The sequence below is a fragment of the Vigna umbellata genome, chromosome 4, assembly GCF_029865625.1.
Source record: "Vigna umbellata cultivar VRB3 chromosome 4, Vumbellata_1.0, whole genome shotgun sequence".
NCBI classification, from domain to species: Eukaryota; Viridiplantae; Streptophyta; class Magnoliopsida; order Fabales; family Fabaceae; genus Vigna; species Vigna umbellata.
In genome coordinates this window covers 10,158,147-10,302,325 of record NC_142168.1, presented here as the reverse complement: position 1 = coordinate 10,302,325, position 144,179 = coordinate 10,158,147, and the positions used below count along the sequence as shown (strand labels likewise).

Below are 144,179 nucleotides of genomic sequence, written 5' to 3'. Positions count from 1 at the left end.
CTTGAGTTACTTTTCTTCTAATCCATTCCCTCAGTGGGAAATTAAACCAAAGAAATATTACGTTATTATTTCGTATTTTACCCATTTCTTCACCAAATCGACACGAAAATAAGAAATTGAACAAGAAAGCGAAGCACGACCTGCGAATCGTTAGGGCAGAAGGCGAAACAGCGATCAACAAGGGAAGAGGGGAAGGACTTGCAGACATTGGTGAAAAGGTCGACGGCAACGTCGAGATCGGAGGAGGAAGGACAGTGGACGATGCCGACGACGCCGAGAGTTTTGCGGTTCGACTGAAAGTCCTCCTAGGGACTGGGCGGCGCGCCGCCGAGGACAAACTTGAAGCGGAGGGATCCGGAGTCCCAGGGCTGGACTTCGAAGGGGGACTTCAGATTTCAAGACAATTCCTCCACGATGATAAATTCCAAAATTACCAATTTCTCTCCAAGTCACTGCCACGTCAACTGCCACGTTACGCAGGTAAAAAGCCACGTTGCACACATCAGTCCTAGCTGGCAGCAGGATCGTTAAATATTTAACGCCGTGACCAAAAAGGATTAACTTGGACACTTTTTTCACAACGTGGGATCACATTAAACTTTTTGAAAAAGGTAGGACGAAAGTGAACATTTCCCTTAAAAAGAGGGACAAAAACAGGTATTAAGCCTTTATGTAATTTACACGTTTTTTCATGCATGTGAACATTTTTTTGTTGCATGTGTCATATGAGTCTTCTATAAGACTTTTTTCTTATCAGTAGTCCTAATGGTGTACCCTAATTATGTTTCTGTAGTTTGTAAGAGTATATATGGTTCCTTGAGCTAAATGAGTCATTTTAGTTCCTCAAAACGGTTTAAGCTTATAACAGACAAGAGAAGTTAACTACCACCTTTTTATGTTGTTGATGCTTTGATACACTGTGATACATGTTTGATTAAGTCTAAAATTGATGTTTTCGTATGTGGAATTGCTATTATGATTGCTGATTGAATGTATATGTGTTTTGGTTGTTTGATGTGGAGTTGAGGAATTGAGGATCTAACCATTTAGGCAAATTGGTATTCATTTTAACCTTTAATCATGATTTTGAACTATACACCGAGTTAGAAATACTAATTTGATCATCTGAATAGGTCCCTAGTTCCCCAAACTATAGAATTTAAAGGTGCAATTTTTTTGGTATGGCCCTGAGCGTTAGTTTCACCGTAGAGTGGACCAAAGTGTGAATGATCTGGTATTGAGAGATGTCAAAGCACCATTAAGGGTCAGTTACCATTGCAAGTCTGACACTTAATTGAAGTTAATTCGCTAAGAGAAAGGTTGTTGGCGTTGAGTGAGAGAAAATGTGAGAGCTTTGAGCCTAAATACCACGCTTGGCGCTAAGCATTCCATGTTGTGAAGCTAATGCATGTTTCCTGTGATTTTCTAATTCTTGTTTGGTTTGAAGTGGTTTATATGAATTCAATGCATGCTTATTTGGAATTATGGATGCTTATTGGATTGTAAACATGGTTGTGAATATGTACGTATGTGATGTGAGAAGAATTTCAAGAAGTTCTTGTAATGGTTCTATTTAATGTATGTATTCATGTAGAGATTCCACATTTGGGGTTATTTTGGCACTCTAACAACATCTAATCTCAAGTAAAGAAGGATGTGGTATGTCATTCAGAGTAGTAGGAGGTTCTTGGGTAGGAAAGTTGTTCCACCACTAAAAGTGTAGAACTACTAGAGTATGACATCAATATATATATCTGGATGATCAAGTATAGAGTGAATGATTGTATAACTTTGGATTGATTGATATAAATTGTATATGTTTTAATGTCTTTGTTTATGTTATATGATCACTCTTTTTGGTAATTTAACTTATTCTTTTGTCTTTGTCTATTTGTATGTTTGTTTTCTCTTTTGTAATTATCATTTTAATAATGTGAATAAAAGAAATTGTGTGTTGAATGGCGAAGATGCACACAAAAAAATAATATAAACAATTTTATATATATAATACATCTTTTGTAAAACTATCATATCTTTAACTTTAATATAATAGAATAACTTTTAGTATTAATATATATATATATATATATATATTTCGAACAAATTTTTTGTTATTAAACATATGATAAATTTCTACGATAGTTAAATATTATTAAAATTGGATGTTGTATTCAAGATGTGACGAAAATATATTAATTTGAAAATACATTTAAAACTGTGAATTCAAAGAAATTAATATTCATTTGGAAATTTTAAATTTTAACAATGAATTGAATTGTTTAATTTGAATGTTAAATAGTTATAACATTGGAGTATTAAAATTTATTTACATTGAAGTTGGAAACATTTAAAAAAATTATAAATAGGAATGATAAATGATTTTTTATTTAATTTGTTTCAATTTTAATAAAAAAAATTAAATATATATATATATATATATATATATATATAATATTCTGGTTCTTATATTTATATATTTAAATTATTAAACACTCTCTTAACGTAATTTAACAATCTTATACTTTCAGTTATTTAGTTTTAGTTTTGTAAAATGTACACTTTGATAATTCTTACTTTTTTTTATAATTATTTAATTTTTACTTAATTATTGTTATTTGATATTTTTATGATTATAATTTTCATTTTTATATTTGATATTTAGAAAAGGAAATATTTATCTTTTAGATATTAAATACTTTATAGTAATCGTTCTCAATGGAGTGGATAACACAAAAGTTTCAACACACATTAGATATAAAAATAAAGATTAAGATGCACTTTTATTTCAAAAACAAAAATAAAATAATTAAATCCGGATATGTGTTATAACTATTATTTTGATATAATATGATGTTTGACGGATTATATATACAATTATTTTTATCTTGCATAGTTTTACGGAGTTCATTCACATCTTTCATCACAGAGAAGAAACATTTTTGTTAGTGAAAACGTATTTTCATAGCTTAGAGAGAAAACTGGAAATATAATAGCCCAAACTATTTGGACTATGGGTGTTACTCCCTCCACCCCCACACGTCTCTTCCTCCACCTCCCCAATTTTCTAAAATGCCAATTATATCCTTCTAAAATGACAATTATATCCTCAAAAGTTAAAATTTTTTATTTTTATTATTTTAATATTTTAATTTATTTAAAACTTCTGATTTACTTCCCTCTGCACCTCTTCCTCTCTTCCATTTTCGTTTACCTTTCTCTCTTCCGTTAAGCTTCTTCTCCACCTATAACAAATTCATATTTTAACAAATTCATATTTTAACAAAATTATTACGTTTAAAAACTAACCATATATAACATTTAAAATTATAAATTTAAATATAAATTACTGTAAATAAAATAAACAAATAAAATAAAAACGAAACGTAAAAGGAACACTGCCTCTGGACGGATGACATCCTTCAACGGATGTCAACATCCGTTGAAGGCAAAACGGATGTCGACATCCGTTTTGCCTTAAACGGATGTCGACATCCGTTTTGCCTTAAACGGATGTTGACATCCGTTGAAGGATGTCATCCGTCCATAGGCAGTGTTCCTTTTACGTTTCGTTTTTATTTTACTACGTTTTGCGGCTCATGCAAGGATTATAGGCTTGGATATTAAAAGGATTATTGGAAGTATGGGAAGGATTTAGGGTTTAGGATTATTGGAAGGATTATGACTACATACCTGGAGAGGAACCACGACAAGGACACTACACCATAAACGCACTGCACCACGTACTGCACCGAGAACAAGAAGAAGATTGTTTGATAATTCTTTTCACGATCACCAAGCTTTGTAGAAAAATATTTTACTCATACAAGAAACTACGTAGGTTATCAGTGAAATATGTTATAAATGAATAAAATTAAAAAACAACAATTTTAAAAATAAAATTTTACTGAGGGGCAAAATAGTAAAGGAAAGGTGAAGGAAGGGGCAAAATAGTAAAGGAGAGGTGAAGGAAGAGACGTGTGGGGGTGGAGGGAGTAACACCCTTGGACTATATACCCACCTCTACGTAGAAGCCCGTATACTTCTACGTAGAAGCCCATATATATTTCTGCAGACGTCTAGGTTAAAGCCTTTGCAAACTGAAACCATTACTTTTGTTTAAATACTTTCTTAATACCTACTTTTTGGACACATTAAACGCCAAGGTCAATAAAGTAAAAAGCCTATGTTTTTCATTGTTAAAAGCATTATGTTTACAAATTTCATTGTTAAAAGGGTTTCTTTGTAGATTTTGGAGAGTAAAAGAAAGCATTAGGGGGAATAAGAAGTTTGAAAAATGCTTGTTTCTCTTGTTGGTTTATGTTTTAAAAGGAAACATCTTCATAAAAGTTAGGAAAATGTTTATTTACACGACTTACACTAATTGACAATTTATTTTTAAAAATATTATGATATTTAAAAATGTTAATTTTTATATTTGTAAAGAAAGAAAGAGTTTGAAGGTAAAATAATAGATATAAAATTTGTCCAAAAAAAAAACCCAAAAAGTTATGATTGATAGCATCCTTCAAAAAATCATTTCTATTGTGAGAATATAACTTTTTTGAATTAAAAAACATATTGCTACTATAAACATGCTAAGTCACTTTTACTAAATAATTTAATATAATAAATACTTAACTTTTTAAATAAAAATATTTTTTCATTTTTTTAAAAAATGTTATCATATATTTTGTATAAAAATATATAAAATGTATTTTTTTCTAATATTTCTTATGTAAATATTTATAAATAAATAAAAACATATTTGTTTCGGTTGCGAGATCGAGTCACCAAACACCTTCACAATTTGTTCTTTTTCACTGTCTAGTTTCGTTGTTTGGTGTCTTCCTTTCTTATGACGGTTGTCCGATTATACAATACAGTATTAAAGTTCCTTCAGTCTTGTAATATCTTGGAAACTTTGATGATGGGCATGTGTACATTAAACATGTAATGTTTAAATCTTAAGATTAATATATTTTTGCTTACTAAATGAAACCATTAGAATAAAAAATAAATCATTGCTAAGCTTAAAATATTATGGACGTTGAAATGACCTGTTCCTGAAGTTCAATTGTTGAAATTAAAAAACTATTGCAAATAAGAATAAATCAAACCGATTAAATTATTGGAGAAATGGCTGTTATAAACAAGACTTGTACTACCTTAGGAAATAAAACAAACAGAGTGGAGCTGGTTAACTTAATTAGATGAAGGTAGTAGAATTGGTATTCTTTATTAGGGTGTTCTTTCATGTACCATCAAATTTCTTCCTGCACCCCATCATAGGCTTCACGAAGAAACACCTCCTTATTATCTCTATCTATAAAGAATAAACCATTTTTCATCTACATTGAGGTAATTCTTGTTTAAGGAGATGAATTTGGGAGTGGGTGTCTTGTTCACTTTCGTTGATTTAATATGTGTAAAAATAAATCAGTTTCATTCAGCGTTAAGGAAAAAATATATATTAAAACATACATATATCAAATATTTATGACCATATCGAATAAACCTAAACATATACCAAATAGTATTTCTAGTTTTCATTATTTTAAAATAATTTTTCCAAATTAAAACTTCAAAGTTATCCTCAAACTATTTGAATTTTTGATCAGTTTAGAATGTTTCTTATTTTTCCAATTTCAACCTGGTGTAATTATATTTTTAAGAGGAAGAAAAACATAAATGAAATCAAAAGAGAAAAGGATAATACATTTGGTTGTACGAAGACAAATTATTGAAAAATAAAATAAAACTTCTCCCAGAAGCCTTACTTTCCACTACTACTTATATATATATTATGTTAATTTATTATTATATGATTACTATACCCTCATGAAAAGTTTGGCAAAGGAAGAAACAATCATTTTATTACATTATATTTTTTTTACTATCATACAAAAGAAACATGGTCACTCATGGATCTTTACAAATGTATTGTGCAAGAAGACAAGAAAGACAAACTTGATTGACAAATTAATAAAGAAGACAAGATATTATGTAGTCACAAACATAATATTATATGATATTATATATGTATTCACAAGTCTTACAATAACAACTTAATGAAATAGTGTTAGGACTTATTTTTCTCCCATCCTTAGCATACAAGACGAGACATTTTATGAGTATGTCTCATCAATATCATTTTAGATTATAATTACAATTTATACGAATGGAGAGACTTGATTGTGATCATAATTACAATTTATCCTATCTTTCAATTCATTTATTTAGATATAATGTTGCTATAATTTACCATTATACATTGTATGCTTTTATTTCAATCTCTCATCTCAAATAATTTCATCAAATCCTATTAGAATCAATTTTATTTTAAATTATTTTCGTGAATTTTTCCATTTAATATTTATATTAATTGATAATAATAATACTAATGAAATATAAACCTTTTAAAAATATTTTTCATTAAAAAATAACTCATCAAAACAAGATTTAGGATAAAATAATAACACAACAATATTTAATATTTATGTACAAATATATATATTCCACGAACAAAACTTAACAAAAATTACCCATTCAACCAATGCCATTACCTTTGAAATAAATTGTACTTTTTAATAGAAAAATAATTGATAGACTTTATTTTTATTTAATACGAACATTTGTTTTTAAATTAATATATTCAATCATTTTTTAATACCAATAATTTTTTTTAATTAATTAGACCTATTCATTTTTTATTTAAAAACTATCTATCCACATCTTCTTTTGAATTAATTTTAATTCGTCAATTCTTTATTTTATATTACTTTTAATTATAAAGATAAATATGTAATCTTTTAATTTGATTTATTATAATTTTTTTTATGTATCACGTTCATTAAATCTTTTCCAAACTTTTCCTTCGGAGCCATACACTTTCACCTTTCAAAATAAATAACATCACGATCTCTTTTCTATCCTCTCAATTTTTTTCATTTACTCTCTCCCAAATCCCTCTTCTAATATAACCAAAGCATAATTTCACTTTATAGATTACATGTTGTGATTAAGAAACCGTTTTGAACTAATATGCAATTTCTGTTTTAATTAATCATGATTAAGTGATTTATTGGATTAACTTCACCTGTGTTCATCGTAAACGAGGTAATATGGATTGACCACAAATAAATACAACTTGAAAAACATGTCCCACCTTATTTAAGAGTAGATGATCTACTACAACAATGAAAACATCATCATTATATTTATAATTATTGTTATTACCACTATTATTATTTTGTGGTTAACATCGTCTTACTAGTAATATTGTTACCATCATTATTATCACTTTTTCAATAATGTTATTGTTTTAATTGTTGAATTATCATCATTATTATATTAATCAATCCTTTTATTTTAACTTCCATCTATCTCAATTATTATTACTACTTTGTCCATGAGTATACTTGTGATCATGTTAATTCCACTTTGCAAGAATCACATTTTTGTTTTTAAGTAAGACAGTTATGCTCAGATTTCTTTAATATGAGGTTTCTTATTAATTATTTTATTAACATAATATTCTTTGCAATAAATCCTCACATACATATCCAACACTATTTTAATTTGCACAATTAACATAATAGATGTTTTTTATACAATTAAATTTACAAAAAATCTGTAATATATAAACTATGTTATATTACAATTCAAATTTTATAATAAATAAATATATAGGTTGCACTTTTTATTTATGACAAATGATTTGTAGAAGAGGAATAATAAATAGTTAACAATGACGTCTGTGACATCCCCAAATATATAATAACTACAATCATATAATATAGGTGTCAACATCCAAATAAAGAGAACAGTTAGAGTATGACTTGCAATTAAGTACGTAATTACAGTCATCCAAATAAGAAGACATAATTTTAAACTTAAACAGTTTAGAGTATTCAACACTTCAAGCGTTCAAATAGGAAAATTCCTAAGTAGACTGCACTGCAGCATTAGTGTCCTCTAGTTCTTGCTCCAAAGGTATCTCCTCAACAATTTCTGCTCTCATCCAAGTGGATGATCATCGCAAAAGAAAACATACAAAAACAACACACAACAAAGAAGCAAGGGTGAGCTAGATAAACAAGCAATAATCATATAGTACAATCAATTGATGTAATCATGCTTAGTTACATCTAAAAGAACAATTAAAGCATACCCTTTAAACCATGACTCAAACACTCACACGACTCATTAGGATTGGTATAACTGTCGAACTATTGGTCGTCTTTGCACTTGCGTAGTTCAGCTGGCACTCCCCAACACTATGCAAGGTAAATCCCCTGTCTGTCTATGTCTAAACTCTAAGACTATAGACGAGGACCTCCCTCTACTATCACCACTTACACTGCTCTCCTCTATTTGAGCATGAACAGTGCTTCGAGTGTAGGGATAGACATACCAGTTCAAAGCTCCATACAGTTATACAGAACAACAACAACACCCCACACATCACTTTCAATCATCTCACCCTGAGATGTCCAGTTCACACTCAATTTCATCATTTCAATTTGCAGTCACATTATTTCAAGCCACACAATTCAAATATATGGACATACATACATCCTGTCAGTCAAACAACATCAAACAGCTCAAACAGATGTGGAAAAATATGAAACTCACTGAACCAGGTCTCACAACGCACCAAGATGCAAGACAAGACAGCAAAAATTCGCACAGCGCACCACCCTTGGTGCGCTGAGCGAATTTTCCTAACGAGGGGAGTGTTTTTCAGCTAAAATTCGCATAACGCACCACCCTTGATGCGCTGAGCGAATTTTCCTGACAGGGGGACAACTAAAATTCGCATAGCACCCCAAATTCGCTATTCGAATTAATTTGGCTAATTTCCCAAGCTAGCAATAGTCGCAAAGCGACTACATTCGCTACGCGACTTACCAAACAGATAGCAACCCTCTCTAGTCTTTAGCACAGCGCACCAACTCGTTGTACGAATGCTCAAACAGAGAGCACCTCTCTGTGAGGACTCGCTATGCGAAAATATTCGCTTAGCGAGTCTGCATAATCTGCAGAACGCAAATTTTGCAGAATTTTCCACTCACCCACTCCTTACCACTTCTAGGCCTTTCTTCCAACTTTTAAGCCTTCTAATTCATATTTTGTACCTAATTAAACTTGTCTAGATGATTATCAAGCGTTATTAACATGATTTTAAAGTGATCAATACCCAAGTTTTAACTTAAACTTCCAAGTTCATTAACCCAAGGACCCAATTTTGATTCTACCATTTTAAACATGACTTTACTCAGTTTTATGACCCTAACCTGTTCTAATTGACTCATACAAGCTAGCCACACTGTCAAATTGCACTCAAGACCACCCATGCTCAAACTCCCTACCTCAGTTCCTCTCAAAAGACCAAAAACAATACTCTCTTAACCCTTTACTCATCTAACATGACTAACACAGGATTTCCACCTCAACCACATCTCCCTAACCCAATTGGTCATCAGAGAAGAATCAGATGTCTGAACGTATCAATCTCACCTTCGACGCCAACACATATGACTAGTCACAACTGACTAGACTAGGCCAGGGCTGCTCTATGATCAGGGATGTGCCAACTCAGGTGTCTAAGATTCTTCTATCCTACCAACAAAGTGCTCTCAATAAGTCACAATTGATCCCTCGAAACTATTTCAACACTGTAACTCATCCTAGACCTCTATTACTCAAAATCACTATGTCACTTCCCTTAAATTGACCTGGACTACTACCAATTTAATCAGAACGGTGCATACTTACCTTACCTTCCATCTAACCCTCCTTTGGCAGAACCCAAACCTTAAACTTATCACATTTGAAATATTGCTCAGTCCAACCAAAACCACAGTCACCAATTCACATCATAACAACTTACAACCAATACATTTTTACATGCACAATTTCCAGCATCACAACACCAGCCAATTTATACTCAACAGGTACATCAATAGGAACATAACAGTTTAATTCAACACACCAATTCAGGATTCAACATGCATATATCTCATAAATTAATTTCAAACAAAATAACTAGCTCCCCTTACCTTGAAGTTGAGCAGTACAACCAACTAGAATGCCCTAACCGTGCCTTCACAGCGAAAACTCAAACAGTGTCCTACAACCACCTAAATGGTGATGAAAACAGCTCTTAGAGCTAGAATAGATAGAGAATCGAAAGGAGATGCTACCCAGCTGCATGCAACTAGTAAAGTTGCATGCCCTAGGTTCAAGAAAATGGAAAAATCGACTTACCCGTCCAAATAAAAAATTAATCGGATGGATAGGAAGCTCTCAACTCCGTGAGCGAAAGAACACCACCTAATCGAAAATGCAACGGTGGAAAGTGGTGGAAAAGTAGAGAGAAGTCAGAGCAAGAAGAAGGAAATGGTACTGAGTTTAGAGAGAGAAAGGGGAAAAGTAGAATAAAGAATCTAGCTTTTGAGGGAAAGACCCTTGCTAAGGTCAGGTTCCCTTAGTCTGGGCCTAACTGCCTCTAACTAGGACCCAATGACCTTATAATTTTCCAGGCCCTCACAACTTCAACATTAAACAATCAATTTTAAAAATATGGCATTTATGTGATCTTAAATTCAACATCTCAAAATTTAAGGAAAAATAAAAGATAAAAGTGGGTTGGAGACAAGAAATAATAATAAAATAAGATTATATATTTTAAATAAACTAAAATAAAAGTAACTCGATCACTTTGTTATATTGTTTAAATTTTTATACAATTTTACAATGATATGAAATTATAACTAAATGTGTGAATTTTTATTTATTTTATATAAAGTTATTCGTTTGATCCTTCTAAGATATCATCTGAAAAATTAATATTTAAGTCACAGGACACCTGTAACAAAGAGACATAGAAAACCTCTTGTCATGAATTTGTTTTATTTTGATGTATACTACACACGTGCCGAGTTGAATATTTAGGCGGCGCAAAGCAGAAATAGAACTTAAAATATAATTAATTACTTTAACAAATAATAAAAAGGCATAATAGTCAGTAATTCTACATCAATAGCCACTGTTTGGTGGTTGTTATTTCATGTCAATATAAGAGGTGGGGTTGTGATGGCATAAGAGCACTTGAAAAGGTCATGCTGGAAAATTATGGAATCTCTCTCAAATTCATTTTCTTATTTTCTTATGCTATTAAATGAGTTAAAAATAAATTAAATATGAGTCTAAATTACATATTAGATAAAAATTATAAAATTAAACATCATGAAAATTCATAAATATCTTAAGATATGTTTATTTTTAAAAATGAATTAAAAAAAATGTGAAATTGAAATCGTTTGAATTAATAGAAAGATACTAAAAGTAAAAGAATTTGATAAAAATTTATAAAAATTAGTCTGATATGATATGTTGGATAAATTATTATTTTTTAATTATTAAAAGTAGAAAATTATCGTTTAATCCTTAATCAAAAAAATTAATTAGTATAAATTAGATTAGAATAAAATGTGAACAACTGTTTAAAAAAATTAAAATTGGTAAAACTAAATTAAATTGAAATAGTATTGATAAAATTTAAATTGAATAAATTACTATTATTCTTATTATTATATATAAATATTTATAATATAATAAATTATGTTTTGATTTTTAAGACATTTTGTTAGGTTTCTTCACCAATCCCTTTCTCTGTGCGAAGAGAGTAAGACGAATAAAGTGTGCTTTGCTTTTTGTGATTTTTTAACATTTTTCTTTTCGTTTTTGTGTAATCGACTTTGTCTTCCCAAATTCGTCTGCAGAAACAAACAGGTTTTTAATGTATTAATTAAAAATAATATCAATATCTTAGGTAAATTAGACTCGTGTCGTAATTTTATAATCTTTCTCTAATAAATTCTCATAAAAGAATACCCATCAGAATTTCTCTCCAATGCAATTTTCTGTAAAATAAAAAATCAAGCCAAACTGTTTTCTCTGGATTTTATTATTGTCAAAACACGTTTTGAGTTTTAGTATTTGTACAAAATAATGAATAATAAAAATTTTAAGATTATATTATGTAAACTAGTTATATAAACTATTAATGCATTTAAGTTTAATTAATTGGTATTTATTTATTATTCTTTTGAATTTTTGGTCTGCTGAAGTAGCATTTATGATGATTGAGTCTGCAGAGAATTTATCGACGCAGCTGCAATATACACCGACGGCACCCTCCTACCAACTCTTCTCATTTATCTTTACTATTTTTTACTCGAGTTAGCATGTAAACATCAACGTCAAGTTTTAAGACAATTTTAAAATTTAGATTTTTTTATTCTGCCTTTTTTTTTTCAGTCCGACCACGTATATGTTGTAAAAATGTAAAATATTTTTTGATTAAATAAATATTAAAAATAAAAATATGAGTTCAAAGTTTTACAATGAACAAAAATAAAAAGTGAAAATATAGATGAATGTATTAATCTATTATTTTAAGGTTTTGAGTAAAAAATGATGTTAATTTTTTATGTCATTAGACTTAGATTATATTGATATTATATATTTCAGTAAATTTCTTTTTTTTATAAAATTAACAATAATTTATTAATTTTAAAAATTCGTTATTTGAAATTTGTTCATGACAAAGAGAAACACGTAGTTAAAAACATTTGGTGGCTGAATTTTGCCAAAAGTTGAGTGGTTCTGTGTGTTATCGTTTGTTGTTTAATCATTCATGCGAGTACCGGTTGTTGGCCTAACACAGAAAGAAAAAGAGAAAAAAAAGGGAGATGACGCAAACTGATGCAAATCGTCACTAACCAATATTCCAAACAAAACCAATATTAAAACCTATTATTAGGTTTCAAAGGGACGTGTTTAACTCATAACATGTGTTATATTATATCTAGATATACTTTTAATAGGAAAGTAATATCTCATTATTAGGATAAATGTTTATAATAATTACCTTCTTTTTATGGAGGAATCTGTCCACAAAACGATACATATTTATTAATTAAGCTCGTTTCTTTTTGTGGTAATTCAATTAAAAAGTTTCGAGTATAATATGTATTTTATTTTTATTTTAATACAACTTTACTGTTCATTAAACTTGTATTTATTTGAAATAAATTACCCAAACATTAGCTACAGTAACTGGCTATGACTAAGACCACATTATCTAAAGCAGATGGTAGGTTAATCGTGAATCCAAAAGTTGCTTTGACAATCCCTAAACATGGTTTAACTACTTATAATTAGGGACGGAACTAGATTAGTATGGGTGGGTGAGGTGACCATATATAAAACATCATCAACATTTTCTATTTTGTAAAATTTTATGTTGGACAGTAATATTTTATAAATTATAAGTTATAATATTTTAATATGTAGGATCATATTGAGAATTTTATTAATTATGTTATATATAAAAGAAGAAGAGGAATAATTTGATTAAATTAAATTACAAATAAAGTAAATTTTAATAAAAACTACATAATAATTTAATTTTTAAAATAAAAATTACATATAAAATGCAGAGAAAGGGAGAGAAGGGTGCTGGATTTCCTCTTCAATCTATAAGTAGCTGAGGTATAGGGTACTAGGTTGTAATGCTGAAAATAAGGATTAACATATATATATATATATATATATATATATATATATATATATATATATATATATATATATATATATATATATTGCAAAATATAGACTATTCAGCTGTGATTTTATGCATTTCTCATAGTTCCTATAATGTTCATGCAGCTGTAGGGATCAACCTATATGTATCATATAATATATAATTGACATATTTTCTGTCTTACACTAAATATTATTCCTTAACCTTCTTCAGTAATTCCACATGCAATCGGTGCCCACATGCCCTGCATAAGCTCATGAATTTCTTGATTCTCAAGCATTGTTTCTATATCAGCATCAAACTCTCTTCCATCAGAAAACTCTGCTTTCTGAATTTGCTTTGCACTTGGTTCATGGTTTCCAGTCATCAGCATCTTCAAGGACTGATCTTGAGGCATATAACAATAATCTGGGTACTGTGAGTTCCCAATTTGGTTTGCAATCTGGGCTGGTTGGTCTGCGACCGAAAGGGTTGGTTTTCCAAAAGGGTAAACAGCAAAAGGTGTTGCAGAGGATGACAAGTTCAGAATAGGAGTTTCCATGCTTTCAACAATGTCATCATGTGTGTTCTTCTTATCCACAGTATGATTTGGATCACGGCTGATCACCCGAGACAACTCACCAGCAGTGGTTCTTGTTTCACTGTTGTTAGGAGGAGAATCCATCAGAGGAGGCAACAGCGAAGAAGGTGATGATGATTCGTTTCCAGAGGAATTCAACCTCCTAACGTGCAATCTCCTCCCAGAAGGACTTTTCTCAAAGACTCTGCACACCACCCATTCGCTCTATAAAATGGGGGAAATTTCAAAACAAAACAACCTTAATTAACATATGTTAATGAAGTTTTCAAGTAAACAAAAAAGAGAGCATGTAATAAATCATACCTTAGCATATTGGTATTGATTCTGTTTCCCTTCCAACCTATATTCATGCATAACCCAGTTTGTCTTTTCACCTCTTGGAGCTCTTCCCTTGTAGAAAACTAAGGTTTTCTTCAGCCCAATGAGTGCATTTTCCGCTATTATCTCCTTGTCTTTTCCTGTGGCTTTCCAATAACCAGCCTCAGTGGCCCTATTAGCCCTTAAACCAGTTGGGTACTTTTTGTCCCTCACACAGAAATAATACCACTCAGTTTCCCCCATTTTAGCCAATGCTTCAAAAACCAAACATGATTGTAAAAAGGCATCATCAATTCACTGTCAAAGCAAGCTACAACAAGAATTCAATTAAAAAAGAAATGAAATGAAGTGATGGACACACCAGGCAAATTCCAAGGCTCACACTTGTTCAAATCAACCTCAGCAATGGCCACAGCACAGAAACAGTTGTCAGCAACCTTCTTTGTGAGGTAGCATTTTATGAGCTCCTCATCAGTTGGATGAAATCTAAAACCAGTTGGCAAGTTAAGCTTCTGATTTTCCTTACTTGGTTTGTAAACGTTCTCCATTGATCCAATCCCAAACCAAAATCCCCTGTTTCATCAAAGAAGCAAATGAAAAACAGAACACGACAAACTCGTAAATTTGTGTGCTCACGCAAAGAACACATTCAATTCTCAAACACAGGTGAATCAAGGGAACCGACCACTCTGTTAAATAAGGAACACTATTGTCTTAGTTGCAAGAACAAAAAACAACAAAGGTTTTGGGTTTTGAGGGGTTACAAATTTTCTGCATTTGATTGTGAATTATGTAACCTAAAGGGGAAAGTGACTAGAGGGAATGAACAAAAAGTTTTTTTTTTTTTTCGAGGAATTTGATGAATATGGTGTTAAGGAAAAATTGTGCACAAAAGAAACAAACTCCTTAAATACAGGTTTTTGTGGGTATTCATAACCACTGTTGACAAGTAACTGGGAGCCTTCATGCCTGCATATGTACATGATTGAGTACTCAAAAGTTGAAAGGTGAAAATCATGAGTAAAAACAATCATTTTTTATTTCCGTAAAAGAAAAAAGGCGTGACGAATAGTAAAATAATAAACATCTTCTCAATCTTTCTAAAATTATATAGTTTGCTTTTATATCTTTAAAACATATTTTATCCCAAAAACATCGTGTTTAACAAGGGGCTAAAAATTGAATTGGACATGAAAACAACCTAATCTTTAGAGTGATTAGAAGTTGATTTCACTTTATAATGATTTTCGTACCTTAACAAATTGTGTAGAGTTTCCTTTTCTATGATTGCTAAGAACACCTCACAGAGTCACCAGTCACCAATTTAGCCTGTTGGTAAATGTTGACGTTCCTATGCTCTTCAACTTATTTACCTTCTTTGTTTATAAACCAAACACTGCAACACAATACCAATAACAAAATAGAAAAACAGAAAGAAAAATGAGTTAGTGGCTTTACTTAATATCTGCAACTCTGAATACAGGATAAGATCATGCTTATACCGTATAAAGGAACAGAACTCAAAACACTGTGCTTGTAGATGTTAGATGATTCAATTATTTATAGTCATTTCTACATTTCTTAACGTACATAACATGATACAAGAAGTTAAAGATAGAAATTTAACTTTAACTTTTTTTCAAGAATACTTTAATTATTTGTTACAAAATTAAAATTTCGGATATCTACAAAGAGTTATTTTAGTTTTAAAAGTTACTTTATTTTCTCAAAATTCGGCGACTTTACAGTATAATCAAATGTCATCTCTGTCAGTGTAATGATGAAGTGTTATCAATCATCAATTATTAATGTAATAATGATATTCGACTGACAGTTGTATATCTATATAATAAAAAGATTTCACTGACAATTTTTTATTTATATGTAACAACAAGTTTTCACCCACAATTTCAGTAGAATGATGGTGTCATATTATCACTCTTACTTAGAGCAGAAGAAAAATAAATATATTTTTTTGTTTATCTATACATTTGTAATGATGAAATTCTATACCAACAATTATACACTTGTAAAATAATAAAATATTTCTGAATTTTATATTTATGTAATAAAGAGGTTTGACAGTTGTATATATATACAATAATAATATTTCACCACTCATTATATATTTATGGGTTAAATATGTTTTTAGTCCCTAAACTATTGGCCGTTTCTGGTTTTCGTCCCTCTTTCAAAGTAAGGTACAATTTGGTCCTCATTCTTTTCAAAACGTTCGTTTTAGTCCTCGGAATTTTGGTTTTAGTCCTCATTTGTTGCTAAATGAGGACCAAATTTTTAAACAGTGTTTAGTTTTCGAGGACTAAAACGAACGTTTCGAAAAGAATGAGGACCAAATTGTACCTTACTTTGAAACAGGGACAAAAACCAGAAACGACCAATAGTTTAGGGACTGAAAACATATTTAACCCTATATTTATATATAACAATAAATCTTTATAGACAATTGTAATAAAATGATAATAACATATTATCACGGTTACTTAAAAAACAAATATGTTATTTCTGTTTATCTATACTATATATACATATAAATGTATTACATTCTAGCAAAAGTTATACACCAGTGAAATTTTACCTATAATTTTATATTTATGTAATAATGAGTTTTTACTGATAATTATTTGTTACAAAATTAAAATTTTGAATATCTACAAAGAATTCTTTTAGTTTTAAAAGTTACTTTTATTTTTACAAAATTTGGTGACTTTAAAATATTACCCTAAAATATTACCCTATGTTATTTTTGTTTGTGTAATTAGAGTTGTCAAAATGGGTCACCCGACCCGACCTGGTCCAGTCCACCACGGGTTGATCACTTAATGAGTCAATCCAACCTGACTCATTTATTAGCGAGCCAGAAAAATTCAAACCCGGTCCGACCCACCAAGGGTTGATGGGTAAACGTGTTGGCTCACTAACTCACTTAATTACAATTTTTTTTAAATAAAACTTTTTACAAACTTTCTATAATTCAAATCTAAACAAATTTCACTCCCATGGGTGTTTAATTAATTTTGAAAATAAAAAAATTATTTATTTTTTTATAAAATTAAAATTAAATTTTAATAAAATAAAATTAGGTAGGTGGGTTGGTGGGCCAACCCGGCCCATCACGGGTTCAACCCACATGAGCCGGGTTTAAATGAGCCGAGTTTAAATCTGACCCGCATAAAAAAAATATATAATTTTTTCAAACCCAACCCGAACCCGTGGTGGACCGGATTGACCCGCGGATTATGTCCCATTTTGACAACTCTATGTGTAATGATAAATTCTTACAAATCATTTTATATTTTGTGTATTTATGTAATAATGATATTCGACGGACAAATATATATATATATATATATATATATATATATATATATAATAAAGAGATTTGTATATTTATATAATAAAGAGATTTTTTTTCACTTATAATTTTTTATTTATAAGTAACGACAAGTTTTCACCGACAATTATAGTAGAATGATGATGTGATATCATCACTCTTACTCAAAAAGAAAAAAAATAAATATAGTTTTCGTTTATGTATACATTTGTAACTATATACTAACAATTTTATACTTATGTAACACTCAAATTTATGTGAATTTTATATCTATAAAATAATGAGATCCAACTGGCATTTATATATTTATAAAAAATTAATATTCATCAATTCATATATTTATATATAACAATAAATCTTTATTGACAATTGTAATAAAATAAAAATAACATTTTTTTTCAATAGAAAGAAAACAAATAATTTTTTTGTTTATCTATATATACATGTAAAATTATTAAATTATAGCAAAAGTTCTAGAATTATGAGATAATGAGATTTTAAATATAAATTTAAATTTATGCAATAATAAATTTCTAATAGTAATTATTTGTTACAAAATTAAAATTTAGAATATTTATCAAGAATTCTTTTAGTTTTAAAAGTTACTTTATTTTCTTAAAATTTGATGAGTTTATAATATAACCATATGTCATTCTGTTTATGTAATGATGAAGTGTTATAAATCATCTACTATTTATATGATAATGATATTCGACTAACAGTTGTATATCTATATAATAAAGAGATTTCACTGACAATTTTTTATTTATATGTATCGACAAGTTTTCTATGATAATTTCAGTAAAATGATGGTGTCATATTATCTCTCTTACTCAAAATAATAGAAAAATAAATATACTTTTTAATTATACACATTTGTAATGATAAAATTTTATACCAATACACTTATGTAATAATGAAACTTTCCTGATTTTATATTTATGTAATAACGAGGTTCGGTCTATTAGTTGTATATTTATATAATAATAAAATTTCACCAATCATTATATATTATATATAACAATATATCTTTATAGATAATTGTAATAAAAATAATAATAACATATTATCATTCTTACTCAAAAAGAAAAAAAAGCAAATACATTATTTCTGTTAATGTATATATATGTAAAATTATTAGATTCTAGCAAAAGTTCTATAATGATGTAATAATGAGATTTTACATATAATTTTATATTTATATAATAATGATTTTCTACTAATAATTATTTGTTACAAACTTAAATTTTTGAATATCTACGTAGAGTTCTTTTAGTTTAAAAAATTACTTTATTTTTACAAAATTTAGTGACTTTATAATATAACCATATGTCATTTTTCTTTATGCGATGATAAATTCTTACCAATAATTTTATATTTGTATATTTATGTAATAATGATATATAACAGTTATATATATATATATATATATATATAATAAAAAAAATTATATCTATATAATAAATATATTTATATATCTATATAATAAAGAGATTTCAATGAAAATTTTTTATTTATATGAAAGGATAAGTATTCACCTAAAATTGCAGTAGAATGATGGTGTCATATTATCACTTTTACTTAAAGAAAAAAAATAAATTTACTTTTTATTTATCTATACATTTGTAATGATAAAATTCTATGCCAACAGTTCTACACTTATGAAATAATGAAATATTCCTGAATTTTATATTTATTTAATAATGAGGTTTGAGAGTTATATATATATATATATATATATATATATATATATATAAAATAATATTTCACCAATCATTATATATTTATATATAACTATAAATCTTTATAGACAATTTTAATAGTGTTGGAAGTCTAACATCGACTAGAGATAAGATCAAATTATAATATATAAGTGGGGTGCAAACCTAACCATACAAGCCGGTTTTGTGGGGCTGAGTTAGGCTTAAAATTCACTTCTTAATATGGTATCAGAGTCATGTTTAGAGCCTATCCTAGCGAGATTTATGTGGGTATTTTGTTCTACCTGTTGTCGGGCCACTATTGGACCACCCATTATATCTACTCTCACACCCAAGATGATTATACCTCGGTGTGAAGGGAGTGTGTTGGAAGTCTCATATATATATATATATATATATATATATATATATATATATATATATATATATATATATATATATATATATATATATATATATATATATATATATATAAGTTGGGTGCAAACCTCACCATACATGCCGGTTTGTGGGGATGAGTTAGACTTAAAGTCCACTTCTTAACATGATATCAGAGCCATGGTTGGAGCCTTTCCTAGCGTTGTCGGGCCACTATCTGACCACCCATTAATTATACTCTCACGCTCAATATGTCTATACCTCGGCGTGAAGGGGGTGTGTTGGAAATCCCACATCGACTACAGATAATGCCAAATTATAATATATAAGTGGGGTGCAAACCTCATAATGCAAGCCGGTTTTGTGGGGGTTGAGTTAGGCTTTTCCTAGCTTGATCTATGTGGCCATTTTCTCTAGACCCAACAATTCTCTCAAACCTAGCCCTCATGTACATCACCTCCCCATCACCTCCCCATCACCTCCATCGCTGTTATTACTCACTGGCAGAACACCTACACCCATTGAAATTGGCTCCGCGACCTTCAGGATTTCCTAGTCTTTCGCTCCACATTATCTTCTGCTGGCAAAGCCACACTTTTTTCCGTTGCAGTAAGTCCTCCACACGGACTCCTGAAGCAACCTCAAACTCTTCTTCTCTGACTCTTTGTCCTTGTCGCATTCCAGCGCGATTCGGACCAGCCCAAAAGCCATTTCCCGAACCAAACTGGTTATGGGTGTTGCAAGCTCGATGAGGAAAGCGGGTTGGGAAGTTGTGTCCTTCTGGAAGGCAAAGTGGACTTAGCCGCGACGGTAGCCGAACACGGTGAGGACGTAGCGGAGCCTTGAGATTGCCACGGCCTGAAGCTTTCTTCTTTGGGAAGTGGTAGCAGGGCCTGGAAGTGGAAGACCCTTGTCATCTTGTTCTTGTTCGTCTTTTCCCTTTGTGTTTGCATCTCCCTCTATGATTTTGGACATTGTTTCAGAGGAGGGGACTTGGATGTCTTCATTTCCAACCTTGTTGGTCCAATGGAAATGCCTCTTGGAGGATGAGTCTTGAGGTTGAGTGGTTGAGGTTGTATCCATGACTAGGGTCTTAATATGAGAAGGAAGAACAAGCTTTAAAGGAAGGTCAGATAGTAGAGAGAGGGAGGGAGACAGAGAGACGGAGAGAGTATGAATCTGGTTTCTTCTTTTTACTGTTGGAGATAGATATGTTGGGCTTTTAGGTTTATTTAATTGTTTCTTTGTTATTATAGCCATCTCCCCCTTTCATATAGTGAGTGCAAGAGAATCCTGACAAAAGAAACATAACCAGTTCCACCAGCTGATATAGGAAATCAGAAAGAGACTGGGATAGAGTACGCTTCAAATAGAAAAGAAAGGAATCTAAGGAGACAATGTGTTTGTTATTTCACTTTCTTGTGGGGTAGCGAATGAAGAGAGAGCAAAACAAAACGTATCAGCTTAGATGAACTCCAACCTTCAGATCTACCTCCTCAATTTTCTTTGCCCCCAACCGCATTGACGAAGAAGAACTCAACTTCTTAAAATCTCATTTATAACAGATGACGAAGTGCGCTTCAACCAAATGCACACTTAACATACTTAATCTCACTTCAAAACTTAAACAACCAACATGGCAGAAGTGAAGAGGGCAACTGGCATAAAACGTGGCCTCGTCGTTTGTCACACTACTAAATTTTAACGCCGTCCAATTTTAAGGACTAATAGTAAGAGTTTCAAAACTATGAGAACTAAAAACCATCAAAGTTTCGAGTAGAGACTAAAACCAAAATCGTGTGATACTTAAGGGACGAAAAACATATTTAACCCTTTATAAAATAATAATATTTCATCAATTCTTATATATATATATATATATATATATATATATATATATATATATATAAATCTTAATTGAAAATTGTAATAAAATGATAAAAACATATTATTATTTTTTTCCAAAAAAAAAATCTTTTCTTGTTTATCTATATATACATGTAAAATTATTAGATTCTAGAAAAAGTTCATGAATTATATAATAATGAGATTTTACCTATAAATTTATATTTATGTAATAATAAGTTTATATATAAAGAGTTCTTTTAGTTTTAAAAGTTACTTTATTTTCTTTATATTTGATTACTTTATTGTATAATCATATTCCATTTCTATCTGTGTAATGATGAAGTGTTATCAATCATCTAATATTTATGTGATAACGATGTTTGACAAACAATTGTATATCTATGTAACAAAGAAATTTCACTGACAATTTTTTATTTATATGTAACGAAAAATTTTCACTAATAAATCCGGTAGAATGATGGTGTCAAGTTATCACTCTTACTCAAAAGAGAAGAAAAATAAATATACTTTTTTGTTTATCTATACATTTGTAATGATGAAATTCTATACCAACAATTCTACACTTATGTAATAATTAAACTTTCCTGAATTTTATATTTATGTAATAATAAGGTTCAATTGACAGTTGTATATTTATATATTAATAAAATTTCAACAATCATTATATATTTATTTATAACAATAAATCTTTATAGACAATTGTAACAAAAATGATAATAACATATTATCACTCTTACTCAAAAGAAAAAAAACAAATGTATTATTTTTGTTTATATATATATATATATATATATATATATATATATATATATATATATATATATAATTATTAGATTCTAACAAAAGTTCTACAATAATGTGATTTTACATATAATTTTATATTTATGTAATAATGAGTTTCTACTAATAATTATTAGTTACAAAACTAAGTTTTGAGTATCTAGAAAGTTTTCTTTTAGTTTTAAAAATTACTTTATTTTTACAAAATTTTGTGACTTTATAATATAAATATATGTCATTTTTGTTTGTGTAATGATGAATTCTTACTAATTATTTTATATTTATGTGATAATGATATTTGACTAACAGTTTTATATATATATAATAAAAAAATTTGTATATCTATATAATAAAAAGATTTGAATATCTATGTAATTAAGAGATTTCATAGATAATTTTGTATTTATATGTAACTATAAGTATTCATCGAAAATTTTAGTAGAATGATGATGTCATTTTATCACTCTTACTTAAAAGAGAAGAAAAATAAATATACCTTTCATTTATCTATACATTTGTAATGCGGGATTCCAACACACTCCCTTCATGCCGAGGTACAGACATCTCGAGCGTGAGAGTAGAATTAATGGGTGGTCCAATAGTGGCCCCACAACAGGTGGAACAAAATGCCCACATAGATCTCGCTAGGATAGGCTCCATCCACGACTTTAATACCATATTAAGAAGTGGGTTTTAAGTCTAACTCAACCCCACAAAACCGACTTGTAAGGTGAGGTTTGTACCCACTTATATATTATAATTTGGCCTTATCTCTAGTCGATGTGAGACTTTCAACAATATATGTAAAATTATTAGATTCTAGGAAAAGTTATAGAATTATGTAATAATGAGATTTTACCTATAATTATATATTTATGTAATAATAAGTTTCTACTTATAATTATTTGTTACAAAATTAAAATTTTGGATATCTAAAAAGAGTTCTTTTAGCTTTAAACATTATTTTCTTAAAATTTGGGAACTTTATACTATAACCATATGTCATTTCTTTCTATGTAATGATGAATTGTTATCAATCATCTTATATTTATGTGATACTGATATTCGACTCACAGTTGTATATCTCTGTAATAAAAAGATTTTACTGATAATTTTTTACTTATATATAACGATAAGTTTTCACTCACAATTCCAGTACAATGATGGTATCATATTATCTCGCTTACTCAAAAGAAAAGAAAAATAAATATACTTTTTCTTTATCTATACATTTGTAATGACAAAATTCTATATCAATAATTCCACATCTATGTAATAATAAATTTTTCTAAATTTTATATTTATATAATATTGAGATTCGATTGACGGTTGTATATTTATATAATAATAATATTTCACTAATCATTATATATTTATATATAACAATAAATCTTTGTTGACAATTGTAATAAAATGATAATAACATTATCACTCTTACTCGTAAGAAAAAAAAAACAAATACATTATTTTTGTCTATCTATATATACATATAAAATTATTAGATTCTAACAAAAGTTCTATAATTATGTAATAATGACATTTTGCTTATAATTTTACATTTATGTAATAATATAATAATTAGATTCTAACAAAAGTTCTATAATTATATAATAATGTGATTTTACATATAATTTTATATTTATGTAATAATGAGTTTCTACTAATAATTATTAGTTACAAAACTACTCAAGTTTTGAATATCTAGAAAGAGTTCTTTTAGTTTTAAAAATTACTTTATTTTTATAAAATTTTATGACTTTATAATATAACTATATGTCATTTTTGTTTGTGTAATGATGAATTCTTACCAATTATTTTATATTTATGTGATAATGATATTTGACTAAGAGTTATATATATATATATATATATATATATATATATATATATATATATATATATATATAATATAAAAAATTTGTATATCTATATAATAAAAAGATTTGAATATCTATTGAATCAAGAGATTTCAGTGATAATTTTGTATTTATATGTAACTATAAGTATTCATCGAAAATTTCAGTAGAATGATTATGTCATTTTATCACTCTTACTTAAAAGAGAAGAAAAATAAATATACCTTTACACGCCGAGGTACAGATGTCTCGAGCGTGAGAGTAGAATTAATGGGTGGTGCGATAGTAGCCCGACAACAGGTGGAACAGAATGTCCACATAGATCTCGCTAGGATAGGCTCCATCCATGACTCTAATACCATATTAAGAAGTAGGTTTTAAGTCTAACTCAACCTTACAAAACCGACTTGTAAGGTGAGGTTTGTACCCACTTATATATTATAATTTGGCCTTATCTCTAGTCGATGTGAGACTTTCAACAATATATGTAAAATTATTAGATTCTAGGAAAAGTTATAGAATTATGTAATAATGAGATTTTACCTATAATTATATATTTATGTAATAATAAGTTTCTACTTATAATTATTTGTTACAAAATTAAAATTTTGGATATTTAAAAAGAGTTCTTTTAGCTTTAAACATTATTTTCTTAAAATTTGGGGACTTTATACTATAACCATATGTCATTTCTTTCTATGTAATGATGAATTGTTATCAATGATTTTATATTTATGTGATACTGATATTCGACTCACAGTTGTATATCTTTGTAATAAAAAAACTTTACTGATAATTTTTTACTTATATGTAACGATAAGTTTTCATTGACAATTCCAGTACAATGATGGTATCATATTATCTCGCTTACTCAAAAGAGAAGAAAAATAAATATACTTTTTGTTTATCTATACATTTATAATGATAAAATTCTATATCAACAATTCCACACTTATGTAATAATGAATTTTTCTAAATTTTATATTTATATAATATTGAGATTTGATTTACGGTTGTATATTTATATAATAATAATATTTCACTAATCATTATATATTTATATATAACAATAAATCTTTGTTGACAATTGTAATAAAATGATAATAACATTATCACTCTTACTCGTAAGAAAAAAAAAGAGCAAATACATTATTTTTGTCTATCTATATATACATATAAAATTATTAGATTCTAGCAAAAGTTCTATAATTATGTAATAATGACATTTTACTTATAATTTTACATTTATGTAATAATGAGTTTATATAGACTCATAATTATTTGTTATAAAATTAAAAATTTAAATATCTAAAAAGAGTTCTTTAAGTTTTAAAAGTCACTTTATTTCTACAAAATTTTGCAACTTTACAATATAATATGTCATTTATGTTTGTGTAATGATGAATTCTTAATTGTCAATCATCTTATATTTATGTGGTAATGATAATGAACTAACATTTGTATATATTATATATAATAAAGAGATTTGTATATCTATATAATAAAGAGATTTCATTGACAATTTTTTATTTATATGTAAGAATAAGTTTTCACCGATAATTCTAGTAGAATGTTAGTGTCATATTATCACTCTTAATAAAAAAGAAGAAAAATAAACATTTTTTTATCCATACATTTGTAATGATGAATTTCTATACCAAAAATTTTACACTTATGTAGTAATGATATTTCCAAAAATTTTATATTTATGTTATAATGAGATCCCATTCACAGTTGTATATTTACATAAACATAATAATAATAATAATATCTCATCCATCATTATATATTTGTATATAACAATAACTCTATATTGACAATTGTAATAAAATGATAATAACATATTATTTGTAAGATCCATGAAAAATATATACAGCAGTAAATTTTAGCATTTTATTAGTAATAATAATTTTAATGGATCGAAAATATAATAAAATAGAAAATTATGGTAGAAAAATTAAAATTTTTGATATAAAATTATAGTAATTTCAGAAAGATGGGTTCGAAGTTTTGAGAACCTATTTTAGAAGGTTTTGTAAAAAAAAATTAAAAAATAGTGATAGTGGATAAGCACTCCTCGTTTGAAGTCATTATTGAGGGATCAGATATGTCAAGTGGTGATTAAAATATTAATATAATAAAATAATATAAAAATAATAAATAATATTAAAAAATTGTTAAATAGTAAAATTTTTGGACTATAAATAGCCATGAGAGGGGAGGTTATTCTGCACAAAGAGAGGAAAAATCAAGTGAGAAATCTTGAGAAATAGAGAAGAAAGAGTTAGGAAGAAATTTTTAGTTGCAAGAAGAGTAGAGATTCTGGAGGGTTTTCGGGAAACAAATTTTGAGCAAGAGATTAAGTCTGGAATAGAGGTAGGGGAGCTAACCTTTCTAAGCTTTTATATTATGATTTAGTATTGTTTTATTACTATTCATGTCTTGAAATTTTGTGTGAATACTATTAATGAAAAACATATGTGCTTGTTATATATCTATCTATATTGAATTTCTGTGTTAATATTATATGTTGTTGTTTTGAATCTGTAAATAAGAAATTTGTTAAAACTAGTTAAGGAACACTTTGGCTAAGGAAAGACTTGGTACTTAAGTTGTCCATTGTGACGCACCTCTCTTTCCTGGAAGTCTACTCGACAAGTTTTTAACTTAAATCTTGTTGAACAGATTATGTACTGTTAAATTATTGTGCAATATATCTTGTTGGAATGAAAATTTCTGATGAATTCATGTTATTGTGGTAAATATGGAATTATGAATTTGAGCATGGTATGAGTTGATGAATATGAACATGACATGAGTCTCGTGGAGAGATTTTGTAATGATATGGTATTAGTGTATATGTTGATGTTGAGGGTCCTGTTGTTGGAGGTTATCCTGATACTCTAATAATCATCCAGTCTCAAGTAGAGAAGGATGAATGATGTGGTGAGAGGGGCAGGAGATCCTGGTCTATGTGCCGGTTTTGGACATAGTGTTGAGTTCTAACCTTGTGGATGGTATGGAGTATTTTGGAAGTGTATTTGTAAGAAGAAGTAGAAGTCATCACAAGTGCATAACCTCCCGTAACCGCTCATCAACGTATCATCCGAATGAATGTCTATTGGGTATTGTGGAATGAGTGTCTATTGGGTATTGTGGAATGAGTGTCTATTGAGTATTGTGGGATGAGTGTTTATTGGGTATTGCGGGATGAGTGTCTATTAGGAATTGTGGTATGATGGGATGAGTATCTATGGTGCGATTGTTGTATGATGGTATGAGGGTGTCTGACATAATTATTATATGATGTTTGTTGAATGTATCAAAATAATTATGCATGTCTTATAAATGATTTGTTGCATGTTAGTTCACCCTACTTGTTTATGTTTGTGTTTGTGCGATGATCGTATAATTCGTTATACGGGAGCAGATGAAGGAATGTCGTCTGATTCAGTGCCAATGAAGAAAGAGATAGAAGAATAAATTAGAAGAATTCGAGTTATATTTATGAGTTTGTAGTTGAAATCTGAGTTTTAAAACATATATAGATATCAACTATGAATTATCAAGTGTGAGATTATGGGATGTTACCTTAAATGTAATGTTACAATATATCAATTATGAATTTTCAAGTGGAAGATTATGGGATGTCTTACTCAAAAGAAAAAAAAACAAATATCTATGAATACATGTAAAATTATTATATTCTAGCAAAAGTTTTAGAATTATGTAATAATTAGATTTTACCTATAATTTTATATTTATGTAATAATAAATTTCTACTAATAATCATTTGTTGCAAAATTAAAATATTTGATATCTATAGAGTTCTTTTAGCTTTGAAAGTTACTTTATTCTCTTAAAATTTGGCGACTTTATTGTATAACCAAATGTCATCTATGCCTGTGCAACGATGAATTCTTACCAACCACATTATATTTATGTGATAATGATATTCAATTGACAGTTGCATATCTATATAATAAAGAGATCTAACTGAATTTTTTTTTATTTATATGTAACGACAAGTTTTCACCGATAAATTCGGTAGAATAATTGTGCCATATCATTCTTACTCAAAAAGAGGAGAAAAATAAATATTCTTTTTGTTTATGTATACATTTGTAATGATGAAATTCTATATCAACAATTCTACACTTATGTAATAATGAAATGTTCATGAATTTTGTATTTATGTAATACTGATATGATTGACAGTTGTATATTTATATAATAATAATATTTCATTAATCATTATATATTTATATATAACAATAAATATTTATTGATAATTTTAATAAAATGATAATAACATATTTTTACGTTACTCAAAAGACAAAAAAAATACATTTTTTATTATTATCTATAAATACATGTAAAATTATTAGATTCTTGCAAAAGTTCTAGAATTATGTAATAATAAAATTTTACCTATAATTTTATATTAATGTAATAATAATTTTTTACTAATAATTATTTGTGACAAAATTAAAATTTTGGATATCTACAAAGAGTTCTTTAGCTTCGAAAAATTACTTTATTTTCTTAAAATTTGGCAATTTTATAGTATAACCAAATGTAATTTTTGTATGTGTACTGATGAATCCTTACCAACCATATTATAATTATTTGATAATGATATTCAATTGATAGTTGTGTATCTATATAATAAAGAGATTTCATTGACAATTTTTTATTTATATGTAACGACAAGTTTTTACCAATAATTTCACTAGAATGAGTGTGCTATATTATCACTCTTACTCAAAAGAAAAGAAAAGTAAATATACTTTTTGTTTATCTATACATTTGTAATGATGAAATTCTATACCAACAATTTTACACTTATATAATAATGAATTTTTCATGAATTTTATATTTATCTAATACTGATATGATTAACCGTTGTAGATTTATAAAATAATAATATTTCATCAGTTGTATATTTATATGATAATGATATCCGATTAACAGTTGTATATTTATATGATAATGATATTCGATTATCAGTTGTATATCTATATAATAAAGAGATTTCAATGACAATTTTTTATTTATATGTAACCGACAAGTTTTCACTTATAATTTCAGTAGAATGATTGTGTCATATTATTATTCTTACTCAAAAGAAAAGAAAAATAAATATATTTTTTGTTTATCTATACATTTGTAATGATGAAATTCTATACCAATAATTATATCCTTATTATGATTTCACTTGATAATTCTATATTTATGTAATAATGAATTTTGATTGACAATAGTATATTTGTGTAATAATGATATTTTCATGAATATTATATATTTATATGTGAATGTTGTTCTATCGCATTTTCTTTTAGTTCTTATTAGTTTCTACTGATCAATAATTCTAACAACAATATTTGGCTGCAAAACCAACGACAAGTGCACCGGTCGCAGCGTAACAAATGACAAATATCGTTCTTTCCTAAGGGACTTGTGCAACATTCGACAACTTTTGCATTCTAACTCAATTAGACCACAAAGTTCACACAAACACAAGAAACTCTTTTTAGTATTTTTATCAAATAATTAATGTGCAAGAAAATGTAACATAGTTTATTTACAATTTGTTGTGACTATAGTTCATTCACTTCACTCTCATGCATTGACAAACATCTCCATTCCATATTCAAGCCAAAATCAACTCATAAACATACTCAAATTTTATCCCTATAGTCTTTTAGCCTATGATAACTCATCAAGTTCCAATTCCTTGAATCCTTAACAAACAACCATGCATTAAGTACAAGAGTCTAAAATTATCCATGAATCAAGTTCTATTTCTAAATACAAGTATTCATTAGACATTCAATTTCAAGGCTAGAATCTAAAGATATTTCCTAATATCTCAAGAATCACAAATCAAGCACGAGAATAATCCACATCAAGCATTAAGCATCAAAAATTGAATACTAACATGAACTGGAAAAACATCTATCATTAATAGCACAAAATTATACCAAGATTTCATGTTTTACAACTAATCTCAACAAATAATAATGATATTTGACTGACAGTTATATATTTATGTAATAAAGAGATTTCACTGCTAATTTTTTACTTATATCTAACCACAAGTTTTCATTGACAATTCCCTTATCAGATAAATTATCTTTTCTTATGTGAAATGTTTTTATATGTAACTTGGTGATTATTTTGGAATGTGTTAAATGTTGTGGATAATTTGAACTTGTGGAATATTAGTAGAGGTGTCATTTAAGTCTTTAATCCATGGGTTGACCCTATTCCTTTATAAGGTATTTCACCCTACACGTCTAACTTTTACAAAAAATTCAGTTTTAATCTTAATAAATATCTTTTCATTTTTTTCTCTTTCTTATTAAAGGAACTTTGCATCACCTTAATAATAATATAATTTAATTTAAAATTCAAATATTATTTAATATACTTTTATATTTTGATAGTTATTAAAATATGATTTATATTATAATAATAGTTATATTAAAAAATAAAAATAAAATAGTAAAACTAAAAATAGTAATAATAAAATAAAAATAATAATAATAATAATAATAATATAAATTTGATTTGATATATTTAAATATATTAAATTATATTATATTAAAATATTAAAATAAATTGAATAATTATAAAATTTTAAATAAAAAACAAAATTTTAAAAAACTCGGATACCGAAATCGTAAAATATGCACGACTTTTCATATCCGATAAACAAATAAAAAAGTTTATTTTTTTATTTAAAATTAAATAACTATTTCATTTAATTTAAAATTATGATATTATTTATTGTATTTTTATGTTTTATAAATTATTAAAATATGATTTATATTTTTATAATAGTTTTATTAAAAAAATTAAAACAATAATAACTAAAATAAGAGTAATAATAATGAAAATAAAGAAAACAATAAAAAATATTTAAAATCATATTTAATGTATTTAAATATATTAAATTTTATTAAATTAAAATAAATAATTATTACAATTTAAATAAAAAAAAATTTATATATTAAATATATAAATATTGATTCCATAAAAAGTTACTCAAAATAAGTTTTTAGTTATAATCATATTTTAAATACATAATTTTATTATTTTAAAATTTTTGAAAATATAATATATCTTAAGTTTATTTAAGCTTAAAAATAAAACAATTTTGAGAAAAAAAAATGTTCAAGTTATAGGTTTAGAAATTACTTATATTTGAAAACAATTGTAAAACACATTTTAATTCTTTCTTGTTTTGACGGTTTTTATAAATTTATTTTTATAAACTATTTAAAAATATTATATATAAATAAAATTTTAACTTATATTTAGTTTTACATCTAAATTATATTAAGCTCATCTCAATTTAAAAGGAAACGTTTTTTCTCAAAAAAATCAATAATAAAAAAATCAAATAATATATTATTATAAAACAATATTAATATAACATTAACATTTTCAAACATTTAAATTGAATAAAAATACACACAATTTTATAAAATTAAAAAAAATTATATGTTAACAATTATAAAAATATCTAAAACATAATAAAATAAATAAAAGATGAAATTAATAACTAAATATTTATCAATTTAATTTTATATATATATATATATATATATATATATATATATATATATATATAATAAGTTCAAATTACTATTAAATATATCTTCGATATTGGAAATGGTTAGAAAAAAATACATTTGAGAATATTACCAAAAATATTGAGAAGAGAGTAAATTTTCTCATTATATAAAATAAGATTTTTTAAAATTAGAACAAGATTTTTCTCTATAATAAGTCAACTAATTAGTAAACATAATCTTAGACTTGTTTTCATGTTTTTAATGAATGATACATGATGATATTGTTTTCCTTTTGTTTTTATCAAAAAATATATTGTATAAAACACTTTCATTTTCTGAATTAGAATTAAAATAAACATTGTGATTAAATATATAAAGAGAAAATAATATAAGAAAATCACAAGTATTATCTAGATATTTGAAATTTTAGAGTTTTTATGTAGTTATTTATTGTATTTGTTTAAGGTTGAAAACACTTTTTTGTTAATTATTTATTTATAGCAATTGATTCAATGATTTTTTGTTTATTTATTGTTTTATGTGATTTTTATATTTTTAAATTAATATTAATGGTAATATAATTATATTTGGCAATTCTAAAAAGGGGAGTTCATGGGTTGCCCTAACCCATACGACTTTGGGGATATTTTATCATATGGGCTTTTCTAATAATTTTTTGGCCCAATAGGCTTTTTTGGCTACAACCCACATGTGGGCTAGGGCCAAATCCCATTATGTGAGTTTATTTGACAGGTCTAAATATTATATATGAAAGGATGAATGTAGGGGAATTCCAAATAAAAAATCTTTTTGAAGTATGTTTCATAGAGTATTCATGAAAGTAAGGACATATAGTGGATGATGTTCTGAGACTCTACTAATCATTCATACTCACACAGAGAGGATGTATTACAAGATAAGAGTAACAGGAGGTCTTAGTCTAAAGAACAATGTAGTTCTTATGATAGTAAAGGATTATCTTACAAGTACATGATTTCCAAGTTGTCCCACATTAATGCGATTTATCTAGATGATTGAGTCTAAAATAGTCTTTATCTTTGTGGCTTGTGCTTTATAATTTGTGTAAATCTTGTAGTATGATTATGAATTGTTTATCTATTATTTAATACATCTTTTGATCTATTATCTTACTCTCTCTTTTTGTGTTTCTGTTCTGTATTTTGGAATTCTTCTTTTGTAATGATTATATAAATGGTGTGAGCAGATAGTCTTAGTTTTGGTCAATATTTTAAAAAAATTGTTGTATACTCTTTACATGTCTAACATTCTTTGAAATTATATATGTACACCACTTAGTTTAGTATATGTCATGAGATGACTTTAATAAATCGATCACATATTTTCTTTATCCGTGTCATTTAATTATATAATATTTTATTTAATGTTTTTACATTATTAAATGAAATGTTACAAAACTATTTTAATTTTATCAATTCAATATGTTAATTTTTATATTTCAAACAATATTCAACAATTAAATCAATCAGACAAAATTTTAACAATAGGAACAAAATCAATCATTTAGTTTCAAAACACGTATTCTCATTTTAAACTTATAGTTGTATATTTAGATAATGATACTCTGACAACATTTTTTGACAACATTTTAACATCATTTACGTGTCATTATGTGATTGGTCCAAAATTACTCCACAATTAATAATAATAATAATCATAAACACCAACATGGACCAATTACAAAATGACACGTAGATGATGTTAAAAGGTTGTAAAAAAAGTGTTCTCAAATTATCATTATCCATATCTTAATGTGATTATATATTAACTTATCTTACCTATAACAACTTGATTTTCAAGAAGTTTACCGAAAAAAGATATTAAATAAATATACTCAAATATCGTGTAATCTCCTTTGCAAAAACAAAAACCTAAAAAATCAAGAAATGTTCATTTATTTTCTTAGTTGTTCAGATTTCTTGACCATGTGTAGCGAAAACAAGAAAAAAAGAGCTCAAAATTCAAAGAGAACAAAAAAAAATTATCTCACTATCAAAATTTTGTTTAACTCCTCTAGTTTTATTCCATGTTACCTCCTATCTTCTGACTTTAGAAAATAAAAAGCATAAAAGATTGCTAAAAGTTCTTAGAGAAAAGAATTATATAATTTAGATTTTAAAATAATAATAATTTTTAGATAAAAAAAGAATTAAAATATTATAATTAATTATAATATAATTTTTCGTTAACTTTAAACTATATCTCCAAATGCTCATAAATTCTAATTATATACCCAACATTCAATAAATATTAAAAAAAGTGGCCTAACTATTTTATTACTTTCGAATTAACAAGGTTAGCATATAATTCTTCTATGAACTAGTATGCTTGCATGCGGGACTATTAAAATTAATATATCACTGTTAATTAAAAGTAACAAAGTAGGATCAGATTCACCAATTTATTAATTGTTAGGTATTTATAAAAAATAATAATCCTTTTTAGAGGTACCAATTTTAACAGGCACTGATTTTAAAACTAACAAAAAACTATTTAACCCATAATTATGTTTCATTAAAATTTTAATTCCTTTCTATATGCTATTACGTAAATTTAATTCACTTTATTTTAATTTAAAATTTGAAATTTCCATTTTCTAAAATGTAAATCAAATAAAAATAATCTTTTGCTTGGTATTAAAAAATAAAAACAAAATATGATTGATTATGTTATATAAGTATAGATTTTACCTTATAGAAAGCAAGAAATACCTAAAAGTACTTATTTTGAAATATTTAAAAATTATAGTTTTTGATTAGTTAATCCATTATTATTTGTGTTAAATAGAAAATTAAATCCAATCAACTTATTAAGTGATTGTAGATGCGAATTGTGCAAAATCAAATGAGGAAACTCTAAATGAACTTAAACCAAAAGTCTTTGTTTAATTTTTTCTTGAACAAAAAAATACAAATAATTATATAATAAAATTAGGTGCATGATCCTGTCTCTATATACAGAAACATCAAATTAAACGAAAATAACAATGTTCTATGTTTACAACGTTTTATGATTCTTCTCAAAAAGTGGATGTTGGCAGCACCATTAATGCCCATATAGTTCTCCTATCACAAGGATCACTATGTCTGATCTTCCACCTCATTACCTTCTCCTAATTGCATATTAGAGTGATGTCCACAACACACATTTTTACTTTTATAATTAATGAAATGAATAAAGTAATACTAATTATTCGAGTAATTTTTTTTATATCAATAATGATAAAGGATGACGAAAACGGTATAGTAAACTTGTACTTCGAGAAAAAAAAAACCCTATAATTCAGAGCCATATTAAACTTGTTACATCTCGTAATAAAGAGGTCAATATATTACCATATAAATTAAGATTCAATTTCGGGGTATGTGTAATGTTCAACACAGATTACATTAAATAGTAAAAACAGATTGCTACACGCATATAACTATAATTAGTTTAGTTTTAAAAAGTTTATATTTAAATTAACAATATTTAAAAAACAAAATAATAAGAAAATTATTCTAATTTAAAAAATAATTAAATTTACATAAAAGACCATTAAAAAATGATAAGATTTATTTTAATTTAGAAAAATAATTATTTAAATAACAAAATTAGAAAAAACTGTGTTTATTAAAAAGAAAGAATTGTCTTTATTAATAGTGTAGATTCAAAATATAACCAATATAATCATAACCCATAAAATAATCAATTACTCAACACAGACTCATACCAAGAGTGTTTCTTATTCAAATAAAATTAAATTAATTCCAAACTAAAGTTGCTTTAAGAGAAAGATAATGTTCCTCAAAAAACAAAAGAAACATGATAACTCTATTTTTTATATACTGAAATAGGTGTGTGGAAGTGAAAGATAGAATGCATGAAAGCTAAGCATGCATATGCATATTCCTCGTAGAAGGATAATATATATAAATTGGTAGTGGCAACTATATATTAATTATTTTGTTATTTTGTAATTAATATATAGGATTAATTTTTTTTAAAATTAAAATGACTTTATCTTAATTTATTTAAAAATATCTCTTCTTAAAGTAAAATTTAAACTGAAACATAAGCCATGTTTGGATTAATTATCTTTTTATGTTAGGTTCGTCTCGATGTTCATATTCATGCAGCTTTTAACAAACTCGGTGACAAAATTAAACTTTATTGTGAAGAGACCTTAGTTTGGAAGCATGATAAGAAAAAGAAAAGGCACCACCATTGCTGTTACCAACGTTGGAACACTCAAACAAATTCGCGCCTTAATGATCGTTAATGGTTTTACTTCCAACGTTGGATTCCTCCGAAAACTCGTCCTCGCCGCAGCCATGTCAATGGTCGGCCCCTCAGCTAATGCCGCTGTGACACAATACGCACTCCAAATGTTCGCTCAAATTCCCCAACCAGACACCTTCATGTGGAACACCATCATCAGAGGCTCTTCTCAGAGCCGTGATCCCTTGCACGCCGTGGCACTGTATGCCCAGATGGACCAGCGTTCCGTTAAGCCTGATAACTTCACATTCCCATTTGTTCTCAAGGCTTGCACCAAGCTGGTCTGGGTCAAAACTGGTTCCGCTGTTCATGGTAGGGTTTTGAGGCTTGGGTTTGGTTCAAATGTGGTTGTGAGGAACACCCTTTTGGTTTTCCATGCTAAATGTGGAGACTTGAAGATTGCTACTGAGATTTTTGATGATTCGGATAAGAGGGATGTGGTTGCTTGGTCTGCACTCATTGCTGGGTATGCCCAAAGAGGGGACTTGAGTGTTGCACGGAAACTGTTTGGTGAAATGCCCAATAGAGATTTGGTGTCATGGAATGTGATGATCACAGCCTACACAAAGAATGGTGAGATGAAGTGTGCTAGAAAACTTTTTGATGAATCTCCTATGAGGGATGTTGTTAGTTGGAATACGATGATCGGTGGTTATGTGCTTCGTGGCTTGAACCGGGAGGCGTTGGAGTTGTTTGATGAGATGTGTACAGTTGGGGAGTGTCCCGATGAAGTAACAATGTTGAGCTTGGTGTGTGCTTGTACTGATTTGGGGGATTTAGAGAGTGGCGAGAAGGTGCACACCAAGATTATCGAAATGAGTAAGGGAAAGTTTAGCACGTTGTTGGGAAATGCTCTTGTTGATATGTATGCCAAGTGTGGAAATATTAGGAAAGCAATTCATGTGTTTTGGTTGATAAGAGATAAAGATGTGGTCTCGTGGAACACGGTCATTAGTGGGTTGGCCTTTCATGGCCATGCTGAGGAATCACTTGGTCTGTTTAGGGAAATGCAGAGTACCAAGGTTTGTCCAGATGAGATCACTTTTGTTGGTGTTTTGGCAGCTTGTAGTCATGTCGGGAATGTTGATGAGGGTAATCGTTATTTTCATCTTATGAGAAGTAAGTACAAGATTGAGCCAAACATTAGACATTGTGGGTGCGTGGTGGACATGCTGGGACGTGCTGGACTTTTGAAGGAGGCGTTTGATTTCATAGCTTCCATGAAAATTGAACCAAATGCAATTATTTGGAGGAGTTTGCTTGGAGCTTGCAAAGTTCATGGAGACGTGGATTTGGCAAAACAAGCAAATGAGCAGCTGCTCAAAATGAGAGGGAATCAAAGTGGGGACTATGTGTTGTTGTCAAATGTATATGCTTCACAAGGTGAATGGAATGGGGCTGAGAAGATAAGGAAGCTGATGGACGACAATGGTGTGACCAAAAATCGCGGCTCTAGCTTTGTTGAGGCACTCAGTTGATGCGTCAAGTATTGTGGTAACATGAATGTTGATCAATTATTGAAATATCTTTTTTTCACTTTGGTAAGACACCAAGTAGTAGGTGGATCTAAAATTGATCTACGTTCAACTCCACACCGTGACACTGATAACCGTAAAGTGAAACTTCATAACTGCAGGCGGAAACTAGTTTTGGCTTATTCATACAAATATCAATTTGTTTCTGCGGACTGAACATGATTGGGTGGAGTTACATTTGATCTTTGGGTCTGTTAAGATATTTGTGCCTGCAATGTTTCAAGTCATTGTGAATGAAATAATTCCATCACAAAGTTGTTCATATCTCAAGATTTGAATTCATAGCCTGGATGAGGATTGTCCATAATGTAGTTACTGGAATTTGGATGGAATTTGCTTGGAGCTTGCATAGTTAATGGAGAAGAGGAGTTGGTAAAACACAAATGAGAAGGGACCAGGGTGGTGAGTGGAGAATATTTGATGTGCCTGGAGTTGGAGGACAACATGCATTCTATAGGCATATGCACTTCAAATCCATCAATGCACTAACAATGCTAAATAGTTGCTTTTAGAAAAACAAAAGTTCAATAGTTGCTGGTTATGTTGAGAGGCCGACTTCCAGGAAATGTAAGTGATCAAGAAAAACTAATCCATTACTCAGAACTTTTGCCTTCAATTGACAACACATCACTCAATGGGTCTTTTGAGAGGGATTCATACGGAAGATATGAGAAATAAGCCTAGTTCACATAAAAGATTAAGAGTACTTTCAATTACTAGTATCCTTCTGTCGTTGTTCTTTATAAAAGTACATACTTGTCTTGGTTAAAAAGACTTTTGATATAGGAATTCATCTGAATTGGTTTACCAATAAACTTTCAACTCTAATATTATTGATAAATCATTTAAGCAAAATTTACAAAAGAAAAATTTACAATCTCCATAATGCTAATTTTTCTTCTTTATTTAATCTATTACTTAAACTCACATACTTAAATTTCCAACATCACATCTTTTTTTGACAATGCCTTGATGTATGAGTGTTCTGGTACCCTTTACCCATTACATACTAATATAGATTTTTTCTTTTCATGCTGGAAAAGTTGCTAAAGCCAGTTCTTAAAGTGGAGTAACGAGTGTACTTGTTCTATTTTCCATATTCAATTTTTAATTATAACTCCACATATTCCCACGATTGGAAACTTTCTTCTTTGGAAATTTTAAATCCTCTGTATCTTTCTATTCTATGTTCAGTATTTTGATAACTCTTTCTCTTCTTTTGACTTTGAAGTTCATAAGGATGAATGTACTGTATATTTTTTTGTGTGGCCATCTTACTCACTAAACTATTTAGCCTTTCGAGATAATAATTGTATTTTTAAATTCTGTACTTCAAAATTGTTTTTTTATATAAATATTATAAGAATGAATTAAAATATGTATGCATTAACAATATAAAAAGTTACAGTCATATCTAATTATATATTGGACTGTATGATACGATTGTTAACTTCTGTGCTACATACTTCAAAAATTATATTAAAGTGGTATATTATTGATTAAAATTGTTTGCATTGACAAATGTATCAGAAACAAAATATTATTACAAAATAAAAATATAAATGTGAAAATTTGTGATAAAACAGAAATACAAAAAATAATAGATCGAGTCTTTTTAATCTAAGAATTTAATTATATTATCAGTCTAACTTTGATACACTATCAAACAAATATAATATCAAAACCAAATTTAATAACCAGCCACCACTTGGAACATTGTTACAAACAACATAATGAAAACAGTGAAATGCAGATCAACCTCATAAGAAATAAATCTTTGCAGTTTCATCAAAGGCTTCTCCAAATCATGTGATTATTCTTTCAACTGCACGTGAGTCCACCAAACAAAGTATCAAATATAGTGTATGCATGGTAGTTGTACATCAGATAGAACTAAGTCTGGAAACGAGAAAGAACAGTAAGTTAATTAACCAAATGTCCTGAAAAAGTTACATGACTTACTCTTGACCTAGATCTCTGCATTATTTTATCTTTCTGGGGTTTCTAGGTGCATGAGCCAGGCTCAACATGTGTGAATGAAGTTGACCACATATTGAAAATGTTCATCAAATATCTGACATGGGAGAAGGAGGCCTCAGCGTAGCCATAGTTGACTTGCCGCTTAACTAGTTAGCATGGGAAGATGAAGAAGTAGGTTTTCATAAGAATGCCAAAACAAGCTTAACGGCAAGTCATCCTTGGCTGCACTACAAGACCTCATTCCCACATGCAAGACAATTTAGATGAAACCTTAAATGCCTCAAAACTCTCTCAGAATTTAGTGTGACCAATGAAAAAGAGAGCTTTTTTTCCCGAATGGGGAAGACAACATTCTGAAGTGAGATGAAGGGAAAAGGTGGAAAAGAAGAAGGCAATTGGGGTTGAAGGGTTTGGTTGACAGGAAGTGGACGAATGGAGTTGGTTTGTGGTTAGTTGTTGTTATATAGAGAAATTGGTTATGGTGTTAGTCAGAGGAAAGCATTAATGCATTATTGCATTGGGGACAGCAAAAAACTGTCCTTTCTCTAAGGGAAATTTTGAAAAAGGAGGGTAATGTTAGGGTGGATGTGACTTTGCATGGGTGAAAAAGCCAATAAACACAAACTTTATTAGATGCATCTCCATCAGCAAAGTCTGAGTAGCTAGTTTCTCAGATCTCTTATTAAAGTTCATTTAAGGGAAGTAGCAGCTTTTGACCAAGTTCAAGGACCATTCTCTCTAACTAGGTCCCTACTTCTGAGTTGGGTGGAAGAATTTACTGCATTTGGCTACCACAGAAACACAGCTTATAAGTAATCTTACATTGCTCAAACTTACCAGATAATACTCAGATCAATCCTTCATATTCTACAGTAACACTTTTTGTTTTTCTACCTACCATTGCCCATTTCACGTCTTCAAAGTTTTTCTGTCGCATCATTAGGAAGAAAATCCTTCCCAGAACATCAAAATTACCCCTTAAGCATGTTTGTTTCTGCATTTGTTTCTATGAATTTGTGATTTAAAAGCGTGGAAAGGCAGGAATTTGAAGTATTTTATGTCTTCGTTCCATCACGAAAATTTCGAAGGAAAATCATCTCTACACTGATAAAATTATCCTTGTTTTTCCATATATTGGCTCAGCTATTCCATGATTAGGAGAAGAAACTCGTGTAGGAAACCTTAACATAAAGCTTAATATAATAATAATATACATATAACTAAAATAATAATAATAACAACAAATAACATTAATAATATTTTATATTAAATTACCTTTACTATATAAAGAACAAAAAAAGTTGTCAATTAAATTTTTTTTTTAAATTTATCAAGCTTATTACAGCGTCACTTCCTAATTTCAAAAACTTTTATATGAAATTCCTTTTTTGTATTGTTTTTCTCTTAATCTAAACAATCACGTTCACCTTCTTTTTTTCTCCCGGATCTATCGATATTCACTTTCTCAAATCCATTTTAAAATTCAAAAGATCTTATTAATGTGAAGAAAGCATGGTGCTGTGGATTAACCAGATGGTTGGTAGAAGTAGAAGGGCAAAAATTTAACATTTAGCTTGAATAGTTATTTGAAAGAGAGTCTGACAAAAATTTAAGAGCATCAATTGTTGTAAAAGTTGGGACAATTCTTTGTAAGAATTCGTTCTTCAGAAATATCTCTCTTGCTGAAAGTCGGACGCTGCTAATTCCCCCAAAATTAGGGCAAGTTAATTTTGTTTTAAATAATTGAACTTTTATATTTTATTTTGCAATTTTAAAATTAAGTGATTGCTTTAAATTTATTTATAGACATTTCAAGTAGAATTCCTCAATTAAAAAGTATTCAAGAATTCAAGCCTTCGTTATAAAATATAATAAATGTACTATATAATGTAAGTTATATACACTATGATATTCATGTCAGCACCAATACCGGTAATTTTTTATTAGCAGAGATACATTTGATGAATAAATATATTAAATTCGCATAATTGTTACCAATTAGATAATACTGCAGACACTAAATATTTTTTAAGAGTCCTCGTATCTTACATTTTATTAGTTTCAGCTGAAACAAGAAGGCACAGAACTAAAATAAAAGAAAGAAGAAATAAGTAGTTTATCAATGAAAAAAAGTGACAACTTTAATTAATTTTCATGTATTTAATAACTAACTTTAAATTTTCAAAAAAGAATATAAAAAATAAGTTAAAAATTAAACAATATTACGCGACTTTTCGTGAAAAAAGGCCACGAAATCCATTCACGTAACATGACAGCGAAAATAAAGGAAAAAACAAATACTTTGGTTGTAATTTTTTTTTTTGAAATCTCTACTTTTAGATATAATAACAAAAAATAAAAAACAATATTAAATAAAAAAATAAAAATTACTTTTCTTTGCTTCAATCCCTTATTTCTTTCTACTCCAATCTTGTGTTCAATTATTTTGATTCAATCTAAGCAACAGCTGAAATATATAATTCTAAGTCGTGTTACTTGCAGTGAAGAATGTAAGGTATAGCAGAAGAATGGTTCACACAAGATTGTGTCAAGCCCTTGCAATCATCTTTTTTCCATCAGCCTCGTTTAGGTAAACCATCAGATCTGCTAATAAAAAATGATAAATGTTCAAAAATATCCCATCTAACTTATCCTTTACAAACACCTTTTTTCATACACTGATTTGCCAATTCGTTTAACAAGCTATCCGGAAAAGGAAGAAAAGCGATGAGAACAGAATCATAAAGAAGATGCTAAAGCTATAACTCAAGCTTCGGTAATATGAGGGGCATCAGATTTTCTCTAGACTAATTTTTCAAAGCAATCCATCACCATCAAAATTTAAAATATCACAGGATTTAGAAAATTCATAACTTTTAGGCTTGTGAATTCCCAACTCACAGAAAAGCACATTTGCTGCTGGCACGACCGAGCATTGTATATAACCTTAAGCCAGGCTTACCTGTTCCATAGTTGAAATGACCTGACAAAATGAGTAGCATAAGTGATTCCCCTGATTCAATTAAGTTCCAGAGAATAAGGGTTGGAAAGAAAAACTATACATACCACAATTCCATTTCAATTTCCCCCGAGGATCATCAAACACTTACTGCAAATGGACCAAAATAGCCTGCGTGTTCCACAGGCTGTAAAAACAATTTAAATGCCTAAATTGGCCTTCAGAACTGTTTTTTCACCTTCAATTTTCCAAATTCATTACCAAATATCTTTAAGAAAGTAGCCAATCGTTCTATACGCAACATATATATGGCTAACCATAATCCATCTAGAATGAACCAAGCTTTCACCAATAAATTAACGATCTCAAGTAACCATTTAGTGAATCCAAAATCGTACACTAGCAAGCTAGCATTTTTCTCACTTCCTATCTTAATGGTTTTAATTTATTTTTTACTTCTATAAAAACGCTTTCTTAGGTTCAATTTATACTTAGGTTGGAAAGTAAAACTAAAGACAAGCATGGATTGTAAGATAAAGGACTAAAAAAGATACATCAGTAATATTTTCTCTCATCTGACATCAACTTTTAAAATAAGCCTCCCTAATAATGTTATCTAATATGATACAATAATTATACCATTTAATATATTTTTTCAATAATGTAAAATGGTAGAAACAGGAAAAAAAATAGTTCTTTTTCAAAAATACTAAATCTCAGTTTTATTTCGGATTAGATATTTATATTTACAATAATTTTAATCAGTTAATCATTAATTTTCTGATTCAGGATAAATTTCAATTCTCAATTCTGAATACAGATTTCCCATGTAACAGTTCGAATCCCACGATCCCAACCATGACTATATAGCATTACTCGACCATAATCACATAAAGCCTACTTTAAAGATCCAAAAAACTATGTTTCTTTTGTTGAAGGTCTATCATCTATTTATGTGACGAGTGGACAAATGCAAATGCCTAAGAGGTAAAACAAGTTCTGTTTTTTGCTGACATAAAAAAATCAATGACAGGGGGCAAATGTCCCATTGAGGTACGTAGTTTTTCAATTGACACCAACTGGAACCTCTACCCTCAGTAAAGAAGACACGTCTCTGAATAGAATCATAGGACAGACTAAATACTTGTGTAAGTAATCTAATGGGCTACACATCAAATAAACTGGTTTTGGTAGGAAAACCCCAAGAAGTCGAGGCAATAACTTCTCCGCGCAAAAGAATTACAATTAAGCCGAAATTATGACAGGAACTAGAAATTACAACAACGACCGGCCATGTACTATATTGGCCTTGCGGAGAAAAGACAACAAACAAGATATTAATCTATTTCTCAATCGTGAAAGATTTTGCATAACTCCAAATGCACATTTACCTTAGCCAAGAAAGCACTAAGCTTCAATGCTACAATCAACTTCATATATAAACAGATATCATACCTCTAATTCATCATATCTGAAGTACTGAACTAATTCCATAAATATGAATTATCAAAGTCAAAAATTGCAGCACAGCCTCTTGCTTATGTCAGGAAGATATTGATACCTGCAATACAGACAGACACAAGCTCTACCAAATTTTGATGCATAAACACCGGGGTCAACTTTAACCAGGAATCAACATAAATTTAGTTCAAATAACTACAAAAGTGCATTGTGCAAGTAATAGTGAACTATCAGGAAAACAAAACCCAATAATATAACAAATTAACAATATAGGTATACAACTGTCAACGGATGATAGCTACAAGGTGCTTTAAATCTAAAGATAACTGAACATGAATTGAAAAGCAGCTGAAAAGGCAAGCCAGCTCTATATAGGTTCTTGGGGTAGCATTAGTTATCAAGCTTGTGAAATAAGGTAAAATGGACTTGGCCAGTTTCACTAGTCTTCACATATTTGGTCCTCTAGGTAGAGGTGTCAAGGTGGGCCATGAGTTTGTGAAACCTTGGTTCATCTGGTCTTCCGGTTTAGGCAGTAGGCATCAGGCTTCACAGGACACAGCTGTTTGGATGGGAAGGGAGAGGCAACAAAGGGAAAATAAGAGCATCAGAATTCTAAATGGTACACTGGTCAGGTTAAGATATCAATCTGTTACATACTAATGTGAATGACCTATATTATAAGAAGTTGCCAGATAAAAAACAAAAAATAATGAAAGCTGTAATATACCTGCAGGGACCCATCAAGTTTTAGTAAGCATGGTTTCTCCTCCGAGAAGAACCATTCTGAGAAGACCTGACAATAGATGCTTAATATCAGTATTGATGATGAGTTTAGGAACACTGAATATTAATCAGTGAGAGTAGCTTTCACTCAACAAGGACCGGGGAAGACTTAAAAATAATAATGATATGAGGAACATATAAGAACTTAATTAGTTACCCATAGCCACTAGTCCGTCCCAAAGAATAACTTCCATAAGCTCCATAAGCACCACCACCACTACCAAGCTACAGATATATGAAATCAACAAATTAAGAAATAACAGAAGAACTGAAAAAGCTAATTCACAATAAATTTCACGTATGAATATGTAAAAAATAACCTGTGAACTTCCATAGCTTCCATAACCATCACCAGATGCCAAATCACTTGAACCTCCATAGCCACCAGAATATGCACCACGTCCATGCCGTTTACCATCTCTACTGTCATAGTTCAAGCCGTCTGATCCATCAACAGAAGATGGAAGATATGGAAGCACTGGAAGGAATCCTGAGACAGCACGCTCCTTATCAAAAAGATTTGCCCTCAGCCGTGTGAGTGCCTGCACAAGAGCATCCTTGGCAACATCAAGGTCTCCTGAAATCTAGCAAAAAAAAAACAGTCAGAATTATAGGGCCTTGCAACTTTTGACCACACAGAAAACAATATTACTAGTCAAATTAACAATAATGCCCTTACTTGCACCATTTCATCATCATCAGATGCAATTTTTGGAAGATTTTCCTTTGAAAGGATGCGAATGTTTGCTTTTGTAAGCCTTCTCATTTCAGTTACGATTGTCCCTCCTTTACCAATAAGGCAACCAATTCTTGACGTTGGCACAAGAAGACGGGTGGTGAAAGAAACAATCCCTGAATCTCTCTCTACTTTCTCGCTGCAGCGGGGCAGCAATCGCACAGCAGCTTCTATTGTTGGAGAGAAAGAATCCTCAAAGAACTGCATAATCACAATTAAAAAACCATCATACTGCAAAAATCAAGTATTCATAGTTCCATACCACACTTTATAATATCTATATCTCACCTCTTTAGTCGAAATGATTATCAAGCAGTCATCTCCTTCCGTCACTGAACTATCAACTTTGATGGTAGCCCCAGAATCCTGCCTGATTTGATTTATTATGGCACCACCTTTTCCTATCACACCACCAATGTTGCCAGTGGGACAAACAAACCGTACAGTAAACTCTCTCATAGACGCTTCATCCCTTTGGGCAGGATACAGAGACCGTGACCAGTCACTAGCATCTCCTTTATATCCTCCATAAGCACCCACAAAAGGAGCCACTCCAACAATGGGAGCCCCTGCACCAGGACCACCAGCTGCATACCCACCAGGAACTGCAGAAGCAAGCAGGTGCTGAGACCGTGAAGGATTATCACGGATCTGAGCTGCAATTTGAAACAAAGCCTTCTTCACAACCGCACCCTCACCCGAAATCTGCATTTTTATAGCAAATAAATCAGCTTAAATCATTCCATAACATTTCTAAGCAAAATTTTCGATTCAATGTGCATGGGCGGATCATAGTATTCTTGTGAAGCCCTATCTAATGTGCAAACTACTCCAAGAGTTAGGTAACATAACTTTCTGTTATCCGCTGATCCAGCTTTACAACAGATTGCCTAACCAAGTTTAAATTGCAATTGCAATCATTTACCGTGATCCTTAACGTTGTAGGTATAATGGACAAAATGATACGGATGCCATTGTGATCTCAATCCAGTCACAGAAAGAAAATTAAAAATTGACATTGCAGCCAAAATAAATCTTGATTGGTTGCAGACAAAGTTTTAAAAAACTGTAACTGAGATTTTCGCCAAAAGATATTCGTACAATGTAAAGGATAGCGTCGAAACCGCGACAGCAATTTACAACCTTCCCAGCAGAATTTTTCAATTGTATTAAGTTAAATAGTATTCCTATTTGGAAATTAAATCTAGCTGACCATCCAATCGTCTCTCCACTCGTCTTACCAAACCTTCAACATACAGTATCAGTCGTACAGACTTAAAATTTCTCAACTTCTCGCTTACCAAATTCCAATATGAACAAAAAATCAACTTTATTTTTACTCAAAAAATAAACCAAGGAATTAACAAATTCACCTGAACAAGTTCATCAGAGCTCAGCGCACAGGGAGGCAATCGATCATCTTTAAGGATCCGAATCTGCGCGCCGGTTTCGCTCCGGATATTCTGCACAATCTGGCCGCCTTTTCCGATCACGCATCCGATCTGATCGGATGGCACGAGAAGCTTCGCAGTGACATGGTTCCTCTCCTCATCCTCGTCGTCACGTGCGTCCTCAGCTATCACGCGCTGGTGAACCCGAAACAGCGCGTCCTGAGCAGGCGAAACAAGATCACTAGTGTCGTCAATTCTGTTGGTCTCCTCGGAGGAACTGTGGATAGTAACGACGCGCTCGTCGCAACCGGGAAGCGCATCACCGATGCGGATCTTGGCCCTGGTGTCGGCGCGGAGCTGCTTGACGATGTCACCGCCGCGTCCTATGACGCTTCCGATCTTGCGGACGGGGCAGAGGTAGCGGAAGACGGTGTCTTCGGCTGTGATAAGAGACGAATCATCGGCGGCTGGATTCCGGCGCTTGTTCTTGGAACCGGCGTCGGAATCGGAGTGAGAGTGGGAGCGTTTGCCGTAAGAACTACGTTGACCGGTCATCGCAGAGAGTGGGGACTGTGTTGTGCTATCGCCCACGGTTACGTACGGTTTCTTTAGATAGAGAGAAAAAGAAGAGTGGTCGTGCGCGCTAGGGTTCGAGATTTGTTTCAGAGTCGTTTTATATTTTTATATGATAGATTCTTTGACACCTTCAATTGATTCCCCTATTTATTTATTTTTTATTTATTATGTATGTACTTTATATATTTTTATTTTTCGACGTATATTATGCTAAATTAATCCTTTATTTCAAATATTTAAATATTTTATCTTTCAAATTTGGAGCAATACATTTTTTATATATTTTTATTTTTTATTTTAGATTAAAAAATTTAATAAAAAATCGAATTCATAAAAAAAATTATAAGATAAAAATTGTTATTTAAAACTTTAAAATATCCATGGAGGATTTTTGCATTATTACGAGGTAAAAAAAATCTAGATCAATAATAAATTATTTTTTGCAATTTCCTATCTCCTAAAAGTCTCAGTTTATGCGATCGTGTCAATCACTTAATGAAAATCTAAATTTATAACAAGAGAATCGTATCGTAACAAATTATACGGCAAAAACTAAAATAAAATCCGTGGGTGAATTAAATTGAAAATAACATTTAGAAACACTTTGATTCCTTTCCTCCTTGGCCAATATATTAAAGATATAATAAAACTACACCCAAAACGGCTTCATGATAAGTATTTGTCATTTAATTTTTTTCTGAGTGAGTTGTTATCCTATCTTCTTATTTATGCTTACTTTAAAAGCGTAAGATTTTAAAATCAATATAAAATAATATTACATTAATGTAAAACAATAAATGGCATTCATGCTATCTTCTACAAAAATCAAGGAATTATTGTTGTAATTATCTAGATGACTCTAATAGTTCCTTATCAACCAATACGTTTATAAAAAACAAATTGATAACAAGATAATAATTACTCCTCTCAGTTAATAAAATAAATAAATAATACAAACTCAAATAAAAAAACATAAAAAAAATAACGTTGAATAAAACAAAAAATAAATCTAATAAAAATTAAAACCAAACTCAACTAAATCTTTTATTTTTAAAACGTGAGTTTTTCTAATTTGTAAACCAAATTAAATTCATTTTAAGTATAAAAAAATAGCATTAATTAAATTAGTAAATAATAAATGTTAGTTGTTACAATTATATTAAAAAACAAAAAACATGTTATTTTAATTTCAATAAATGATATTCAAATTTACTCTTTCCAATTCTAAATATAAATAACTTTTTTAGACTAATTTTTATTCTTTTTTGCATTAGTTGCCTTTTATGTTTTTTATTATTTTAGCCTTAAATACTAAGTTTTATGAGTTACTGTTTTATTTTTCCTGCTAAAATTGAATAATTAAATATTTAATTTTTAAAAATAAAAATACACTACTATTATTATCTGATAATTAACTATTTAAAATAATTTTATAAAGTATTTCAATTATAGATAAATTTAATATTACCAACTAATTATCTAATGAATATAAAATAATTACAAATGTCTTATACTTTTGAGACATGGAGTAAATACCACTCTCTCTGCTTTAAAACAATATTTTTTTAGTTTTCTATATTCGTTTCTTAATCATGGTCTGTTTAGTTTCTTAAAATTACATTTCTAACAATATTTCTACGAAACACTAAAAACAATGAGTACATAATTATTTTTATTAAAAGAGTAAAGAGTTAAAAATATATTTTTACTATTTTCATACTATAAAATATTTGTGTCAAATCAATAATTAGGTTAAATATAGTTGTGGTCTTTTAAACTTTTTAAGTGAAAATTGAAATTATTTTTTCTTCAAAATTTTGAACTAATTTAGTATATTTTTTTTTAAAATTGTTTGAATTTAATTCTTCAAACCAAATTTGGTTAATTTTATTTGACATTTCAAGGATACTTTATGATAGAATTTGAAATGTTTATCTTGTTTGACATTTTTTTTTCAATGTTAGTTGAGAATATTTCATGATAACATTTTGACACAATTTTTCTTCCATGTTAGTAGATAAACGTGTTTGAAACGTCAAATAAACTTAAAATAAAATGGTTAAAATAACTAAATTCACATATTTTTAAAGTTGAGAAACTAAATTAGATTAAAGTTTTAAATATAAATTAATTTCAATTTTTACTTAAAGTCAAGAGACAAAAGCATATTTAACCCTTATTTAAAATTAACATAATTTTTCATGTGGTTGAGGTGATCCAATCTACATATACAGAGAAGTACATCAATATTTCTCATTGATAAATCTAATTCAAATTTGAAGTATTTATTATAATAAATTATAAATAAATAAAACAAATAAACATATATATATATATATTAACATTTTTTAATAATATTTAGTTTCATTAATTACAATAAATTATGAAAATGAATCTTTTAAAATAACATTAATAATGTATGTGAGATATAAGTTTATACATTTTATTTGTTTTTGTTGAGGCAACAAACAAGGAAGAAGGTATAAAGGAAGAAAGGGTTTATTAATGAAAAAATGATATAAAATAGTACAAACATTTTATATAAAAAAGGTATGCATAAATAACAAAAACATACCGAACTTCTTAACACACCTCCTTAAACTGTAGGTGGGATTGCAAGGCAAAATCCCTAAGTTCATTCTTGAAAAGCATAAACAAAAAGTTAAAATTTGGTTTGGTAAATGCATGAGTGAATTAAATGCAAGTTGAAATATGATAAATGAAAAGATAGCATTTTTGAACCAGATCATGAGCATAGCGAACATTAAGAGCAAAATGTTTGATTTTTGAGTGCATTACGAGGTTAGCAGTAAGAAGAACAAAATCAAGATTATCAAAGTAAACGATTGGAATAGAAGTTTGAAGAGTGAGCTCATGAAGTAAAGATTAGCGATGCTTTTAGACTTAGCCTCGATGTTGTTTTTGGATACCGTGTGTTTCATTTTGGACAACCAAGAGATAATATTATCACTAAGATATATGCAGTAGTCAGTAGCTGATTAGAGATCATCGGTATCAGATCCCAATCAGTGTTAGTGAAATCATAATAGCTAATACCAACAATATAAGTTAGCATCCTTTTAACCACCTTCTGGTGATGAAGTTGATAATTATGCCTATATTGTACGACTTTGTTGATAACATACGTGATGTCAGTGAAAGTTAAATATTGAAGGGCGCTTATAATCTGACGCCATGTTAGCCTTTTGTAAGAGTTGTTGAACATATTAATTCCGAGTGAAAAGAATAGAGCAATCAGATTTCTAATGAGCTTTAATGTAAAGTAATGTAGTTTGTCAAGGTCTTTAAGCGCGAATGTTTGATTAAGCGTTGAGATAAGGGCTTTTTATGACTACAGGGTGAAGAACTTGTAATTAAAATATCATCAACTTATATAAAAACAAACACAAAAGTAGTATGGATGGTATTTATAAACAAAGAGGGACAAGAGATATTGATTTTAAAACCCAATTGAATTAAAGTGCTCATGAGCTTGTGATACCAAGCACGAGGTGCTTGCTTTAGGCTATAGATAGCTTTATGGAGACGAAAAACTTGCTTAGAAGAAAAGGAGAAGCCCAATGTTGATGCATGTATACAAGTTCATTGAGACCACTATTTAAGAAAACATTGTTCACATCAAGTTATGTACTAACTATTTCTTTAAGACAATAAGAGCAAAACAACATGAATGGTTACAGGTTTGACCATTGTTGGGGCACTACATGGTAAATAATTGGAAACATATATCAATATTGGAAGACAAAACATGAGTATTACGAGTTTGCATGGGAGAATGAAAACCTTAATTGAATCGTTGTCAATAATTGATAACAAGTTGACCATGTTTGTAGCAAATTTAACATTGAGGTTGGTTGTTGAAGAGATATTGAGACTGTGATGATGACCAATTTTTGTTTAAATGATTGTTTGGGTTGAAAGGAGCATTGTCCACGAGTATAAGATTGTCTTAAAACAAGCACGTCTATGATCATGTGATCTATCAAAAGAATTGTTGTTCCAAGGCCTGATGGTGGCGTTGAGTTACAAAGTAGATTTAGGTTGTTTATATTTTTTTTTCCAACCACTTTTCTTGATATATAAGTAAAGCTTATATTTTTTTTCCATAATGCATGACTCATTACAAGAGAGAATGAAAGTCACAAATGTGTTATAGTCATTAGACAAACCATTAAGAATACGTTCTATATGTTCTTCCTCTGAAATGAAAGAACCAATCACATAGAGAATATATTAACAAGTGAACTTTAAGCCTAACTCAACCTCACAAAACCGGCTTGTAAGGCAAAGTTTGCACCTCACTTATATATTATAATTTGGCCTTATCTCTAGTCGATATGGGACTTCCAACCCCCCCCTGAGGTATAGATATCTTGAGCGTGATAGTAGAAATTAGGTGGTCCGATAGGACAACGGGTGGAATAAAAATGCCCAAGAAACAAGAAGTATCGCTAGGATAGGTGTCGCAACCGGAATCGCGACGGGACGACGATCCAAAAAAGGAAACGAGTTTCGAGAAGAGATTTGGAGTCGCCACCATAGTTTATTCTGGAAAACTACGGAAAAACCATAAAATGATAAGACACGGTCCGCGAAAACCAGATTCTGGATTCGGGAGTCGGTTACGCGTAGGGAAGGTATTAGCACCCTACAACGTCTGCCCGAAGGCAGTACCTTTAACTAAATACGCGAATGTGATGTGGTTTTCAAAATGTTTAACTACCCCCTAAAATAAAACTCTAAAGAAACAAAATATATTTTTTTAGTCTTTTGGGCCCGACAAGGATTGACCTTGCTCCTACGTATTCTCATTAAGATGAGAAATCAGGATTACGTAGTTCTTTTGGAGATTGGAAAGCTTGTTTGAGAAATTGTTTAGCAAAATTGTTTGGAAAATGATTACGGATAAATTTGGATTTTTGGGAAAGTGAACCTGACAAGGTCTAGCCTTGCTCCTACGTATCTCCACTTTTGGTGGAGAATCAAGGATCACGTAGTTCTGGCTAGAAATTGTCTGTTGCTTTGAAATTGTTGATGTTTTTAGTTTTTGAAAATTTTATATTTTTTGATATTTTTATAAAATAAACGGAAAAGGTATTTAGCACAAGGACGATGCGTACGATCACACGTGTGCTCAACCTTTAAAATATTTTTGTAATTTTTATTTAAGAAAGAGAAAAGGTTTTTAGCACAAGGACGATGCGAGCGATCACACATGTGCTTAACCTTTAAAACATATTTTTGTAATTTTTTTTAAGAAAGAGAAAAGGTTTTTAGCACAAGGACGATGCGAGCGATCACACACGTGCCTAACCCTTAAAATATATTTTTTTGTATTTTTTATAAAAGAAAGGGAAAAGGTTTTTAGCACGAGGACGATGCGAGCGATCACACACGTGCCTAACCCTTAAAATATATTTTTTTGTATTTTTTTATAAAAGAGAGGGAAAAGGTTTTTAGCACGAGGACGATGCGAGCGATCACACATGTGCTTATATCATTATAACGTATTTTAATTATTTTTTGCTTTATAATTTTTACTTTTCATTTTTCCATTTTGTAATTTATATTACAATAAAAATTTATGAAAATAGTAAATATATCTTAATAAGAATTTTGTATTATTCACCTAAATATTTAAAATAAAACAACAAAATTATTTACATAAGGACTTCTTTAAAAAGTCAACAAATAATAAATTAAAAATGTATTTGCTAAATGTTAAAAGCAGAGCCATTTTCGTAATTTTACATTTTGTTTATTTTACTAAAAAAAATATTTAGAAAGAAAGATGCTAACTCAATGACTATATTTAAAAAGAAAGATGTTAACGCGATAACTATTTTTAAAAAGAAAGATGCTAATGCAATAACTATATTCGTGGTTTTTCTATATATTTTTATTTTTTCGTACTTACCTTTTCGTTTTTATTTATGATTCTTGTACTTTTGGTATTTTTACTAACAAAAGAGTAATAGCAAACAGACAATAATAAAACAAATATTAAAACTATCGAAACAATAAACAAAGAAAATAAAAATAAGAAAACACAAGTCTAATAAGAGTGGGAACGTAGAGAAAACCAGGAATATAACAGTCCAGGCCCAATTGGAGATGTGGGTGCGTAGATGAAATTTGGGGGGTGCCATTAGGTATTTGTTGGTCAGGCCCAAAGCCTCTTTTCGTTCCCACATCAGAAACCATTAGGGTTTCTTTCCCATCCAGCAGCGGAGGAAGCTTGGGTTCCTCTTCATCATCCGCGGCAGCAATCTACTCTCCACAAGACCAGCTCGCCGCGCGTCACCGTGGCCGGCCGAGAAAGTCGCCGGCGACGTCACCTATGCTGGAAGCACCGCCACACATCGCGGCGTTTCTCCTTCTATGCGCTCGGGAGGCGAGCTTCGACATCGCGAAGCATGGACGGCGACACCGCTGCTCGCACCTCCGCCACTCTCCGCTGTCAGGATCATCGCCAATCACGGCGCCAGGCTCCCCTTCTCTTTCTTCTTTTTGCGAGAGAGAAACCTTCTCGTTTGTGAAGACACCGACCGTTTGCCGTCGAAAGTTACCGATGCCACCAAGCCAGGGCCGCCGCTTTCCGTCGAGCTCTCTTCCTCACCGGCGCCGCCGGTGTCACGCTTCTCCCTCTCTTTTCCTTCTCTTTTCTCAACTTTTTATGTACTGATTAGTTTTGGGATTTGGTTTATCCATTCTCTGTTTTCCTACCTTGGTGCTCCTGCTTACGCTATTATTTACGTGTTTTCCTGGATGCAAGTGAATGGATACTGGATTTTTTGTGTGTTGATTAGATTATGAGAAAATGATGAATGAAGCTGAGAACTGGATTCGTACTTGAAAGCGAATAGGATGTGAGAATTGGGAGTGGAAGGAAAAGGTGATTGGAAGGGTGTTGGTAGTAGCCGTGAGTGCCAAAACATGGCCGTGGGTGAATCTGGATGGTGAAAGGGGTATCCGACGAGTGAATGGAGGCAAAGAGACTTATTATCTGAATGTGGTTGCTGCAATTGATTCTCTGGTTTTCTGGTTTTCAGGTGATGGGATACAGCAAAGCCATGTCTATGGTGTTGGAGTGATGTTAGTGATGGAGTTCTACGTGATGGGGAAATGGTGGGTTCGAAGCTGGCCAAAGAGTCTACGTTGGTGATGGATGAATGGAAAACAAGAAAACAAGGGTGACAGAACCAGACCAGACGTAACAGGCAAAGTAACCTCTCAATATAATTTCTATGTTTAATTCAAACACCATCAGACAAACCAAACCAAGCATCATCAAATCAAATGCAAGCTAATAACAATACTATGATCCCAAGATTGTAACATTTACGCTAGTGACCAGCGAAGCTTGAAGCTTGAAGGATGAGGACTTACCTTTTACGTTTTCCCCTTGTAGTTCCTCGTGCCTCTCCTCCTCTGATCAAATTTCTCTTCCTTCTACTCCCCCGATTATACTCCTTCCTCCTATCTCCCCCGATCTTGTGTTTTCTCTCGGTTCCCCTAATCCCCCCGAAGCTGGACAGATAGAGGCTGGTTTTTGAAGGTCAGAATAGTTGAAATTCCCCTCTCCCCTCTTCGTGCTTCAGACCCCTCAGAGTCAAAAGTCTGGCTTTGCTTCCTGCCACAGACTCTGTTCTGCTCACGTAAGACAGTGCAGCATGCATGGCGAGCAGAAGATTTCACCAGAATGGGAGATGGCATGAAAAAAAGCAAGCAGAGAAAGTTGACCTTTTTCATTTTTTTGTTTCTTTTTTTTTTTCTTAGATTTTTTGTTTTTTAACGTTTAACTAAAGAAAACATATATAAATATATATATATAAAATAAAACTTAAACAACAAAAAGAAACTAACATAAAAATAATAAAACGAAATAACTCTAAATAATAAAATGTAAAATAAAAATAAAATTAAATTAAATTAAATAAAACAAAATAAAATTAAATTAAAATTAAATAGTATAAAATGAAACAAAATGATGAAAAGATATAAAAATGAGATAAAATAAAACAAAGCAAAAAGTAAGAAACATTTTATTTAGTCACCCGGACGAAATTGGGTGTTGACAATAGGCTCTAACCATGGCTCTAATATCATATTAAGAAGTGGACTTTAAAGCCTAACTCAACCCCACAAAATTAGCTTGTAAGGTGATGTTTGCACCTCACTTATATATTATAGTTTGACCTTATCTCTAGTAGATGTGAGACTTCTAACAATCAACAATTTTCTTTATTTCAAGAAGATAAACAGGTATGAAGTGTTCTTTTTTGGAACTATTGAGTTGTGTTTTAAGTTTCTTGGTTTTAGCTTTAGGCTAACTAGCATGATAGATCTTCATTTTTTGTCAAATCTTGCAATAAGTATTTAAGCTTACCACTTTTGTAAGCAAAACTGTATATATTGATGATATAGGCCATGTCACAACGAGGTTATCTTGTTGTTTGTAGTGAACACAGTAAGAGTTGATGGTGTCGTGAGTCCATATTTCAAAACTAAGATAGTTGGGACGAGTGCACAAACCACCAATGTACTTCAAGAATTGGAGGCTATTGACTATAGTGAACATTTAATGTTGTGAGATCAACAGATTATCCTTATCAAATTTAATGTTAACTATAATGGTAAAGGTGTGAGAAAATAATAAATGAAAAATAGATGAAAATGAATTGAAAACTTAAAATTAGTGAAAAACATTATGAGGAAATAAATTTGTGATTGTAATATCATAGGAAATAATATAGGAAATAATATAAGAAAGAAAACGAAAGAAAACGTTTATTAATGAAAATTTGATACAAAGTGACATCTATAAATATGTATATGTATACATAACTTATAACAAAAGCATCCCTAACAATTTTGAATGATAAAATACAAAATTATTAATATATAAAGGGTTAAATATGTTTTTCATCCCTTAAGTATCACACGATTTTGGTTTTAGTCCCTACTCGAAACTTTGATGGTTTTTAGTCCTTGTAGTTTTGAAACTATTAGTATTAGTCCTTAAAAATGGACGGCGTTAAGTTTTAGTAGATGTGGCAAACGGCGATGTCCAGCTGCGCTCTGCACTCTCTGCCACGTTTCTCACGTTGTGCCACGTTTCTGAGATTGAAAGTGTCCTCCATTCACCACCCTCTTCTCCTCCTCTCCTCCACTACCGCGACCTTCCCTTTCAACTTCGTTCTCGCGCAAGCCGCCGCCACCAACGCAAGCCGCCTCCAACCGTGACAAAACTAATACAACAACCCTAAATCGTGCTCCAGAGAAGAAACCCATCCAACAATTCACAGCATCAATTTAAAAATATAATTTATATATTAAAAATTGTATTTATCGTAATGTACAGTGGTTCTTAAAATCTGGAGATGTTAAATAGATGACGTCAGAAATTGATTGGAGGGTTTACCAAAAGGGGAAAACATTGTCTGAACCTGCATAAACAAGGCAACCCAGTTAGGGTTCAAGGATTGAAGTGACCGGAATTTGAAGCATAAAACTAGTGATTCACGTGTTTCAGATTTATGAAGTATTGGACTTGTTAGTGACAGTAACAATTGAATAATCAGCAATGGCGAAAGCAGTGATCGGAGAAGAAACCCGACTCAAATTGGTGGAGGATCATCTCCAATGCCATCTTTGTCACACTCTCACTCTCCCAAATATCTATATAACTAACTACCACCTCCGATTTTACTTTCAGGTGGGTCTTCTAATCGGCAAGTTCAGCTCCGCTTTGGGCCGCGCCTTCATCTTTGATTTGGTTCCCACCCCACTTCTACCACAATCACTCAGTATTTCGACGCACTTAAGGTGTTGGTTTCAACCCTTTCTTTTATCTTCCTAAAATGAAGCATTCAAGGTAAGCACTGTGTTGGAAGGTATTGGAGTGAGAGAGGACAATCGAGAGACTAACGTGAATCAGGCCCAACAGCTTCGCATCGTGTACCCAGCAGGAACGACCCACTAGACAGTGCTGCTGGAGGGCGAGGGGCAGAAATAGGAAGCTTCTGGGTCACCGTAGAGTTCAACTTGGAAAATGAAACAATCAACGTGGCACGACAGCTGACATCAAACCTGTCCTTGCCGTTTGCCACATCAACTAAAATCTAACGCCATCCATTTTTAAGGACTAATACTAAGAGTTTCAAAACTACGAGGACTAAAAACCATCAAAGTTTTGAGTAGGGACTAAAACCAAAATCGTGTGATACTTAAGGGACGAAAAACATATTTAACCCATATATAAAATAGAAACTGAAATGAAATTTAATATATATATATATATATATATATATATATATATATATATATATATATTAATATTAGAGGATATTTTTTTGACCAAAGTTTATTTTAATTATTTATATATTATCAAATGTATCACATATCATAAAGATAATGTAAGATAAAAGAACGACATCAACCATATCCATGTAATGTTTTATAGTTTTCTCATGAATGAATAACACATTAATTATTGTCTTATAAGTTTTTTCTTTAATTTTCTTTGAAAAAATGTTTTGTTTCTTTGATTTTGTACAAGGTGGTAGTTAAATACGTCTGATTTAAGGAGGTTAAATACGGCATCGCAATCAATCACAATCGCAGCCCAGATATTCTTCACATATTGTGATAGCAAAAATTTCCTCACTTTCTACAAAACCAGACGAAGCTAAAGGGTGGCTCCGATTTCACCCTAACCAAGCATCTCGCATCTTGCATCTTGCATCTTTCATCGATCGCGATTCCACCATCGGAATCTGGAAGCGATGTCAACCTCGAGCCAGCACCAGTTCCGATACACTCAGACCCCCTCGAAGGTGCTGCACCTTCGCAACCTCCCCTGGGAATGCTCCGAGGAGGAGCTCAAAGAGCTCTGCAAGCCCTTCGGTAAGATCGTCAACACCAAGTGCAATGTCGGCGCCAATCGCAACCAGGCTTTTGTTGAATTCGTAACTCTCTCTCCCCTCTTTCTCCTCTTACTGTTTTCAATAGTTCCTTAATTTTAGGGTTTTAAGCCATGCGTTTGTTGATTCGTGTGAACTTCAGCTCCGTGTAGCCGTTTCTGGCTTTTAGAATCCTCGAACTTTGTTTGCTATCGTGCTTTATTTCATTCTTTTTCTTAGGATATCAGAATTAGGCCTTTCGTTTATATCCATTTTTTTTCTCATTTTCACTCGTTTTACTTCTGAAATAAATGTGTTGGTTAATGTACATTTTAAAAAATTACGGCTTCGATTAGCCTAGGAATGGCAATCGCAATTGCATCCACTTATACACTGTCGTCCATGCATAAATTTGACCAATCTGTTCTATCATAGTGGATTGGGCAAAAAGTTTGGATGGCTAATAAAAAGTAAACCATTAATAATGTCTTAAACCAAGAGTTAAGATGTTAACGATTTTTGCGAGGAGTGAAATTTTGGAGAGATTTTTTATGACAAAGGAAAAAAATATGTTCATGATACTGTTTTTTAGCATAGAGGTCGGTTTTGTGGATACCAGTGATGACCAAATAGTACTGCTTGTTAGGATTAATAGTAGAGGTATTGCCTTCATACCCTTGGGAACACCCATGATGTATCTAGGTGGAGCCAAAAGTCTTGTTGCTTGAATTAACTCCATGTACTACTATGGCTGTTCAATTATATTTTATTTGAGATAGCTTCTTTAGAAGCTTTCTTGCTTATTTTAGACTGAACCTATGTTATATTGCAAATAAATATTAAGATTTTCATTTAATAAAATTGTCTGGACTTTAAACTTCCTTTTCTTCGATAGTGTTCATGTGTTAGTTTCTCTTGAATCTTAATTGGTATTTTAAATGACTGCTGAGTGGTCGAGGATGTATTTAGTTTTCTTACGTTGTGATAGCTGTTCCTTTGTTTTTATGATTCCTACTCGGGTTACTGAACTCTCAAGTATAAATGCCAGGTAGATCTAAATCAAGCCATTTCAATGGTTTCCTATTATGCTTCATCTTCAGAACCTGCTATGGTTCGTGGCAAAACTGTTTACATTCAGTATTCTAATAGACATGAAATTGTCAACAACAAAAGTCCTGGAGATATTCCTGGAAATGTCTTGCTGGTAACTATTGAAGGTGTGGAAGCTGGGGATGTAAGCATTGATGTTATCCATTTGGTAAGTGCGACTGAGTTTTATTTCATTTCTCCAGTTCACTTTTGTTTGTATGATTTTGCAATATTCTTGTTTGATTAGATGATGCGAAATAAAAATCACAATCCCAATGTTTGGTTAGCTTACAGAAATGTATCTCTTTCTGGATCATGTAATTTTTTTTTTCCAATTTAGGAAGTTTGAAATGTTTAAATAGTGTGGGATGGGATATATAGAAAAAAGTGGAAGGAGTATTTTGAATGTGCTTTAATTTCTATAGACATAAACTATTTTTCTTTGGAAAATCTTATAGTTGAATTTGATCGAGGTTTTCGAGTTGAAAACCTGTTGAAAACAGAGACACTGTTCGCACTACCTTTAGGAAAAAGGTATGTCCAGTGGGATCATTGCAGTACCTTTTACTACATATCATCGTTTTAAATGTGAAAACATTGTTTAAATTGATTTCTGCTTAATTTTTTTGTTTGGCTTTATCCGGTGGGAAGCATTGAAGTCCTATGTAAATCTTTCATTCTCACAGTTGCATCTTATACTTTTCCTTTTTGGGAGGGCAAAGTTTTCGCATGAAGTAGTGTTCAGAAAGTTTGAATACCTGTTATTCCTATACAGTTCCTTCTTTTTTCATTTAATAATACTATCTTTTATCTTTTGCCCTTGTTATTTAGAGTTAGACAGAATCCTGATTAAATCATATGTCAATTTTTACTGAAATCGGTTGAACCACAGATGGTGATCTCTCATATTTAGTTACTTTTGTTGGAGACAGTTTGGAATATTTGTCATGTACGTCATACACCTTTCTAACGTCACGCATATAAGTACAGGTGTCATTCTGCACTTATTTCTTATCTGTTTGGAACTTATTTTTCCTTCCTGACATTGCTCTTGATTGTAACATCTTTGAAGGTTTTTTGGATTGTCTGCTGAACTATAATCTTCCAACATTTCCATTTAATGAATAACCAAATAATGATTAAGGTGAAAATAATATGGTGTATGAACTAGTTCTTTATTCTTTATTCAGGTGTTTTCTGCTTTTGGCTTTGTTCACAAAATCGCAACATTTGAAAAGACTGCAGGTTTCCAGGTTAGTAAATTATCATTTGCTCTACTTCAATATGTCCCTTCCCGATTCAATTGTAGTGTTGACAATGTTTAATGCCATGGCAGGCTCTGATTCAGTTCACTGATGCTGAAACTGCTTCTGCTGCTAGGGATGCACTGGATGGAAGAAGCATACCAAGGCAAGTAGTGTTTGTGTGTTTTCTTTTTATTCTTCAAACCCTTCTTTGATTTGGCTATAGTTTGATAAGTAATAATTTTGCTGATTCACTTATGCTTTGGTATGTAGATACCTACTTCCAGCCCATGTTGGTTCTTGTAATTTACGTATTTCATACTCAGCACATAAAGATCTGAATATCAAATTCCAATCAAATCGCAGCAGGTAATGATTGAAGTAAAGACAATTATCATATATTATTGTTTAGTTGTTTTAACACTGTCTTCCACTCAGGAACTTAAGTTAATTGTGAAAACTATTGCATGTTATTTTTGTGGTGTTCTCTATTTTGCTAATTGATACGTGTGCTTTTATCCTCTAGGGCTTACTGAAGCTTGGTAGTCAGGATACAGTTGACTTGCCATGACCACTTAGTAATTTTCTTGATCATTTTCCAACTGGTTGATGCATTTACTGTGAATGTTATTGAGACCATTGTTCTTATGTTATTGAAATGTGTTGGCAAATTTTTCTTTAGTGGGTTTTGTTATATCGTGTTGAAAATTCAATACTAATTATTTGTGGTTGTCGTCAATCTAATATGTTTTTCATCTTTGCTCTGGAGGCTACCCTGAAGTTTGCAATGTGTCTCTGGGTCATAATTATAGTTGTGGAAGCAGCTTCTACTTGTGTAATTTTAGTTTCTCAGTTGAAAAAACAGTGGTTTTGTTTTACATCTGAGATCAACTGGCTATGAGGTGTTACTTTCTAAAATATCTGTATATTAGCTGAAATCATTGTTTTTTGTTTGTCTTGGGGCACAAAATTTGAATTATTATTTCCTAATCCTGCTCACAATCTAGATATCAGGAAGAATTTAAGAAAGTTTGTAATTGCCAAATCTTGTGACCACTATGATTGAATTTATTTTTTTACATAATATTCTCAATTTCAGGCGAACATTTCTGTTAAAACAATTTGACATAGTGACACTCAAACTCCAAGAAATTGTTAGTGAGTCATAGTTAAATGAATAATCAATAAGCATGTATTGTGAAATTAGCGTGTCCTCTATTAGTCTATCACATAAATTTAACAGGCTTGTTTACCACTATTGTCAATTAAAATTTTGCCAGTGAAACGTTGTGGTTCCTTGCCTCCTGACTCTAGCGAAATTACTATGTTTAATGTTGACAATTGGTTTGTAAAGCATTGATTCAAGCATAACTTTTTCTCTATGTGCACAGCTAAATTTCTATTTTCTTACTAGTCTTCCTGTCAATAACGAGTATTATTTTCCCCATGACATTTCAGGGACTACACAAATCCTATGCTTCCCGTTAACTATACTGCTATTGAAGGGACGGTACAGGTATTTTGTTGTGTTATGCTTTAATACATTCTGCTTTTACTATTGTATGCTCTGACAAACATATATTCTTCAGACGGCTATAGGCCCAGATGGGAAGAGGAAAGAACCTGAAAGCAATGTGCTTTTGGCTTCCATTGAAAATATGCAGTATGCTGTTACTGTTGATGTCCTCCATACTGTAAGATTTTGTGCTTTTGTGTAAAACTTCCAAATTCTCAAGTGATTTATACTCTACAGTCTAAACATCATTGGGCAATCTCTACAGGTCTTCTCTGCATTTGGAACTGTCCAGAAAATTGCTATATTTGAAAAGAATGGTCAAACTCAGGCACTAATTCAGTACCCTGGTATTAATCATATTCAACTTTTACTCCTTGCACTAGTACTTTGTTCTTTTTCATTTTTTTCATATAATATTTGATTGTTTTGATAAATTTTTTTCCACTCATACTTTTGTGTCATAGTCCTGCAGATTAGGGTCCACATCATAGATTACATTCTACACGTTTAAATGTAATTTCAGGGAATGGAAGTGGGTGGGTAGCAGTACATACTAGCCCTCCCATCCCCTGTATCATGATGAGCATTTTTTTTTTGTCTTGATCGTGGGTGTACATTTTTTGGCAGATGTCATAACGGCAGCAGCTGCTAGAGAAGCTCTAGAGGGGCATTGCATATATGATGGTGGCTATTGTAAGCTTCATCTATCATACTCTCGTCATACTGATCTCAATGTAAAGGTATAAAAATATGTGTTTTTGAGTTAATGTTCATGAGTGGGAAAAATGAAAAAGGGGGGAAAATTAAAGATATCGTTAGAAGCAATGTGGACACTTGATCGGAAAGAGATTTGGTTCTTAAACGTATGCTTCTTGACACTTGATTGAGCTACCTTTTATAGTAATTTGTTGATGACAGTTGAATAATTATCCTAATTCTGAGTGTTATATTATATAATACGTTTTGGTTGTAGGCTTTCAGCGACAAAAGTAGAGACTATACTGTGCCAGATCCTAGTCTGCTACCAGCCCAAGGTCCTGCAACCGCTTGGCAAAATCCACAGGCTGCACCCATGTACCCTGGCAGTGCTCCTCCTTATCACACTCAAGTTCCTGGTGGCCAAGTGCCATCATGGGATCCATCCCTCCAGGCGGTTAGACCTAGTTACATATCTGCACCTGGTACTTTTCCTGTACAAACAGGTACCGTTCCTCCAATGCCATCTTATGCTCCAGCAGCAGCCATGCCCGCAGCTTCCTCACCTCTTGCACAAAGCAGCCCCATTGGTCATAATGCAAATCCAATGGGAATCTCTCAGTCTGGGGTTCCACCCAATGTAAATTTACAGCCCAGTGGTGCTCCACATTCAGTTCCTGGTTCCTCACCTATCATGCAGACCAGCCAAGCGGCTCAAGGATTAGTTCAGCCTGGGGCTCAGCCAAATGCAAGACCTGATGGTGCTTCACCTCCTGGTCAACATTATTATGCTTAGAAAGCCATTTTACAGTTTTACTGTCACATGAATGAAAGGAAAATGGTTTTGGGGGAAGAAGAATGATAGTATGATAAATTTGTTGTTCGGTTGGAAACTTCATCAGCATCATCATCGTTGTTTTTGAATGATGTAATTTAATTTGCGAAGAAAGCTCCGAAATAGTTGATCTCTTACCCTCTTTTGAAATTCTTGCCTTCCATTGAAAACTCACTGGGACTGGAGGTGTTAAAATATTTTTCTACGCTTAAGGTAACTTAGAACTAACAAAAATCAAATGACGCAATACTTCACCATGTGGATTTTGGACAATTCAGTTTTGTCCCATTGATGAAACTGAGGGGTTTGTATTGTATTGGGGCCCTGTATGCTCATCGCATCTGCAAAATCATAGTTCGCGTTTTGCAAGGATATTTTCCCCACTTCTTCTCAACATTAAAGTAGAATGGAAAAAAAAAATCATTTTAAATGTCAACAGCGATCGGCTTAATTACGAAGATTGTATAACAACAATGTGAATTTATGTAGCCAAAGTAGTTGAAAAATGTTTTGTTTTTTCTCTTGAATGATGAAGTTAGTTTGTCAGGCATTCTACCTGAAGCGTATATGGTTAAAAGAACAATTTACGCATCCTTCAACTGATGCGATTGATATCTAAATAAATTTCAGTCTAGATAGTGCATGTGCGTATGCATGTCCATTCACTTGGGAACACGAGAGGGCGAGTGAAGGGTCACATTTTCTATTAAAAAACCGAATAGATGAGACTAACGTGGCAGCTTCTTTTAGGAAAGGAAACTAAAAAAAAATTAATCTAATTTGTGTACATAATTGAAGGATAATTCTCATAAAATTATTCACCATCTCTTTCCTCTACTTCCAGGTTTTGTGCTGTGGTCGGTGAGGTCAAAGTTACCACCAATCAGTTTCCAGGTGCTGCAACCATCAAAGTTCTGTAATTTAGAACGGGAAAGTGTCTAGCTGTCAATGATTTGAAATATAACCTAAAGCTGCCTGAAAAAGCACACACACTAACACGCAATCAACAAATATCAAGTTTTAAAGTCCCTCATATAGAAAAAAATGAAAAGCCCTGTGTGTTCTTTAATAGAAGCACTTTATTTTCTTCTGCATTTGCTGATTAATTAGTTTTCAGGACCTTTTGTAATTACTCAGATACATAATCACGAAGAACCAAGAATGTCTGTACTCAACACTGTACACGTGTATTTGGCATTGATCTTTATAATGAATTCACAATAAGAATGTAATTTTTCGATCGATCATCAGAAATATAATTCTCTTAATTATATATTTTTTAGTTCCAAGATCCAAATGCAGTACTTTATGAACACAATTTTGCTCAAACATGGAAAGTTTGGTACGATAATAATGCGATTGATTGTACCCAAATAAAAAGGAAGCGAAAAGTTGCAAAAAGAGAATGTAATGCATAAGAGAACAGAAGAGAACAGAAGAGAACACATAGGCATGTGCGAGTCGAAGGTGTAGACGAAGGTACGTGACAAGGTCATGTTTTGATTATGGGTCATGTTCCATTGTGATGGTACACTGTCTCTGTCTTTAAATAATGGTTTTAAATGCAGAGAGGGACAACTCCACAGTGCACTTTCTCTCTCTCTCTCTCTCTCTCTCGTAGTATCACCATGCATCTCTGCAACAAAGCAAAACTGACCCATTGGTTATCAGATTCTTCTCTACGCTGTGTTGACATAGATAGTATCGTACGCGTAGTTTGCACCCTTTGCTGAAGACACTTCTGAAAGCAACTGCTATGACAACCTTAGATCCCACATTTTACTAATCTAACTGCAAACTTATATTTAACATTAATACTGGTTGGATTTGTTGGAAATTTAAGTCTCACACAGAAATGAAAAAATAAAACATTATATAAAAGTAAAAGATTCATTTATTCATTCGTTGTCTAATTTTGAGTAAAGAATGGTATAGTGATTTAGAAACTAATTTTTTAAATTTAACCCTAAAACATATCATATTATGGCTATAATTTCCCTTTTAAAAAACCAAAACTTAATTATTATCACAAGTTTATTTTATGTCAGTGAGCGAAGACTTGTATAATGGTTTTTTTTTAAAACTTTGGGTTATTTATTAAATAAGTTTGACTGACTTAATCTCAATGTGAGTTAAGATGTATATTAATTCCATTGAAGAATCCAATTTATACATGTAATTTCTCTTGTGTAATAATTGGAACTTCAAAAAGAATTATTAAGGCTTAACCATTCATTTACTTCATATTGTTGGCAATGAAGATAAAACGTCCCTACAAATTAAGTTTAGGATATCAAGACATTGATTGCTGTCATTCTTGTCACATGGAGTCTTATTGTATATTGAAAATAATATATGAAGCATGTGTTTCTTGCTCTTATTGATTTTAGGTTCAAAAGGAACTTGATTATAATAAAACTTAACAATTCATATACTTCAATTTGGTACAATAATAATACCAGGTTTGATTTGAATTAAGTTTCTGGGATAAAGACTAAGATTAAATAGCTACTAATGGAATCTCTGTGTATTAAAAGTAATACATATAAAAATAGGTTTGTATCTCTATTTATGTTAATTTTAGCCTCAAATGACACTTAATTATGCGAAAGCTTTGTAACTTTTTACTCTGATTCAATAGGAACATAATGAAAGATGAATAAAATATATGAATTGAATTAAATTATTATAATAGTGAACTAATTTTTAAAAATGATTAGAATAAAATTAAAACTAAATTGTATAATATTTTAAATGATTTGAGTGAATGAAAATAATTACCTTTTTAATTGTTTAAACTAATTCACTAATTCAGTAACTTTGACCGGATTAAATAGTCTGTTATTTAGGTTTATTTAATAATTCTGTGAGTAGATATTTTCTGTATACTTCTATTGTAAAGTATTGGGGGTTACCTCAAGCAAAAAGTAACTCCTTGCACTTTTTGGAGTCACGGGTGCAAGATAAATTAACTTAATAATAAATTGGAAAAATATATTTTTGAAACAATCTTTTTTAAACGTTTTAATATAATATACGTATTATTCTTTTACTGTTCATTATTTATTTATTATTGTATTTTCTAAATTCAACAAAAAATAACAGGTATATTATTATATTAAATATTATAAAAAAATGTGCGAATAATATATCATTGTTCTGATAAATTTGAGATTTTGTGTATAAACATCACAGCGTGTTTGCAAAGAGATTGTGTTGATGTCTTGCAAAAGTAACGAGCGAGCAATTAATTGCTAATGATGAAGATGAATAGTTTACAAAAGTGAATTGTAGAGTGTCTTTGATACTAAGGTTTATGATTTTTTTTCTTTTATATTAATTAACTATAATGATAGTAAATAGGAGTAAAATTCAACTTTTTAAATTGAATGTAAAAAATACATTTTAATACTCGTTCTATTTTAAATTAATAAAATATTTAATTAAGTTTTAGGTTATTTATAAATTTGTATTTTTTCCAGCTAAATTATTTTTTAATTCTTTTTCTATTAGGTATTTAAAAATATTATATTTTTTAATTGAGTTATTATTTTTTATGACTGTTATCTTTTTTTTTTCATCTTGTTTTATTATTTTTTTCATGTTAAGAAATATAAGATTTTATAATTAATATAGCGCAATTTGTTAGGTAGTTTTCATTTTACATTAACAACAATATTCACAAAATTTTATGTTTATTAATATTTAGAAAAAAAAATTGAGAAGGAAAGATAATAATTACATTACACAATTAATAAAAAAAATTAAATAGTAGAAACTCAATTGAAAAATAATTGAGTACCGTATTGAAAAAAATATTAATAGAGGCTCAATTTAAAATATACAAACTTATGAGAAACTTTAAATTTAATTAATAAAAATCTCGTAGTTTATTAAACAACCTAAATCACTTATATTTGGTCATTATTTTAGCAACATTTCCTTTTAATTTCTTTCGCAATAATTTTTTTTATCCTCACTCAATTGTTCTATTTATTTAAAATTCACAAAGTTTACTCGATTTCACTAAGTTCCTTTTCTTTTTATCACAATTTTAATTACATTTTTTTTATCACAATTTTAATTGCATGTTTTTTTTTTCTTTTTGTTGTTTCATTCAATTTGAGTATTGTATTTTATAAAACAAAAACATCAATTTCATTAAATAAAATAATTTTCATGACATTCATTTAATAGTTTATACTTTTTTTAACGTTTTTGCCTATTATTTATTTTTTCTCATAAGAATGTTTATTTCTAAATTTCAAGTATTCAATAAACCAAAATTAGTTTATTGAATAACATAAATAAACTCATATTTTTCTATTTGATTCTTAATTATTATTTTTCTTTATACACGCATTTTTTTTTGTTAAAACAAAATTTATTCCCTCAAAATTACCTGACTCATACTCATCCAATATCCATAATTTGTACTCAAATTTTCAAAGTATTTTTTTCTCTTATCATAATCATAATCTTTTATGTGATTTCATTCAACCTTATATTTTTCTTCAATTTTATCAAATTAATACATTTTTTTTTTCATTTTTACTATGATTATAATTATTTGACTTTTATTCAATTACTATTTAGTACTCTGATTGAGTATTCATATACTTATATTTTTTTCTTAATATTTAAAGTTAAATAAAAATTATTAATATTTTTTTAATATTGAATATTTAACATTATTATGAATATTTGATATTTCACTTGTAGCATTTTATTTCATAGTCTCAATCAACCTGCAACATATCGTTCTTCCTCCTGCTATGTTTGTCTCTTGTTGATTTAACAATAAATAAATAAATTGTTTCATTAAAGAGTGGCAACAATTCCTTTTGTCTAACGATTCAGGCAAATTAATTAGCAAATTCAAATTAATTTAGTAACAAGTAAAAGTTTTCAAAATACCCAAAACTAACAACGTTCAGATCCATACAATCAGATATGTAAAAATATATTTATTTTATTCTATTTTATTTTTTGCACATGACTAAGGAAATATATATTGTACTGAGAGAAAGTCAAGAAGCATAGACGAGTTACTGACCATAATAATAATATTAATTAAAGCAGAAACATAATTTTACAAGAAATCCACCATTGAAGAGACTTGGTGTGTAGTTGAATCAAAGGCATAACAACAATAATAATAATAAAAAGTGATGGAAAATATATATTATAGGTGTAAAGTTGCATGTGTCTGCATCAATGTGAAGGCTTATTAATTACTAAGCAGTGATTTATTTAAGGCTTTCACGTGCTCTAAACAGTGATTACCAAAAGTTCACGTTATTAACAAAAAGTGTCCTTTCACATTATTTAATGACTTTAACCGACACTCAGCCAAGCCCTGTTACACATTCTATACTATTATGGCAACAAATCAAACTCACTCATCTTCATATTTTATCAACAATATCAAAGCATATCACACATATAGGGAACTTATTGGATCGTTACTATATTCATGAGAGGGGACAAAAAGCTCCTCTAAATTCCAATCATAAATATTGTTAGCAAACTTCTATGCATGCAATTATTCTATAACTTCTCAATGCTCTTTATGCCAAACAAAAATTATAAGTCCTATTTATCTTTCCAAGATGTAATATATTTTTTTTTCTCAATATATTTTCCAAACTTTAAAGGAGTATAGGTTAAGAGCTATGAAACTTTACCCCTAAATTAAATACAGCTTGTAAATTGTGATTTATATTTAATCATAAATTATTAATTAATTTTATTTTTAGTCGATATAAGATTTTTAACATATTTATCATACTTTTAAGATAGATTTTACTAATTTATAAAATAAAATTACATTTATATATGAAAAAAGATATTTTGATATAAATTCTTTTTACAACATTTTGATATAACACAAAGTGTCATTTTTTATTGGTCCACAATTTGTTGTTGTGTTGGCATATATTGGAAGTCTTACATGAATTAAAGATAAGACTAATTATAATATATAAGTAAGGTGTAAAACATCACCTTACAAACCGATTTTGTGGAGTTAAGTTATGTTTAAAGTCCATTTTTTAACATATATCAGAGCATGATTAAAGTCTGTCTTAGCGATATTTATATATATATATATATATATATTTGTAGGATTGAATTAGACTTAAAGTTCAACTTGTATTAACACATTTTAAACCTAATAAAAAAAATATATGTGTACGGTCTTAAAATATTGTAAAAGAATCTGTATTAAAGTATGATTGTTATTTATAGACTGTGAATTGTAGATAAAGTTTAGGAAGTATACAAGAGAGAACGTGTTACAAGATGCACACATAAACGTCAAAAAAGATCCTATAAAGTTGAGGTTGTGTGGTAGGGCAAGAAGGGTTTGTCTTGCCATGTGAAAAAATAGCAAGATTGTATGAGTTAGACCCCACTTCATATGTGATCCTCTGCCGACGAAATGAACGAATCACAATGGCCAACCTAAAACCTCTCTTTTTGCTTATTTAACTATCATCTTATGGATACATTAATTACATTGCATTACATGCATATCCCAAACAGTATAGGGTTCTTATTGCTTAACCATGGCATTGGGTAACCATGCTTTATTCAGACTAACACCGAGTAACTTCTACACTTGGAATAAACATGAGCTAACCCATCAACGCGTTTCATTTTTAGGCTTAATGCTTTTGTGGTGTGTGGCAATTAAGTAGGTACTTGTGTCTGCAGATATGAATAAATTTCACATGTTTGTATTTAATGTCTAAGCAACTTTGCATGCATGCCAGCCAAACATCGTGTCTTTGCAGATTCTGGATGAGTAATGGCCTCTTCTATTAGGCCACAGCACACAGGTTAAAGGTACAATATATACGGATTTCTTATCTTTCAAACAGATTATGAATTTATGATGATATATACATATGTATATATAATATATTGATTATGATCGTACCCTGTAGGTTATGTTTGCTGCATCTTGATTAATTGCTTCTTGATGCTAAAATGAAGAAAAATCATTGAAGCTGAATGAATGTAAGGCTGAGGTTGAAGTTGGGATTCTTGCATTGGTAACTGAGGATAACAGAAGCAAATCAAATGCACTGTTTGCACTGTTTGTGGTTTTGTCATATTGCAATTTAAAGTTGACAAACGCCTTTCCTCGCATCCAATGTGTAAATGCCACTCATAAGAACGTTATCTTTGTTGTTATCTGATAAATAGTCATACTCAAATTTTTACCACCACTTATTCATTGACACTTTGGGTGACATTTATTACCATGCATCAAATTGTGCTAATAATTCAAGACAAAACAAGAGTAATTTCAGAGAATTTTTTCCCCTTGTAATCATTAGTAACTATTCCTTACATTTAATGGCTTGAATTCTGGTATCAGTACATAATTAGACACTGATAGGATAAACTTGTCAACTGGCATTAATACATGAAAAAGTAAGCACAAAAATGTAACAATTAGAATGAATTCATGAACTTTAACTTTTATAAGAAAATAAATTTTACTCGCTTTAATTTATGCATAATTATAATTTATAAGAAAAACTTAATTCATCACTTTATCTTTTTATAAGTGGAACATGTTCAGTTTCAGGATCAGGTGTTATACTTTAACAAGCTAATCTATGCTTTCATTCTCGGATGACAAAAATTTCATCTAAAGAGGTTTTGTCATTTTCCACAAGAAAGATTTTATTGTTTCATTTCTGAAAAGGCTTCAGGTGAAAGAAAAAAGGGCTTTGGAAATAAGGTAACTTTTGCTTTCCGAAACAGATTGTGACTTGTTTGGACTAATTCTACTGCAGTAAAACTTGTGTGTGTGTGTGTTTTTTTCTCTTGCAGGCAATTTGCAAGTTAGTTTAGTATGAAGAAAAGAAGATCTTAAATCCATAGCCTCCTATAGTGGACTCGAATTCCATTTGAATTGTATGAAACTGCTTTCACATTCCCGTTAAAAAAGCATAGTTTTCCACAAACCAGATTCCCTAGATCCCTTGCTCTCTCACAGTTTTCAGCATTTCCATGGTCCCAACAGCTCAAATGTGTCTATCTGTCTGTCAGGTTGATGTTGACTCTCCTCTATTTATTCCTTTCCAATTTCCCCTTCCATTTCCACAAACAACTTCCTTCAAGGTTCAGCTTCTTTGAACTGATTCTCTTCCTTTTCACTCTCTTTTCATCTTCTCTTTCACTTTTTACACACTATTAACTACTCTACCTCTTCACCTACTTCTAAATAATCAGAATTTATTGTACAATCCTCACTTATTCATACTCCAATGATTCGTTTATGCAGGGAAATGGCTCTTCTTGGATTTCTTCTGGGACTTTTCTACATGGTGTCACATGTCAAGGGCTACGGGGGTTGGACCAATGCACACGCCACTTTCTATGGAGGAGGTGACGCTTCTGGGACAATGGGTATGTTTTTCTGCACAAATGTAACTCACACTGTCGTTTTTACCCTAAGTGTATACTTTAGCTTCTTAGCTTTAGCAACGTACAGTAACGTGTATATCTCTCAAATTGCAGGAGGGGCCTGTGGTTATGGAAATCTGTATAGCCAGGGTTATGGAACCGATACAACAGCACTGAGCACTGCACTGTTCAACAATGGTCTGAGCTGTGGTGCATGCTTTGAAATCAAATGTGTGAATGACCCACAATGGTGTCTTCCTGGATCCATCGTTGTCACTGCCACAAATTTCTGTCCACCCGGTGGTTGGTGTGACCCTCCCCAACACCACTTTGATCTGTCTCAACCTGTTTTCCAGCACATTGCTCAATATAGGGCCGGAATTGTTCCTGTAGTATACAGAAGGTAACTATAACATTTATTCTCATTTTTTCTTTACCACAAACGAAACTATGTCGATGTCAAGTTTAAAGCTGAGATTTTTTTGTTCATGGATTTTGAAGGGTGAGATGCAGGAGAAAGGGTGGAATCAGGTTTACCATCAATGGCCACTCTTACTTCAATTTAGTCCTTGTGACCAATGTTGGAGGTGCCGGTGATGTGCATTCTGTGTCCATCAAAGGGTCAAGAACCAGATGGCAAGCCATGTCTAGGAACTGGGGGCAAAACTGGCAAAGCAACTCCTACTTGAATGGCCAAAGCCTTTCCTTTGTAGTTACCACTGGCAACGGACACAGTGTGGTGTCATACAATGTTGCTCCAGCTGGTTGGTCCTTTGGGCAGACCTACACTGGAAGGCAGTTCAACTACTAACCAACCCTTAAATGAGTACCTTTTGAATAATGTTCAGTAAGAATATTACAGGTCAAAGAACCTAGTTACACCGGAGTATAGTAGAGGGATATTAGTGTTGTGGGCTAAATATCAAGATCATTTAGTCCCATCTTTATATATATATATATGATTTGATTTACATGTATAGCAAGCATTTGCAGAGATGTGCTGGCTTAATTTATGCTATGCCTCAGCAAATGGAATCCTTGCTGTGTTGAGAAAGAAAAATTGTAAGAAAGATTCTTGAATGTGTCCTTGTACTTTAGTTGCTGCTGAATGAATGAGAATGGTTATGCCTCAACGGCTTAATAAAAAGGAACACTTGCATGCATTCCTTTTAAGTGTGGTGGACAGAATGAGTGATTCAGGTTTCTGCTCTGATCTCTCGTGAACCAGATGTAATCATTTGTTTTGGTTAAGTCCTATTGGCCAAAGTAAAGAACAAACGGTGTTCATCGTTACCCTCTTCTATTGCATGTATAAAGTATCATGTCTGCAGCTTTTGTACTTTTCTTTCCTTTCATTTTTCTCTTGTCTTTCTTGCTTTCTGCTTCATAGCTAAAACCAATCTAAATAAACAGTGGTTAGAGTTATTTCATTCGCCTAAAAGTGTGTAATGATGCGTTCATGTATTCATCAGTCAACATTAATTAAGTGGATTGTCCTTAAAACAATTTTCAAAGTCTGTATTGGATCTCGGTTTCCATTCTTTTAAAACTATTTTTAGTTTCCAAACTTTAAACAAGAAAAATGTAAACTATAATTTCCACAGCAACTTTTGATAATTTCATTTCATGTGAATTGGGCCAAAAAGTCCTCTAATTTAGTCCAAGGACAGACATGCAAAATTAACCACATCTACTGATATAGAAAATTACTTGAAAATGATTAGTAACACGTACTACCCCAATCATTCACAATTTGCAGAGCAACCATGTTACTGTTCTTCCTCTTAGATTTTACCCAAGCATAAAAAAAAAGTGGTGTTTGGATCTTTCTCTTTTTGTCAGATGACTTCTGAAAAGTCAAATTCTCCTTATTTTGAAGGAAATGAAATAAGTATGAAGTATAAATAAACAGAGTCGATGGATTTGGTTGTTCTGTAATGAGTCAAAACATCCATTAGTCGTAGAAAAATAGGTATGTGCACCAATCTCGCCAAGATTCATTATGTAAGAAAACTGATTTTTTTGTAAGTAATGAAAATTAAACCTAATAAATTGGTGAACTTTACAGCAGTGTGCAGAAGAAAAAAGTGATACTTCAAAAAGGTGGATAGAGGTGTCCAGGCCCTACATTGCCTTGGCTAAGTTATGAAAACAACTTGAATTGACCCCACCTTTTTTGTTTTTATGAATTATCTATTTGTTCATTTAGCTCACCTTATTGAATAAGGACAACTTCACTTATTAAAAATTGACTTAATTAATTAGTTAGTTGTTTAGTATGATGGTTTGGTGTTTTTTTATTTATTTTTGGATTCAATTTAATTTATTGATTTTTAAAATGTTTAATTTAAATAATAAAAAGACTAAATTGAACAAAAAAAATAATAAAGAGATCAAAATAAATCAAACTAACAAATTAGAAGACTAAATTATTGATTAAGTTTTAAGAATGACATGAAGTTTATACACAACTAAATAACAGATAACATTGAATCAAACAAACACAATTTGTTTATTAACATTCTAAAGCTTCCTCTACATGTTTAAGACACTTATTGTTAAACAATACCAAATAAATTATAGATTTAATTAATAATTTAATATTTATTATTCATTTTTATCAAATTTGTGTCAAGATGATAATGGTTGTAGATGTCATAAGATCAATAATGGAATTGTGTCGTCTCAAAGAAAATAAAGAGTTTGAGAAGAAAAATGACATAAGTTTTATTTTCTAATGTGGTTAACACTAATTTAATAAAAGAGATAAAAAAAATATGTATAAATATAAAGAACAAATTATTAATTAAGTCTGAATTAAATGACATAATTCATTTATATTGTTATCAAATGGTGGATCTAAATTTTTGTGACTATATGATTCATGAAATTTAATGATAACTTTTGTCTCCATACATTTTGTGCAATTGGGACTGAGAAAGTACCATGAAATGTGATTGTGTGTGTGATTAGAATAAGTAAAACAAAAGATCAAAATTTCAGTTTACACTCAATGTATTTAAAAAATAAAAATTACAGAGCTGGAGGAAAAACAAAAAAAGTGTACACTTTTTGGTTATAATTAAAAGAGTAGAAGTAAGAAGAAGACAATGCAATGTGAAAGAATTTCATTTTGTTATTGATGAATGCTTAAATGTCAAATTTATTTGTCAAACATCCATAGCTGTCTCCATTTGACCATTTATATCTCCAATCACTAACACTTAAAGTGCATCATTTTCTCTTTTATGGTCAAAACCATTTTGATGAATCCACTTGGTGTTCCCACTGAAAATTAAATTGACCACCAATCACTCATCTAATTGAGATGCCTTATGTTATGTCTCTGAAATTTCTTATCTTTTCAACGATTTTCTTTTACACGCTATTATACAACATTTAACTTTGTTTACTTTGTAAATGTATATTTTTACTATAAATATGTCGTTTGTTTTTAGAAAAATAGTAACAAAAAAGGTGAGAATGTTATCAAAATAAATTAGTTTACAATATATATATATATAAAATGAAGTTATTGATTTATTCTAATCCAAACAAAGTAACACTCCACGGGAAAAATATTGAGTAAACGAGCAAATTCATGAATGAAAATATGAGACTCTATCTTTAGTAATACGTGACGAAAGAAGTATATTGATAGTGTAGAATTAATTTTACACTAAATTTAGAGATTTTTAAATTAGATTTTTTAACCACTGGAATTTTATTTTTTAGGAATGTGGGTCCGTCTATTTTTCTTAATAATAGAAAATTTCTTTCTCTCCTCCATGCTTTCTTTTTACATTCAAAAATATGAAAAATTCGCACTTTATTCTTCTGATTTAACTTTTTTTTTACGGATTTTGCAAATTTAAATATCAACAGTATCTTTTAACTGATTTTTTTTTTCATAAGGTATTTTTGACTTTAAATTATGCAATCGTTTGACTTTTAGGTAACACAATCTTATCGTTTTCTTAAAAAAAAATACAGAATTTAAAAAAAATCTACATTTTGCAACATGGTAAACTTTTTGGATTGCATTGTACAATAAAAAAAAAAAAATCTGTTTTTACTTTTATATTACAGAATTTAAAAGTCTTATTTTTCATAAAAAAAACTTTTAACATAATACAATTTAAAAGTCTATTTTTTTTTTGTAAAACATTTGTTAAGAATGCACAATTAAGACTATTTTTTGTATAGAAAACTTTTATAATGAATAATTCTTAACTTACTTTTATATAAATCAATTCTAAATTGTATAATTTGTATTCTAAATTACGTAATTTGAAAATATTTTTCACATAAAAAGAAATTTTTGAATGGTAAAGTTTAATGGTCATTTTCTAATATTGCATAATATAAAACTAATTTTTGAATACTAAAAGGGATTATACAATGTATTATTCCAAAAACTCATTTTTGTAGGACTTACATGTCATTACTATATTTTATTTATTACATTATCGTATATTTACATAGATTTCAATTTTAATTTCAGAATAAAATAAACTCATAACATTACTCAAATCCTACAATTAGCCATTTTGAGCCTCAACTCATAAATTCTAATTTATTTAGTCCTCAACAAGCAACAATGAATCAAGTTTAAGAATATTAAAATTACTAAGAAAACATATTTTATCTTTAGATACGAGTTTCGTTAGGTATACAATTTCAGTTTAGAGTCAAAAGACATTTTTCAATACATCAAGAACCAACAAACAAACGATTGGTTGTAAAGTCACTACAACACAAAATTCAAATACTAAGTTGAATTAGACATACATACATATACACATTCATACATACATACATACATATATACACACAGACATACATACATGTATATATACATATATGCACACATACATATACACACACACATACATACATGTATTAACAACACAAAAATAAACAATAATTTAGTTCATTACATTTAATCTCAACAAATAGGGTTGACTCTCCAAGGTAGAGAACCTAGGGTTTACAAATAGAGGAGAAATAGATAAGAAATCGGAACTAAAATGAAGAGGAAAACTCTTTTCTAAGACATCAAGCAGTTGTTCAAAGCTGCATATGCTTCCCATTTGCATTCACATCTCGCATTTGTAGCCCATTTTCTTGTCAATCCCTAGAAGGTAGGAAATCACCATGAATGGAAGAGAAGACCCGAGGAAGAGTGGGAGAACTTTGATAATGATAATTTTTACCATTTATTGCGCTTCATTTTAGTAACAAAATAAGTTCTCCTTTAACTTATTACATGCTTAAATCCTCACTTTTTTAAATTTTTGTAAATACTCTTATTTTGGGTCACACTTGTGTAATATAACTATAATCCTCTCTTTTTGTATATAGTTTTGTGTTAGGAAGATCTTCTGCCACATCGAATAACTTTGGTGACCCGAAGAAGCAAGAAGATCAATAAAATGGTGGAAGTTTAGAAGCCTAGGTGGCATTGAGCGCCACCTCTTAGCTTTAAGTGAAGTAATTACAAAGAGCTTTTAGGATTTCCAGTATTATGCGTCACTTCTCACCGCTGAGCGCCACACTTCTAGAGAGCATCTAGGGCTACCACAAAGGCTGGCGTTGATCGTCAAAGCCTAAACGTTGAGCGATGGCTTTGTTGATGTGTCAAAATGCTCTATTTAATCAAGTTTTCTTGAAGGAAACTAGGTCTTTTGTAATTTGGAAGCACAATTTCATTTTGTGAGCTCATGGAGTCTATTAAGGGCTCTTAGGACATCTTCTTCTTCCTAGCCAAACACTAACATGTCTAGACACTAGTAATAAACAATCCAAATCCTATCCTGAAAATGGGGTAAGGTGTAAGGACGCATACTGATAAAAGAAGGAGAATGGTAAGGAGAGCTTCTTAAACTCAAATGTAGTTGAAAGAAGGAGTCTGGTAAGAAAGGTTCTTGAATTTTGAGAAAGAACAATGAAAAGCTAATGGGGAAGGGCAACGCTCTGCTCATGGAAGAAGAAGAGGAAGAATAAATGATATTAGTCAATTAGAGTTTTTAATATAATTTAATTGAAGGGTAAAATAGAGATATAATATTATATGTGAGAGCAATAAGAAAATAGAGAGGTGCAGAAAGAAGTTCCCATATTTTTTATTTGCTTAAGAGAGCTCAAACACGCATGAAGCTGTCGCTTGTCTTTTTGGGTTATATTCAAATTAAAACCTAAGACAAAGTTTCTTTCAATGTCTCTATAACTTTCTTTTTGCACCTTTATACACTTTTTCTTATATTTGCCCTTTTTGAATCATATAATTTAGGAATATTTTTTGACTTTTAAATTCCATAATTTGAAAGTGAAAAATAACTTTCAGAGTGCAGTCAAAAAGTCATTTTTTCTATTAAAAAAATATTTATGAATTATATAATTCAAAAAAATATTTTGACTTCTGAATTATATAATCTAAAAATCATTGTCATTTAAAAAAAAATTATTTTCAAATTATACAATTCATAAATTATTTTTTACTTTTAAATTGCAGAATTCAAAATTTATTTTTAATTTTCGGATTACGCAATATAAAAGGTAGATGACAAAATAGGAAATTTCTTTTATATATGTGAGAGTGCATAAAGAAATCCAAGGTGGTGTAGGAAAATATTTATGGCTGTGCAATAAGAAACTTCCAGCTTAAGAAGTTGCAGTCCAACGCATGTTTAACCTTGTGATATTTGAAAGGCACAAGACAACCTCTCTCTGGTAAGCAACTTTATAATATTTTTATAATATTTTGATCACACGTTAAGAATTTCTTTATCTCAATGAGAATTGGCTTATTGTTAAATAATATTTAATTTTTAGCTAAAAATTGCTAAATATTAAAAAACACTTGATGGATTACGAAAGTAGTCAACCGTATCTATTATATTTATATGGCGAACCTGCATTAAATTAGAAGTGATGTTTTCGATCTCAATTTGCGAAATAATTGGTCAATTCATCTAAATAATAAAAGTATAAATTTGACTGCACTTCCTAGATTTTTTAAAAAAACGAAAAAAGAACTTACTTCTATGTTTTTTATTCTTTTCATGTAATTAATTAATTCAAATTTCAAGTTAACATGATTTTATCATGACAAGACGACTTATATTCATTTTTTTTATTTGGATATTTAGTACGAATTTTAATCTCCTCATATTTTTTAAAATGTATTGAATTTTCTGTTATATCCTTCCAACATTTAAAATACAATAATACCACATAGTGTTGCATTTTTCAATAACAGAAAATACCTATAACTCATGGAAGATTGAATATTCTACTGTTTCTTTTTAGAAAAAACCTCAATTATCTCTTAAGTATATTTTTCAAAAAATTACTTGAATTTACACGTCACATCAGAAAACAGATAAGAAATCTTTTAAACGTTTGAAAATATAATATCGCAATCTAAATACAAAGTAGTTCGTATGAAATAAAATCATAACAGAATCACATTATAAAAATAAAAGTACAAATTAAATAGTAATATTTTGAATTAATACTTTCAATTACATAACCAAAGCACATTAGTAGATTACACACGGTTCTTTTCAATCGAAGTATATTTTAAAAGCATACTTTGAAAATTTATTTCTAATCAACAATTGATTTAAATTATTAAAGTTTATATATCTCTAGAATATAAAATTCAATAGAAGGAGGATAAAATTAAACGTTATGTTAAATTAAAAAAAAATCAATCGACACAATTTATGCTGATAATTTTTATTGTATAGCTGGTTATTTGAAGTTTTAATAAACATTACAAAGTTAATGTAGTTTGTAGCTACTTAATTCGTAGATTCATAAAAATTCAGCAGTTACCATATAGATTTAAAATTTTCTAATATTCATAAAAAATATTTGTTACTTGTTACAGTGAGAGATTGGTGATAGCTTAGTTGTACCTTTCACACATGGTACAGGTAACGCATTTTAAATTTACTTTAAAAATGTTAACTTTAGGGTAAATAATCTTTATATTTGTGTTGATATTTTTTTATCTGTATCACAAATATTTTTAAAATCATCACAAGATTTAAAAAAATAATAATGATAAAGTAACATAAATTTATATTTATTTATAACACATTTTAAAAAAAAGTAAAATAATCATAAAAGAATTTTTTTTGTATTTTTTTAAAAGATAAAAAAAATGATAATATTAAATGAATATAAAAAGTTTATCTGTTTAAAAGTATATGAAATAGTTTATGGCAAAGATATCCAAAAAGTCAGAAATTGAGTTTTAGAGCTTACCTTCCACAACGTGAAAAACTCTCTCACCTACCACCAACTCTCGTTCGTCCCATTCACCAACTCTCGAAGATTTCCGCTGTCATCTTGTTTCTCATGACAAGTTCTTCATCATAGTTTATTCCAACCAAACCCATTTTTCATCGAACTTTGCTGATAAATGGAAAACCGGCAGCAATCATCAAAAACTTCTGAACTAGATGCTCCTCTCCATTCAATTGGATTTCAGATTCAAGATTTGTCTCCAAAAAGAGTATCTGGCTATCTCCCTGTTACACAAAAGTGCTGCCAGGTTTTGCTTTCTTTTCCTCCAAACCACACAAAAAAAAAGAAACCTTTTACTTTGTTCTGGTTTTTTGTTTGTCTTTAGTAAAGATGGGAACTTGATGGTTTAATTTTGCACATGGTGAAGCCCTTCAAGGTGCTGCACGGAGGCGTGTCGGCATTGGTGGCAGAGGCTCTTGCGAGCATAGGTGCCCACATAGCTGGTGGTTACAAAAGAGTGGCTGGGATTCAGCTCAGCATCAACCATTTGAAAAGTGCTGTGCTTGGTGACATGGTCTATGCAGAAGCTACCCCTGTAAATGTTGGCAAAACCATTCAGGTATTTCAATTTCTTCTTTCTCTTCTTCTTGGCTTACTCCACAGATCCAATCAAATAGACTAAAAATCAAACTAATTGATAATAAACTACCTCATCATGTTCTTGTTTTCTGGTTAGAATAAATGTGCACGTGTTGTTGACCCAAAAGAGTAAAGTCCGTAGGGACACTATGGTCGGTAACATGGTAAGGAAAAAGAAGAGGAAATAGTGAACTTGGTATATGAAATTGTATTTTTTTGTTCATTTTTATTTCTTTATCAAGCAAGTTATACATCTGTCTGAAATATATACTAAATATTAAATGATAGAAGCTTTGATTTCAAATATTTCTTTTTTAGATTGGCATCTGTGACAAATAAAATACCAAGATAGGTTGAATTATTATTTATAATCTGGCTTTAGGAATTGATTGGAACTAATAACCCTGTAAGTATAGTTTAGGATCTGTTTTTAAGACCATTCGTTTGAGATTAGTTTGTTTCCCATCTAAGTTTTTCATGAAATCAGGTATGGGAGGTGAGAATCTGGAAGCTTGATCCTTCAAACAAAGAAAAGAGATCTCTGACATCATCGTCAAGGGTTACTCTACTCGCCAACATGCCTGTCCCAGACAATGCAAAAGATGCAGCAGAAACACTCAGGAAGTATTCTAGACTGTGAATATTCCTGCTGTTTAATTTACTTCTGCATAACCAAAACTTTCTTCTTTTCTGAAATACAATGAGGAAAAGATTGTTTTGAGGGTCTAAGAAAAGCATCACTGGTGCTTCAAAATGTAAACCATTGTAATAATTTATTGCTTAAATGGAATGACAATTTCTTGTGATTATAAACTGATTAATATATGCGATTTTTTTTTCTGATAGCATATTTATTTTTTAATCTACGAGGATAGCACATGATAATATTTACCTCGATAGTATGATAGAATGGTTTTGTAAGAAGTTAAAATTCAGTTTTCCAGAAATTAAATTCTAATTTCTTATTTTAATAATTTTTGCAACAAAATTTCTTAAAATACAGTTTCTCCGAAAACATTTAACATATATATTAACGGATTTCAAAAACCTATTAACATAATTTTCTAAATTTTATTTTTTAATTTAAAATTAATAAATAATTGAGTTATTTTAATATAATTGAATATATTAAATTATGTTAAATCAATTATTGTTGTTGTTATTATTATTATTAATATTATTATAATTGACATAAATATTATTAAAATAATAACATATATTAAATTATATTAAAATAAACTAAATATTTTTTTAAATTTTATAATAAAAATAAATTAAAATATTTGTTAAATTCAAAAAATATATTAGAATATTAAATAAATTAATTATTTATTAAAATTAAAATTAGAAAATAAAATTTTTAAAGTATGTTAAACGGTTTAACGAAGAAAACCATTTAATATATTTTCTTAATTTTTATTTAATTTTAAATTAATAAATAATGAATTTATTTTAATATTTTAGTGTGATTTAATATGTTAAATCATATTTTATATTATTATTATTACTATTTTCAATATATTAAAATAAACTAAATATTTTTTAAATTTATATTAAAAGTAATTTAAAAAATTTGTTGAAATTTAAAATTTTAATTAAAATATAAAATAAATTATTTATTTATTAAATTTTAAATAAAAAAAATTAAAAACATGTTAAACGAAAATCCGTTAACAAAATCAGAATTCAACATTTCAGAAATCAAATTTTAACCTCTTAAAAAAAATCATATTATTAAGATAAATATTATTTACACTGTGCTATCTCATAAATAAATAAATATGTTATGTTAGAAAAAAAATCTAATATATGAATGAAAAAAACTAACACTACAAAGCAAACACGCCACCTATAAAAATCATCATTACATTATTTTTGAGTGTTATTATAGAAGTCAACAAATTTATGATATACCTAACTGTGGTGGTCCAATTTAATTTTGATAGATATAACATAAATGTGAATAAATTGTAAAATGACTTAAATAAAAAGTAAGAGTATTATATATATTTTTATATTTATTTGACATAAAATAAGTATAAGATTAAAATGATTATAAAAATATAAATTTTTGTATTTTTTTAAAAAAGAAAACAAAGTAAAAAATAGAGAAAAATAGTTTCATGAAGTAAAAAATTAAGATGTATCAAATACTATTTTTCTTATAGAAAATAGACATAACACTGTTCTGTGCACAAACGTTGAATGAATCTTAAAACCAAAGATACCTTAGAGAACAAATAGATATAGCACTGTTGTATGCGCAAACGTTGAAGCAGTCTTAAAACCCAATATATCTTACACAACAAATACATATATCACTGTTCTCTGCCCAAACCTAAATTTGCATTTAAACCCATCAACACTGCCAATTCTAAAATTTAAAAGCAGAGCAAAAGGCAGTGACTCCACAATAAAAGATCAGCCCCACCAATAAATGGACCAGGATAAAGTTATACACAAAAACTAGTCTTCTCAAAACATAATATAATAATTGAAGCTTAAGAATAAAATAATGAAAATATCTTTCAATGAAAGTAAGCATCTGAAATAATCTAACCAAAAGAAAGAGAGAAAATTTGTGTCAGAAGAAAGAAATAGTTAAGTATAGAAACACCAGAACAAAGCATTCAATTCTCATCAGCAATGGACTAGGCGAATGCAATTTCCATAACCACTATTAGACCTAACATTTTGTATGTTGTTTTCACTTTATGTATGTTCTTTGTCATCTTCATTTTGTTGCTGCTCATTACATTATTCGATACCTTAAAATATTACCTACATGTGAGTTATTTTTTCCCAAAGACTCATTTATAGCTTCTGACATATAATGATGATACAATTAAATTTGGATTAAATATCTCTCAAGATTAAATTTGGTTTAACGTCACTTCACCTGCTGCCTGAGATGGACTCGAACTTCTGATGTGCTAGTAAGGTGAAGGTTACAAACAAGCTATGTTATTATTTGATTATACAAATTAGTTAGTTTCCTATCATCAGATAGAAAAATACAACATTGCCACATATCATCTTTCCTTGATCCTAGTTTTTCTTAAACGCATCAAACTTTTGGTTTAGTTTTAAAACACCAAGTTTTTCACCAAGCCTTATTCAGAAATGTATGTACAACAACAGACTTATAATCTGATGAAAAAAATATGCTTGCCATGAAGCATATCAAGCAACCAAAAGAAGACAAGGAACACCTGACTCATCAACAACTCCAATGCAGAAAAAATATCAATGAAGAAAATATAAGTTTGCCAATAGGTACTGAAGAGACCTTTCAAGTAACTTGAGATATGTTCTTGATTTCATAAACCCATAAAAAAGATGTAACCACCGATTCTTGGTTATAGATTAAACATTACGTACCACCAAACTTGTTGTCACCAAACACAATCTTTAAGAGCAAACGAAAAAATAATCAAATTATAAACAGATTATAAGTTTCATGAAACATGTTACACATGTTTAAATTTAACCAGACTTTAAATCAATCAATGGGATCAGTCTTTATGCCTCTCAAAGCAAAACCAGAAGGCCTGAAAGTTTTAAACGAGATGCTTGCCTTCTTTGTTTTGTTGAGAAAATGAAAGGGGACAACATAATATATACTAAAGTAGACAGAAGAGCTAGAATTGCACTTTGGCATGCTTTCTGGAACAGTTTTTTTTTTTTTTTTTTTTTTTTTTGCTTGCATTCTGTACCACATTAAAGTTTGATGGGCAATACAAGAAAAAAATAGTCACCATTGAATTAAAACACAATTTAAACTCATATAACATGCATCATGTGTGAAGAAACTTTACACAACAACAAAGAACAATCTGAAATCCTAAAATTCACTGTGTGTTACATAACTGACTGGCTGATATACTTCTGTCTGATAACATGTTCTGGAAATTGTAACTTGAATGTCAGTTTTCCAACTTTGTGCTCTGATAAAACTCATCAGATAGGAGAATACTTTTTGCTATATTTTGATGTCTTTTATCTTCTATCATCTCTAATCATCTCGTGTAGTGTATTTAAGAACCAAAAAAATGCTAAATATCTACTTAGCTTCCTTATAATAACCACACACTTTTTAACATATTGTTCATATGTATGGTTCACTAATATATCAAGTTCTGACCACATAACTCTGCACATATATAACAGAAACTTTCCTTCTAAAACTGTCACACAAAAGTAGAATCTCTAACTGTATTTTGTAACTTACTAGTTTAGTTCATCTGTAATGTGACTGAATTCCCATTTTCCTTACTTTTCCCTTCTTTCCAACTGAACAGATAATCATTTAAATTTTTCATATTTTTTTCTCCTTTGTCAGTCTATTTTATTTTAACCAAACAATCTCACTTTGCATGTATTTCTGTTTCTTTTCTCTTTCATTTCCTCAATTTCTTTCACACCATCGAGATCATAAAAAAAAGAGCTTCTATCTTTCGATATTTAGGTTAAAAGACTGAAATTATTCTTAATCCATGTCTTTCATATGTAAATAAAAATAGTACTATTTTTAGATAATTTTTTCATGTATTTTTGAAAAAAGAAAAAAATACATAATTTTTTTCTAAAAATTAAATTTAGCTTACATACAAGTAATTTATAAAAGTTCTTACATTAATTTCATACATATTAGTGATTAGTTTCAACAACCTTTTTCGGTTTTTTCTCTTATTTTCTTGGTCTGTGACAAAAAAATCCATATTATAATCCAATGTATACAAATTGTATGTTACTTATCTTTCTTTCATCTTTCTATAAATAACTTGTGTATTATGCTTAAATAAAAGTCAAGGGACTAAAAAACCTGATAGGAGACTAATTGTATATGAGAGAAGGAGGAAACAAGTTAGTTAGCCTAACTGATGTCAAGACAGTTAGGATAGTATTGTATAAATAGGGGCTGAGTCTGGTGGAGAGGGGACTTTTGGCAGTTAGATACTCAGTTTAATTCCTTTGTCTCTATTGTGTGCGTGTTACGTATGGTGTTGGAGGTTCTTGATTAGGTTTCTCTTTTGAAAACCTATCAATTGGTCCGACCTGTCGGATCAAGAAGGGAGATAATCGGTGATGGAGAGCAACACGGAGGGGAGATTATATAATTTGGAGATCAGGATAGAGGGAATTAAGGAGGAGACGGCAGCGATAAGACGCGACCTGCAGCAAATGATGAGGTTGACGGGCGAAGGCACGAATAATCAAGAGGAGGCTCCGAAGGGGTAATAACTTAGTGAATGATAACCATGAGAGGCGCGATAATGGGGGAATACAACAGAATTGGAGGAAAAGAGTTGACTTACCCGGGTTTGAAGGCTAAGAACCACACATTTGGATTAACAGGGCGGAGCGCTTCTTCGACATACAGAAGGTAGTGGAGGAAGATAAGATAGAGCTCGCTTACATGAGTATGGAAGGTAGTGCGAGCTATTGGTTCAAGATTTGGAAAGATAAAACCAAGAACCGTTCTTGGCCAGGATTAAAAGTGGCGCTGATAAACCGTTTTGGATGGGGATTTCGGGGGACGGTGTACGAGCAGTTAGCGACGCTGCGACAAGAGGGGTCGATGGAGGAGTTTACTCGGAACTTCGAGATGTTATTGGGACAAACGTAGGGCTTGTCGGAGGAACTGACATTGGGATTTTTCTTGGCTGGGTTAAGGGAAGAAATCAAAGAGCAAGTCCGCATCCAGGACCCAAAAGAATTGGAGGTTGCCATAAGGATAGCGCGGGACATAGAAGATGCTATATCCAGAGTGTGGGGACAAGATTATTGAAGGAGAAGGGGGTAATGATAAGAGTCTAGTGGAGAGGGGACTTTTAGCAGTTAGATTGTTGATAGGCTTTGTCCTGTGGAGGGGGTTAAGCCCTTTGTATCTGTAGTTGCACAAACCATTCTTTTATGAATAATACTCAGTTTAATTCCTTTGTCTCTATTGTGTGCCTGTTACGTGTGACATCCCAAATATATAATAACCACAATCATATAACTTAGGCGTCCACATTCCAATAAAGAGAACAGTTAGAGTAGAATAGTAGTTTAGTAGCTGATATTACAGTCATCCACAAAAGGACAGAATTTAAACTTAAACAGTTTTGAGTACTTCAAAATAACACCAACTTAAATTTAGAAATCCTAAAAATATTATACTGCATCATCAGCATCCTCCAACTCTTGCTCCAAGGGAACCTCCTCAACAACATCTACTCCCATCCAAGTGGATGATCATCGCAAAGAAAAACATACACAAGTAGCACACAACAAAGAAAGCAAGGGTGAGCTAGATAACCAAGCAATAATCATATAGTTCAATCAATAAATATCATCGTGCTTAGCTACATATAAAGAACAATCAAGGCATACCACTTTAAACTATGACTCAAACACTCACACGACTCATCTGGATTGGTATAATTGTCGAACTATTGGTCGTCTTTGCACTTGCGTAGTTCAGCTGATACTCCCCAACACTATGCAAGGTAAATCCCTCATTTGTCTATGTTTAAACTCTAAGACTATAGAAGAGAACCTCCCTCTACTCTCCCCACTTACACTGCTCTCCTCTATTTGAGCATGAACAGTGCTTCGAGTGTAGGGATAGACATACTAGTTCAAAGCTCCATACAGTTATACAAAACAACAACAACACCCCACACATCACTTTCAATCATCTCACCCTGAGATGTCCACTTCATACTCAATTACATCATTGTAGTTCACATTCATATGCTTTACAACTACTCAACAACACCATACATACATCCTGCAGTCAAACAACATCAATCAATCCAAACAGAAGAAGAAAAATGAGTGAGATCCCCTCCATGCACCAGTTACATACATATGTGTGTATATATATATATATATATATATATATATATATATATATATATATATATATATATATATATATATATATATATATATTATGATAACAATTTATATCATACGTTTCATATGTTAATATAATATATATATCATGCTTTTCTAACTTATATTTCCATAACATTTAACAATATACATACATATATATTATGATAACAATTTATATCATACGTTTCATATGTTAATATAATATATATATCATGCTTTTCTAACTTATATTTCCATAACATTTAACAATATACATACATATATATTATGATAACAATTTATATCATACGTTTCATATGTTAATATAATATATATATATATCATGCTTTCCTAACTTATATTTTCATAACATTTAACAATACACATACATATATATTATGATAACAATTTATATCATACGTTTCATATGTTAATATATATATATATATATATCATGCTTTCTTAACTTATATTTCCATAACATTTAATAATACACATACATACATACATACATATATATATATATATATATATATATATATATATATATATATATATTATGATAATAATTTATATCATACGTTTCATATGTTAATATAATATATATATATCATGCTTTTCTAACTTATATTTCCATAACATTTAATAATATACATACATATATATTATGATAACAATTTATATCATACGTTTCATATGTTAATATAATATATATATCATTTTCCTAACTTATATTTCCATAACATTTAATAATACACATACATATATATATATACACACACACACATATATATATATATATATATATATATATATATATATATATATATATATATATATATATATATATCATGGTTCTTATTTGGTAAACTACTTGTCTAAATCCATGTCTTTCATATGTAAATAAAAATGGTACTATTTATTTAGATAATTTTTTCATGTATTTTTGAAAAAAGAAAAAAGTACATAATTTTTTTCTAAAAATTAAGTTTAGCTTACATACAAGTAATTTATAAAAGTTCTTACATTAATTTCATACATATTAGTGATTAGTTTCAACAACCTTTTTCGGTTTTTTCTCTTATTTTCTTGGTTTGTGACCAAAAAAATCCATATTATACATCCAATGTATACAAATTGTATGTTACTTTTCTTTCTTTCATCTTTCTATAAATAACTTGTGTATTATGCTTAAATAAAAGTCAGGGGACTAAAAAACGTGATAGGAGGCTAATTGTATATGAGAGGAGAAGAAAACGTTAGAAGTTAGTTAGCCTAACGGCGGTCAAGACAATTAGGATAGTATTGTATATATAGGGGCTGAGTCTGGTGGAGAGGGGACTTTTGGCAGTTAGATATTCAGTTTAATTCCTTTGTCTCTATTGAAAACCTATCAATTGGTCCAACATGTCGGATCAAGAAGGGAGATAATCGGCGATGGAGAGCGGAGGGGAGATTATATAATCTGGAGATCACGATAGAGGGAATTAAGGAGGAGACGGCAGCGATAAGACGCGACCTGCAGCAAATGATGAGGTTGACGGGCGGAGGCACGAATAATCAAGAAGAGGCTCCGAAGGGGGTAATAGCTCAGTGAATGATAACCATGAGAGGCACGATAATAGGGAACACAACAGAATTGGAGGAAAAGAGTTGACTTACCCGGGTTTGAAGGCCAAGAACCACGCATTTGGATTAACAGGGCGGAGCGCTTCTTCGACATACAGAAGGTAGCGGAGAAAGATAAGATAGAGCTTCCTTACATGAGTATGGAAGGTAGTGCGAGCTATTGGTTCAAGATTTGGAAAGATAAAACCAAGAACAGTTCTTGGCCAGGATTAAAAGCAACGTTGATAAACTGTTTTGGAGGGGGATTTCGGAGGACGGTGTACGAGCAGTTAGCGACGCTGCGACAAGAGGGGTCGGAGTTTACCCGAAACTTCGAGATGTTATTGGGACAAATGCAGGGCTTGTCGGAGGAACTGGATTGGGATTTTTCTTGGCTTGGTTAAGGGAAAAAAATCAAAGGGCAAGTCCGCATCCACAACCAAAAAAATTGGAGGTTGCCATACGGGACGTAGAAGATGCTATATCAAGAGCGTGGGGACAAGATTATTGAAGGAGAAGGGGGTAATGATAGGAGTTTAGTGGAGAGGTGACTTTTGACAGTTAGATTGTTGACAGGCTTTGTCCTGGTGGAGGGGGTTAAGCTCTTCGTATCTGTAGTTGCACAAACCATTCTTTTATTCAGTTTAATTCTCAGTTTAATTCCTTTGTTTCTATTGTTGGAGGTTCTTGATTAGGTTTCTCTTTCGAAAACTATCAAAACCAGATAGCTTTGATTCTTCTACGAAAACTATATCAATTGGTTTATCTCACAGTTGTGTCTTTTCTATGTTTGTTCGTAATTCACTTCATATTTATTATACTTTTGTTTGCTATGTTTGCTTCATGGATTTTAAGCTCATGCAGAGCATTTCGATCAGAGTTTTTTAGGGCTGACGATGATTACAATTTTCCAATGAACTTATTTTTCAACAGGGTAGATTCTGATATCGATGATAACATTATGAAGAAGGAAGAACTCAAAAGAACATATTAAACTAACTCATATATTAATATATAAATCAAACAAATCAGCAGAAGCGATTTTCCATGATTTTTACAAACTCAATGAAATCTATTCTTCCATCTTGATTTGTATCAAAGATTCTGATCATCTTGTGGCAGTTCTCAAGTTCTGCTGCTTGTTTCAATCCCAGAATGCACAGAACTCTATGCAACTCTTTGGCATCGATAAAGCCATCTTTGTTCTCATCAAAAACATCAAAAGCCTGTTTCACCTCCTCCAAACTTGGCTCCTGCTCCTCAAACAGTTCAGAAAGCTCCTTGGAACCATACTTCTCTTGAAGTTCCTCACTTTCTGAGCTGCAAAACAATCCCAGTTTTGCCATCACCGTTTTGACCTCATCCCTCTCGAGATAATTCTCACCATCTATGCCTTTCTTTGACTCATTCTCTTGGTGGCTAAACGCAGGCTTCGATACCTGCTCCTCTTCCCTCACCTTTGAGTAACTAGAGTGAAGTTGGCACAGAAGGAAAAACCAAAAACTATAGAAAAAACTCTGGATTTTGTAGAAACATGTATAGTACAAGGAAAGGTCTACCAAACCAAACAAGGGAGAAGTTGAGTTGCCATCATTCTGAGATGCTCTCCCTTCTGAAATAACAAAGTCAATTCTTCCTAGAGTCATGGCTGCAGATATGTGCAAGTATAGATGAAGAGATAGCACAAAATCGTGATCCTTTGTGCAGTAGGCGCCTGAAATTGTTATTGTTAAGTTGTTAGTTAACCTACAAAGATAAGAAATGCTGCTGTGGTGTTGTTTAAGGTTGTGTTGATGCTCTTTATAAATATAACTCAAAAGTTGGAACTTTGAAGCAGCCTGAACAGTCAACCCAGAAAGCTGAAGGAAGGTGCTTCACAAGTTCATCTGGAATTTGAAAGAAAGTGCTAGCATATATCACTATGGCTATTTCTTGACAGCATCAAAGGAAATTTCCTGTTATGTGTGGAATTTTTCTTAGGTTGATGTGGTCTTAGAAAGAAAGGTATATGTCAGGCTGGCCTGCTTTGTCTATGTCTTCTTCTGATTTCGTTCTGCATAAAATATATTTTATGCTAGACTTTCTGGCAGGTTTTTTGGTCAAGGAAAAAATAAATGCAAAAAGACAAGTTTCAGTAGTTTCCAAGAACTGAGTGACCACTATTTTCCTACCATCCTATCATGCATCACATTCCCACTTCTAAGATATTATAATAATTGGATTTTAAAAACATATATTACATTAAAATATTAAAGTGATTTATTTCTTTTGATGAATTTAATTATGGTAATTTTTAATGTAAAAAGTTTTTTACATTCAATTCAAAATACAAGTTTTATCACAGTTATTATGAAAACCAACTTGTTTTAACAAATATGATAATTTATTATTGAATTAGTGTATGAACTATTGTCTTAATTAATTAATTTCTAATTATAGGTTTTGAACGGTGCAGTGTGAATCTAACAATTCAATTCATATATCTTACGTGTTGCAAATTCGCCACGTCCACTTATTTGTAGACATCAACTTAGTTACGTCACTACATTTAAAGGGTTTTATAAACATATTTGTGTCTTTTACGTTGGTTCGTTTTATAGTAAATTTGTGTTGAATCTTCCTTGTAATCTTCTCATCTATTTACTATTCTATAACGAGTTCTTTTATATTTATTTTGACGCACATTATAATATAAAATATATAATCTTAAAAAATTATTTTGTTAATATACTTTTAAGAAAAAAATATAAAAATAAGAAAAAATAAATATAAAAAAATTATTTGTGTCGAAATATATTTTTTTTAATTCTTCCAATTTTACTATTTTCTGGGCCCACTTTTTAGACCATGTTTTTCTATTAGTACAATCAGTTTGGTAGGTTGGAGAGAAAGTTTTGAAATGGAATATTAAAATATGCGCCTACATGAGTAGTTTCTCCACTATTAAACACCATTTTGGTTTTCACGGTATTTTCTACGAAATAAGTGTGTTTACTTTTATCAGAGGTTAGACCAAAAGACCATGTAATATTTTTATACTTCCCTTTTTCGTTGGGAAGAAACGAAAATTCAATGTCAACTAACCCTTGATTTTATTGCCTTTACTCATGTGTTAGTCTCCTAAGTTTTTCAATGTGAAACAATTAATTGGCTGCTTCTCATATAAGAACTGTAAATTAGTAAAATAAATTTCCAGAAATTTAAATATATAAATATTGTTACCGGATTGCGTAGTTCTTCAGATGATCACCGCGACTGCAGAAGATTCTCCTTGTTGAAGCAAGATTTCAACGTTCAAGAGTTTAGAAGAAAAATATAAAACATGAATATAAAAGTAAATAAGAGATCAATACTTATTTATATATATAGACTTTTGAATCCTTAAATAAAGATTGAAAAGATAACTAATATAGCTTGTGATTAGTTATTGAGTATATAAAATATCATCATTTAATTATAACTAATAAAAAATATATCCAAATTGTGCATATACTGAATAAATATTGTTGTATATACTTGGTTACAAATATATTTATAAATATATCGGTTTGGATATATACATATACATACAAATATATTATCAAATGACGAAGGATGAGAAATAAAAATACCCAAATTTATTATCCAAGTTAGTTGAACCAACCTTCTGAATTTTTAGTCTATAAGAACATAAGTACGAAGTAGAGTCAATGCCATAATTATTAAATAATTTATGTTAATTTTTTCGTATAAAATTGATGAGTAATTCAACTATTATTTCACACATAAAACAGTGAGATGATATTTATTTAAAGGTAGTTTATAAAAAATTGCAATCTTGATTAAAATTTTATTAACTTTAGCTTTGAAGCCTTCTTTAATGAAAGTAATAACCACTGCCTGATTTTGTTTCAAAAAGTATATACGAATTTATTTAGAGAATAACAAATGTAAGACCATGAAAAAAAATATATATTTATAGTAGTAAAATTTAGCATTTTATTAGTAATAATAATTTTAATGGATTGAAAAATATAAATTTTGGATATAAAATTATAGTAATTTTATAAGGAGAGGTTAAAATTTTTGATAACTTATTTAGTATTTTTTTTTTAAGAAAATCGAATAGTAAAAAGTGAATAGTGAATAGTAAAAAGTGAATAGTGAATAGTAAAAAAAAAAAATTTCTTAGCATGAAAGAAATTAAGATTCCTTAGCATGGAAGAAATTAGGATTCCTTAGCATGGATAGAATTAGGATCAGATTTAACCAAATGGATGATTAAAATATTATTTTTAAATAATATTAAAATAATAAATAATATTAAAAAATTTATGAATAATAAATTTTTTTTTTACTTATAAATAGCCATGGGAGGGAAGGGTATTCTGCACCAAGAGAAGAGTAATCAAGTGAGAGCTTGAGAAATAGAGAAGAAAGAGTTAGGAAGAAATTTTTAGTTGCAGAAAGAGTAGAGGTTCTGAAGAGTTTTCGGGGAACAACTTCTAGTAGGAAAATAATTCTGGAGAAGAGGTAAGGGGAGCTAACCTTTCTATGCTTTTATAATATGATTTAGTATTGTTTTTATTACTATTCATGTCTTGAAATTCTGTGTGAATAGTGTTAATGTTTACTGTATATCTATCTATGTGAAATTTCGGTGTTAATATTATATGTTGCTGTTTTGAATCTGTAAATAAGAAATTTGTTAAAAACTAGTTGAGGAACACTTTGGCTAAGGAAAGACTTGGTACTTAAGTTGTCCATTGTGACGCACCTCTCTTTCCTGGAAGTCTACTCGACAAGTTTTTAACTTAAATCCTATTGAACAGATTATGTACTGTTAATTTATTTTGTGATATATTCAATTTGTATGATTTCTAAAATGATTGAATTTTATTGCATTTGAATTATGCATCTGAACATGGTTGTGAACTATAATGATGTATGTGAGTATGAATTGGACATCTCAGGGAGAGATGACTGGAAGTGATTGTGTGGGGTGTTGTTGTTGTTCTGTATAACTGTAGTGAACTTAGGATCGGTATGTCTATCCCTACACTCATTGTTCATGCTCACATAGAGAAGAACAGTGTCAGTGGTGAGAGTAGAGGGAGGTCCTCGTCTATAGCCGTTGATGGCAAAGATAGGCAGGTTGGGGATTTACCTTGCTAGTGTTGGAGAAAGACCAGCAGAACTATGCAAGTGCACAGACTACTGTTAGTTCGACAGTTATACAAATCCGATGAGTCGTGTGAGTGTGTGAGTTGTATGAGTATGCTTTAATTGTTCCTTTACATGTTTCTATGCATGATGACCTGAATTAACTGTACTATATGTATAACATGTTTTTTTTTTATATTTAGCTCACCCTTGCATTGTTTGTGTTGTGTGCTGTTTGGGTATGTTTCTTTGGCGATGATCATCCACTTGGATGGGAGCAGATGTTGTCGAGGAGATTCCTTTGGAACAAGAGCTGGAGGATTCCGAGGTTGCGGTGTAGTCTTATTAGGAATTTTCCTATTCAAACACTTGTAGTGTTCATCCCTTAAACTGTTTAAGTTTAAATTCTGTTTCTTTTATTTTTGGATGACTGTAATTTCATATTTAATTACACGTCATACTCTGACTGTTCTCTTTATTTGGATGTTGACGTCCTTATTATATAAGTTGTTATATAATTGGGATGTTACAACAAACAAATTCTTAATTGATTGATTATGGTAATAAGTGTTTTGTTTTCATACTTGTATAACTTATTTTATAGATTTAAATAACAGAAGAAAATTATCCCGTAAAATTTTAATCAATCATTAGCTTTATATAATGACTTTATTTATTAAAATAAATAAAGAATAATTTTCAAACTGTTTTTCATGAATTTTAAAATTGTTTAGATCAGTTCAAAACCATAATAATTACTTTATTTAGTATGTACAGTACATATTTAATCCTAAATAATGCTTTAAAAGATTTTATAATTCATGAATCTCGTATCTATAAACATATATTTATAACCAACCTCTTAATTTCTAGAGGATAATAATAAAATAAGAATATAATACAAATTTTTATAATTGAATTTTGTTAAGGGTTAAAGGCTTCTATTTATATCTTCGTAATATATATATATATATATATTAAACTAATATTATCAACATGACATATTAAACCAGACTCTCATATCAATTGTAAGGAGATTCAACATACACATAGATCTCTACACTGGTAAGATATGATCTGCTTTGAGTTAAGTCTTCACGGATTTGCTTTTGGTACCACTCCAAAAGATCTCTTACCAAAAAAGATATTTATGTGTATATAAACTTATATCTATCTCTTGTTTTATTCGATGTAAAACTTTGTTTGTATCCCAACACACACCTACCTATACAAACAAAGTAAAGAACTTGCAACCACTCATAGCATCTCGACCAACTTGCACAGGACTAAGAACATGCAAAAGGCAACTTGGTCTTACACCCATAAGCTTAGTCACCAATAGAAACAACTCAGAAACCTCCACCAACAACTCGATCAGGGTCTAAAACCCCTATACTAACCTATAGAGCACCTAGAAACGATCTCCACAACTCAGCAAATAGTCCAACCAACCCACAACCAACACGAATAACACCTCAAATAGCTCGGCCAACATCACCAGCAGCTCGGTCAGGGTCAAAACCCCCAAACCGACCTATGAACACCCATAAGCGAGTTGTATAATTCCAAAAATGAGGTCTCAAAACAACTCGAACAGGACAACCCAACCAACCAAACTGAGGCCAACAGCCTAGCTCGATACCCTAGAGTCTGACACACCCCATCCCCGACACACCTCAGCCCGACCAGACATAACCTGACCAACTTGGCTTCAACTAGACAACTCAGATATCTCATAAAAGTAGCATGATAGTAACTTTGAACACTTGTAAATATACGAAAAATAGAGCAAGACATAGAACATCGTAATAACATATAAAAGATAGCTCGTCACATGCTTCTTACGTTATGACAACAATTTGAACCACTCGGTGCATGCAGATCACAATATTGTTAAGATATGTCAAATATTCTATTAACGGATATTAGGAAATCAAATATTGTGTTAGTTATAATTTAGATATTATAATTTGTGCAAATTTATGCACTTATCATTCCTTTTTAATAGATGAAGAATTATAGAATCCTTATATGTATATATATGGTATGAAATAATACATCAGAATTATTCTTTAAACCTTTTAATATGGTATCAGAGCTTGGTTAAAACATATCCTAGCGATAATTGTTGTTTCTTGGACATGTTATTCCACATGTTATCAGACCATTATCAGAACACCCATTAATGTCTAGTCTCACACTCTAGATGATGTTTATACCTTGACGGAGAGTGTATTGGGAGTTCCACATCGATTAGAGATAAGGTCAATTTATAATATATAAATGAAAACAAACCATACCTTATAAGTCAATTTTGTAAAATTGAGTTAGACTTAAAACTCACCTCTTAACGACTATGACCACATATATGTCAGCTTGGTTTCGTCTCAAAATAACCAGAAATCATTCACCAGAACATATTAACACATTTATGCAACAAAAACATAACATCATGAACCAAGTTAAGCACTTAAAACCCTCGGCCCCCTCTAGAAATGTTTACCCCGTTCTCACAAAACAATACTTATAAATACACTGTGCTACAACCATTGTAACAACCCTTCTCAGCCCAAAACCTGGCCTAACATTACTGACTCGTTAAGTTATCCTCTGCATAATCTTTCTTATCACTGTTACATCAGAGTATTATAGTCTAGACTCAGTTCAAGTAAACTATCCGGATCACAAACTGCAGAACCACATAATTTAAATTCTGGAACAGTAGAAAAATAAGAGCGATAATAGAATTTATAATAAAAAAGGGGGTGTGAAAAGTATTCATCAGATAATAAATCAAGAGTCCAGTTGTTTGTTCTTTTGTCTGAGAAAAATACAAGGCTTTTTGTTTGGGTATAGTGTCTCTTGCAAATCCAATTCAAAACAAGAAAAAAAAAAGAACGTACAAAGAAACAAAACTTAGAAAAAAATATATTAAATAAATGAAATTTATGATACTAAACATAATTTCAACAGAAAAGAAATCTGTGAAAAACATATTTGAATAACGAATTTAGTGTTGAAAAATGATATAAGTGAAATTAATAAAATCATGTTAAAACATCGGTTAATATGATTTTAGACAAATATTTTTAGGGTTATTCAGACATTAAGTAATCAATTTTGAATACAAAGTTAATCTTGAATTGAAATTAAATTTTAATCGGGATAAAAAATTATATCGAAAATTTACTACTAAACTATAACATGTTGATATCACGTGTTTATTTCCTTATAATTTTATAACATGTTTGCATCCATAATCTTAATGTGTGCATTTTATTTTTCATATCATAGCAGAGTAAAAAAATTAAATATTTATCAACTGCGGTAAATTTTAGTATTTTTTTCTTTTCCCTTAATTTCTTACTTTCCCTCTCTAACAAAATAAGTTTCAAACAAAATCTGGTGCACTGAACTCAGTTTTCGTTAACGATTCTCATTGTCCCCCACCGTTGTTTTCGCCGACGCTCTCAAGCCTCCGGCGAGCCCTAAGAAACCCTAGACGGCGCCACCACATTCATCAGGTTTGAAACATTATTTCCATCTCTTTTATTCTTCATTGGCTCGTCTCACCCACTCATCTTATTGCTTTAATTTAATACTTACTCTTTTAAGTGTTGTTTAATGTTTTTTTCAGAAACTGAGAAAATGAGTACAAGTGACAAAAAAGATACACACCTTCTCACTCACTTTTATATCGACTCACAATTTAACACGGTCCCCTCTCAATAGTTTTGTCTGTAGATGTTAAGATATTTCCGCTACTCACCGAACCTGTTTGATAAAATGCGTCTTTAACTGGTTGTATTGTTTTGTTATTGCTTGAACATTCTGGATTCATTCAAACAAAGTTTCTTCTACTCATCACGATTGGGCGTGCTTTCATCAATCAGCTTTAGTTTTTGTTGGTAGTACTCTGTTGGGTGGGCACGAATCCTCATTCCCATTATTTTCTAATTATCTTTCACTTGGTAATTTTCTCGGTTTCTATTCTATTTTCTTTTCTGTTGTTCTTCAATTGAAATCTACAAAGTTGGCATTTACGAAGTTACTTACTATTATTGTTGTCTTTTTCTATTCTTGTTTTAAGACGAAAGACAAATAAGTCTGAGAACATGCTCATTTGATTTTTTTAGTTTTTTCTATTGTGGTTCACTGCTTGTACTTTATGACAATTTTCATTGATTTCATTCAATCGCAGAATCAAAGAACCAGATAATGGCTGTGATGGGTAAGGCAAAAGAAGCAGGACTTCCATTGATGAAGTTGATTAAGTTGAGAGGGATGCCTATTTTGCAGCAATTGCATTTAGAGGAACGGCTGCTTCGAACCAGTTCAGATAATTGGTGCCTCATCAACGATGGAACAAATTCCCCTGCCATTGTAATGGGCTTGTCTGGGTATTTCTTTATACCTTTAAAGAAAATTTTATTTGACACGAATATCTATGTTTCCAGTTTATCTATTATTTGTACACTTAAAGAGTCTCCATGGAGTCTAATATGCAGATGCACCTGTATAAACAGATAAGTTTATACGTTGAAAATAGTCTAGGTTTAGTACCAGTGTTGATTCCTACCCTATAGTGTAATTTTGTGACTTTGTGCTATATTGATGGACTAACTAGGGTACACGTCATTAATGGGCCTGTGTTTGGCTTGATTAAAATACAACACATTCAGGAATATTTTTGGAACAACTTTCGCAAACTGATAAGTCTGGTTCAAACAAATTCCCACTAATCTTGACCATTTTCCCAAAATCACGTTTGTTCAATTTTCAAAATTACACCACCGGCAGTGGCAGTGGTGACACTGGAAACATTTTAGGTTTTCAGTGATGAACTTGAGGTACAATACAAGGATGACAGGAGTGCAGTGCGATGATATTAGGTTGGTTGTTATAACATTGGTGTTCATAGTGTGGAGGTGGTGTAAGTGACAGTCCCGAGAGATGAGTAGAGCATGAAAACATTTGGAGAAAGGGAGGGGAAGGAGGAGAACAGTAATGTTGTGGTTAACCTGTTAAAATCATTCACAGATTATGTGAATGTTGAGTTCTCACCTCCTCCATGGGGTTGGTTTTTCATCGATCTTGTGAGAGTCTTGCATTCTCAGATATGAAAAATGCTTCAGACTTTTTTAATAGCACTAGGATCTAGCAAATGAATGCTATTTTCCATAGGTTTATTGTTGTTTTTCTTTATTTGTGTAAAGTCTCTTTCATTCCACTTTCTCTCTTGTTAATAATCACCAAGGAAAAAGATATGTAATTTCAATGTGTATACATAGGAAACTTTCAGAACTGGTCGAAGTCAAGCCTGTGTTGCAAGATCGTATACCCATTATCAAAAGGTTTACCGGGGGAGGAACTGTTGTTGTTGACCATGACACTATATTTGTTACGTTGATATGCAATAAAGATGCCGTTTCAAATGTGCAACCCTTTCCCCGAAGTATCATGTCATGGAGTGGTTTATTATACAGTGAAGTTTTTAAAGGGCTTGCTGATTTCCATCTCCGTGAGAATGGTACATTGATCGAGTCTTGTATCAATATGATTTTTACAATATTTATGTGATCATTATACTATCCAATTTTATGTTAGACGTCCAGAGGAAATTGATGGTCTGGACATGCGTGAGTGATTTGCATTATATAATGCTGGTTCTCATTAGTAGATTATCAATCAAACCTTGTGAAAGGGGTCAAAATTTGATTTTGTTTCTTCACAATCGATGCATATACGAGTTTAAGTTGTATTTCAATTCAATGGTGACAATTTTCTTATTGTCTTCCCCATCAAACTTGAATGTGGTATAGAAAGCATGAAAACGATCAAGTTCTTCTAGAAAGCATGCCAAAAGCTTCTGATTTTACTTTTGAGAAGCAGATAGACTGATTCCATTTATTGATTTAAAGTCTGGTTAAATTTGAACTTTTGTAATCTGTTTCATTAAACTTATAATTCGTTGCTAATTGGATTGTTCTTTCCTTTGTGTGTAAAGATTATGTGTTAGGTGATCGTAAGTTTGGTGGAAATGCTCAGTCTATAACCAAGAATCGGTGGGTACACCACACATCATTTTTATGGGATTATGATGTCAAGAACATGTCTTATCTCAAGTTACCTGCAAAGGTTCCTCAGTACCGATTAGTAAGCTTATATTCTTTTTCCTTCTACCTTTTTCTGCATTGGAGTTCTTGATGAGCCCTTTGTTCATTATCTTCTTTTGGTTGGTTGTATGGTGCATGCCATGCGTAGTTTTTTAATCAGATTATAAGGCTGTTGTCGTACACACATTTCTGATTAAGATGACTTGATGAAAAAGCTTGGTGTTTCAAACTTGTTCCAAACTAAAGCAAAAGTTTGACATGTTTTAAAAAAGGAAGGTGAGATATTTTGGGATGATGTTGTATTCTTCTATCTGATGATACGACGCTACCGGATTTGTCTAATCAAATAATAGCATGAAAGTGTATCCTGTTTGTAACCTTGACGTTCCTGGTATATTAGAAATTCGAGTATATCTCATCTAGAAAAGGTAGCATGTGCAGAGACAAAGAGTTGAATGAATTCGAATGAGAAATAATTTTTTCTTCATTTTGAATTGCATCTACTACCTATTGGCGTATCTGCTAATGTAATTACTTAAGTGAAATATTTCTATTCCTTTACATATTTTCTTGACTTCTATGATTACTAAATGTATATTATGTGAATAATTTTTACTATGGATGACTTTTAGGTGAACAAAAGTTGAATTATTTAGTCTCCATGATATCTTCATCGGCATTTTGCTCAAAATAGGAGTCTACTGCATTAAATGCCAGACCTCACTTATTTTTCTTCTATTCTTGCGTGTTTGTGTTAATCTGGTGTGGGTTCTTGTCTCCAGATGTCGTCAAACTTACATTTTTCAAGTTTCTTTTGCTTCAGTTGTTTACCAATCCATATTAACATTTGATTGCTATGCTGCAGAGAAGAAGTCACATGGATTTTATTTGTCGAATGAAAGAGTATTTGCCTAGATCAGATTTTATTGAGAGAACTATTAAGGCTCTTGATGGCCAATTTTCGGTGAAATCCATTAGCTTGGAGTCCATAGATGTTCCCTCTGTTTCTGAATATGTTCATACCACTAAGCTTCTCACAGAGCAGCACATTCAGGAAACTTGCACTATTCAAACTTGAAAAAATAGTTGCAAGAGGTTTGGCAACAAAATATAAGATATAATAATAAGGGGGATAGGATTTAACAATGGGTGAATTGAGTATGCTGTTGTGGAAATTTCATTCTCAGTACTGATGAATATTGACTGCTGTGTTCTGATATTGTTGTACATTAGTTTTTTTTTTCTTTTCGACCATAATTTGTTCTGGCCAAGTTGCTTTTTCTTTTGCTTAGATTATTTTCCATACTTTCAGCGAAAGATACTTTCTTTATTTTATTCTTAAGTTTCAATTTTTATATTATTTTTCAGAAAAACTAGTTTTGGTGTATAACTTTTCCTCGGCAATTTATTTGCTGTGCTTATCTTTTGTTGATGAGTCATCACTTTTTGTTGTGTTTTAAAATGTTAGATTTGCCAGTATTGATGTTTGTGCAGATGCAAATTTTTGTTTGAGTTGAATCATGCATTTGCCCAAGGCATTTTTAGTTGTAATACTGATTCAATGTTTGTGCAGAGAACGGTGCTATATCTATTTTATCTAACACACGTTTACATTTTATTGAAATTTATGTAAAATGTACTAAAATAAAAATGGCTCATCCTCCTTATTTAGTGCTTACCAGAAACAAAATCTTATCTATTTAGTGGATCTTATTTTAGAGAGAATACAGTAAAAAAAAAAAGGCAAGTAGTGTATGTACCACTGTCAGTGAAAAAAACTTTTTTGTATTATTATTCTATTACAAACTATTAGTTATCATAAATTTATTCACTTTTACAATATTGCATTGATTGTTGCACAAGTATGTAATAAATTTAATTTAGAGATGGTGACGCTTTGTATAGGTTATGCATAGCAATAACGAAAAGAAACACAGTATGCAATGTACTGGAATTTGAGTAGTGTTATCTTTGCTGTGGTGGCTTTCCTTTTCCATGCATATTTGGTCCATTTATAATAGTAAGAAATTGTCCTTCCCTTTATGCAAACATATTATTATTGCAATGGTTTAATTTGAGGAATTAGTGTTACTTTTTAAATCCCCCAACAATCCTTACCTCACTGTACTTCAGAGAATAAAAATTTCCATGATAAATAGGCAAAAAATGGGCTTTCAATTAAATATGTATTATGAGTTAATAAACATTGAAAAATCATTATCAATTTCAATACTAAAAAAATATCAGCTTCACTCCAACAAAAAATGAAGACTTAGAATTATACCTTTTAATTTTTCTCTAAACTATCTTAACTAACTAAATATCAGTTTCTTTCCTTTCAACAAACAAATAATTTATTTTACGTTGTTAAAAAATCGCTTAATATATTGGAAATAATTTTAATATTTTTTTATTACAGCATAAATGAACTTGTTAACGAAACATAAAAACTGGTACAACATTGTGTTAGATAATCACACCTATCGCTTTACCAAACTCTATTATGGTAATTTGATCATTACCAAATTTGTTACCATCCTTCATTTGTTGACATTAAATTAAACTACTTAATGGACCATTTAAAAGTTTCCAATTTTTATCAGCTAAAAAACTGTTACTCTTATAGAAAAACATGTCATCAGAAATTACTAATAATTTCTCAAAACAGATATATAACAGCTCCACCGAAAGTGTTGTTCAAACCTACAAAATGATGTTTCTATTGACATTTTCAATTACCCTCCTAACATTCGTAGATTGAACACATCATCCAAACAATATTCTGTTGACTAAATCACCTCAGCACCTTCTAAACAGCAACAAATTAATTTGCAAATAACACTTTTTACATAAAAATATAAGCTATTGTTAGGTCAAATTGCATTTGGCAAGTGAAGAGAAAATAAGACCGACAAACTATTGGGTGTCACCCCACCCCACTAATAAATCGCTTCTTAGAAGTTTCTTATTTTAGTGTATAAATAAACATATAAAAACAAAAGGATGTGATAATGTGATAAGTAAATCACATGAGAAGAGAAGGAAAAATTCAATTTTATGTTATTAGTTTGATATATCTACTCACGGTACCCTAGATTGCACGTGAAGACAATTAACAACACTGTGATTTACTTAAAACTTGGCTAATCATGCATCGATAGAGACAATAATAAGTCAACTATTAATTTACATGTCTTTTGTCATTCATATAACTCATGGAAGAAAGGGTTCCATGTGTTGCTTTTTATTTTATTACTATTATTATTATTATACTAAATATAAGTTGGCAAGAACTCATAATTGATCCATGCAGGAAGATGCAGATAACACCTCCCTTTCATTTACCCCAGACTCGAATTTTACATCATAGTCATCATATACCAAAAACAGTACTAAATTAACATAAATAGTTACTGATGAAGCATAGGATGCGCCAAAATAAACAAACACTTTATTTATTAGCATAATTCACAATTTTCCATTTGAAAACATAAACAAAAATTGAAGGGATAAACATAACAGCAACACAGTGGCCGAAATCCTAATTCTGTGAAAAACATAAACCAGTGGTTGAAGTCTTCTGGTTTTGTGCTTCCATTTAAGGTTTTGGAGGGTGTGTTGGAGTTGGAGTAGGTGAAGGAGGGGTGAAAATATACCCATTCTTGGGATTGATATTTGGCTGTGGATCAGCATAATCTTCAATCTCATACTTCACTATTTTGCGAATGTTGCGAATGGGATAACCCTGAAGCAAAAACACATTCTTATTTAACACTCTTCTCCATAACCCCAAATCAAAAGTAACAAAAAATTCAAATTTTAATTTATTCCTCCATTTTCATCACAGATAAATGCACCCTTTTGAAGCCTATTGATGTATCCATTCCCTGATAATTTATCTTGTATTGGTAATTTTAGTAGGTAAAAATAAGACTAAATGATCAATTTGACATTTTTATATTGTTAACCTAATTGCTTAAAGAGAAAACATTTATAATTTAGTATCAAAATAAAAACCAACAGTGTGTTAAATTGTTCCTTAAAAAAACATATAATGATAACAAAATACCTCACAAGACTTAATTATAAAGAGCAATAAATAATTCAGAGATTTTTAGCAACACCAATCAGAAAAAGAAAAAGTAAAACTTAACAAAAACAAACCACTGTTGATGAAGGAACCGTCTTTACCTGATGAGTCTCCATCATTGCCACCCGGCCGAATCCTTAAAATTCACAAAGAAAAAAACATAAACATCAGAACAACCATGGAATCAAACAAAAGGGCAAACCCGAAACAGAACACAGAGAAGAAAAAAGCGGTAATTTGATTCGACAATGGTGGAGAGGTAGAAATGGCATACCGTGATGTAAAGAGAGAAAGAGAAGCGAAGAAAGAAGAAGAAGCATGAGAAAACGTGATTGAGGCATGAATCGTTTATGCAGAAGAAAGGTAGAGAGAGTTTGAAAAAGAGTGAAAAAAGGTGAGTGTGTAGGAGAGTGCAGAGTATAGGAATGCGAAAAGAGCAATAATTTTAGGAACCGACTTTGGGTTAAGGTGAGATCCAACCATACTTATGAGTTACGAAACTCTGTGTCTTTTATTTGGTTAGTTCTAAATGCAAAAGTGATAACAAACACTACAACAACTGTACATTCCGCTATTCTTGTTCATTAACACCATTCACGCGCCTTCTTACTTATTATTTACATGTCACAAACACTTTTATAATTTTTTATTATTAATATTGATTCTACAATTAATCTTTAATATCTAAGGGTTAAATATATTTATATTTTTAGAGAAAAGTGACATGGCACTGTGTGATATGTTCACGAAGGGCATCTGAAGCTGTGCTTGAATCTTGCACCGCAAGCTGTGATTCCAATGAGACAACTGTGGAGAACTTTTGAAAGTTAGCTTCTTTTCAGTTCCTTTGCCATGCTTTTGTGATAAATAAATTTTATATATGGTAAAGAAACATAATCTTAGTAGTATTTTAGTTGGGTTTGGAATCCTTAAAACCATTAAAGTTAATGGAGATTTGCATTTAACTAATGCATAACAATGGGCTACTTTTTGTTGGCAATAAATAAAGGGCTTTTTTCCACTGACAAAAGTTAGTATAAAATACGGCCTTTCACATTTTGGCCCAAGTGGGATTCACTACCTTATTCTTCCACTAACAAAAGTTACTACTCTTTCTCATTTTTTTTAGTATTTTTTTTTCTTTTAGGTTAAATAGATGAACAAAATTCATATTATTTTTAAATAATGATAGGTGAACACAATTTTTTTTACCACATTTTAACACAACACACTTATCATTTTTTCATTGATTTTAGAGTATATCAGTATAATAATAATTAAATAATGAATCAGTGAGAAAATAATATGTGCATTGTATTAAAATGTTGTCAAAAATTTGTGTTAAAACACAATTTTTCTTAATTTTAACTTGACAAAATTAAATATTATTATAATTTAATATCTTTTTAAATAAGGTAGGTTGATTAATATGAAAATGTTTTTCTTGTCCTTATATTCATCTCTATTTTAAAATAAGTCATACATTGATAATATCATGTTTTTTTTTTCATAAAAAATGTTATTTAATAATTTATATTAAAAAGATTTTGAGTTTAATTTAGATGTCAAAAGCTACCTTGACAAAAAGTTGCTCTAAATCAACCGTCCCTAGCAAATGTCAAACAAGTTTAATTGTTTGTTTCCAAGAAGTTACAATGAGGAATAACTTTAGAGGTAAAGAAAGACTATGAGTGAGTACCTAAGTCTCTTTGGTACAAATTCTTCAATTCCTTTGAACCTTAAAAATGAAAGCATTCTGGTTTGTTGTATGATTAGGCTTCAAGCCCCTTCAAGGAGGTTTTATGATTAGTCTTTGGAGATATTGTCCTTTATTTAAAGAAGGTTGGAACCATATCTAGTTATGTTCAGATTTTCTGTCATAGAGACGAAACTCTCATTCAATGATAATAATAATATGTGGATTATAAACAAAAAGTCAATGAAAAGCATCAAGGTTACATTCTGAAAGGAAGAAACCAGAACAAAAAGTTCAATTTGAACTCCCATTCTTATTCTTATTTATCCACATATAAGGTCAGGAAAACAAACTCAATATACTATGTACTTATATATATATATACACACATGAACTAAGAAAACCATTTAAATAAAAGGGAAGAGGGTAAAACTGCCTAGATGTCACCTAAGAAAAGGTATGAAAAACCATCTTGCTCTTTCTTCGGTTGGCTGACAACAGAACTAACTCTTCTTACAAACAAGGCTGGTGAACCAATGCGGCTTTACAATTTGTGTTTCCCTCAGGACCGGTTGAACACTGCCAGATCAGTTTGCTGCACCTAAAAACATAATCACTACTTTATATCAGCTACATGGCTATGAGGTCTCATGAAACTTAAGTGACCTTGACAACGCTGCAGGATTGGCCTGCAATACTGGTGAGGCTTGGATTGAATGGTTTTTCTCATCAAGCTTTGAAGGGAAGCCTTTAAAGAGTGTTTCCCTAGGAACTGAGTCAGCCTTGTCATTTTTAATCCCCAGTGTTGTCCATATAGTGCTTTTTTCTGCTTCTCCAGAGTCATCAATCCTTAGAGTTTTTGGAACCCACAGGCACTTCTCTTTGTTGTTTTCTTTGTTGTGTCCATCCTCATCACCACCAGATTCATTTGATTTCAGAATGTTGTCTTCCCTTGAATGTTTACCCAAGGTTGGTGAGTTAGAGCCAGAATTTGAAGTTGCACCCTTCGGTGAGGATGGTTGTGCTACCCATGGGATGTTCCATGCACCAGACACAGCACAACCCCAATATACTGCAGCAGGATAGAGTGGCATGGCGAATCCGGGGGGACAAAAAGGAGGAGGTGGTACTGGAGAACTCCACTGCACTGGATTCCATGGAATAGGCCAAGAGTTACCGGTATAGTAAGGAACCTGTGGTGGGAAACGATGACAGTTTGGCATAGCTTGTTCTTGGGCTCCATTGGTGCTTGCACCTTCCACTGACTTTGTGGAGGTAACTGAAGATTTACTGGATTGATCATCTCTTTTTTCTCCACTGGCATGTGGAACTGGAACTTTTAGTTCTTCAGGTTTATAAAATCCATTTCTTGCATAGTTGTGCACGGTTTTATCAGCAAGGTTCAAAACGGATGCGATTGATTCACACAAGGGTGTATCAGATCCAAATGTAAGGACTGCCCCATTGCATTTCAAGGAAGGATGATACGCTCCATTTGGCAAGTCTAGTTGAGGAGGATTCTGGAGGGCAGCATCAGGAACAGTTATCTGGCGATAGTGAGAAGACGAGCTCTTGTTCTTCCTGCGACCAGCACCTACAGGAACATTCCTCATAGTCCCCCCAGCAGTCCAGTATCTCTGGCAATTCTTGCAGAAGTGACGGGGTTGGTTGACATTGTAATTATTGTAGTAGCAGAACTTGGTATCCATACTATTACAGCGGGGACAAGGAAGTATTTTATCTGGTTTTTTGAGGTTCTTATCCTGTGACTTACTTGTCTCGCTTAGTTCTTCTTCAGTTTTCGAGGTTTTCAATGTAGTGGTCTCCTTGTCAGTTGGTTCAGTAATGGATTCTTCACAGGTTCCAGAGACCGTATCTGGATTGTTGACCTCTTCTAATGATTGGGTTGGGGCTTCCTTCTTATCATCAGCTGGTTTTTCTCCCAGTGAGTCCTGGATTCATGAAAACCCTACTAAGTATATTGCTATTCACTGATTTTTATCATGAACAATGTAACAATCAAACGGATATCAGAACAAAAACATATTTTGTGCCTTCTGCAAGTAAATACAATCATCCCAAGTCAAACATGATAAACATTAAAAACTAAAAGTTACCTATTACGCAGATTAAAAGACTTAAGAAAATATACATACAACAACATTGAATTGTACTACACATTAGAGGAGCACTGCATTAGAAGAAAACATTGCATGGAAGGCTACTTCATTAGAAGAAAACAGAATTCGAGCAGCACTGCACAAAAAACACAACATGGAATTTACTACAGAATCGTAGCTCTGGCCATATATCGCCGGCCACATTTTCCCATCAGCTGTATGGAATCCATGGAGCAACATCAACTGTCAAAATCTATTTTTATGTATTCTATCCGCAAATCAAACATTTTATTCAATTTTCTTAAAAGGGTTGACGCTGGAAATATGATCATCTAATGCTGGCTCAAACCAAGAGAAAAAGAGTATGACTGAAATTTTCAAAGTTGAAACTTGCAGAAAAAAAAAACAAGGTACGGAAATCTTGAGGAGACCGCTCGTCGTTCACCTTTTGTGAGACAGAACAGAACAGAACATAAATTTCAAATAAGACAAACCTAACCATGGATGAAAAGAAAAGTGGAATAAACAATGAAATCCAAGACAGAAAAACATAGGAAATTTACTCATGATGTTACCGTGGAAGGAAATTAACTCATGATGGAAAGAAGGCTATTTCCATTCTTCTTCTAGATTTTTCAAAACCCATACAGATGTTAGAACTCAAATAGAAAAATACTTTTCACAAACATGCAGTCATAACCAAGTAAGAAGAACCAAAAGAATCCTGTAAAAATGAATGATTTATTATCACACAGTTATATAAAGAAAAAAAGTATAACTCCGATATTGTAAAGCATGAAAGTAACAAGGTTTTGAAATCTAGAAGCTCAGAAGAGACCGATTTCTCAAATATGAGTAAATTCATATTTCAATCTCAGAACCTGGCAGTATCAGACTAACCAAACTACTGAAGAACAAATCCTAATGTCTATCTCGTATAAAATTAATCGTTTATTTTTTCAAAAACTTTCACTTTCTGTTTCAAACACAAAACAAACCAATCCAAACCATACACCCAAAATTCTCTTGAACCACCAAAAATTCAAGCTTCAGTAAGTCAAAAACAACAGTAGAACCACTGAATGGGGATTGAAAATTTGAAACAAACCACCAAATCACTCCCCAGATTGAAACAAACCCCACAAAAACCAATTAAACACTGAACTCCTCGAAAAAAACATCAATAACAAAACAAAAGTTCAGAAACTACAACACAGGCCAGAAAACCAAGTCAACGGAATTTTCAATGCCCGGGCCAAATTAATTTTTCCAACATTTCAAATAAAGGGTCACGCTCAAAATACCAAATTCCCAAACCCCAAAATCTCCATACCTCGTCCACAACACCTTCCTCTCGCGTATGAGACTCCAGGGAGGAGTTGGAGGAAGAAGCATGGCTGTGTTCAACACTGTCATCAACAAGGTCACCGGAAGACGAAGCCGGAGCTCCGGCGGATCCAGTCGGAATCTCCGACAAGGGGATCGTCTTCCCGAAGAGCTTGATCGTCGGGTCTTTTGGCTCCGACATTTCTGGTAATAAAAAAAGAATCTTTTATTTTTGTATTTGTCTGAAAGGGGAAAAAAATAAAAACTGAAAAAGGTTAGAGAGAGAAAGGGAAAAAGTGTAGATAGAGAGAGAATGGGTGTGACACGTTGTGTGAGAGTGTGGTTGATTGTGCGTTTTGTTGTTGATCCGGTGAAGCAGGTAGGAGTGCCACATCAGAATGTACCTGCAATTTCAGCCACAAGCTTCTTTGTGGCCTTAAAAAGATCTTTCTTTTTCTTACTTTTTGCTTCTCTTTTCTCTCTCTCCTTTGCTTTCTCCTTTCTCATGCTCAACCAAATATGCACACACAGACACACACGTTTGGGTATCTATCACTCTGCGTGTCTGTCTCCAATCCTAGTTTCCACCAACACATTCTTCACTTTACTTGCTTTTCAACTTCTCCCAATCAATAACTCTCTTTTTTCTTTCTTTTTTTGCTATTGCACCTGCAAATACTCTAAAGTTCTACACAACTTGCACTTTTCTTCCAATCTAACTGCCACTTGTTTTGCGTACAATGTTTAGACTCCTTTCAACTTCGGAATTTGGATTGTCAAAAATTATATATATTCAATGTTTAAGTTTCTTAAATTTAAATTCTGGACTTGGCTAATTTGTAAAAGTAAATTTGAGATCTGTTTGTCTAGCTTATTTATAGTTTCAATCTATTATGTTTCATGACTTGGTTGATGAAAAGAGCATAACTTATTGATTATTAAAATAGAAGTTTCAAAGTCAATTTAACCAACAATTGCACTCTAAATATATTCATTGGGAGTGAGTTATTCATGAGTTTTTAATGTAAGTTTTTAAGGTTTGGATTTGATTCTTTTAAATATTAAACGTAATTTCGAAGTTGTACTTTTTATTTTTATTTAACTAAGTAAATGAATTTAAATTTTTGTTGACTTGAGATTAAGTAACAAAAGTTAATTATCTTTTAGACTTTTACTACTTCATTATCTTCTTTATTAAATTAAAAAAAATTGTTTTTATTTTATTTTCATTAATCTTATCATAAAAAGATATACTCTTATATCTTAAAGTAAATATAAATATAACATATTAAATTACAATCCCTTACCAAGTCAATAAAATAAGCTTACAATAAGTTTAATGATTTAGAAATTATCAACAAGTTATATTTGTATTGCACACAAATAATTTATTGATCGTACTTTCTTAAGTTAAAAACTTATGAGAAAATTTTCAACCTGTTACGATTTCAATTAGTTTATGATTCATCAAACTGTATTAATCAATAAACATAAAGATGAAACATTAACGTAGAAAAGTAATATAATAATGTGTATAAATATAATTAGAAAAATATAAGAGAGTTTGATTATTTTGACTATAATGAAATAGGATTTAGCAACTCATAGAGAATGACAAAATATAAATAAAAAGATGAAGAAATTGTTATACGGATATAGTTTCCACGAGATGAGTGTCACAAGTTTCTTTTCTTTGCACTTTGTTCCCTTCCTCTTTATATGTTCATATATGAGATTTGAAATCAAAAGAAAAACATTCTATAAACGACTTGTTAAACTAAAACTTGGACTTGTTAGTGCAATGTTTGTAACAATGCTTTCATGTTTTCAGCCTACAAAACTTGTTGGGTTATTAGCTCTTGCTAGGTGAGACCTGATGACCATGACCAAAATATGTTGCTTGCTAGTCCATGTTTTAGTTTAGCATTAAGAAGGTTGGTTGAGTTTGAAGTCATTTTGACTAAACGAGGAACCATGTTGTTTTGGTTAACTTTGCTTTCTACCTATTCCTTTTATTCTTCTAACTTTTCTTCTTTATTAAATCTTCGAAAAAGAGTTTTAAAATGTTAGATACATCAATAAGAAAATACAATTGGCATCTTTGTTGTTTGTTGGTATCGTTATGGTAAAAGAAATTATATCCTATCACATGATTACATCCATATCTCATTTTTTTTATTCAGGAATAACTTTTTGGATATTATTTGAACTAATTACAACAATTTATTCTGTTTATATAAATTATCCTTGATTATGACTATTGTTTTATTTTAACCGTTTTAAAGAATAATTCAGGATTCCTTCCACCCAAAAATAGATGTTAAACATAACTCTTTGTGTTAAATTTGTCTTTTGATTGATCCCTTTTGTTATCCATAGGAGTATGTTAAAGTGATAGAATCAAGTCGTATGAAACTCATGCAATTAGAGTTGGAAATTGGGAAAGCAAGAAAGCACGAGAGACACTAATTTTTGTGTCACTCTAGCCCTTTTTTTTCCTTTATGTGTGCAACATTATGAGTATATCTTGCTACATTTTTCTTATTAGTCTTTTTATTATATGAAATAGTTATTGTTGCTTTGGAAATTGAATATAGACAATGGGTTGAAGAGCAACATAGGCAGAATAAAGAGCTTAGACTTTCATTTCAAACTCAAGCATGTGATGTTTGAATGTAATGGTTCAGAGTGTTTTAAATATTTAGATTAGTTTTCCATAATAGATCTAATATGTCTTTAACATATTACATTGATGTATATTAAATTGATTTCGAAATAGATCTAATATACACCTCAGAGTTGATCTAATTTATCTATTATTTTTATTAGTGATTAAATATACAACAAGATAATTAAATCTTAAAATGATACTAATAAACTTTTGGTACTTTCATAAACTAAGTTAATAATAATAGTAATAATTTTATATAAAATAGTCATTACAAAGGTATAAAATGGATTTTGTTAAATATACCTCTATGTCATAAAAAAAAAGAGACTTAAGCTAAGTTATCTTAGATGCCAATCAAACAAAATGGAAGATTTCATTGTCATGATGGGAAGGTTTTCTTAACATTATTTTTCACAACAGACTTGTTTTCGAATAATGATCAATTTGAATTTGAACTTTGTCTAGCTTTTTAAATTTTTTTATTCTGAATTAATTATAATTTATTAGTTATACTTTTTATACTATATTGCGATAGCAAATTTTAAGGTTATAATTATTTTTACAGAAGAATGAAAATGTTCTATGATAAAATATGTTGGTTGGATAGAAAATTTCAAAAAAAGTTGAAATTGTAAAATTTTATGAGTAATTGGACTACTTAAATTAAATAATTTTAAATTTTATCTAAAAAGGTAAGAATTTTTTTTTTGTTTTTTTTCTTCAAATTTATATCAATGCATTTTTCAACCAATGTTGGCTAGTGTTTTCTTATTTAAAATTAATTTACTATATTTTGACTTATGGAAAAAACATTTTTTTCCAATTTATATTGGATGATATTATTTTCGGTTGATGTCAATGTTTTAATTTTTCAACAAATATCATATTATCATGTTGACTAATCTTTATATTTAAAATTTTCAATTTACTGTTGTTTGTTAGTTTTCAGGATCTTGATTTCAATGATAAAGGTATTCACAAACACAAAAGATACTTCTATATTCAAAGGTAATATATATGAATAATAATTAATACAATTGTATAATAAACAATAATACTTCTGTTCTATACTTTGAAAATAATTGTCTGTCTTATATTCTTATTATTAAAATGAGTTTTAGGGATAAATCAACATTATTTTTAATAAGCGTTTAGTCATTATTTATTCATAAATGATTGGTTTTAAATTTATATTATCCTTTAAATGATTATGGTGAGATATTTTCGACCTTGTATAATATTTTGACATGGTATCATTCTTAATAATATTGTACTTTTTGATATTTTTTTGACTTTGTCATATGTATTGACTTTATATCATATTTTATACAATTATTATACTTTTTTGTCTTGTCTAATACTTTTTTTATTTTACCTATTATTTTTTGTCTTGTCTTTAATACTTTTTTATTTTACCTATTACTCTTTTATCTTGCCTAATACCTTAGTAAGACGAATATGTTGTTAGTTTATTATTTCATTTAATATTGAGCTTAAATTTAACTAGTTTATGAATAATGTACAAAAATAATGTATGACATATTTCTAATTTGTTTGTTTAAGAAAATAGTTACCACCACATAAGAAAAGTTTGAACTGTACATACACCAAGTATAAATCTTTTTCTTTTTTTACTCACAAAGCATGTGACACCCGGGCACGGAGACGAGGGCGGGGAGTGACGCCGGTGCAAGAAGCATGGTGCAGGGGGCACAGACAAGGAGCGGCTCCTGGCAGCTTCGGGTGGAAGGGGTACATGGATGAATCGAACATACACCGGAATGAGAGGGATTTGGAGACTGTATAGGTATGGGACTATACAGTTGAAGGATAGCTTAAAGGAATTGATTTGACTACTCATATCACCAAAATGCATTTACTTTTCGGTAGCCTGACTCATAAGAACTCCATGGTTAAGTGTGCTTAGCCTAGAGTAATTCTGGGATGGGTGAATTTTATTTGAATTTAAAAAAAAAAACTCTAATTATTACTTTTTTTAATTTAGTTTTTAAAAACATCAAATTTAATCCTTTAGTTTTGTAAAAACATCCAATTTGGTGATTTTGGGTACTTGCTGATCTTTTAAATTTTCAACCAATTATCTACTATTTGTCTTCTCCATTAACTAGAATCTTAAATTTATTTTTCTTAGACTAGCATGATAAACAGAAAATCAGTAGTGAAATTAGAAAAGTCATAAAATATAATATTTAAAAAAATTAAAAGACTAAATTGAAAAAATAATAAGTTAAAATCTTTTTAAAAATGGAATGAAATTAAAAGAGGAAATTAGTAAGTAATAGGAAAGTAAAGACATGTTTACGTGGGAGTGGTACCTTAAAAGGAAATGTAGGTAAGGGCAGAGGAGAAGTAAGTATCCCATAAAATGATTGACAAATAAGGGAAGCCCTATTACCACACCCCACTCACTCCCACACAACACTCTGGAACACAAAACCGTGTCCTTTGCATAAATCCAAACATGTTAATTACCAATTTACTTCCCATTTCCAAAATTCATCATCATCATCATCCATCGTTGACCATTTGATATTTGACCCTCAAAGTGCTTGCGATAACCAAAGGAAGAAACCAAAACAAACAACCTATCCACTACGCTTTCATTTGAGAACGAACGAACGTGTCTCCTGCTGCTTCATAGTCATAATATTTATACCGTCCATTCGTCCATAACAACAAAAGCAATGAAGCAGTGACGCTTCCTCTTCTTCCTCTTCTTATGCCCTTTCTCTCCCACCCCTCTCATTTCTCACTCCCATTTTCCCTTCATCTCTCCATTCTCTTCTATTGTTCTTATTATTATTACTGTTGCACAGCTGGCCAATTTTCTTCAAGAAGAAAAAAACCCTAAAAGTTTTGCTAGCTTTGGATCCATCAAGGGGCGCCCCCGGATCTTTAATCCTCTGGATCATTCCGAAATTCTAAGCTTTTTCGTTTTTGGCGAAGTGGGTCGTTGTACGATACGTCGTTTCTGATCTGGGTTTGATTCAATTTGGGCGTTTCTAGGGTTGTGATTGAAATGGTCTATTTCCACAGCTCAATCTCTCTCTGCAACTCCTCTCTTGGCCAACCCATGGCGAATTCCCTCGATTTCGGCTCGAAATCGAGGCACCGGAAAACCCCAAACTCCCCTCAGGCTACGCCCTGCCGACGATCCCGGTCGGCGGTGGTGGACGTTGTGATTTTCGTGGCGGTTATCGCGGCTTTTGGGTTCTTGCTGTTCCCCTACGCCCAAATTGTGGCGAGTGAGAGTGTCAAAATTGGTGTTGTGATCGTGGATTTGGTCAAAGAGGAGGTTTCTGTTGCCCCGTGGGTTTACATGTTCATTGGTGTCAGTGTTACGTTTGCTGCATTGACCACTTGGGTTCTTGTGGCTTGCACCACAAGGAAGTGTGGGAACCCCGATTGCAAGGGTCTGAGGAAGGCTGCAGAGTTTGACATTCAATTGGAGACTGAGGATTGTGTGAAGAATTCACCTTCATTGGCTAAGGATAGTGGGGTTAAGAAGGGGTTGTTTAAGCTTCCTTGTGATCACCACCGCGAACTTGAGGCCGAGCTCAAGAAGATGGCACCTCCCAATGGAAGGGCTGTCCTTGTCCTCAGAGGAAGGTGTGGCTGTTCTGTTGGTAGGTTGGAAGTTCCGGGACCGAAGAAGAATCGAAAGAGCAAGAAGTAGATCAGAAAAGGGAAAACAAAAAGTCTAATAGGAAGGAGAGGATAATTGGATACAGTATGTAAGTCCTAAATTGGCAGAGGAGTTGGTTATAGTTATCTGATCATATTCTATTTAGATTTAGGTTTTCTTTTGAATAAGCCCCTCCACCTTGGCAATAAGTTGTAAGGAACTATGGATCATACACAGTTTGGTTATTTATACCTGGGAATATAAGAATCCTTTGATTTTAATTGAATTACTTCATTGTTCTTCTAATTTCGTGCTTCTGTTTTTTTTATTACTGTTTCTCATGGTTTCAGTTTCTGTGAAAATTGGATGTGCATGATCATGATTTCAATATTTTTATACAGGTTATGATGGAGTAAGTGGTTGTTCTGGTCTTATGAATGCAGTTGAATTGAACCTTGTTGAGGACCAATTTTAGAGTTGTTGTTTTGAAGCTGAAATTTAATATTCTCTCGTGCTTGATTCTTCAGTACATTTATCTGCACTTTCTCCATTAATTTCGTGAATTGTTTAACTCTTAACCCTGGAGTTTGCTCGACTACCACAAATCTTTTATACAGTTATCTGTAAGCATTGGTTTTCTGTAAGAATTGCTATTATTTTTTTGAAAATTGAATTCGGAACTGTAAAGATACAACTTTGAAAATTATTGTCATTCCCTCTGTTGGTGTCTCATTTTTTAAGTTTGTTGTATAATGTCTAATACCCTGTGCTTGTTTATTGGGCTTTTATTGATCCTGGTGCATCTAGTGGCATGTACTTAGCTTCACATTATACTTGTTATCTCATATCAGAAAGACGGTTAGTTATATACAGCAAAGCAATTTTGGACCATGAAATGTGACCTTCAGCCTCTCTCTCTTTTTATCCCTCTAGGTGATCCTCACTTTGAAATGTACTTGAATTATTTAAGTTTTAAACGTGTTTTAAGGCTCTCTATCATCCGTTGGATTTAATGTTAGTTTTTGTACATAGAAAATCAATTTGTTTGGTCCTTACATTTCTGGAAATTGGTGGAATTAGTATCTCACTCTAACTCCATTAGTCTTGATTAAATCACATGTCACCTACATGTGAGATGGCTTCGGGAATTAATTCCACCATATATTAGAAATGCGAGGGCCGAAGTCTCCCTTTTAATGTATAGGAGATTCAATGAGCTTAACTTATTATCAGAGAGGGGAACGAAAGGGGAATAGTCCATTTGATCTGGTTCTCTAATGTTTGTTCTTAATCTGACTAATTTCTTCTATTGAAATTGCATTCTTAAAGACATAAGTATTGCCCCCAGAGGAATTTCATGGCTAAGACTAAGTTGGACGAAAACTCGAGGGACTGACTTTGCCCTTTAGTTTTATTTCTCTAATATGTTGGCACAGCCTTTCTAGTTATTGTTGGTACTTGCTTAGATTGGATTGGCTTCAAATACTTCCACTTCTTCGGGATTATTTTAACACTCAAAAGGGTAGCGCTAAGCAAATATCATGTTCTGCTGACCGAATTCATCTGAATGCTGATGTGTTCAAATGTACCTAGATAGGATAACACTGACTATTTTTATTCTTAATAACCCCAAACTCATGTTATTGCACAAGTGGTTCTCTTTTGTAGTTGATAGATAATTGGAGGGATGTTTTGTTCAAATGTCGCTAGCATTATACTGACTTGTTTTGTTTGCAATATCTCCAAATTCATGTTATTTCATAAGTGATTATATTTTGTCCTTGATGAATAACTTGTGGGGATAGTATGTAAATCTATGATGGAATAACACTGATTTATAGAGATTGTGTTTTTGTTTCTAGTTGCTAATTATAATTCAATGAGCTAAAATATAGTAAGTACATTGTTCTTTAATTGTTACTGCCATTTTTTGGAAGAGAGGGAGATGCTACGTAAACAAAGCATGCACTTATGTTTTGATGTGAGATTTCAAGGTGAGAGACCATGACAGTAACCTTGTATTTTGTTTCCTTCAAAGACATACAAAGAAAAAGGTCGTAAATTGTAATGAAGGGTTTATGTTAAAAAAAACGTTAAATTAAACCAAAAAGGTATAATTCTGAATCCATCATCTGTGGGTGAAAACCAATCATGAATATTAACTTAAAATTGGCTACTAAAAAAATGTAATTAATATTAATTTAATTGATTTTTGAATGTCAAATAGAAATAGAGGGAGAAAATTAACCATTAAGGAAACATCACTTATACGTAGAACCTTCGCAAGAAATTTGTTTGACATTAAATCTAACTAAATGAAAAACAAAAACAAAAACTGAATCTAAACGAATGAGGAAAAGATAGTTTGTCAAATTTTTTATTTTTTATTTTTTATTTATTTTTTTAATGAAACACCTACTTATAAAAACTAGTTATAAATATTAATCGAGATCACGTAATAGAAATGAAGTATTAAATAAAAAAATCTTACTCTAATGCTCTTAGTCAATAAATTCACTGTCAGAAGTTACATAATACGATTTTTTTTTCTGTTATGTTTATTGGTTTGTTTAGGATTAACTCAGTGAAGACTAAATAATTTTGTTGTTGTTGTGTTTTTTTAACTGGATAACATCTCTAAACCCATAAAAACTTAAAATAAACTCAACAATAGCTACTAGTGCGTGTCATGAGATATAAAGAAATGTTAATTACGAATTGGATTTTAAAATGACTAAGCTATTAGGAATTGGAATCTTTCTACCTCCACACAATGTAATTACATTAATCTCTTAAACGGTAAAATTTTCATCGAATTTCCTTTCAAATTTTCTACAATAATTATTTAAGATTTTTTATCTTCAACATGATGTTTCGATAAAAGAAATGAATAAGGTTTTGTTGGGTTGGACTTCAACAAATGTTCTCCTCTTCTTCAACTCCATCAATCTCGACTAACTAATCCAATATGGTTTTCAGAGCTAAATTTGTAACATTTTAATTTAGGGCAAAATTTGCACAAGAAAAGTCAATGACCAAAATTGGTTAAATGTGATATAGTTAGGACAAAGATATCAATTTAGTTATAGATTTAAGGAAAATTTTAGATGGTGGTAAATACTAATAGCATAAGACTTAAATATTTATACTTATTTACACATGTATTCTTCAAATTAATAATCATTTTATTGTTGACGACACAATCAAATAATGTTTAGATAAAAATTAGTGAAAATAATAGATGTTTAGATCCCTGTCAGTTGAATGTAAGAGCATTAAATTAGTGTCAAAATATCAGCTCCCTAATAGTATTGTTGTACCAATATTTACTCTATTTTGCATCAAATAAAACATAAAGTTGGAGCAAAATTAAAACTTTTTAAAGTTATTTATATTTTAATAATTGTATTTTTGTAGCAATACTTCTTCAACTTTGTGTCAAATAAAAACAAAAAATATAAAACATTCGTTGGAGAAAAAATAAAACGAAAATTTGAAACTCCCTTGGGTTTGGAATACATTGGATTATTAAAGAACAACTCTCCTATCTGTGTCCCTCTCTTCTCTGCTCGCTGCTTGGTTCAAGAGCTTCGGAGGGCAAAGTTCACCATGGATGCCTCTCGGATCGACATCTTTGAGATTTACCGAAGATACTCTGGTAATCTCTCCCACTTTCCCTTTGCAATCACACGTAGCTGACACCAATTCCATTTTTGATTACACACCAAGTTTTGTTCTTGCTTCGTTTCTCGAAGATTTTGCGCTTATGGGTCACCGAAATTGAAATTTTTATTTTCCGGGTTTTGTGGTATTGCTTTGTTTAAGCACCATGGTATTGGTTTAGTTTTCTCTCCCTCCAATGAAAAAGAAAAGAACTAGAACAAGAATTCTTTAATTCTGATTTGTTTTTTATTTTGTTAATTATGATTGTGGTGATATATGTGTTTGATTCTTTATTCTTTATTATTATTTATTTGAGTATGGTTGTACAGACATAAAATCAGGACATGCATACATTGCTGGTGAAGAAGGGTACAGGCAAGACAGCGACCTTCATAAGGCTAAGGTCTCAAGGGAGGCGCTCACACAGCTCTCAAAGTTGGTGGAGTCTCGAGTTAGTACAGGGTCTGTGTTTCTTGGACATTTCATGTGATAATTTTGAAGCCAAGTAGTTTTTGCACTAATCGTAGCTGTCATTGTCATATAATGGAGTGGAGTAGTCCATCCCAATAATTCTACATCAAGATAGCATATAGCGGGATCATCACTTTTTTGAATCCTAAACCCTAAGCATAGATTTGTACAAAACATGTGTATGCTGAAATAAAATAGAAAAACATTTGAAGTTAAAGACATTCACAATGAATGAGCAAAATCTAGTGTTTGAGAACTAAATACACATGCCAATCGGTTGAGCACTATGTGAATCTGCTGGGTTTGTTGGGAATTTGCCAGGAGTCAACATGAGCTTATGGAATCTGTGAGAAAAGTTTAGGGTTTCAGTGGAGCGGGCTGGGAATGATCTTGGCATGATTTCAGTATGCAAATGATCTTAACAGGGTCTCCAAAACAAGTTAATGTATAGGGGAAGGGGCGAAATCCCAAGATTTCCCCCCTTAAAGTTGATTCTATTCGCAAATGGATGGAGTAGATTGAACTCAGAAAGAAACATTTTCCATCGGTAGTTTCTTATGGGACAATTGTACAATAAATTTTCATTATGATAATAAGTTAATGAATGTTAATATAGCTGCAGATCCTCTTCCATTTGTCTTGTAATTTCTTTAATAGTTTCAATTTCAAGTAGTGCATTTAAATGAAACACTTTGTAGTTTAATTAAGGAAAATTTTCCTTCTAGGAAACCATGAATGCTAAAGGGAAATTCCCTTCTCAATAATGAATGGAAATATGGTAATGAAAATATGTTAGTAATTAGCTTTTGCAGTTTTCATCTATGAAAAATTTATTAATATTGGGATCTTGTGTAAACAAACTGAGATTATAAACGAGGAATCTGAATGTTTAGATTGATACAGCTTAGAGAATTGCTCTCAAGCTAAATAAATGTTGAAAGTACTCATTCAGTTGTCTAGGTGATGCTGTTCAATATGATCAAATTAGATAAATGTTTAAATACATACATTTTTAGGTCTCTTTCTCTGATGATCATTGTTGTTGTATTAGTAAATCTCAGATTTTCTCCAATTTGTTGTTTATAGTATATTTGGAAAAATGTAGGCTTCAAACTTCAGCTTAAATCTGAATATTTTGGGTCATGTTTGGATTTTGTGTACATTTGCAATCTGCATTGAAGTTCTGCTTCTAAAGGAACAAATTTGTTTTTCCACTCTGCTGCCAATTTTCATTGTCATGTGTACTGAAGTTATTGCTGTATCATGTGTAGGTTAATTTTAATATAAATACTCTTGAAATTATTTGATTACACCATATGTCTGTTTCTTTTCTAACGAAATTGTTGACGTGTCATATTTTCCAGGGTATCAATTTTTGATGAAATTTCTGTGCTCTTGTGTCATCTGGGTTTGAGGGTGAGGTTTGATTGCTTTGACATTTTTTAATTATGCAATTTCAGATATTGCATTTCCTTTTTTTAATTATAAAGGAAGTGTGGTACCGCTACCATTTGTGGTAGTTGGATGCACAAAAGAAACCAAATTATAATATTAACATCAATTGCTGCTGTCACTGATACTACTGGAAAAAAAAATGAAAATTCAAGAGATTGTGCATTTTCTGTGCTATAAGGAGAGAGAAGGAGAAAAGATATAGATTTTTGCAAAAAATCTTGTACTCTTATTTATTTATTTTTATGTCTGATACATTTTTAATTTAAATAGGTGCTTCCTTTGTTTCTCTGTCTAGGTGGACTTTGCAGAATTCTCTCGGTTCTATGATTTTGTTTTCTTCATGTGTCGTGAAAATGGTCAAAAGAACATTAGTAAGCATCCAAGATTAATAATTTGAACATAATCTTCTTTATTCAATATAGTGGCTGGCAATATGCTATACTCACTTTATTTCCTTTAATTGTTAAACTTTGACAATTTGCAGCCATAAGCAGGGCGGTAACTGCATGGAAATTAGTTCTTGCTGGGCGGTTTTCATTGCTTCATCCGTGGTGTGATTTTGTTGAGGTACAATAATACTTAAGGACTGAGAAACTGTTTTGGGGTTTTCCTTAGTCATCAGGGCTGTGTTTGAGAAGAAAGCAAAATGCAAATTTCTTATGGGGAATACTGTTGTATTAGTAGAAGGATTGGAATTTCATAGATTAAGTAGTGTTCTCTGGGTACGGACAAGCTAGGAAGTGCAAATACTACGTGGGACATCAGCGCAGGGATACAGCATTCTAAAAGTTGTAGTATACAGCACTTTTAATGAAGTGTTGTCCTGTGCTAAAAGGTAGGTTGAATCAGCCACTCCAAAACCAAATCACCTTGATTTGGTAAGTTAAGCTGATGCTGCTGCAACACTGAAGTGGTGCGGATATTTAAAAACTAACAACAGTTTTTCATAATATAACAACAAACACCGCCAAAATAGTATAATGCCAATAGAGGGTGAGCTCTGGTGCAATGGAAAAGTTGTGCCTTGGTGACCCTCAATAGGTCACAGGTTTGAATTCGGAACAGTCTCTTTTGCATACACAAGGGTAAGATTGTATATAATAACCCTCATGACATTAGTTCTTTTTAAGTCATTGCAATTCTTTAAAAACTTTAGTATTCTGCATAATAGTACCAGAAGTCATAGTGATCCATCTCAGATTGCAGTGCATAGTAGCCAACCCTGAAATTGCTTTAGTGGGTAGTGAATAGTGAGATGATCACTGTTATGAAATTTCCGTATATAAATCAAATAATTTATTTTACTTGTATATAGATGCTAAAAGTAAAAATAATTACCCATAATTAATGGTGCATTCATAATGGATAAGTAAAAATCACAATTTTAAGACAAACACAGTAGTTAATCAAAGCAAGAGTTGAGTAATATAAAAGGGAGAGAGAAGTATATAAGAGGGAGCAAAATCCCAATATCACCCCTTCTCCAAAAAGGCACCAAACATTATTTGAAAGGTCCAGAAACAAATGTGATTTTATTGTCTGATGCAATAGTGATCGTGTTGACTGCAAATAGCAGCTGTGATTCATGGTGGTCCAGGCACGGCAATGAAATGTGACTCAGTATGGGGTTGCACTGAGCAGCCTGTAGCCGTGATGCTTTGCAGCGGTATAGAATGCAATTAACTACTCCGCTGGAAAACAGTAGAAAATATAAATAGAAAAAAGGCTAGGTAAACAATAAGGATGAAAGGGGCCAATTTTATGTTATAGGATAGGATTGGAGACTAGGGAATTAGACTTGGGCCCATGTTCCTTCACCTTGCGGATTAGGCCAGCTTAATATTATTAGCCCATTGTAATCTCAATGTATAAGCTCAGTTCATTTAGCCAGTGAGTTAAGTGGATTAGACCTGGTTCCCTGGGCCAATCCCATTTGTACAACCTAGTAGTACTGTGTTATTTTACTTTTCTTTTGTGGAAGCTGAACTATTACTTTCTATTCAGAAGAACCAACGATACAATATCTCTGAGGATACCTGGCAACAGGTTTTAGCTTTCAGCTGGTGTACCCGTGAAAATCTAGACGCCTATGATCCTGAAGGTACTGTTTTCTCGTCTCCATTTCTATAACTAGATGCAGATGTTAGTACCTGTATAACTCTCTCCATTTCATTTAATAAAGTAGTGGGATCAGTAAAAATAGTTTTCGTATCGTTTAACAATGAACTGAGTAGGGTGTTTGCTAACTGATGCAGTTTTCATTTTTATTTTATGTTTCCAGGTGCTTGGCCTGTTTTAATTGATGATTTTGTCGAGCATATGTACAGGTTTGGTTTCTTTACGTCCAAATAAAGCATCTTAATTTTTTATAAGGACTTTGATATAAATTTCACTGTTAGGTTTACAAAATTAGTATTAGTTTTTTATAGAGCTCAGTGGCATTGATTGGTCCATATAACCTCCTGAGATGCCAAATATTGGACTACTATTTTATGGGATATGGTTAATGTCAAATATGTTATACGGGTGAAATCAGGAGTGAGATGTTGGGTCAACTCATTTCATGAAGAGTTGACTGTAAGTTATCATATGTTGTCTTCATATTTTAAGATTATCTTTTGCATGTTATGGACATATTAGATAGTTTCTAAGGGTTTTGTAGGATGACCTTAACCAGGATATTTTGGCGTGTCATAGGATTAGTAAATAGGTTTGGGTCAGTTTAACAGGGTGCATGTACATTTTAGCTTACCAACCAACTCTTCCTTATGCAAAAGTTCAACCACCACCTAAATTAAAAGAATGGGACTGGGAAGGATCAAATATCTTCTTGGTCAAAGAGGTTCTGATATTATTTTATGATAGATTAAGCAAATTTTATTTTAAGATAGTTGATATTTTATTTTTAGATTTTATTTTTATTTTCGTAATATCGTGAGGATCACGGTTATTTAAAGCTTTTTAATTATTAATGAATACAAGACTCAATTTTAGGAAAATATCAGAGAGTCTGTATCATGGGATTTTCTTAACAAAAGAGGCTCTGATATTATGTGCTATTAAACACTCCTCAACTTTTATGCCTTTAGGTGTCAACTATTCGCATATGTCACTTTTTTCCTTATCAGCACGGCAGCGATATGCCAGCCCCCAATTTTCGCTGTTTGAATTTCACAATTTCTAGAATTCCTATTCCGCCTAGGACATATAAGATTCACTCAATCTAGGCAGAAAATTTTGCACAAGGTAAAATAATCAATAGAACTAAAGGTCAATTAAAGCTGATTTTTCTCAGCGGAATCTGTATAAACCATAATGTCAATACTTCCTTGACCTGAGTCATAATCAGATCACCTCCATGACCTAAACAACTCACTTTGTTCTATCTTTGTTCCTAACATCTTGATTTTGAAGAATAACATCATGAGCCTGAATTTTAAGCAATTGTAGAGATCTGGATTCTTAAAGTCACCAGTAAGTCCACCAGTATGACCAATTAAATACAATCTTCCAAACATTTTTGTAGAATCTGAAGGTTTCACAATGCCCATGCTTTAAGTTCAAAGGTTCTTTCATGAAGTGTTGTGTTTAGAGATGTAAAGGCAGTCATGAACCTTCAACTAGCAAGCAACTTTGTCTTTTAGAATAGTAGAGTCTTTGGCAGGAGACAGATTCAATTTCTAGAAAAATGGCACCACCTTTCAAGTATGGCATTTGAATTGTGATGGCATTTCTGAAGGCCAATCTTACCCTCCTTTTTCAGTTAACGTGATATAATCTTACCACTAACACTGAAATGATATAATTGTAGTGGACAATATTTGCTTCCTGTGATTGTGAAAGCGTTGATCTGAGCTTTTAAAAATTTTGGTGACATGCTTAAGTGGTTTGAATGACAGAATTTTCTAATATCCACAAGCTGACTCTGTATTCTGTTGTGCTTTTTTATGCAATGCAATTTTCACAGATGTAGTGCGGTGAAAGATATCCCATATTTATATAGGATAATCATTAGTTGTGAGTTCTGTAGATGCTGCTACAATGAGAATGAAATACATTGAATTAAACGACCTTGTTTTGAAATCTTGTTCTATTTCAATGACAGTCTACATTTTTGCTGGGTTTAATTTGCCTTACCCGTTCTAAAAACTTTGCTAAGAGCCAATTTAAGGCCGTGACTAATTTTATATACACTGGATTTTATTTTATCAACATCTCTGAACTTCATTCCGTTTATTGTCCTGCAGGATGCAAGGATCATATTATGATAATTCCAATTTCAATTGCAAGTGTGGTGATCCAGAATCTCAGTCATGTGTTTTGGAGGATTCCCTTCCTGGTCAGTTCCCTGATATAGGAATTCTAGTCTTACGCTTGTGATTCCCTTCTCAGTTTTCGTTTTAGAAACAGTTATTTAAAATGATTGTACACTACTTAGCAATCGAATTTTCATCCAAATTCTATTATCTTTTGAAATTTTTTCCAAAATAAGTGTTTTAATAACCTAAAAGTAAGAGGTGTTTTCTCATTGTTTTCTGTTTTCTTCAAGTGTTCTGTTCAAGTACACTAGGGACAAACTTTAAAAACAGAAATGTGCTCAAGATACAAACAAATTTAGGAAACAGAATTATTTTTGAAATCACTTAACGAAAAATTCCTCACTGTTCTATAAATCTGTACTTGGCTATGGTTTTCATACAGGGCTGAGTAATTTTTCTGGTGTAAAGAGGAAGTCATATGAAGACTTCAACAAAAACGATCATATGGATGTCAACAATATTGTTTTTTCAAATTGTAAAAAAAGTAGACCTAAGGATGCAGCAGATTTTGAGGACTATCCACCAGGGAATACAGCAGAGGAATTTATGGAAACTAGTACACAAAATAGCCCATTGTGTTCATCTGTGTCCGCATGTGCAGTTGAAAGGGTTCTGTCTAAGGGATTTGCTGGACTACTCTCAACTCGTTCCTATCTGCAGTTTAGTGGGGAGAGAAGGGCTTCGTTTTGATGAAGCACCCCCCTTATAGTTAGAGGTATAGAGCATTTTCTTTTGCTAGTTAATATTTGTTGATGTATTAGTTTTGAATGGGCTGCAATACACTATTCTAGTTGCCAATATTAATCGCATTGTAATCTGTAACATCATCCTGTTAAGTGTTAAATAACTGTCCATTACATTTGATAGAATCAATAAAAGTGTTGTGTTTTGTTTGTATGTGATCTTTCTTTCTTTGTATATTTCTGGAATTAATTGATGTTAAAATTCTTAATTAAATGTGATTCCGTAGTATGATTAACAGCTATCTCTACCTGCAATGCATTGCAATGTGAAATAGCAATCTAAAAGGCACTAACAATAGTGCTAAATCATGAAAAAAGGGTATCGAATTCAGAACACAGTTATGGAATTTAATTAATGGGATTATTGGGGTGAAATATGGTTATCAAACTCTCGAGTTAACTTGTTAACTCGGACGAGTTTACGTTTCCAGACATGGCTTCCGAGTTAACATGGAAGTGAACTCGTTTTCTGCGTAAACTCGGTATGTGAAATCGGTAGAACCGTTAGAATCGCGAGTTTGGAACGATTCTGTGAGCTCGAAAGGGAAAAAAAATAAAAAACGATGTCGTTTGGGGTTTAGGGTTTCATGACCTAATTGTCACTATTTCTCGTGCCCCTTTGTCTCTCTCCATGGCCATCGCCATCTCCTCGCCTCCTTCATGTCGTCGTCGTCCCGTGCGCTTGATTACACTCTGTTCACACTTTATTTGCGCTCCATTCGTGGTTGTCGTCATGTCTGTTTCCCCCTCGCCGACGTGCCTACCATCACGCTCATCGCCACGCCTACTGTCACGCTTGCTGGTGTGCATACTAGTCTCACCTCCTTCCCATTGCAATAAAACCTAAGTCGTCTGTCACTGCTACAGTTCTTTTTTTATTATATATTTAATGAAATACATTAAAATTAATGACAATAATTTAAGTATTTAAGTTTTACAATATTTGTTTTTATGAACAATATATCTATAAATTTTATATAATTTTGTAAATTTATTTGAATTAAGATATTATTTATAAATTTTTTTTCATTTGAAGTAAACTCTTCCGAGTTTATTCGACTCTCATAAATTTATGTATACTCTCAAGTTTGATAACCTTGGAGTGAAATGCTAACTATTTTTGTTATTTGATTGGATGAGAAATTATTTGAACCGATTTAGTTGTTACTATTTATATACTTCATAATTTCTAAATTATGACTAGTTAAATTCTTTTAATACTTAATCATTTAAGTCAATATTGGATTTATTACTATAATAACTGGGGAAACGATTGTACCCATTTAGATAAGATTATGAATATCAAATTTCGACGTACAATTATATTGTGTTGTTATAAAGTCTGAAAGCATCTAACTACAGTGAAAAGTCTAAGCTATTTAAGTATTCAATAACTTCAATAAATTTTTTTTCTCTAATGGCGTAACTCTTTAAAATAATTTCTATAATTTTCTCACATATTTTAAAGAATTATCAAGAATGATTTTTTTTTTTGTAGAATTTGATTTTATATAAGGATTGATATATCATAATTAATCTTTAAATCATATTATAGAATGTTGTGGCTCCTCACTGCAAAGAAAACGTGGTTTATGTCTACCCGATAACAAAGCCTTTTGAGGCGAGGATTCCACAGACCCTTAACTAGAATGGACATAGTTTGGTGAAGCAATAATTACATTTTGGTTTTTAACTGCATTGTCACCCCTGCTGGAAGCATTCTGGGGACTTGCTTTATTTGTGAAAGATTTCTTAGCGACTTCGTACGACGTATTGATCCAAGAATGTTCTCACTCTTTTCGGAACAAATCAGTTCCTTTATTTCCACAACCTATAAATGGACAACAGAAAACCATATGCATATTGCTGGTTTAAGAAAGCACCAAAGAGATCAAACAGGTTATGATAAAATAGAATATCTTTTTTAATTCATTGATCTTCAGTTCCATCATTTGCAAATTGTAGTTAAAGAAACCGTTTAAAGACAAAAAACCGCCGAAAACCGTCAGAAAATTTTAAACGGTTAAAACCCCAAATTCATCATTTTGTTTTGATTTCATGATTTGTTTCTCTTTGGCTAGAATGGATGAAAGAGAACCAGAAATGGGCATAAAAGTGTACAATGCAACTCCACCAGCAGGGGAAGGAGGAACAAACAAGAACAAGCGTCGTGCATTGATGGCAAAGGGTGTTCAGAAAACGCTATCCAAAACTTCTCTCCTCGGAAACTTCCTTCCCACGGGCACTCTCCTCACCTTCGAGATGGTGCTGCCTTCAATCTACAAGAACGGAGAGTGCAGCCACGTGCAGACCCTCATGATCAACTTCCTCCTCGCTGTCTGCGCCCTCTCATGCTTCTTCTTCCACTTCACCGACAGTTTCCACGGTCCTGACGGAACCCTCTACTATGGCTTCGTCACCACGCGCGGCCTCTCCGTCTTCAAGCCTTCTCTCCCCGCCGTGCCTGTGCCTCGCGACGACAAGTTCAAGGTGGGGTTCACCGACTTCGTCCACGCCGTCATGTCCGTGATGATCTTCGTGGCCATTTCCGTTTCCGATCACAGGGTCACCAACTGTCTGTTCCCTGGGCGCGAGAAGGAGTTGGAGCAGGTTAGGGAGAGTTTTCCTCTCTTGGTCGGACTCCTCTGCAGTGGCCTGTTCCTCGTCTTTCCCACTTCCAGACATGGAATTGGTTGCATGTCTGCCTAGTTGCATGTCTGCCTAGTTCCTTCCGTTCCTTTCTTTAAGATATTGTCTTTTCTGTTTCATCAATAAATATTAGGGTTCTAATGTATATATCATGTATGATTCTCTTCATAATATATGATGTATGATTCTCTTCGTAACTGACATTCTCAACAGTGTGTGTTCTCTATTTTTTTCTGTACATTAACAAAACTGGGATGCTCACACAGCTCTCAAAGTTGGTGGAGTCTCGAGTTAGTACAGGGTCTGTGTTTCTTTGAGATTTCATGTGATAATTTTGAAGCCAAGTAGTTTTTGCACTAATCGCAGCAGTCATTGTCATATAATGGAGTGGAGTAGTCCATCCCGAAAATTCTACATCAAGATAGCATATAGCGGGATGATTACTTATTTGAATCCTAAACCCTACGCATAGATTTGTTCAAAACATGTGTATGCTGAAATAAAATAGAAAAACATTTGAATTTAAAGACATGCACAAATGAATGATCAAAATCTAGTGTTTGAGATGCCGATCGGCTGAGCACTATGTGAATCTGCTGGGTTTGTTGGGAATTTGCCAGGTTAAAACGGACTTTATTTCTGCTAATGTAATAGTAGCCAAAGTGGCACAAATGGCTGCGGTTAATATTGCTCTTGGTGTGACAGGAACTGTGAAATGATGAGCTTCTGTGGAGCAGCTGCTAGCTGTGTCATGAAGCTGTTACAGTGCCACTAAACACATGATTGAAAACTCTGGCTCTAATATAATTTGTTTTGCTGCTTATTCTTTTTGGTTCATGTCAGGATCCTTATTATTCTGCGGTTAGCATCTTGGATTATTGATTTTAGTTTGTTGATTTCACAGTATCGTTAAAGTAGGCCATTAGTGTACACCAATTTTATGTTGATTCTATTCACAAATGGTCGGAGTATTGAACTCAGAAAGAAACATTTTCCGAGGGTAGTTTCTTATGAGACAATTGTACAATAAATTTGCATTATGATAAGTTAATGAATGTGGATATCGCTGCAGATCCTCTTCCATTTGTCTTGTACTTTCTTTAATAGTTTCAATTTCATGTAGTGCATTTAAATGAAACACTTTGTAGTTTAATTAAGGAAAATTTTCCTTCTAGGAAACCATGAATGCTAAAGGGAAATTCCCTTCTCAATAATGAATGGAAATATGGTAATGAAAATATGTTAGTAATTAGCTTTTGCAGTTTTCATCTATGAAAAAATTATTAATTTGGGATCTTGTGTAAACAAACTGAGATTCTAAACGAGGAATCTGAGAAATCAAGCTAAAACCGTATCATAGAAAGTCAGATTTGCATACTATAATTAGTACATCTGAGCTTCTGAACACTTGCAATCTACAACATTAAAGTTACACAATCCTTATAGCGCCAAAATTTCTTTCCAATCCCCATCATAAACCCTCTAACTATAACCTGTAGAATTTAAACAGCTTGCACGGTTATTTTCCCTCGTACAACAATTAGTACAATGAAACTATTCAACATGAATTAGCTCCAAAAGTTTGCTTTGATGGAAATAAATGCAAAATGTTCACCATTGGTATTTGGCTGCAAGAAGCACCTCCTCATACTGCAGAGCAGCATTGTCCCAACTTAGATCTTGTGTCATTCCTCTCCTTTGGAGGCCTTCCCAGCTCTTCTTATACTCCCTATAGGTCCATAGGCAGTTCCCTAATGCATTTGATAACTTACCTGAATCAGCACTTTCAAATGTCCACCCAAGGCCAGACTCACTGAAAGGATCAAAAGGCTGCACTGTGTCTCTCAGTCCACCAACAGCATGTACAACAGGAACTGTTCCATAGTTCATGGCATAGAGTTGGTTCAATCCACATGGCTCAAACCTTGATGGCATGAGCAATATGTCTGCGCCTGCAGTTATCCTGTGAGCCATCTTCACTGAAAAGCCAACCCACCCCCTTATCTTGTCATTGTGTTGGCTTTCAAATTGCCTAAGCATGTGTTCTAGATCAGGCCTTCCAGAGCCTAACATGACTAATTGCACATCCTGACTCATCAACCAAGGAATTGCTTCAGCTATGATATCAACTCCTTTCTGTGGATCCAACCTTCCAATGAAGCCAATTAGTGGGACATCCTCACGTATAGGCAAACCAAGCTCCTTTTGCAATGCTGTTTTACATTGCCGTTTGCCACTAGAAAGTGTCTCAAGGGAGTAGTTAGTGTAGCCATCTGATTTCAAGTGAACATCAAACAGAGGGTTCCAATCTTTGTTGTCAATTCCATTCACAATGCCCCTCAATTTCCAATCATTCTCGTTTATGATCCCATGCAAGCCCCAACCACCTTCAGAAGTTTTCAGCTCCCTTGCATACCCATGACTAACAGTGACAACACGGTCTGCTGTCTTTAAACCAGCGGCAAAGATGTTGAAATGGTCACCTCCAATGGGGTCATATAATTTGAAAAGGTCCATGTGGTGTTCAGGTAAATCCACAAAGAAAAAATCATCAACAGGCCCCCTACCCTGTAATAGAAATTTGTTTCAATGTTCTTTCTCAATATAGGAAACAGTGCAGTTTAGACTAATTAAGTAAATGAAAACAGCTTTAGTGATCTGCATGCCCCCCACTTTAGGTAGTTTCTTTTTTAGAGGTATAAGTTCGATTTCTGATATAGGTGGTTGGTAATTTAGTAACTCAAACACATCGGTTGAGTAAAGCATTTTTCTTGATTTGTTACTTTCATTTGCTTTCTGAAAAGACATATGAATATTTTACATCAGAATTGACTGAACTTTTTTACATCATTATCTTCAAAGGGTTTATAAAAGCTACTGTGGTACTAGATTCTTCTATCACTCTGGTTACTGTGATTAATGATAATCATAAAATACATTTATTTCCCATCCAAATAGACTAGCCGACCATATTCATGGTTAAAACACGAAAAATGTATCCATCAGCTCCTTAACATGCTCCACAAAAACAATGAATTAAAAATATTAAAATGGTTTTCTAGATTCAGATGGAACCTGATGAGCTATGTTATGAATCACTAGAATTGATCTTGTATACTTCATCAAACCCTGCTCACGATAATACGCCTTCAGATACACAGGCAGCAATGCAGTATGCCAATCATTTGCTATGAAGGCTAAATTTCCATCTCCATAGCAAACACCTCCACATGGAACGTGCCATGGAACCTGCAATTGTTAAATTCGTTTTGTCTCATTGCAGGTATGCAGAAATAAGGATTTAAAATAAAACTTTACAGTTCATAAAAGCATAGCAATCGTGTTAGCCACATATGTCCATATATATATATATATATATATATATTGTTTCAGCATAACAAAACAGCAAATGCAATCTGCTAAACAGCTCTTGAAATGTTATAGCTGAGTTTTCCATTTCCGGATTCAGTCACTTCAGAAATCAAATTAGTTTACGTACCTCAACTGCTGCCTTGCAAAACAGCACCATACGTTTTAGAATATCCTGTACCATAAAGGACAACATGAGTCAAATAGCTCAGAAATAATACAAACATAACATTACAGCATTTTGTTTAGACCTTGCAAATCATCTAACTAATGGTGGAAAACAATAGCTTACAAAATCAGAAGGCTACTTTTCTTTACCCATCTTTTCTCTTTTTAGCGCCTTGAGAAAGTGATGGATAATGTTATACGATAAACACTGATGATACATAACAATAGCCCTTAACTTAACAAATAATAGACTATTACCAATCGGCTTCCCCCATATATGTTACGTTCTAGATGATGAAAAAGTGGATTGTCAATGAAAACGAAATCTACACCATCGATGTAGGCTTGGAAATATCTTACTTCCGCCTCCTGTAAAATAATAATTGGAAAGGTTACAGCACTCTTAAAATATTATCAACTTAATAGATTCAAAGAATTTAATTAGTCACTAATAAAGTATACTGCATACATGACCATCTACTTTGTACCATTTTCGCACCCCTGTATCTTGGGCTTCCGCATAATTACCATAGCGAGGTGCCACAACCTATACAGGAGAGAAAGAAAAGAGAAAATTGATATACTATTACCAAGGAAAATATTTTGTGAAGTTCATGTTGATCATCCCTTAGCAAGCAGCAAATTTGAATAGTGTGATTCTTTCCCTAGAATGTGAGACTGAATTCATTAAAAAATTAGCATTTTACCATAACTCTATGTCCACGTTTGGCCAAAGCCTTTGGCAAGGAACCAACTACATCACCAAGCCCACCTATTAAAATTAGCATAGGGATATAAGTCTTTATATTACATAAAAATGAAAATGACAAGCATTGAAAGGCAATAAATAGTTTGGCAAAGAGATGAAGATAGAAAGAGCTCAATGGATCTTCTCATGGAAGTAATTAAAAACCTATGTACAGGTATAACAAAAGTGTTCCCAATTATTTTTTAATCTTTTGTCATTTATTCATGTTTTTAAACAACCCTGAAAACATTTAATGCATGCATTGGATCACACATAACCAGTTTTACGTTGTTAGATTAAGACAAACTAAGTTGTTGTGAGTATTATAGTGTGTCTCTCCAATTCTCAATAGTGCCTAACTTACCTTGTAATAGGACAGATAATCAACATGAATTTAACAAGGAAACAGCAGATCAAGTTATTACCTGTTTTTGACCAGGGAGCACATTCTGCTGCGACCAATATGACATTCATGACATTGATCCCTGCCAAAGGTTGGGGTGTTTCTGTTTCACCTTCACTCTCAATAGGGGTAGTAGATTCACTCGTACCTTCCTGATTCTCAACCTCTAGACTCAAATTTTCAGTACCATTTGCAAAGAAGGCCGAGAGAGTATCAGGCCTATTAGTCTCATGTGTCTTGTCTTTCAGCTTTTCATTTAAATATATGGCAGAGGAAGCCTTTTCAGGTGAGAATTCCACAGACCCTTCACTAGGATGGACATAGTTTGGTGAAGCAATAATTCCATTTTGGTTTTTAACTGTATTGTCACCCCTGGTGGAAGCATTCTGTGGACTTGGTTTATTTGTGAAAGATTTGTTGGCGAGTTCATAAGACGTCCTGTTCAATTCTGATCCAAGAATGTTCTCACTCTTTTCGGAAGAAACCAGTTTCTTTATTTCCGCAACCTACAAATGCCAAGAGAAAACCATATGCATGCATGGAATAACTTGCTGGTTTAAGAAAGCACCAAAGAAATCAACAGATTATGATGAAACAGAATATATTTGTTAGTTGATTGATCTTCAGTTCCATTATTTGTAAACTGTAGTAAACGAAACACCTTTAAGGGGGGTGTCTTAGATAGATAGTACATAATTGTGATAAAATATAAATTTTAGCTGTTACATATTAAGTTATTATTTTATTTTGTTCTCTCAAAGCATACTCTTCCCATCTTTGTAAGAAAGTTAAATCCAATTACAGAATAAATTATAAAATAGTGAGATATTTTCTTTTTTGCTTGGTGGCTTTAATGAATTCCACAATGCAGATTAATTTTAAAACTGTAACTAATTCAAAATATCAAATGTCTCATTCATAAATTATAATATAGTTAATAAAGATGGTCACATTCATTAATAATGCATATAAAACTAAATATATATTTTAGAAATGTATAAATATGAATTATTTTTATTTTCATTACCTTCTAATTCAGGGGCCTAAATTTCTTCTTCCACCGTTGTAAAATGTAAAGTAATAGCAGTTTAAAATAATCAAGACAACATAAATTATTATAATTCAACATTGAACCAATTTAACAGCAAATTGTTCAGTAGTATTATTTGCTGCTAATGATCCAAGTATAAGTAGAAAAGACAAAGTTAACTGTATAAGATGAAAAATCTATCAAATCATTGTCTTAAACTTTTGATTAAAAGTGATGTCAAATCCGTAAGACTCAATTCATATACTCATATATAACCTCTTCAAACACCTTTATATGATAAAACCCATCTTTATTATGGAATATATAAAGGAGACAAATTAATACCTGTTGAAGGAGATCCTTTTGCAAAGCTAGCACCTTATTTTTCTTTTCATTGATGCCCACAACTTCTTCTGCGCCATCTTTATCCTCATCTGTCCCAAAACTGCTGCCACCTGTTGCCCTTATGCGCATACTGATTCCCAAGCTTTGCGAATGCTCAAATACGACACCGTTCTTCTGTGGAAATCTGAGACAAGGGTTTCCTCTGCTGTGAAGCAGAATCAAAGCTTGAGCACTTATTGATGACGCCATGAGAAGCTACGAATAACAACAAGGCTAATTGGTTTCACAAACTTAGCAGAGATGATAAGGATTTTGTAGTTGAAGGATTAGAAGGTGTAGAAAGAGCTAAACTGTGAAACTTGAACTGAATGAGTACATCTGTCAAAAACAAAGGCCAATTAATTAAACCTACATTTATACATTTATAAGTAACAGAGAAATTGGGAGGAAGAAAATCCACTAGGTGGGTCCCACAGAAATTGAAAGCATGGAGGAATTTGAGGTTGGAAATAACAGATGATTTTGGAGCAGAAATGGGAAGGAAGAACATTTTTGGTGTGAGAATTTCATGGTCACAGATAATTCATGAATTTAAAATGTGGAGTTTTTGTGGGACCAATAGTGATGGTCTTTCGTTTTTGAAGGTTGTTTATTTTTCTTTTTTTTCTTCTTTCCGATCGAATAATCTGATCTTATAGTTTTTTTAATTTTTTTAAATTGTTATTAATGAAAGCTAAAAGTTTATTTTGGGGATTAAAAATCATAAAATAAATGAAATTAATAGAATTCATAAAATTATTTTTTATAAAAAAAAGTTAGAAGTTTGATTATTTCTGTAGGAGAAGAACGGTGAATATTAATTATAAAATATGAGTATATACTTCTTTAAAAAAATAAAGGAATTTGAAAATCATGTGAGCATGCTCTGCAATACAGTAAAGTAGAATTAATAACATGGAGAAACAATAAGGATCAAGATGACACCAAATCATCATCATCATCATCATACCACCAAAAGGTAACACCAAATCATTAACCATCCTTTTCTAACATGGTGAACAGGCAGAACAATAATATATATGCTCACATTAGTAGGGAAGCATTCTGAACTGTAACCAACTTGCCAATGAAAATAACAACTAGAAACAAATCATAACCCAGGAAAAGGAGCATAGTTTTTTTTTTTTAATTTTGTTATTAAAGGTTAATTGTTTTTGTTAATCAAAACTATCAATGCATGGATAATTTTGGAAGAAATTACTCCTTCACGATACAATCAATTCTTATACCCAACAGTCTAGCGTACCAAGCCTTTGGCAACATCAAATGAAAAACTAGTCAAAAAAATAATATATCATCTTTGAAAATAACCTACCTCAACAATTATTTGAGCTTAAATAGGGTTATTTAGCATCTTTTGATCTCTTAGATAAATAAATTTTAAGTTTAAATTAATCTCAGAAATTGATTTTTAAGATGAGATTTTGACGATGATTACAATGATGATGTTGTCGCCTCCATCCTTCACCATCTTCAATTTCACCTTTCATAAAGTAGATAATCTTCCGTCGCTTTGCCCCTTGCATAGTAACACCTTGACGTGTCTCTTATGATCGATTGGTCGGCGACCAATGTTTGTCACACCCTTGACGTGTCTCCTATGACTACCATGATGGACATGATAAAATAGATTGCTACCGCAAACAAGGAAGAATTTGCCTTGGTCAAAATGTTTGACTCCATAATTCATTGAGAACTGACGCATGATATTAAAAAAAAAATTTTGACGTGAATCTATTATGAGTGTAGTGGCAGTTGCCGTAAAGAAAAAAAACCATAAACCGCCAAAAAACCGTCGGAAATTTTGAAACTGTTAAAAGTGTGAGAATTGCAAGGCAGAATGTATAAAGGTCCAACCCCAAATTCATCATTCTTGTTTTGATTGCATGTTTTATTTTGTCTTTGGTTAGAATGGATGAAAGGGAAGAAGAAATGGGCATAAAAGTGTACAATGCAACTCCACCAGCAGGGGAAGGAGGAACAAACAAGAACAAGCGTCGTGCATTGATGGCAAAGGGTGTTCAGAAAACGCTATCCAAAACTTCTCTCCTCGGAAACTTCCTTCCCACGGGCACTCTCCTCACCTTCGAGATGGTGCTGCCTTCAATCTACAAGAACGGAGAGTGCAGCCACGTGCAGACCCTCATGATCAACTTCCTCCTCGCTGTCTGCGCCCTCTCATGCTTCTTCTTCCACTTCACCGACAGTTTCCACGGTCCTGACGGAACCCTCTACTATGGCTTCGTCACCACGCGCGGTCTCTCCGTCTTCAAGCCTTCTCTCCCCGCCGTGCCTGTGCCTCGCGACGACAAGTTCAAGGTGGGGTTCACCGACTTCGTCCACGCCGTCATGTCCGTGATGATCTTCGTGGCCATTTCCGTTTCCGATCACAGGGTCACCAACTGTCTGTTCCCTGGGCGCGAGAAGGACTTGGAGCAGGTTAGGGAGAGTTTTCCTCTCTTGGTCGGACTCCTCTGCAGTGGCCTGTTCCTCATCTTTCCCACTTCCAGACATGGAATTGGTTGCATGTCTGCCTAGTTCCTTCTGTTCCTTTCTTTACTATATATTGTCTTTTCTGTTTCATCAATAAATATTATGGTTCTAATGTATTATAGTTGCCTTTTTCTTTCTCCTAGGATTTTACAATAGGGTTTGTACTTCGTTGTTGTGGTGAACGGTGTGTTCGAATGTTGCGTTGTTTTTAGTTGGAGAGTTTAGCATGTAGTCGTTCTGTAGGAAATAACAAATAACAAAAGAACTAATTCTTCTGCAATTGATAACTTACGACAAACTTTTGAACAAGTGTTCCGATGCAAAAGGAATAAATATCTCTTTTTATAAGTCAAAATTTATTGTAAATATATATGTGAAAAGCATGTTCAACTAATTTCTCTAAAAACTGTAAGTGTGTAAAATGATTTTAACTTCTAGAAGAATTTGATTTATTTTAATTTTTTTTCTCTTATAAATGTTTCCTGACAAGTTTATCCAATCGGGCTCTACGTCTATCATGCATGAATTGGTGTTGGATATGCATTTCTCTCATGGTTTTTTTATTTCTTACAGTGCTTTTGCAGGACGTTGAAATAGAAATTTTATTCTGCATTTTGAAAAGAAAATAACAATGTATTCTTGTTTGTGATACATGCAGAGAAGGACTTACTTGTAGGGCCTGAGATATAAAAAGGTATTAATTGAATTCAATAACCTGATACTAGCACAACTGAATGAAATATAGACCAAAACTTATTATTTATACTATTATGGATTGTTGGAGTAAACATGAACACATTGTTAAGAATTTAGCTTTTGGTTTAATGTATAGCTAAATATAACCTTCACTTGATTGAGCAAATAATGTTTGTTATGCTGACATGTTTATGAATAATTCTATTTTGAACGAAGCCAAAATATTGTTTTAACCTTCCAAGACTTGTGGTATTTGTCTATATATAGCTTCCTTCTGTGGCTTTTGCGCGCACGGTGCACCGCAAGCTGTATCATCTCCCAAAACGGCATTGATGCATGCTTTAAGCTTGGTGTCTTTGGTGGTGTTCTCTTCCATTTCCTTTGAACATTTTTTTCTTTATTTATTGTCATGTTTTTTTGTTCACTCTTATAAGGTATATGCTTTGATGAGATCGTAGAAACATGTGGAGTAATTTGTACAGGTACAAGACCCTCTTCAACGGGTTCCCACACATCTGTTATGCTAACTGAGCCAATGCCAGTATGTTGGTGCATCATGGGAATTGTCTTCATTAAGAGAGATGTGAGGGAAAAAATCAATGTAATGTAAAGAAAGAGTAGTTCTTCTGTAAAACATAACATCAGTATTTACTTCCATTTTCGAAATACTTTCTTGCTCTGCCTATCTATAGACCACCCCATTTCAAAACTTTCTGCCTTATGTCAACCACAAAAATTGCACTAGGATCATGACCCTATCATTCTTGTGCCAAGTTCACTTGGTTTCCTTTATAAATTGCAATGTAAATATAAAAGCGCATGTATTCCTAGTGCCTGTATAGAAAACTTTACACATCACAGGACTGCTAATTAACTGTTTTAACCATACAATGTGTATATTGGAATTACATGTAAACTTTTACAACTTTCTTGTACGTAACAATACAAGTCAAATATTATTGTCTTTGATCATCATGGGTGAGAACACTTAGGAGATCTCTCTTACAATAATTGTTGCTTTTGAGTATAAACCTTAGCAATGTTTATTTGATTTCCATGTTAGTTATTAGCAGTAGTAAAACACTATTCTCAGATTAGCAAAGATCCTGATATTCATATTTTGAGAATATAATACAGCTTCTTTGAAAAACAAACTATGTTTTCTGTCAAGAATGTTCCTTACACAATGCCTTCAATAGTGAAGGTATTCCAAATTGTGTAACGGAAAACTATTTTTTCTTTTCAAAAATTAAGTTTTGAATTACGTAATTCAAAAATTAGTTTTAATTTTTAGATTGTACAATCCAAAAGGTTTTTTAGATTTTTTATTTTAAATTATACAATTCATAAACATTTTTAATTTTCTGATTCCACAGTCCAAAAATGGCAAAGTAGAAAGTTTTTGTACATTTAGTGCAGGAAGTAAGTTACGAAGGTGCAGGAAGAAACTTGCTATAGTTATTTATCCATTAAATATATTATATTTTTGTATACGAAACAAGGATCTAGACCCAAAATATTTTCATGGTTCGGATTAGCCCACGATAAAAAATCATACTATTTTTGTACCACTTAACCACTCTTTCAGTCTTAAGATATGGGATGGGGCGTTTCTTCTTGCACTTTCCTGTTTTTCTTCCATATCTCCATATAAGTGATATTTCCCAAACTATCCTCGTAAAAATATAATAAAAATTCATATTTTTTTTTTACTTTTAATATTTTAATGATCTCGAAAGTATTTCCACGTCTGAAAATATTTAATCTGATATATAAAAAAATCTAAAATAAGTGTTTTAAAAAATATTTTTAAATTTAAAATTATTTTTAAAAGCACTGTTTTAGAAATATTTTTATATTCCATAACACAGTATAAAAGAAAATTTTTGAACATCTTTTACAAAATTCTTTTTTTATTCTGGATTATATTTTTGAGTTCGAAATATATTTCCATATCCAAAAATAACCATCCTGAAATATAATTTTGTTTTCAGAATAAACATTCCTAAAGGTATTTTCCGTTTCAAAAATTTATTTTACATTCCGATCTGCAATTGGGTTGAGCTCGCACGGTGGTTGCCCGCGTTGGCGTTTTCCGGCGAGTGCTAAGAATGGGACGGTGGCTGATGTATTGCAGATCTGCCCCGATGTGGCTGACGGTGGTGAGGTGCAGTGGCTGGAGTTCGGTTTCGCGGCCGCGACGGACAGCGAGGGAGGAGATGAAGAAGCCCGCACCTTCATTGTCAAAATATCTTAGCAAGTACCGAAGAAAAGAGGGCTTGATTGCGACAATTTCTAGTAGCATATATTCCTTTTTATCTATTGGATAGTGCGTTGATATACAAACTATTACTTCTTTTCTCCGGTTTTAAATATAACAAAAATTAATAATTCAAACTGATTAAAAAGGATAATATAATATATTTAATTTCAATGATCGTTCGAAAAATAAACTATTTCTCTAAGTTATTTCTACCATAAAAAATGAAAACAGAGTTATTAAAAGTAAAACAGTAAGTAAATGAAAAATACTTTATTTATATTTGAGACTTAAAAGCGAATATATATATACTTCTTTTTTTTATATTTGAGATGGATAGAGTATATAGTTAGGGGCTGAAAAATATGAGCTGAAATGCAGAGAGATCCAAGAAAACAAATTAAATAGATTTCCTAATAAATAATACAATTTTATTTATAATTATAATACAGCAACACATTCTTTGCTCCACTAGGCGAAATACAAAATTGAATTTCTCCAGTGTCACAGCAAAGAGTTGAATACACAGAAAAATTTGTCTACAGTCCGAATTCAGGATCTTGTTTGTTGATTTCATTCTGATTGGTCCCTTGAAATTTGACATACTTATACCACTTAGCCATTGCTACATAGATTACAAGATCAGCTGTGGTGAGTGCTGCTAAGAGGAAGTAAAATCTGTCCAAGTGTCCCTTATTCAAGTTTCCTGGGATCCATCCAGGCATCTCATCTCTGGCTGAGATCTTCATCACAATTGCAACAAGCAAGCTGCTAACATAGTTTCCCAATGATATCGAAGTCATACAAAGTGCACTGCCAAAGCTCTTCAATCCATCAGGTGTTTGTCCATTGAAGAACTCTAGCTGACCCACATACATGAAAACCTCTGATGCACCCACCAGCACATATTGTGGTACCTGCCAAAATATGGACAGTGAACTCGACCCTTCACACTCATTGCAATCTTCTATTGCATGCTTTAGCCTCCAGTGCTCCACCAACCCTGCTGAAACCATGGCCATTATTGCAAGGACTAGGCCAATTCCCATCCTTTGCAGCTCAGTCAGTCCTTTTGATTTCATTGTTCTGGCCACCAGAGGGTCAAGAACTCGCCTATAAACGAAGATGAAAACTGCTACACTTAGAATGTCAAAGGTGGACATGCTTGCTGGAGGAATATGGAAGCTTGAAACTTTAGTGTCCATGGCATCACCTTGCTCCACAAAAAGTGACGCCATTTGAGCAAAAACAACTGAGTACAGTATGGTGCATAGCCAAATTGGGAGTAGTCTCAGTATGCATTTCACTTCTTCTACTTGTGTCACAGTGGATAGACTCCATGAACTGCATTTGTTCTCCTCCATTTGTTTCAAGTTTTTTGATGTGATAAATGCTGCTTTATCCAAGAACCTGCAGAATCAATACAAATTCCATCCCTGAGTTGCTCGTACATACAGATTCTTTATAAACAGACTGTACTATACCAGCACTGTAATTTTTTACTTTTCAACAGACTTTAACCGTTAATGATAGAAAATATGTTAAAGGAGAAATCACGAGATGATCCTATATTTTAGTTAGTGTCACTTCCTAGTTGTGATCCCAGATAATATATGAAAAAAAATGGTAAAATTTGCTTATGTGATAGTTGAAGATGAGCTAATTGTTTTTCTTAAGGACCATTTCATAGTTTTTGTGGAGAGAGAGGATGGAATGTGTACCTAAATCCTTGGGTGTGGAGCATTTTTCTGCCTTCATTGATTGGGAATTGTTGATCAGCCTGGTAGAGTTTATCATCTTGCAAGACCTTGACATTCCATTTTCTTGCAGCAGCCACAAAAACTTGGCAAAACCTAGGGAGAGGGTTTCCGCTAGGCTTGAAGTATCTGTACCTTGGTGTGCCACAGAGAAACAAAGCCAAAGCCAAAGCAGCAGAGCCAGCTGATGCCCAGAATCCCAAAGTCCATAATCCATCATCCTCAAAGTAATTCAATATGGTGTTGGAGAAAAGTGACCCAACGTTCAAAGCCAAATAAAAATAGCTAAAGAACACTATTTTTGAATGTTGTTCCCTGGGATCACCTTCATCGAATTGATCAGCCCCAAATGTAGCAATGTTAGGCTGGTATCCACCATTTCCAAGCGCTATTAGGTATATGGAAACATAGAATAAAACCGTCTGGTATGATGGGTGAGATCCACACGGTAACTCTTTATCTCCACAACCACTTGGCTTCAGTAGGAATATGTAAGATGACACTGATAGTGACACCAAACCCTGTTACGTACAACATGTTAACTCTCATAAACAATATGACTCATACTCCAACTATAAACAGAGTATTAGGCTCCAAATGCTTTTAAATTGATTATTATTATTTTCCCAAATTTAGTCTCAACTCGATCAGCAACTTACATAAAGAAAAATTGTTTTTTGAGGGTCTCAATAACTAATTTTTCTCATAAAAAAAGAACTTTTTTTTGTCAATTAAATCCTTCCGTAAAATCAGATAAAAAAACCCTTTTGAAAAAAATAGAGAAATAATGGTACCCATGATGCTAATTAACATGAAATCATACTATAGTTCAAAGTTCTATGATGATCAATTAGATGGTATATATATATCTT

The 144,179-nt window shown here is 31.4% G+C and overlaps 15 protein-coding genes and 2 pseudogenes across 21 annotated transcripts in view; 9 read left to right on the top strand and 8 right to left on the bottom strand.

The window, feature by feature from the left end:
• Positions 1-13,700: 13,700 nt before the first annotated feature.
• Positions 13,701-15,514, bottom strand: LOC124828365 (NAC domain-containing protein 92-like). The gene is made up of 3 exons (XM_047301639.2): positions 14,872-15,514; positions 14,496-14,764; positions 13,701-14,396 (listed from the first exon to the last, which is right to left on the bottom strand). Exons 1-3 carry the CDS (start codon positions 15,056-15,058, stop codon positions 13,812-13,814), a joined length of 1,041 nt encoding a protein of 346 aa, XP_047157595.1. The 5' UTR covers positions 15,059-15,514; the 3' UTR covers positions 13,701-13,811.
• A 4,790-nt stretch (positions 15,515-20,304) lies between these two features.
• On the bottom strand, positions 20,305-21,053 carry LOC124828354 (protein MIZU-KUSSEI 1-like; annotated as a pseudogene).
• Positions 21,054-36,173: 15,120 nt separating this feature from the next.
• On the top strand, positions 36,174-38,664 carry LOC124828359 (Pentatricopeptide repeat (PPR) superfamily protein). The gene has a single exon (XM_047301632.2). The coding sequence runs from the start codon at positions 36,267-36,269 to the stop codon at positions 37,824-37,826; it is 1,560 nt and encodes a 519-aa protein (XP_047157588.1). The 5' UTR covers positions 36,174-36,266; the 3' UTR covers positions 37,827-38,664.
• Positions 38,665-42,468: 3,804 nt separating this feature from the next.
• On the bottom strand, positions 42,469-47,860 carry LOC124828357 (KH domain-containing protein At4g18375-like). Of its 3 annotated transcripts, XR_007028013.2 has the most exons (8): positions 47,176-47,860; positions 46,091-46,507; positions 45,746-46,003; positions 45,387-45,650; positions 45,224-45,291; positions 45,011-45,076; positions 42,930-44,383; positions 42,469-42,846 (listed from the first exon to the last, which is right to left on the bottom strand). XR_007028013.2 is itself a non-coding variant. In XM_047301631.2 (7 exons), the coding sequence occupies exons 1-6, from the start codon at positions 47,746-47,748 to the stop codon at positions 45,031-45,033; spliced, it is 1,626 nt and encodes a 541-aa protein (XP_047157587.1). In that variant the 5' UTR covers positions 47,749-47,860; the 3' UTR covers positions 42,469-44,383; positions 45,011-45,030. The 3 variants fall into 3 exon arrangements, 2 of the variants coding, with proteins under 2 accessions (XP_047157587.1, XP_047157586.1); XM_047301631.2 differs by having other exon boundaries at positions 42,469-44,383; XM_047301630.2 differs by lacking the exons at positions 42,469-42,846; positions 42,930-44,383 and adding an exon at positions 44,512-44,842.
• A 10,537-nt stretch (positions 47,861-58,397) lies between these two features.
• LOC124828356 (polypyrimidine tract-binding protein homolog 1) lies at positions 58,398-64,211 on the top strand. The gene is made up of 10 exons (XM_047301628.2): positions 58,398-58,760; positions 59,743-59,952; positions 60,974-61,036; positions 61,120-61,193; positions 61,301-61,396; positions 62,486-62,543; positions 62,617-62,721; positions 62,809-62,890; positions 63,171-63,283; positions 63,517-64,211. Exons 1-10 carry the CDS (start codon positions 58,578-58,580, stop codon positions 64,033-64,035), a joined length of 1,503 nt encoding a protein of 500 aa, XP_047157584.1. The 5' UTR covers positions 58,398-58,577; the 3' UTR covers positions 64,036-64,211.
• Positions 64,212-72,130: 7,919 nt separating this feature from the next.
• Positions 72,131-73,791, top strand: EXPA5 (expansin A5). The gene is made up of 4 exons (XM_047301627.2): positions 72,131-72,213; positions 72,377-72,501; positions 72,613-72,901; positions 73,000-73,791. The coding sequence occupies exons 1-4, from the start codon at positions 72,146-72,148 to the stop codon at positions 73,307-73,309; spliced, it is 792 nt and encodes a 263-aa protein (XP_047157583.1). The 5' UTR covers positions 72,131-72,145; the 3' UTR covers positions 73,310-73,791.
• A 6,943-nt stretch (positions 73,792-80,734) lies between these two features.
• On the top strand, positions 80,735-82,244 carry LOC124828363 (1,4-dihydroxy-2-naphthoyl-CoA thioesterase 1-like). Its single transcript, XM_047301637.2, has 3 exons — positions 80,735-81,064; positions 81,185-81,376; positions 81,884-82,244. The coding sequence occupies exons 1-3, from the start codon at positions 80,933-80,935 to the stop codon at positions 82,034-82,036; spliced, it is 477 nt and encodes a 158-aa protein (XP_047157593.1). The 5' UTR covers positions 80,735-80,932; the 3' UTR covers positions 82,037-82,244.
• Positions 82,245-90,859: 8,615 nt separating this feature from the next.
• On the bottom strand, positions 90,860-91,904 carry LOC124841492 (Calcium-binding EF-hand family protein). The gene has a single exon (XM_047317769.2). It carries the CDS (start codon positions 91,515-91,517, stop codon positions 90,900-90,902), a length of 618 nt encoding a protein of 205 aa, XP_047173725.1. The 5' UTR covers positions 91,518-91,904; the 3' UTR covers positions 90,860-90,899.
• A 6,478-nt stretch (positions 91,905-98,382) lies between these two features.
• Positions 98,383-102,434, top strand: LOC124848811 (Biotin/lipoate A/B protein ligase family). 3 transcript variants are annotated; one of them, XM_088111950.1, is made up of 6 exons: positions 98,392-98,537; positions 98,651-98,936; positions 99,215-99,413; positions 100,305-100,543; positions 101,021-101,169; positions 101,995-102,434. In XM_088111950.1, exons 3-6 carry the CDS (start codon positions 99,232-99,234, stop codon positions 102,205-102,207), a joined length of 783 nt encoding a protein of 260 aa, XP_087968076.1. In that variant the 5' UTR covers positions 98,392-98,537; positions 98,651-98,936; positions 99,215-99,231; the 3' UTR covers positions 102,208-102,434. The 3 variants fall into 3 exon arrangements, with proteins under 3 accessions (XP_047182569.1, XP_087968076.1, XP_047182570.1); XM_047326614.2 differs by having other exon boundaries at positions 98,651-98,984; XM_047326613.2 differs by lacking the exon at positions 98,651-98,936 and having other exon boundaries at positions 98,383-98,537.
• Positions 102,435-104,558: 2,124 nt separating this feature from the next.
• LOC124848813 (uncharacterized) lies at positions 104,559-105,751 on the bottom strand. The gene is made up of 3 exons (XM_047326616.2): positions 105,494-105,751; positions 105,321-105,355; positions 104,559-104,874 (listed from the first exon to the last, which is right to left on the bottom strand). The coding sequence occupies exons 1-3, from the start codon at positions 105,558-105,560 to the stop codon at positions 104,728-104,730; spliced, it is 249 nt and encodes an 82-aa protein (XP_047182572.1). The 5' UTR covers positions 105,561-105,751; the 3' UTR covers positions 104,559-104,727.
• A 1,457-nt stretch (positions 105,752-107,208) lies between these two features.
• On the bottom strand, positions 107,209-110,998 carry LOC124848819 (cyclic dof factor 2-like). Of its 2 annotated transcripts, XM_088114652.1 has the most exons (3): positions 110,766-110,998; positions 110,369-110,565; positions 107,209-108,867 (listed from the first exon to the last, which is right to left on the bottom strand). In XM_088114652.1, exons 1-3 carry the CDS (start codon positions 110,866-110,868, stop codon positions 107,554-107,556), a joined length of 1,614 nt encoding a protein of 537 aa, XP_087970778.1. In that variant the 5' UTR covers positions 110,869-110,998; the 3' UTR covers positions 107,209-107,553. The 2 variants fall into 2 exon arrangements, with proteins under 2 accessions (XP_087970778.1, XP_047182579.1); XM_047326623.2 differs by lacking the exon at positions 110,766-110,998 and having other exon boundaries at positions 110,369-110,738.
• A 4,577-nt stretch (positions 110,999-115,575) lies between these two features.
• On the top strand, positions 115,576-116,964 carry LOC124848814 (uncharacterized). The gene has a single exon (XM_047326617.2). The coding sequence runs from the start codon at positions 116,073-116,075 to the stop codon at positions 116,727-116,729; it is 657 nt and encodes a 218-aa protein (XP_047182573.1). The 5' UTR covers positions 115,576-116,072; the 3' UTR covers positions 116,730-116,964.
• Positions 116,965-120,169: 3,205 nt separating this feature from the next.
• On the top strand, positions 120,170-127,483 carry AAR3 (defective in cullin neddylation protein (DUF298)). 2 transcript variants are annotated; one of them, XM_047326611.2, is made up of 9 exons: positions 120,170-120,336; positions 120,671-120,803; positions 122,177-122,228; positions 122,563-122,638; positions 122,752-122,834; positions 124,275-124,368; positions 124,549-124,594; positions 126,515-126,606; positions 126,969-127,483. In XM_047326611.2, the coding sequence occupies exons 1-9, from the start codon at positions 120,288-120,290 to the stop codon at positions 127,274-127,276; spliced, it is 933 nt and encodes a 310-aa protein (XP_047182567.1). In that variant the 5' UTR covers positions 120,170-120,287; the 3' UTR covers positions 127,277-127,483. The 2 variants fall into 2 exon arrangements, with proteins under 2 accessions (XP_047182567.1, XP_047182565.1); XM_047326609.2 differs by having other exon boundaries at positions 120,172-120,336; positions 124,272-124,368.
• A 1,703-nt stretch (positions 127,484-129,186) lies between these two features.
• Positions 129,187-130,348, top strand: LOC124848818 (protein DMP9 pseudogene; annotated as a pseudogene).
• Positions 130,349-131,309: 961 nt separating this feature from the next.
• LOC124848809 (granule-bound starch synthase 2, chloroplastic/amyloplastic-like) lies at positions 131,310-136,556 on the bottom strand. The gene is made up of 8 exons (XM_047326608.2): positions 136,042-136,556; positions 134,689-135,172; positions 134,223-134,287; positions 133,985-134,062; positions 133,774-133,884; positions 133,478-133,522; positions 133,054-133,227; positions 131,310-132,546 (listed from the first exon to the last, which is right to left on the bottom strand). Exons 1-8 carry the CDS (start codon positions 136,288-136,290, stop codon positions 131,590-131,592), a joined length of 2,163 nt encoding a protein of 720 aa, XP_047182564.1. The 5' UTR covers positions 136,291-136,556; the 3' UTR covers positions 131,310-131,589.
• A 1,432-nt stretch (positions 136,557-137,988) lies between these two features.
• Positions 137,989-138,639, top strand: LOC124848817 (protein DMP9-like). Its single transcript, XM_047326621.2, has one exon. It carries the CDS (start codon positions 138,013-138,015, stop codon positions 138,637-138,639), a length of 627 nt encoding a protein of 208 aa, XP_047182577.2. The 5' UTR covers positions 137,989-138,012.
• A 3,297-nt stretch (positions 138,640-141,936) lies between these two features.
• LOC124848816 (protein NRT1/ PTR FAMILY 7.3-like) overlaps positions 141,937-144,179 on the bottom strand; it is a 4,117-nt gene continuing 1,874 nt past the window's right edge. The window contains exons 4-5 of the mRNA XM_047326620.2: positions 143,272-143,828; positions 141,937-142,960 (exon numbers count right to left, since the gene is read on the bottom strand). Coding sequence (XP_047182576.1) covers positions 142,090-142,960; positions 143,272-143,828 — 1,428 coding nt within the window. The 3' untranslated portion in view covers positions 141,937-142,089. The remainder of the gene's footprint in view (positions 142,961-143,271; positions 143,829-144,179) is intronic.

Excerpts from the sequence above, each read along its gene's own strand:
- LOC124848814 (XM_047326617.2), top strand. The coding sequence starts at position 116,073 with ATGGTCTATTTCCACAGCTCAATCTCTCTCTGCAACTCCTCTCTTGGC.
- EXPA5 (XM_047301627.2), top strand. The coding sequence starts at position 72,146 with ATGTTGACTCTCCTCTATTTATTCCTTTCCAATTTCCCCTTCCATTTC. Across the intron at positions 72,214-72,376 it reads CACAAACAACTTCCTTCAAG|GGAAATGGCTCTTCTTGGAT; the intron begins GTTCAGCTTCTT and ends TCGTTTATGCAG. Across the intron at positions 72,902-72,999 it reads GTTCCTGTAGTATACAGAAG|GGTGAGATGCAGGAGAAAGG; the intron begins GTAACTATAACA and ends TGGATTTTGAAG.
- LOC124828363 (XM_047301637.2), top strand. The coding sequence starts at position 80,933 with ATGGAAAACCGGCAGCAATCATCAAAAACTTCTGAACTAGATGCTCCT. Across the intron at positions 81,065-81,184 it reads TTACACAAAAGTGCTGCCAG|CCCTTCAAGGTGCTGCACGG; the intron begins GTTTTGCTTTCT and ends CACATGGTGAAG. Across the intron at positions 81,377-81,883 it reads ATGTTGGCAAAACCATTCAG|GTATGGGAGGTGAGAATCTG; the intron begins GTATTTCAATTT and ends TCATGAAATCAG.
- LOC124848813 (XM_047326616.2), bottom strand. The coding sequence starts at position 105,560 with ATGCCTCAATCACGTTTTCTCATGCTTCTTCTTCTTTCTTCGCTTCTC. Across the intron at positions 105,356-105,493 it reads CTTTCTCTCTTTACATCACG|GATTCGGCCGGGTGGCAATG; the intron begins GTATGCCATTTC and ends GTGAATTTTAAG. Across the intron at positions 104,875-105,320 it reads CAATGATGGAGACTCATCAG|GGTTATCCCATTCGCAACAT; the intron begins GTAAAGACGGTT and ends TTTTTGCTTCAG.
- LOC124848819 (XM_088114652.1), bottom strand. The coding sequence starts at position 110,868 with ATGAGAAAGGAGAAAGCAAAGGAGAGAGAGAAAAGAGAAGCAAAAAGT. Across the intron at positions 110,566-110,765 it reads GCTTGTGGCTGAAATTGCAG|AAATGTCGGAGCCAAAAGAC; the intron begins GTACATTCTGAT and ends TTTTATTACCAG. Across the intron at positions 108,868-110,368 it reads AGGAAGGTGTTGTGGACGAG|GACTCACTGGGAGAAAAACC; the intron begins GTATGGAGATTT and ends TCATGAATCCAG.
- LOC124848809 (XM_047326608.2), bottom strand. The coding sequence starts at position 136,290 with ATGGCGTCATCAATAAGTGCTCAAGCTTTGATTCTGCTTCACAGCAGA. Across the intron at positions 135,173-136,041 it reads AAAAGGATCTCCTTCAACAG|GTTGCGGAAATAAAGAAACT; the intron begins GTATTAATTTGT and ends TGGCATTTGTAG. Across the intron at positions 133,523-133,773 it reads TATATGGGGGAAGCCGATTG|GATATTCTAAAACGTATGGT; the intron begins GTAATAGTCTAT and ends TTTATGGTACAG.
- AAR3 (XM_047326609.2), top strand. The coding sequence starts at position 120,288 with ATGGATGCCTCTCGGATCGACATCTTTGAGATTTACCGAAGATACTCT. Across the intron at positions 120,337-120,670 it reads GATTTACCGAAGATACTCTG|ACATAAAATCAGGACATGCA; the intron begins GTAATCTCTCCC and ends ATGGTTGTACAG. Across the intron at positions 122,835-124,271 it reads CGTGGTGTGATTTTGTTGAG|AAGAACCAACGATACAATAT; the intron begins GTACAATAATAC and ends CTTTCTATTCAG.
- LOC124848811 (XM_047326613.2), top strand. The coding sequence starts at position 99,232 with ATGGCTGTGATGGGTAAGGCAAAAGAAGCAGGACTTCCATTGATGAAG. Across the intron at positions 100,544-101,020 it reads TTTCCATCTCCGTGAGAATG|ATTATGTGTTAGGTGATCGT; the intron begins GTACATTGATCG and ends TTGTGTGTAAAG. Across the intron at positions 101,170-101,994 it reads AGGTTCCTCAGTACCGATTA|AGAAGAAGTCACATGGATTT; the intron begins GTAAGCTTATAT and ends GCTATGCTGCAG.
- LOC124828357 (XM_047301631.2), bottom strand. The coding sequence starts at position 47,748 with ATGACCGGTCAACGTAGTTCTTACGGCAAACGCTCCCACTCTCACTCC. Across the intron at positions 45,651-45,745 it reads ATGATGATGAAATGGTGCAA|ATTTCAGGAGACCTTGATGT; the intron begins GTAAGGGCATTA and ends TTTTTTTGCTAG. Across the intron at positions 45,077-45,223 it reads GGACGGACTAGTGGCTATGG|GTCTTCTCAGAATGGTTCTT; the intron begins GTAACTAATTAA and ends ATCTATTGTCAG.
- LOC124828365 (XM_047301639.2), bottom strand. The coding sequence starts at position 15,058 with ATGGAGAACGTTTACAAACCAAGTAAGGAAAATCAGAAGCTTAACTTG. Across the intron at positions 14,765-14,871 it reads TGAGCCTTGGAATTTGCCTG|CATTGGCTAAAATGGGGGAA; the intron begins GTGTGTCCATCA and ends TGGTTTTTGAAG. Across the intron at positions 14,397-14,495 it reads ATCAATACCAATATGCTAAG|AGCGAATGGGTGGTGTGCAG; the intron begins GTATGATTTATT and ends CCCATTTTATAG.
- LOC124828359 (XM_047301632.2), top strand. The coding sequence starts at position 36,267 with ATGATAAGAAAAAGAAAAGGCACCACCATTGCTGTTACCAACGTTGGA.
- LOC124841492 (XM_047317769.2), bottom strand. The coding sequence starts at position 91,517 with ATGACTCTAGGAAGAATTGACTTTGTTATTTCAGAAGGGAGAGCATCT.
- LOC124828356 (XM_047301628.2), top strand. The coding sequence starts at position 58,578 with ATGTCAACCTCGAGCCAGCACCAGTTCCGATACACTCAGACCCCCTCG. Across the intron at positions 59,953-60,973 it reads GCATTGATGTTATCCATTTG|GTGTTTTCTGCTTTTGGCTT; the intron begins GTAAGTGCGACT and ends TTCTTTATTCAG. Across the intron at positions 62,722-62,808 it reads CTGTTGATGTCCTCCATACT|GTCTTCTCTGCATTTGGAAC; the intron begins GTAAGATTTTGT and ends CAATCTCTACAG.
- LOC124848817 (XM_047326621.2), top strand. The coding sequence starts at position 138,013 with ATGGATGAAAGGGAAGAAGAAATGGGCATAAAAGTGTACAATGCAACT.